Source organism: Hyaena hyaena, unplaced genomic scaffold (genome assembly GCF_003009895.1).
Source record: "Hyaena hyaena isolate Hyena2069 unplaced genomic scaffold, ASM300989v1 scaffold_98, whole genome shotgun sequence".
NCBI lineage: Eukaryota > Metazoa > Chordata > Mammalia > Carnivora > Hyaenidae > Hyaena > Hyaena hyaena.
In genome coordinates this window covers 1,265,549-1,404,961 of record NW_024080730.1, presented here as the reverse complement: position 1 = coordinate 1,404,961, position 139,413 = coordinate 1,265,549, and the positions used below count along the sequence as shown (strand labels likewise).

The 139,413-nt window shown below is 54.2% G+C and overlaps 3 protein-coding genes across 6 annotated transcripts; 2 read left to right on the top strand and 1 right to left on the bottom strand.

Annotated features, from left to right (window-relative positions):
* Window positions 1-18,188: 18,188 nt before the first annotated feature.
* On the top strand, window positions 18,189-70,038 carry CPT1A (carnitine palmitoyltransferase 1A). 2 transcript variants are annotated; one of them, XM_039235420.1, is made up of 19 exons: window positions 18,189-18,225; window positions 32,578-32,731; window positions 35,676-35,815; window positions 39,180-39,351; window positions 41,038-41,139; window positions 41,722-41,859; window positions 42,248-42,325; window positions 42,999-43,106; window positions 45,270-45,357; window positions 47,684-47,879; window positions 49,864-50,052; window positions 50,921-51,026; window positions 54,935-55,051; window positions 56,481-56,645; window positions 63,977-64,111; window positions 64,858-65,010; window positions 66,112-66,225; window positions 66,458-66,550; window positions 67,724-67,810. In XM_039235420.1, exons 2-19 carry the CDS (start codon window positions 32,591-32,593, stop codon window positions 67,808-67,810), a joined length of 2,322 nt encoding a protein of 773 aa, XP_039091351.1. In that variant the 5' UTR covers window positions 18,189-18,225; window positions 32,578-32,590. The 2 variants fall into 2 exon arrangements, with proteins under 2 accessions (XP_039091351.1, XP_039091352.1); XM_039235421.1 differs by lacking the exon at window positions 18,189-18,225 and having other exon boundaries at window positions 32,591-32,731; window positions 67,724-70,038.
* Window positions 70,039-71,582: 1,544 nt separating this feature from the next.
* TESMIN (testis expressed metallothionein like protein) lies at window positions 71,583-103,365 on the top strand. 3 transcript variants are annotated; one of them, XM_039235536.1, is made up of 11 exons: window positions 71,583-71,636; window positions 72,054-72,598; window positions 73,798-73,956; window positions 76,034-76,154; window positions 78,437-78,513; window positions 82,474-82,565; window positions 86,858-86,929; window positions 96,844-96,946; window positions 99,646-99,783; window positions 101,514-101,689; window positions 102,385-103,365. In XM_039235536.1, exons 2-11 carry the CDS (start codon window positions 72,128-72,130, stop codon window positions 102,572-102,574), a joined length of 1,599 nt encoding a protein of 532 aa, XP_039091467.1. In that variant the 5' UTR covers window positions 71,583-71,636; window positions 72,054-72,127; the 3' UTR covers window positions 102,575-103,365. The 3 variants fall into 3 exon arrangements, with proteins under 3 accessions (XP_039091467.1, XP_039091469.1, XP_039091468.1); XM_039235538.1 differs by lacking the exon at window positions 102,385-103,365 and adding an exon at window positions 102,281-102,376; XM_039235537.1 differs by lacking the exon at window positions 86,858-86,929.
* Window positions 103,366-117,755: 14,390 nt separating this feature from the next.
* GAL (galanin and GMAP prepropeptide) lies at window positions 117,756-123,867 on the bottom strand. The gene is made up of 6 exons (XM_039235492.1): window positions 123,832-123,867; window positions 123,573-123,653; window positions 122,834-122,888; window positions 119,843-119,929; window positions 119,527-119,604; window positions 117,756-118,027 (listed from the first exon to the last, which is right to left on the bottom strand). Exons 2-6 carry the CDS (start codon window positions 123,651-123,653, stop codon window positions 117,957-117,959), a joined length of 372 nt encoding a protein of 123 aa, XP_039091423.1. The 5' UTR covers window positions 123,832-123,867; the 3' UTR covers window positions 117,756-117,956.
* Between the last annotated feature and the right edge of the window lie 15,546 nt (window positions 123,868-139,413).

Genomic DNA, 139,413 nt, shown 5'->3' with positions numbered 1-139,413 from the left:
CGCCTGGGTGGCTCAGTAGGTTAAGCGTCTGACTCTTGATTTCTACTCATTTCATGATCTCAGGGGTCGTGGGATCGAGCCCCGCCTCAGGCTCCATGCTGCCAGCACAGAGCCTACTGAGTGAGATTCCCTCCCTCCTTCTCTCTCTGCCCCTCCCCACCTCTCAAAATAAATAAGTAAGCTTAGAAAGAAAGAAAGAAAGAAAGAAAGAAAGAAAGAAAGAAAGAAAGAAAGAAAGAGAGACACGCTGGTTAAAAAAAGTTATTGTCCAGTTCAGTCTATGAAAAGGTCCACAAGCTAGTAGAAAAGCCTGGAAAGCCTGCAAATGGCCCCCACGTTTGTGAAAAGATAGCCGGCCTTCCTCATAATGAAAAAAACGCAAATTCAAACTGCACTAAAACATCAGGAATCACTTCTCAGACTGTGATCCTACACTTTGACACACACTTGTGGTGAGGCCTGGAGAAACACTGCTCTCATCCCTCCCTCCCGGGGGGGGGGGGGGGGGCGGGGCGTAACAAGTCAAGGAGGGTATATGAGGATTCATTTTGTCAACCTGACCAGGCCCAGAGGGGCCCAGATATTTTGGTCAAACATGATCCTGGGTGTGTCTGTGAGGATGCTTCTAGGTGAGATTAACCTTTGAATCATCGGATTAAGTAAAGCAGAATACCTTCCCTAATGTGGGTGGGCCTCGTCCAATCAGTTGAAGGCTGAATAGACCAAAAGGATGAATTTCTCCTGAATACGAAGGGGCCTCTGGGGAACCTGGGTGGCTCGGTTGCTTAAGTGTGCTGACAGCTCAGAGCCTGGAGCTGCTTCGAATTCTGTGGCTCCCTCTCTCTCTGCTCCTTCCCTGCCCCTGCTCACCCTCTGTCTCTCCCTCTCTCTCAAAAATAAACATAAAGAAGGAACTCCTAACTACCTAAGAGGGAACTAACTGCCTTGGAATTGGCATTGATTTTTTTCCCCCTGCCTTCAGACTCAAACAGAAACATTGGCTCTTCCTAGGTCTTGAGCCTGCTGGCCGTCACACTCCGGAACTAACCCTTCGCTCTCCTAGGCTTCCAGCTTGCCTACTGCAGACTTTAGTACCTGTCAGTCTCCAAAACTGCATGAGCATATTCCTCACAAAAAAATCTCTATATTATATTAAGGTATATGTATAATATCCTATTGGCTCTGTTTCTCTGGAGAAACCTAACTAATACAGAGGTCATGACCTGAGCTGAAGTCAGATGCTTAACCAACTGAGCCACTGTGCTGACCGCTCAGAGCCTGGAGCTGCTTCAGATTCTGTGTCTCCCTCTCTCTCTACCCCTCCCCTGCTTGTGCTCTCTCTCTCTCTCTCTCTTAAAAATAAATAAACATAGAAAAATATTTTTTAATACAGGTGGCAATTGAATAATATCCATCAACAGGGTGCACACACATGGCCGGGACCCAGCTATCACAATTCTGAGGTTCTAACCTATGGATAGACTTGTAGGTGGAAGAGCTGACCTTTGTACAGTTATTCATTGCAGCAATGTTTATAAAGCAAAAGACAGGAAACACCAAATGTCACGAGACAAATAAATCATGATAAAATCAACTATATGATGGAACACTGTGTACCTTCAAACAATATATGAAGTTCAAGGAAGCTCTCTATGCAATTACAGGAAAATAACAGCAAGACACTTTCAAAAAACTTTTTTTCAGTGTTTATTTCTGAGACAGACAGAGCATGAGCAGGGGAAGGGCAGAGAGAGAGAGAGAGAGAGACACAATCTAAAGCAGACTCCAGGCTCTGAGCTGTCAGCACAGAGCCCAACACGGGGCTCCAACTCACAGACTGTGAGCTCATGACCTGAGCTGAAGTCGGACACTTAACCCACTGAACCACCCAGACGCCCCTCCCCAGTTAGTTTAACTGACTCCGCGCTCCCACTGGGTTGTGGAGCAGCCTTGGGCCATCTCCTCTGTAAATGGCTCTGTGGCCCAGCATCCCTGTCCCTGCCACCCGTGATCTGTGATGGCAGGCAGAGGCCCCCCGAGGGGTCGAGGGGTCGACACCGACGTTTCCACCAGCCCAGAAGCCACAGCATGACAGCCGTCCCCTCCAGCGGCTGGCTCGCGGCCCCCATAGCTGCTACAGGGACCACAGGATTCCACTTCCGGGATGTGCCCCGCGGAGGGCAGAGCATCCCCGGGGAACCCAGTCTCCCGCCCGGTCTCCCGGAGGCCCACCCAGGGCGCTGGCAGGCAGGCTGGCTTTGCAGATGTCCACTCTCCCGCTCACGGCGACAGGGTCCCCGGGCTGCTCAGAAGCTCCCCAGGCCGCCGATCACCTGTGACTCAGGCAGCCGAGGGGAAGGCGACCTGAGTGGCCACCGCGTCAGGCTTCAGGAGGTGCTGGTTTCATCAGAAACCCTTCCCCTCCCTGCCTCTCCCCTCCCTGTCCGCTGGGCAGGCAGCAGCAAGCAGAAGCCCTTGGGTTCTTTTATATCAAAATAGCACAACACCCGAAAGGAAGTGGAGGGAACCTCACTCCATTTTCCAAGCCACACGCAAGCCTTCCTGACACCCTGTACCATGTGCCTTGCGCAAATGGAAGATAAACCCCAGGCGGCCGGTGTAATAAAGAACTAAATACATAACTGAATAAATAACTAAACAAATTCCAGTTAGGTAACGTAGAGTGTGATATTAGTTTCAGGGGTACAGTGTCGTGACTCAGCACCCCCGTATGCCAACCCCTACTCACCACAAGCACCCTCCTTCATTCCTGTTCCCTATTTCACCCATTCCCCTCCCCCCCCACCCCCAACCCCCACCCCCGCCCGGAACCATCCATTTGTTCTCTTGAGTTAAGAGTCTGTTTCTTGGTTTGCCTCTCTGTCTCTCTTCTTCCCTTTGTTCATTTGTTTTCTTTCTTAATCCCACATATGAGTGAGGCCATCTGGTATCTGTCTCTCTCTGGCTCATTTCACGTAGCATAATACTCTCTTGTAAATGGCAAGATTTCATTCTTTTTTTTTATTTTTTTAACGCTTTTATTTATTATGAGAGACAGAGAGAGACAGAGCATGAGCAGGGGAGGGGCAGAGAGAGGGGAGACACAGAAACTGAAGGAGGCTCCAGGCTCTGAACTGTCAGCACAGAGCCCGATGCAGGGCTGGAACCCACAGACCGCGCACCATCATGACCTGAGCCGAAGTTGGACGCTTAATCGACGGAGTCACCTGGGCGCCCCCAGATTTCATTCTTTTTTATGACTAGTATTCTGTTGTGTATATATATACCATATCTTCTTTAGCCATTCGTCAATTGATGGACACTTGGGCTGTTGGCCCTTATTTGGCTATTATAGATAATGCTGCTATAAACATCAGGGGGCATGGGTCCCTTTGCTTTAGTATTTTTTATATTCTTTCAGTAAAAATCCAGGAGTATGATTGATTACTTGATCGTAGGGTGGTTCTTTCTGAGGCACCACCATGCTGCTTTGAGCTGCACCAGTTTGCATTCCCTCTTTGCCAACACCCGTTGTTTCTTGTGTCCTTGATTTTGGCCATGCTGACAGGTATGCGGTGATAGTGCACTGTAGTTTTTATTTGCATTTCCCTGATAAGTGAGATACCTACTGGATTTGCTTGTTTATCCCCCCTTGGATTTAAAAAAAATTTTTTTAACGTTTATTTATTTTTGAGAGACAGAGAGAGAGCATGAACGGGGGAGGCGCGGAGAGAGAGGGAGACACAGAATCCAAACCAGGCTCCATGCTCCGAGCTGCCAGCACAGAGTCGGATGCGGGGCTCAAACTCAGGAGTCGTGAGATCATGACCTGAGCCAAAGTCAGACACATAACCAACTGAGCCATCCGGATGCCCCTCTAGATACTTTTTTTAAATATTGATTTTAATATTTTAAATATTAAAATACTGGGTGGCTACCCCTTCCACGTTCATGTTCTGTCTCTCTCAAAAATAAATAAACATTTAACAAAAAAGAAAAAAAAGAAACACGCTTGGGATGAATGGTTGGATAGAGTGAGACGAACAAACTGAAAACAACAGACCATGCTTGACATGAATAAAGGTGCAAACTGAGGAATACCAGAGCAGCGAAGGAGGAAACCTGTTAAGGGGGTGGGTGGGAAGCAGGTTCCAGAACCTACACACAACGCAACCCCATCTCCTACAAGAGATCTCTAGATAAAACTGCATTTCTAGAAGTACCTAAGGTTGGTGTAAGAAGTGAAAAGGTCTGGAAGAAAACAGCTGACTAACATTTTTGGTTCCTTCCAGAGAGGGGGGGTTGGATGGGGGGTGGGGGTGGGAAGGGAGGTGACCAGGGGGCTTCTGGGCAGTGTCCATATATACAACCCATCTCTTGGGAGACTGAATAACGTTACACCGGGAAAAAACACAAGAGAAGCGCTTCGATGCCCCACGACTTCCATTTTGTAAACACAGGCGCGAAGGACAGTGGAAAGATCCATGGAAAGCGCACGAAGGGCAGAAAGGCAATGCCGCCGCCGAGCGTTAGGGGGTGAGATTGACCGGTCGGGGAGCGCACCGAAACCCGAGTCATTTGGAAACTTGAAGAGGCGTCTGAGCAGCCAGGGGGCGGCGGGCCCGGGGGCGCTGGGGGCAGCTCTGCACCTGGGGTCCCGGCGCTCGGGGTTCCGGCGGGGTTCCGGCGGGCAGGGGGGGACGCGCCGCCGCCCCCACCTCCCACTCGGGGCCCCGCGGGCGGCCAAGGCCGGTCCTGTTTTCCGGTCCCGCCAGAGCCGCTTCTCCACCCTCCCCCCCCATCAGCTAACTCCCACCGCCCCCTTCCCTTCCCCCCACCCCTCCCCCAGCGCAACGGAGCGGCCCTGCGCGACCCTGGGGCAGATGGGGGCGCCGGGAGGGGAGCGGCAGCAAGCAGGGAGGGAGAGCGGAGGAAGAGGGGCGGGGAAGAGAGCGGGGGAGGAAGATAGGGGGGCGGGGAGGCGGGCGCCCCTTCCACACCCTCCACCGCCGCCGCCAGGACCGCGGGCGGCGCGGGGCGCCGGCGACCTTGACCTCGGCCTTGGCCCGGGCAGCTCCCGGGGCACCCAGGCCGGCGGCGGACGGGGCTGCAGCGCCGATCCGGTCCCCGAGCTTCCGGCGCGAAAAGCACAAGTTCTAGGGAGCGACGCAACGGGGCGTTTTCACACGAAGCCGCCTCCTGCCGCGGCCGGCGGGCTGCCCCCCACCCCGTCTCCGTCCGCGCCTGTCGTTTCCGCGACCCCACCCCTCCCTCGAATTTCCCGGCCCCGCTCTCCTCGCATCAAAAGCGAGTGATCTCAAGGAAGTAATTAGCTTATCTGGCGGCCGATTAGCGTGCAACCAGTTTCCCTGTTTTCCATTCCACAAAAGTTGTGGCGGGTCGGCTGAGCCCGGGCCTCAGGAATGGGCCTCCGGTGCGGTTCCGGGTCTGCAGTGGGGGCGGGGAGGCGCCCCTGGAAAAGGTGTCCTGGGACCCGGCGCTGCAGGAGGACCCAGAAGAAGGGTTATCAGTCTCTTCCGGGAAATCTGGGGAGGCTTCTTGGAACAGGTGGTATCCGAGTTGCACTTTGAAGGCTAAGTGGAAATTTTCCAGATAGGAAAGGAGAGAGACATAGGATTGTATTTCAAGGTCAAGGTCAGAGTTGCAGCCGGTGCACTTCTGGCCTCTGGGCATTGGGAGCTGACCTGTGAGCGTAGATCTACCAAAATGTAGCTTCGCCACACAATGGAATATTATCCCGCGGTAATGAGGCCCTGCCCCCCCCCCCCCCCCCCCGCGCGCAACATGGAGGAACCTCGAAAACATTTTGAGCGAAAGCAGCCAGACACAAAAGACCACATAGTGCTGGATTTCACTGATAGGAAATGTCCACGCAAATCTATAGAGACAGAAAGTAAAGTAGTGCTTGCCGGGGCCACAGCGGCGGCAGGAACACACCACCGGCTCCGGGTTTGTTTTAGGAGAGACTGTGTGGGCAGTGTTCTGGAATTACACAGTAGTGATATATATTGTGTTTATACCGAAAACCACTGAGTTGGGAGGGAGGCAAACCATAAGAGACTCTCAAATACAGAGAACAAACTGAGGGCTGGTGGGGGAAGGGGAGAGGGGAAGGGGGGTGAAGGGCATGGAGGAGGGCACTTGTGGGGATGCGCACTGGGTGTTCTAGGGAAACCAACTTGACAATAAACTATAAAAGAAAAAAAAACCACTGAGTTGTACACTTTAAAAGGATGCGTGTTCTAGTATAAGTGGGTCATAGTGTAGGTTTGTAAAAAGGCTGTGAGCAGAGCGTCACGTGGACGCGCGGGGGTGGCACCGGTCCGGGTTGCTGCCCTTCTTGCAGCAGACGGCCGTGTACCTGCCACAGGCGGCGAAGGCGGGCAGGGCCGAAGCTGAGCCGGAACTCAGGCCCTCCGAGCACTTTCTCGGCAGAGTCGGGACCAGGTCTGATCTACCCCGTCTCGCCTCCTGGCATCCAGCCCACGGCTGTGCACAGACACGCGAGGGAGGTGAGCGGAGAAGGCACCCAGGGCAGCGGCAGTGGGAACAGGTGCCCAGAGGCAGGAAGTGGGGTGAGGTCTGGAGGGAAGGAGCACAGAATTCCTCAAGGGTTGTAGGAACCGGCTGGTGGGCCTTCAGGTGCAGATTTAGGAAGACCTTCAAGGCAGGCCCAGCTTCGTGGACCCATGCAGTCACAAAAGCCGGTGATCAGAAAAGCCCTGCCGTTGGTTTTAATGCTCACTTGTCACCATCTTGAAATGCTCAATACTTTTTGAACGAGTCTCTGTATTCTCATTTTGCCTTGGGCCTGACAAATTATGCAGTTAGGTCTGCCTGACGCCTCGGGGTTCATCTAAGGTGTTGTGACTCAGAAGGTGACCTTAGGCACACCGTGAACTAGGACAGGCAGGAGTGAAGTTTAGACTGTGGGGGGGGGGGGGCGCCTGGGTGGCTCAGTCGGTGAAGCGTCCGACTTTCGCTTAGGTCATGATCTCGCGGTTCGTGGGTTCGAGCCCCGCGTCGGGCTCTGTGCTGACNCGTGGGTTCGAGCCCCGCGTCGGGCTCTGTGCTGACTGCCAGCTCAGAGCCTGGAGCCTGTTTCTGAGTCTGTGTCTCCCTCTCTCTCTGACCCTCCCCTGCTCACGCTGTCTCTGTCTCTCCTAGATATAAATTAAAAAAATATATTAAAAAAAAAAAAGAGGACTGTGTGATGGGTCGAGAGCCCGGAAAGGAAGGGCCACATGGGAGGGGTATGTGGGAGCTAAGCCTCCAGGGCCACTCACCCACCTGCCCACCCACCCATCCACCCACCCATCCGTCTGTCCATCCATCCACCCACCCACCCACTTACCTGCCCATCCACTCAATCATCAGTTAATCATCCAGCTAACATTTCCATGGCCCCTGTGATGGGTGAGGAGCTGGTTACAAGAGTCTGTCGGAAATATAAGCTAGGCTTCCCTGCCCCACGCTAGGCCGTGCACCCTGGGTCCTGCGCCCTGTTTTTTCCCCCTTCTCCCTTTCTTTTCACACGAAAGAGTATTTGCTGCTTGCCTTCCTCTCCTACCAGAATGTGGGGCTCCTGAGGACAGGGCTTGGTCTAAAGTTTCTATCACTGCTGAGTCCTGGTACCTAGAGCCATACCAGCACATCGGAGGTGCTCAGTCCCTATTTGCCCAATAAGTGAATGAATGAATGAACAAATGAATGACTACGGGTCAGACCAGAGCTGGAATCAGATCTTTTGAAAGCCCTCCTTGCTAAAAGGATTAGGGTGACTTCCTCATATGTCATTACAGAGACAGATACTTAACTGAAGTGTAAGTGTAAAAGAACGCACCAAAGTTCTCATTTTATCTTTGATGACCATCTGCTGCTTTTCTGTGACACAGAAAATACAATGTGTGCACGCGTGCGTGCGCGCACGCACACACACACGCACACACACACACACACACACACACTTTTCTTCTTCGCTGGCACCTGAAGCTAGTTACTCCTGGTGGGTAACTTGGCCCCAGGAAGCCAGTGAGTCCATCGTTTCACCTGGGGAGGCCCCTTTGGAAGGGGGGAGGATTGGGGAGGATCAGGATGGGGGTGCTAGGGTGGCAAGGGAGGAGCTCACAGGCGGTCAAGGCCAGCGACAGAGCCACCTCTCGGTTGGGAGGGGGGGATGGAAGTGAGCCAGGGGAGGCATCTGAAAACAGGTCCCAGGGGAGGAGAGAATCTGGGGCTGGGGTGACTCACAGGTCACAGGAGGAGAAGGCTCCCAGGAGGGGAAGATGGGGCCGCCTTGAAATGCCAGCAGAAGGTTCCAGCAGGGCAAGACCTAGGGAGGGAGGCCAACATGGTTTGCCAAGTGGCCTGTGCTGGTCTGGGTGCTGGCGGGTCACCGTCGTCGCTGGAGAGCTTGGAGAGGACTCCGGCTGGGGGTGGGGGAGGCGGTGTGATGGGCTGGGGCAGGGGGGCGGGGCCTGTGAGGACCTCACATTCTACAGTCACTTCCTTGTTAGCTTGTTGACTGACAAGCAGCAGGTGCTCAATAGACGCTTACAAGTTCTCCCAACCCTGGGTGAAAGCGCCACTGACTTGTCTGGTCCTCCGTTTGTAAATGAGCAGGGCCCGCTAGGGACCGGAGGGGGCTGGCTCGGGGCCGAGATCAGGGTGGGGGTACTTGAACCCCCAAGCTGGGTTTTGGAGAATGGAAGGCAGATATGCAATTGCTGTCTGGATCCCCCAGAATCTTGGAGCGTATCCTGCTCGCGTTGTTTTTCTCAGCCCTTGATATTTCCAGTTATCGTAGGTCTTTCTTAGGGAAAAAGAAAATACGTGAATACGTTTGAAACATGAAGATAACAGCACACGTGAGTGGAAAGGCGTCGTGCAAACTGTGGGTCTTGTACAAACGATCCGGCGGTTTGCCAGATGGCCTCTGCTGGTCGGGGGGGGGTGGACTATGGGTGTGGGTGCCCCCAACCCTTTCCCATCAAGGTGTCCCCTAGCGTTGCGCAGCAACAGAAATACAGGGGGAAGCTGTGGACCAAAGGAGGGCCGAGCGGCTGTCTCAAGGTCTCTGTCTTCCGAGAGGTTTCACTTGTGGTGGCCCCGGAGAGCGAGCCCCTTGACAGCGAGAGACCCCAGAGTCCCAGGAACATTCAAGACCCTCCTCTCTCACCCTTCACACCCTGAGATGCCCTGTACCGAATGTCAGCCCTTAAAAAGGCCTCTGGTTCTCACGCACAGTCACGGGTATCAGACAGGATTTTCAGAAAGTTAAAAACACGACTCTCAAGTACAAAGTGTGTGAGTGTCAAAGATTTATCAGCGAGGGGCCCAGCTGGATGGCAAAGCAGTTCAAAAGGCACAGTCGGTTGAGCATCTGCCTGGGGCTCAGGTCATGATCTCGCATTCATGGGTTCGAGCCCCGCGTCAGGCTCTGTGCTGACAGCTCTGAGCCTGCTTGGGATCCTCTCTCTCTCCTACTCTCTCTGCCCCTCCTCCCACTTGCACTGTCTCTGCCTCTCTCAAAATAAATAAACTTAAAAAAAAAAATAGAGGGGTACCTGAGTGGCTCAGTCGGTTAAGTGTCCGACTTCGGCTCAGGTCATGATCTTGCGGTTCGTGAGTTCGAGCCCCGCATCAGGCTCTGTGCTGACAGCACGGAGCCTGGAGGCTGTTTCAGATTCTGTGTCTCCCCCTCTCTCTCTGCCCCTCCCCCAATCATGCTCTGTGTGTGTCTCTCTCTCAAAAATAAATACACGTTAAAAAATTAAAAAAAAAAAAAGAAGCTTGGAATTTTCAGCTCCTCCCCACTCAGAGAGCAAAGAGGGCCTGGAAATGGAATTAATGACCCCACATTCCTACAGGAGGAAGCCTCCAGAAAATCCTCATGGTACGGGCAGGGGAACACATCCACACTTGGAGGGGGTGCACCCCAATGCCACGAGGACAGAAGCCCTTTCCAGACCTTGCCCTCTGTGTCTCTTCATCCAGCCGTTCATCATACCCTTTAAAAAACCAGTAAATCTACAGAAGCATCTACGTAAGTATTTCCCTGAATTCTATGAGCCACTCTAGCAAATTCATCAAACCAGAGGAGGGGTCCTTGGAACTCTCATGGACAGCCGGTCAGAGACAGGTGACGACTTACATTCTGATGTGCTGAGAGTGGGGGGTCGTGGGACAGAGCCCTTAACCTGTGGGATAGGACGCTCCCCGGATAGACCAGGTGAATTGAGTTGAACTCTCAGACACCCAGCTGGTGCCTGAGAATTGCCCGTGGGTGTGGGGAGCACCTCCCTGCACTTGGTGACCAGAAGTGTCAGAAGGAAAGTTTTCTGGTGAGGAATGAAGGGGTGCACAGGGAAGGGAAGCGCAGCAGGAAGAACCGGGCTTACAGGAAGGTAGACAAAAATCTGAATTTTTCCTAAATAGGAGCAAATCTGGTTAACATCCTACAGGACAATGAAACCTTAACTTTGGGGAGTACTTTTTTCTTTTCTACCAACAGAAACCCTCTGCATTTCTGTTGGACAAAAACCTACCCATCAATGTGTGACCTCGTATAGTCTGGGGCGGGTCAGGATCCGTTTCTCCAGGGAGGATGTGAATCCTTGGATGGCGTGTTAGACAGTGAGCCCGTGAAAGAACATTCAAACACCCTTTTGCCTTATTTCCAAATTTCAGATGATTTTTTCTTTTTTTTAAATGTTTATTTATTTGAGAGAGAAAGAGAGAGCAGGAGTGGGGGAGGGGCAGAGAGAGAAGGAGACACAGGATCTGAAGCGGCTCCAGGCTCTGAGCTGTCGGCACAGGGCCCGATGTGGGGCTCAAACTCACGCACCGTGAATTTGAGATCATGACCTGAGCTGAAGTCAGACGCTGAACCGACTGCGCCACCGAGGCGCCCCAGATGATTTTTTCTTAATCTGTCGGAGTCAGGAGTTTGTAAATGGACTCTGGATGGTCCGAGACTGAAATTATTTACCACTGTTGTGTGCATGCATTTTTCTGGGGAACAGGCTCTGGTTGTCATCGGATTTGCGTTTAGTGACCCTCCCCATAAAGCATAGAAACTGCTTCCTACCCCCTTCTCCCTCCAAAGGGGAGGAGTTTGCTTCTTGACACGGAAGTCCTCTGCCAGTGCTCTGACCAGACGCCCAGGCACCTGCTAACAGGAGAGCCGCCTCTTCCCTATCTTTGAGGTCCCTGTGCTGACTTCAAGGAGACCCACTGAGCTGTCGCCTGCTTTGTGCCCAGCACGCGGCTCTGGCCTTACCAAGAAGCTCAGGGCCTGGCCCCAGCAGCTCTCCCAGAGGGCTGGGCTGGTGGGGGGCCTCGGAGAAGACTCTGGGACGTGATGTCGTAATGTGGGCCCTTGAACTATTCTGACCTTTTTAAAGTTTATTTACTTATTTTGAGAGAGAGAGAGAGAGTGCAAGCTCGTGCCCGTGAGCGGGGGAGGAGCAGACAGAGAGGGAGACAGAGAGAATCCCATGCAGGCCCTGAGCTGTCTGTGCAGAGCCCCACATGGGGCTCGAACCCACGAACCTTGAGATCATGCCCTGAGCTGAAACCAGGAGAGGAACCCTCAACCCACTGAGCTACCTGGGTGCCCCCTCACCTTTTCAAAAAGGCTTAAAGAGTTTCCACATTCATTTGAAATGAACCTGTACGGATCAAAATGTCCAACTCTTTTTGCCCTACGCTGGTAATACATCAGGTCTTGGACTTTGGGACAAACATCCGTCGAAAGAGGCTTGGCTGGCAATTGTGTCTGCGTGTCTGATCAATAAATAGGCGCTGTTATTCATTATGTTTTACTGTTTGTAAACAAAAGCTTTTAAAATACAGGCTCCATAAGTGGCCATCAACAGACGAATGGATCAAGAAGATGTGGTTTATCTATACCATGGAATACTACATGGCAATGAGAAAGAATGAAATCTGGCCATGTGTAGCAACATGGATGGACCCTGAGGGTGTTATGCTGAGTGAAATAAGTCAGGCAGAGAAAGACAAATATCATATGTTTGCACGTATAGGAGGATTAGGAGGAACTTAACTGAGGACCATGGGAGAGAAGAAGGGGGGAAATGGTGGGGGAGAGGGAGAGAGGCAAACCATGAGAGACTCTTGAATGATGACAAAAACTGAGGACTGATGGATGTGGGGGGGAGGGGGGATGGGCATGGAGGAGGGCACTTGGGATGAGCACTGGGTGTTATGTGGAAACTAATTTGACAATAAACTATTAGAAAAAAATAAAAAAAAATAAAGGACACTTGGCTTTGAAACAAAGAACAAAAAATAAATAAATAAAGGACACTTGGCTTTGAAACAAAGAACAACAACAACAAAAAATAAAATAAAATAAAATAAAATAAAATAAAATAAAATAAAATAAAATAAAATACAGGCTCCAAAGAAGGAACGCAGCAACCCTAGCTGACACTTGAATGGCGCCTACTGTGTCCTGGGAATGTTTAAGCATGTGCTGGCCGTTACCCGTGTCATTTTCATGAAGGGTCCCCGCAGCCTCTATTACTTTCCCCATTCTGCAGATGCGGAAACTGAGAGGTTAAGATCCTTCACCTGGCGAGCGGCAGAGTCAGGGTTTGAGCCCAGGCTGTCTGGTTCCGGACTTCACACCCCTAAGCAACTAGAACTCCTGCTTCTCCAAATAAAAAATTGTGGCGGTGGGAGGGGCGCCTGGGGGGCTCAGTCCGTTGAGCATCCGACATCGGCTCAGGTCACGATCTCACGGTTTGTGAGTTCAAGCTCCACATGGGGCTCTCTGCTTTGGAGCCCACTTGGGATCCTCTGTCCACCCCCCTACTCATGCGCGCGCTCTCTCTCTCTCTCAAATAAATAAATGTTAAAAATGCAAAACAAAAAAACAGTGGTGGGAAGGCTGTTCATTAGTACCCTGACCCCAGTTCTCATTGTGCAGGTGAGGAAACAGAGGCCTAGATAGGGGAGTAAGGTGTCCACGCAGCCAGCCAGCCGCAGACCCAGGCTGGCGGTCAGGGATGCCCACTCCCGGGCCACGGCTCCCCTTTAATGTGAGGCCTTCCCAGGAAGGCAAACCCCTGCCCAACTGCCTTGTGCCCTCACCAGACACATCGGGGGCTGCGTTCTTGGAGGTGCAGAGGAGACAGTGCCCGGATGGGGCGGGGGGTGCAGGGAGGAGTGGGAGGGAAGGAGAAACGAGAAACGATAGGGCGCCACGTGCCACTCCTGCCCACAGCTTTGCCACCTCCCAGGCTCCGGACGCTGTCCCCACAGCTGTCCCTGACACTCCCCTGCACCAGCAAGGGGCTGGCGGCCGGCCTCTCCTCCTGTCCCCTAGAAGGTCCCTCTCTCCCCAGGCAATCCCAGGGGCTCAGGTTTGCCAGTTCCTCTTTATTTCATGACCACCAGGCTGGCCCCGCTCTTACCACCGACGGTCAATTCCCCACTTCCCCCTAAATCTTTTTTAATTTTTAATTTTAATTTTTAAAAATTTTTAAGGTTTTTAAAAATTTATTTCTGAGAAAGAGAGAGACAGCGTGAGAAGGGCAGGGTCAGAGAGAGGGAGACACAGAATCTGAAACAGGCTCCAGGCTCTGAGCTGTCAGCACAGAGCCCGACACGGGGCTCGAACCCACGAACCGTGAGATCATGACCTGAGCCGAAGTCGGTCACCCAACCGACTGAGCCACCCAGGCGCCCGTAATTTTTAATTTTTAAAATTGAGGCCTCACACGCAGGTAGTGAAGGAGCGTAAAGTGTACAACCTTAGGCGTATAGAGCCATGCATTTCACATTACCCTGCTGACCCCCACCCCGTAGATTCCTTTATGGTCAATACCTATCGCTGCAGTTAATACACACCACTTGGTATAGAAATCACACAGTCTAGGGGCGCCTGGGTGGCTCAGTTGGTTGAGCGTCCGACCTCGGCTCAGGTCATGATGACACGGTTCGTGGGTTCGAGCCCCGCGTCGGGCTCTGTGCTGACAGCTCAGAGCCGGGAGCCTGCTTCGGTTTCTGTGTCTCCCCCTCCCCTGCTCACATTCTGTCTCTCTCTCTCTCAAAAATAAATAAATATTAAAAAAAATTTAAAAAAGAAATCACACAGTCTACACATATTCTGTGTATTTGGTTGACTTTCTTTCACTTTACGTAAGATCGGTAAGCTTCACCCCACTGTGTGGTCAGCAGTTTATTATTTTTCCTGGCTGCTTATTATTCCCCTATCCGGAGAAACCGCAATGTATTTCTTATCCATCCTGTGCTGATGGGTATTTATTTGGGTTGTTTCCAAAATTTTGTCAGTCTGAGGGAATCTTCTGTAAACATTCCCATACGGGGGGGGGGGGTGTGTGGTGGGAATCTGTGCACAGACGTGTGTTCTCATTTCTTCTTCCCAGTAGGCACTCCAGAGGCAGGATTCCCGGGTCACAGGGCAGGACTATTCATTTAAGAATAATTTAAATAAGGGGCACCTGGGTGGCTTAGTCGGTTAAGCGTCCGACTTTCGCTCAGGTCATGATCTCGCGGTTCGTGGGTTTGAGCCCCGCATCGGGCTCTGTGCTGACTGCCAGCTCAGAGCCTGGAGCCTGTTTCAGAGTCTGTGACTCCCTCTCTCCCTGACCCTCCCCTGCTCACGCTGTCTCTCTCTCTCTCCTAGAAATAAATAAAAAACATTAAAAAAAAGAATAATTTAAATAAGAATTTAAGCTTCTGTTGCCTGCAGTGAGTTACCACTTCCACTGGGGTGCAAGGAGCTGCCTTTGTTCGTTTCCTTGCATCTCTATTACCTCGTTCTGTCCTTCCCGACCCCCTGGTGATGCTGGCTGAGCAAATGTTAGTGCTACCTGACGGGGAACCGTGGCTATTTGCTCACCACCTACAGCGGTTCAAGGTTCAAGTTCAGAGGGGGTCTCAAAGCTCCGGAGAGGAGAGAGGAGCGCAGAACTCAGCGATCACAAAACTGTTTCCTGTGGGAAGGGAGAACTGAGTTCCAGAAAATCTCACATGCTTTTGGACCAGAACCAGCTACGTTTCTTGCTGGCAGGAGAGTGGGGCTCAGCTGTGCTCTTAGCAGCCCGAGAGAGCCTTACAGGTTTTGTATTCCAATCCTTGTGTTCTTTTAAGTTGGATAATGGTGCTGTGGGTATTTCGTGTGTGGGGGGAGGGGGGTACATTTTTTAAAAAGAACCTGTATCTTTTAGAGACCGGTACTCAAGAATTTGTGGAGAAGACAGTAGGATTTCTGGATTTGCTTTAAAGAAACCCAATGACAGGGACAGCGGCGAAGACCAGCCCGGCCCTCACTTGATCATTGTTGAGCCTGAGTTTTGGTTACCCAGGACTTTATTATACTGGTTTTGTTAATTTTTATTTGCTTTAATCTTTCCATAAAAAGATTTTTTTACAGTAAAACAAAGGGGGGATTTCTTAGTGATAATTACATTACATACATTTTTTTAAAATATTTTTTTATTTTTATTTCAAGGAGAGAGAGAGACAGCGCGAGCAGGGGAGGGTCAGAGAGAGAGGGAGTGACAGACTCTGAAATAGGCTCCAGGCTCTGAGCTGGCAGTCAGCACAGAGCCCGACGCGGGGGCTCGAACTCACGAACCGCGAGATCATGACCTAAGCGAAAGTCGGACGCTTAACCGACTAAGCCACCCAGGCGCCCCTACATTACATACATTTTTAAGAAAGGTTTCCGTAGAGCCACGACAGGCAACTGCTATAGGAGGTTTCATTCAACCTGGGAAAGAACTGGAAAAAAAACCACGACAGAGCTTGAGAAAGATTACTCTAGTCTCCGAGGCCAACTCTGGGATATTTTTGGCCCAAAGGGAACACAGGACCCGACAGGCCTGGAGCTCCCCAGGGGCCTGGTTCTTGGGCTCTAGTGGCTGCCTCGCCAAGCCGGGGAGCGGCCGAGCACCGAGCACCGAGCACCAGAGGGGAATGAGGCCTCCGCGGTCTGGCTGGAACTGGAAGCAGGTCTGAGCTTCATTTCCAGGCCAAGAGCCGCGGCGTCCCAGTGGACCCCGGTGCTGCCCTTGGCCTTGCCTCGCCTTCTGCCCGCAGGTGGCACGGAGGCGGCGTGCAGGGAGGAGTGCACCGCCAAGGCCAGAGTCCTGCGAACACACGGGTTCGGGGCTAATCCCAGAGGGGCCCACGACGGCGCTCGAGTGAGGAAGAGAGTGACCTTGGGCAGGGGCGTGCAGAGGGCTGGCTAGGTTTCCAGGGAAAGGAGGGAAGGGCATTTGAGGTGAGGGTGACAGTCCAAGGCACAAACCAGGAAGGTCCAGGTGCCGGGACTGGAGAGTAGAGGGCGCTGGGGGGGGGGGGGTGGGCGGGGACAGGTGCTGTGCAGCTGGGCGTTGGGCGGCTGTGCCCTGGCCCAGCTCACCTGCTTCATGGGCGGGGAAATCCGGAGCCGGGCGGGGGTGGGGAGGGGGGTGAGGGCCTAGGATCCCTCTCCGGCCAGACTGGAGCCAGCAGGGGCAGGAAATCTCCCAGCTTCCAACTTCAAAGAAATGTAAATTAAAATAAGACTTGTCTACACCCTCCCCTCTAGGATTGGCTAAGATGAAAAGAACAGATAATGACAGCGCTGCCAAGCTCCTGGAGACGTGGCTCCTCTCCCACGCATGGGTGGAAGCAGAAGTTAGTAAGCGTTTTTGAGGGCAGCTCAGTCAGTGGCACCAAAATGTCACCACAATGTGGCAGGTGCCTGCCCTTTGACGTGGTCACCCCACTTCTGGGCATCTACAGAGAGAAAGCAGGGCTCAGAGAGGCACTGACAAGGGGTGCAGCCTAATTCGAACCTGCCATGGAGAAATGTGAGCGTAAACGCCCGTGGGGCGGGTTAAACATTGCAAAAGAGAAGGTCATTTCTGTGTGTCCTGGGGATCTCTGTCCAGGACATATGCCAAACGAAAACAAAAGTGTTAAAAACGGCGGGATCCCGTGACTTTAGTTACAGCAGTCTGGAGAATGTGCACCAACAGTTAACTGCGGCGGTGGCCGGGTGGTGGGGGCGGGAACAAGAGGGAACTTTCATTTTCTCTTCTAACCCTTTCCGTGGTAACAACCAAACAATACAGACCTAAAGATTGAGGCAAGCATGGAGTTTTCATAAAAGAAGTGATGGAGCTTCAGAAGAGCTGGGTCTCTGTTCATAACGCGGGTGCATTTATGGAGCACCTGCTGTATACAGGACCACCGGCCAGGGCCTGGGAAAGTTTCAGAGAGAAGGGGCAGGGGTGGGGTGGGGGTGGGGGCTAGGGAGGGAAGCTCTGTCCGCACTTCCCTGAGCGCCCGCGGCAGTTGCCAGCGGCCTAGACTCCTCGGATGGGCCGTCACTGTTTGCGCTCCCGGCGCCTTTCCAGCGCTTAGTGACCCACACAAGGGTGTCTCGGTCGCTCTGTCCCCGCCTCCAGCCATGTCTTTCCTGGGACCAACAGTGCTTTGGGCGCCGGAATAACTAATTCGCCAAACGTTACCAAAGCCCCCAAGGGAGGCATTTTTCTCCCACGTAGATTAGGAGGAGGCTCAGAAAGGTCATCGGAATTCGCATGAGCGTTTGGGCCCCGCGGGCCGCGCCGCCTCGGGACCGCATCAGCTGGTGCTCCGGGGATAAGGTCCGATTCGGGGCCTGGGCTCCGGAGTCAGACCCGGGCAGCGTCGCATCCATGTTCTTAGCTGTGTGATCGTGCGCAGGTTACTGATCCTTCCTGCAGCCCAGGAGGGGATCAGCTATTTATAGGGGTGCTTTGGGGATTATACGGGGCAATGGCTGTAAAGTGCCAGCATGAGCGAGGCACCTTGGGCCACGTGAGTTGGCCCATTTTTCAGATGAGAAAACAGAGTCTCCAGAGTGAGGAATCTCGCCCAGGGGCCCCTTGCGGGCAGGGGCTCGCGCCCGTGCAGCCTCAGTTTCCTCACCTGACCTGTCCCCCGAGGCGCCCCGCCGACGCCCCTCCCCGTCCAGGTCCCGCCCCCGGCCCGCGGAGCTCCGGGAGCCTCCGCCCCGCCCGCGCCGAAGCCCCGCGCGCAGCAGCCAATCGGCGGCCGCCGGCGTCGGGTGCACTCGGCCTCGCCCGCGGCCCTCCCGCCCCCGGCTCTGGCTCGCCGCTCGCTCAGTCCGCCTCCGCCTTCGCCGCCGCCGCCGCGCCTCCGTCTGCCGACTCGGTAAGGCTGGGCCGAGGCTGAGCGCGCGGGGAGGACCGGCGAGCGGGCGCCGGCCTGCGGGCTGCGGCGGGCGCCAGGGTGGGGCGCACGGGGGCGGGTGGGGCGCACGGGGGCTGCCGGGGCCCGGACCCCGGGCGGGGGGGGCGGAGGCCGCCTGCCGAGCCGCGGAGCCGAGGGGGCCCCCCTGCATCCCCCCACGGGGACGGCGGGGTTCGTAGAAAGCCTGAAACGGGAGCGGGTCGGGGACGCCGCACGTTCCGCGGTGGGTCGGGTCTGGGGTCCGCGCAGGGGTGGCTCCGCGTGCGGCCTCCTGTGCCGGTCCCGTGCGGCAGCGGGAAGGATGCTCAGCCCATCGGACTCGGCAGGATGCGCCAAGCTCGGGACCGGTAGGGGTCCTGGCCTCTTTTCCTCGCCCCTTCTCGCTCCCACTTCCCAGGAGTGGATTGGGTCTGGGGGCGCGCGCGAGGGTCGTCGGCCCGCCGGCAGGTACAGTGCGGGAGCCGGAGGGATGCTTAGTTCTCTGGACTTGGCAGGCCGCCTCCTGGGGCCACCAGGGCCGCCGCTTCCCCTTTCCTCTCATCCTGCCTCACTCTTCGTAATGGATTGGGTCTGGGGTTCCGTCCGAGGGTCGGGGAGGCTGCAGGAGGGATGCTCGGCCTTCTGGACTTGTCTGGGCGCCGCCAGCCCCCTCTCGATCCCGCCGCATCCCTTCGCCCTCCGGGGGTGGATTGGGCCTAGGGGACCGTCCAGGGGTCGCAGGCTGGTGCCAGGCGGGAGCTAGAGGGACGCTCGGCCCTCGGGACTCCGCGGGGCACAGTCCACCCAGCTTCCTGCGGCCACCCCCGCATTGCAGCCGTCGGGACACGCCCTTGACGCGGGACTCCCCGCGCGGTCCGAGCGCCGGTCATGAGCGAGTCAGGGGCGCCCGGCCGGGGTCCCCACTTGTATGCGCCCCCCATATCCCGGTGCGGCGCAGGGTGCGGGTCAGGTGGGCGCCTAGAGTCTGCCCAAGGTCGCGCTGGGTTCCCCCCCATCCCCGCCGCAGCGGCCCCGGGGGGTGGGGGAGGGGCGTCACGTGACCGGGCCTGGGCGCCCTTGGCCTGCGTGCCCGGACCGCGCGGTCGGGGTGGGCGAGCCACCCGGGGTCCCGGGCCCCGACGGAGGCAGCTCCTGACCTCAGCCCGCTCGGCGGGTCAACGGCCCAGAAAGGCCGCGGGTCAGCGTCTTTAGGATGTAAACCGCCTTTCCCTAAAGCTGGCGTGACTTTTTTTTTTTTTTTTTAACACCAAGTTAAAAATCCCGAGTAATTCACCAGATGTTCACTGTGGAACAGACTTCGTATTCCCAACTCAGGAGAGGCTTGGGTCCCTCGGTGCTCCCTGTGTAGCTCAAGTACTTAAGGGCAGATTTAGGTGGGAATCTGGTAACTTTGTAAGGTACCGGACAAAATCCTTTTAGCCTTAAGAAACGTGTTTTGTTACACCATTTTCTTGCATCGGCGTCGGGTTTCTGGTCATTCCAGATATTCAAGCATACTTATTTCCTTCTGAACTCAAAACCAAGTGATAAAAAATGGCCGCACTCACCGGTCTTTCATTTGTGCCAGCAAGCATCCCCCCCCTGCAAAGTATTTAGGGTGACGCGCGGGAGGTGTGGCGTCAGTCCGAGGACACGAATGCTGATGATCGCGCAGGTCGTTGAGGCGAGGCTGTATCTGATTGTAAGTCGTCGGGGGCCCCTGTCCGATGGGAACTGAGTGCTGCCCTCGGGGTTCGGGGTGGTGCTGCCTCTGTGCGCCCGGGGGCTCCTTTTCGCAAACGACCAGTTTCCTTCCGGTGAAGCTTTTCTAGACCCGACCTTGCACACTGAACTCCCATCTGTTGAAATCAAACAGAGGAGGGAACGCACATACTTTGTGCACAGAAATTGGCATCGCGCACAGGCCGAAATAACCTTTCGTTTGCACTGAAAACAAGTGGCCAAAGCCAGGGGCGAAGGGAAGAAACCTGACGTCCTTGCCGCCGCCCTCGGCCCGACCTCAGACCAGTGGGGACCCAGCGGTCAGGCGCGGGCCCCGGGGGAGTCTTGGGGCCAGGGCCCGCGCTTATGCAACCTTGGCCCCGCGTGCCCATTCATAGAAACACTGTTACTTTTTCCTGGGCCTCCGCCCGGAGCCCCTTCCGGACGCGCTCTCGGGCGCGCGGGGACGCGCTGCTGCAGTTTGGGCGCGGGGTGGCCTAGGGCGCACTGAGCCCTCCACGGTCCCCAGAGCTGGCCACCCAAGGGCCCGGCCTCCCCACGCAGGGGCGCTTCGCGGCGCCGGGGGAGGAGGGCGGCAGCGCCGGCGACGCGAGCCAGCTCGCTCCGGAAGGTCTCCGCGGAGCCGGGCGGGTGGAACAGGATCTGAGCGCCCGGGACGCGCCGGGCCGGGGGCGGGGCTCGCCGTAACCTTTCCCCTACTTTTCGCAGCCGTCACGTGACGCGCGCGGTGGGGGCGGGGCGGGGCGCGCCGGCCGCGGCCGCCTGCGGTGCCCTCGGGGACGCGGGCCCGCCCGGGCTCCCCGCGCGGCGGGGACGGTGGGAGGCGGAGGCGCGCCCCGCCCCGGCCGCCAGCTGCCGCTGCACTTTGATCGGGTGCAGGCTTTCCTTTGCTGGAGAGAAGGGTTAGTCATTCTGCGTGGCTGTCGCCGGCAGGCCAGACTTCCGAGGCTGGTGGAAGCCCGAACTTCCGATTCCGGAAGAATGCAGTGTCTTTAAGAAGGAAATAAAATTGGCACGTTTCGAGCGTGTTTCAGAGATTCGCTGTGTCCTGCTTTAATGAGGCCTCTGTTGTCTTCGAAGGGCTTGAGCCACCCGCGAGCTTTTCCTGCGAGGATTTTCTCCTTTTTACACGGTGCAGAATGGGGGGGGGGCGTGCACCTGGGAACATGAACGCAGAGTTGGCTTCAGCACCCGGGTCCCCTCTCCAAAAAAGCCACCACCCTAACAGTCTCCGAGAGTGTAGGCTGTACAGGGCGTGGTGGTAGTGGTTGTTTTTTTAATCCGTTAATGAACCCAAGTGAGGAATATTTTCTGTTTGTTGATTTCTGACATTGTTGCCTTTTGTGAACTTCACCTTCTACCCCATGCAAACACTGGGTGGACGTTGGGTTCCCAGAAGACCCTGGGCTGAAGCCAGCTGACCTTTTGGGTAAGGTGATCCAAAGCCTCAGTTCTCCAGAAAGTGCACGTTTAATTTTGTGCGGGTTGTTTTTCTGCCCAGGAATGTTTTTGGAAGTTAATCATTGAGGGAACGTTTGTTGCTGCATGGAGCTTGCCTCTTCGGATGTATGGATGAAAACCACAAACTCTGAGATCATGACCTGAGCCGAAACCAAGAGTTGGTCGCTTTGAGCCATGGGGGGGGGGGGGGGGGGGGGGGGGGGGGCATTCTAGATTATTTTTGATCGTCTCTAAGCCCCACCTGCTACTTTTGTTTCCTAAGTGGCTCTTAAGTTCACCTTCCTCTTCATTTCCATGAGCCAGAGCAGGCGAGAATGCAAGAATTTTTTTTGTTTTTAAACATTTGCCTTAAACATTTTCTTAGGGGCGCCTGGGTGACTCAGTTGGTTAAGTGTCCGACTTTGCTCAGGTCATGATCTCGCGGTTCGTGGGTTCCAGCCCCACGTGGGGCTCTGTGCTGACAGCTAGCTCAGCGCCTGGAGCCTGTTTCCGATTCTGTGTCTCCCTCTCTCTCTGACCCTCCCCTGCTCACGCTGTCTCTATTTCTCTCTCAAAAATAAATCAAACATTTAAAAAAGTTTAAAAAAAATTAGCTGTCAGCACAGAGCCCGACGCGGGGCTGGAACCCACGAACCGTGAGATCATGACCTGAGCAAAGTCGGACGCTTAACTGACTGACCACCCAGGCGCCCCAGGAAAGTTTGAGCACCCTTTTCCCCCTGGATCACCGCAGCCTCCTAATGTGGTGGGGTCCTTTGGGGCTCTGGAAGTTCGTGCAACAGAAACAACAAGCACAAGAAACTGTTGGGTTCTTCCACTCTGGTACCCCTGTTCCCGTGGTCAGGGGCTTCTGGATGGGAGACCCCCAAGCTGGTTACTTCCCATATCAAGGGACCAGTGACCCCTTCCACCCACCAGTATACAGGCTTCCTCTGGGGTCCCGTGGATCCCCATTGCATGCACCTCCATTTTTATGGTTCCCCGGGTGGGAGATGAATGGGTTCCATGAACTTGGGGGATGTTGAGTTTCAGAGGAGTCAAGCTAGGGGTTAATTCATTCTCTTTAGAATCTCCTATCCCCGCCCCATTAAAAAGTAATATGTGTTTATTATTTTTAAGTTTATTTATTTTTGAGAGAGCATGCAAGTGAGTGGGGCCGGGGGAGGGAGAGAATCCCACAAGGGGCAGAGAGAATTCCATGAAGACTGCACGCTGACCTGTGGAGCCCGAAACAGGGCTCTAGTTCACCCAGTGCAGGGTTCAAGGTCACCCCACTCTGCCAACTTGGGGCTTGAACTCACGAACTGTGAGGTCATGACCTGAGCTGAGTCAGATGCTTAACCAGCTGAGCCACCCAGGTGCCCCAATACATGTTTCTATTAAAAGCAAACACAAAATAACTATGGCTGTAAGAAATTGTCATGTGCTGTAACTTACATTGTACTTTTTATGAAAGACTTCCTTGTTTATGAGATAATGCATTGATCATTGATTCTCCTAAACGTCGGCATCTCCAGTGCCCTTAAAAAAAAATTAACGTGAAGAGTTTAAGTTTCTTTCCACATTTTCAAGCCCACCTGTTGTACAGCGGGATAGAAATGAACCCAGCAGTGTTGGGGCAAGCTAAGTGTCAAAGTTAGATGATGCGGGGGGAGGGGGGGGCAGGAGGAGGAAATCAGATGCCAGCAGGGGGTGAGGGGAGTGGAGAGAGTGAGGGGGGATCCTACTGGAAAGGAGGCCACAAATCCCCATTAAAGCCCACGTTCCGGGAGCACAGGACTGATTGGGAAGGTACAGCGTGTCCCTAACGCGATGGTCCCATCACTTGATGTGACGGGTGGATAGTCTCATACTTTATATGCCAGGAAACGAGTCTTGTGATAAGGCTATGACCTTTGCTCAAGGTCTCTCTTTCTTTTATGCGTGCGCGCGCGCGCACACACACACACACACACACACAGCTAAGTGTCACAGCTGGCATTTGGATCCAGATCTGTGTTCTCCAAAGCTTGTGCTATCCGCCCCCCCCCCCGCCCCCCAACATGCTGCTTCCTGGACCACTGGGCAGGCAGAGGGCCTGGGCGTTAGCATCCCTCTCACCTCCGTGCCCACTGGGCCTGACACCGATCAGCCCTGCGTGTGGCAGGTGTAATGGGTATGATCGTGCTGTCCGGTCCCTGCATCTGGGGAGAATTGAACAGATAGTGCAGAAAACTGCCAGGGATATTCTCTGTTTTCTTCACAAAGATGTGACCCTCCGTAACCTTTCCCCAATTCTTGTGCGCAGATCACATTTCTTTGTATTCACCTGATAAGCCATTACTGAAGTGGGGCGAAATTAGGTGCAAATTTGCATTTGGTTTATTTTTATTTTTTTCAATGTTTTATTTATTCTTTGAGAGAGCGAGAGAGCGAGAGAGAGCATGAGCATGAGCAGGGGAGGGGCAGAGAGAGAGGGAGACACAGAATCTGAAGCAGGCTCCAAGCTGTCAGTACAGAGCCCGATGCGGGGCTCAAACTCCCAAACCGCGAGATGATAACCTGAGCCAAAGTCTGATGCTTAACCAACTGAGCCACCCAGGCACCCCAGGTTTATTTTTAATTTTTTGCATTTGGTTTATTTTTTACAGTACCTCCTTAGGCAGAAGCTGTTGTTTTTCCAGAGACTTAAAATAAAAGGCGTACTGATTCCAAATTCCCTCTGTAATCTGCCTTGACTTGGCATATTTACTCCTTACATGTGAATGGTGTATTATGATATACTTTACTGCAATAAGTGAATTGTATGGCCAGTTAATTAATGAAAACATTAAACGCTCAGTGGTTGATTCAAGAGACCACACCTCATTAATGACCGTTCCTGCACCTTTCTTGTGCACGGAGCCCTCCCACATACATCAAGTGAGTTTTGAGTCTCATGTTCTTGCTTCTAAGGTGCCTCCTTCAGGTTAGGGAAATAATCTGTATTTATTTGTATGCACACTTACCAAGCAAACACAAGCACACAGTCACAGAGAATCATGTCTCGGTGAACACGACACAGAGCATGATGGCAGAGAGGCTAAGTGCCCGCATGCAGCGGGGGGGGGGGGGGGGGGGGGGGGGGGGGGGGGGGGGGCGTGGGAGGAGCTTTCTTTTTCTTCCTGTTACTGCTCATTTTTGCCTGCACCTGACTTCTTGCCCTAGTTGTGACCGTAATAGTGGGGACACGAAATGCCGAACGAGCAAGAAGGAATCTGAGCAATGTGACGAACCTTTTTGGGGTGCCCAGCTGGCTCAGTCCGCGGGCAGGCGACTCTTGATCTTGGGGTTGTAAGTTCGAGCCCCACGCTGGGTGTAGACATTACTTAAAAAAAAAAAAAAAAAGAAAGGCATGAACCTTGCCACACATGCAGGTCTGGGGAAACCCCTGGCTGATGATGATGCACTTCCAGAACCTTCTGGTACCTTCCTTGAAGTGCCGTGGGTAGCAGTACTGAGGCCGGCCTGGGTGCCATCTCTGTAGCCCTGCTTGGCAGGACCGGGGCTTCCTGCGCTGCGGCCGTCCTGGAGGCAGAACCCGCTTCATGTGGCCAAGCGGAACCCAGAGGGAGGATGTGCAGCCCTGCTCTGGCCTCTGTCGAGGGCGATGCTACAGACAGTGCCTGCGGTGTCTCCCCTCGAGAGTTTTCCCAGGGGTGGTGGCCTGAGGGTCCTCTGGCCTCTGCTTCCCCCCTGATGTGGGAAGCAGGCTCTCCTTTCCCATGTCCCTGCCCGGTGTCCGTGCCGTGCCGAGCCAGAGCAGACGGGCCAGCCCCTGCATGCCAGCAAATTGTGCAACCACGGTTGGGAGACGGTGCCCGCGGAGAATTTTAGCGCTGGCACCGGCCGTGTCTGTACTTACTGTAGTTTTACTGCTGACAGCAGCCACTTCCGGTTACAACAGAGTGACCCCACTGTACATCTGCCGTAGCTTTAGGGATCACGCGTGGAACTTTGAATGGTAAGCACGTGGGTTTGGAGGTCGGACGTGGGTCTGATCCCCCGCGCTGCTCTCTGCTGGCCATGACCTTGGGCAGGTGTGTGTGTGTTGACACCGAGCTTTGGTCTCGCTGGTAAATTCGTGCCGTTCCACGGACTCCAGCGGGGAGTAAATGGGTAACTTGGGCTAAATGTGTGTTGTCCAGCCTATGCCAGACGGGTGAGTAGAGGAGTATTTTGTATCTTCGTTGTTAAAAGCACAAAAATGAGCCTCCATTTCATATCTGTCTTATCTAGCTACCTACTCTCCTTCCTACTTCTCTTCCTACCTCTCTCTTTATCTGTTGGTTTCAAGGCTCTGTTGAAAGAGCTCTGACGGCACAGAATTAGTATGTTTTGGTTGGAAGTCCCATGTCACAGGCAGGTTCTACTGTTTATTACGGAGGCAATTTCCACCTCTGAATTTTCCCCTGGGGCCTGTCTTGGAAGCCACTTTATAACAGGCTGACCTTTCACCTCCTTTCCTCAGCCTGCTGCCTGTCCCAGCACCTGGGGTGGGGGTGGCTCCGTGGCCGGCCTTCCCCTGAAGGCGAAGGGGACCCAAGCCTCTTCGGGGTGGCCTAGCCTTAGGATCGGCAGGCCGCTGACCTCTGCCGTTACGGCGAAACAGAATTGATGGGGGAGAGAAAGCAGTGACGCTTGAAACACGAGCACAGACCAACGTATTGGCCAGAGATGGAGCGAGTGGCACTGGGCAGAGTTGTCAAACTTAAAATAACCGTACCTCCCCCCGACTTGTCCCCTTGATGTTCCGTCTGTGGTCCTCCCGGGACTTGTACTTGAGCGGGGACTCGGGGACGCTCACCGCTGCCGTTGGGAGATGACATGAAGGGTCTGCGCCTGAGTGCTCAGCCAGGCAGTGCGCGTACAATCCCGGCGGGACCCTGTTCTCTGGGAATGTGGACTCCCAGGCAGCCTTGCGGGAGGGGAGCTTTGAGCTGGGTGTGGAGCCAGAACTGGGGAGCGGAGCCAGAGCCGGAGGCATCCCAGCTGTGGGTTGGGGTTAGCAGGCCCTCCCACCTGCCCCCTTCCCAGTCAAGGTCGTGGCGTGGCAGGGGCGTGGCGGGGGAGTGGCTGGCCCAAGCAGAGGGGCCTGGGGGAATGAGCTTGGAGCGCTGTACGAACACCCACATAATAGGCCGGCGATGAGAATTTATAAAAATTGGGATAAATAGGTCGTCGCTCCCACCCGGATGGAGCGCCTTACTCTGGATCTTGGTGTTCTTCTGAGAGCGGATTAGCATAAGGTGCTTAAGTCTCTGGCGCAGTCCTTGGACAATCTCTCCCCTCCTGGTGGCCTCCGTGATTTCTAAAGTAGCACCGCCACATGGCTCCCACGCTCAGCCCGGGAGGGGGCGGCGCCCAGGTGCGTTCCAGGCAAGGAGGTTGATGCCAAGCTCACCAGCGGATGGGGCCTCTGAGCTGGCACTCTCCACTTGGTGCAGCCAGGGAGGATTTTGGCAGCGCCAGGGCAAAGGAACAGGGCCGGAGCACCCCACAGGGTGCCAGACCACAGAGAGAGGGTTTCCTGTCTTCAGCATGTTGATAAATTTCACCGCCTTGAGCTGTGACTTCTGGTTTACTTCCAAGCTCGTCTGGCAGGTACACAGCGAGAGGTGGCTTGACTGCAAGAATCCTCCCCAAGGGGCCTCCCTGGCACTTTCTGGGGCAGGAGCAGCCAGTCTGTGTTCCCAGGTGATACCCCTGTCATCCTGTTCCCTCCTGTTCAGATTTTTTTTTTAAGTTTATTTATTTTGAGACAGAGAGAAGGAGGGGAGGGGGAAACAGAGAGAGAGAATCATCCCAAGCAGGCTCCTCATTGTCAGCGAAAGAGCCTAATGGGGGGCTCGAACTCCTACATTTCGAGATCATGCCTTGAATTGAAATCCAGAGTTGGAGGCTTTACCGACTGAGTCACCCGGTGCCCCTTTCCTGTTCAGATTTCTTGTCTGTGTTTTTTAAAAATTTTTTTAAAAATCTTTATTTATTTTTGAGAGAGAGAGAGAATGAGCAGGGGAGGGGCAGAGAGAGAGGGAGACGCAGAATTGGAAGCAGCTCCAGGCTCCGAGCTGTCAGCACAGAGCCCAGTCCGGGGGCTCAAACCCACGAACCTCAACATCATGACCTGAGCCGGTCGTTTGCTTAACCGACTGGGCCACCCAGGCGCCTCCAGATTTCTTGTCCGCAGGCCTCTGGTAGTTGCTCAGTGATGATCTGAGAGAACAGATGAATGACAGAAAGGGGAGTAATGCTCACTTTTCATCCATCTGCCTTTTCTTTTCTTTGCAGCCTGTCTCCCTGCCCCTCCCCCTCTTGACTTTCTTGCTTTTCTTGCCTGTACTGTACTCCTTTCCCCAGCTGGCTGAGACCTCGGGCCACAGGGGCCGTCCTGGCAGCAGGTGGACCCCGGGGGTCACGCTCGAGAGCTCTGTCCCCGGGGAGGTCCCCTCTCCAACCAGGTAGATAGGTGCTCAGGTGGGGATGGTATGGGGTGGGGGAAGGGACAGCGCACCTTTCCAAATCAGCAGGAGCTGGTGCTTGTCCCCAGCGCAGGGGTGAGGGTGAGCGAGGGCTCTCCAGCCTATGTGGGACATATCAGAGCCCCCCGACAGCCCCGGGAGGCGGGGAGGGGGTGGTGCTGCCCGCTCACCAGGCCCTGGCGGCCCCTCTGTGCTGCGGCCCTTCCCCGCCATCCTGGAAGGTTGAAGGGTTACAGAGAAGAGCTGTCCAGTCAGGTGGCCGGGATCCAGCCGCAGGCCTGGGCTGCCAGCTGGCCCGGGGCCCCTCCTCTTACAGGGTGGAGGGTTCCCGGCTGCGCGGAGAGTTGACAGGGCAAGGACTCCGCAGAGGCTGACCCAGGAGTGGAGAGCGGGCGACCCGGCAGGGTCAAGTCCACGTGGCAGAAGACTAACATTCCAGGAAGGGGGCTCACAGGTATTGTTCTGTGCATGCCTGTGTTCACAGCGTCTCACCGGGGCTCTTTTGGGGTCCTCCTAATAATAAGAAGAAGAATTCCTGATGGTCCCTGCATTGATTCATGGCTCGCCTCCTTCCACCCGGGGCGGCGGTCTCTCTCTGCTCCCCTGGGCTCGGGCGCCGTCAGCCTTTGGGAAGCCGTGGGAGCCGTGTCTTCCTCAGGTCTTGTGTCCCTTCTTCTGGGGGAGACCTGGAGGTGAGGCAGGCAGGGCAGGTCTCAGGCTTTGCCCACACCCACCTGGGTGAGAGGTGAGGGTGTGCACAGGGCGTAGCAGGTCCGGAGTGCAGTGATTCGACAGGCAGCCTCCCTCCCTCGTCCAGATATGGTTGGGTGGGTGGAGCATATTCCCGTGTAATGCACGGGCCGGCTTGTGGGCAGGCAGAAACCCTGTAAACGGGCCCCTCCTGACTTGACTTTGACTGTGGGCATGGGTTGTGGGGCCTGGCCGTGGCTCTGCTGGTCCCGGCTTCTGGCTCACGTGGCCAATGGTGAGATGTGCCCAGAAGGCGGGCGCTGACGACCCCTCGAAGGGTCAAGGGAGCTTTGAAGGTTGGTCTCCGAGGGTGAGAGGTAGCGCTGAGCCGTGTAGACAGGTGTTTTAGTTCATTAAAAGTATTTTCAGTAACGAATGGAGAAAAGAGACCAGCATAACACACCCCCATATGGCCACTGCCTGATCTCAGTTCCCGCACGTGGCCGGTTCATAACTCTGTCCGTCCACGCCCTTCACGCCCAGGGATTTTGAAGCAGACCCAGACGAACTTGTACTGATAAATATTTCAGCATATTTATACTGAAGTTTAGCAATAGTTCATCGCGAAAGCATAGCAGCTCTTTAAAATAACGATATCATTCGATACCTAAAAATATTTAACGGCAGTTCCCAGATGCCGCGAGCTGATAGTTATTGGAAGGAGCTGAGTTCTTCGTGAGTGGGACACTGGAATTCTGGATTTGAGGAGAGAAGGTTTAGGGGCATAAACGTTGAATAGATAACACTTCAATCTCATGAGGCAGTGTTGTTTGTTTTTTTTTTTTAAGAACAGCTTTATTGTGGTTTAACTTACCACGCAGTCCACACACCCATCAAAAGTGAACACTCCAACAGCTTGTGAGTCCATTCACAGATATGTGCAATCATTAGCGCAGTTAACATTGAAACGTTTTCAACACTCAGGAAAGAAGCCTTCCTCCCCTTAGCCATCTACCCCACTCAGTCCGCCATCTGCCCCCAGCTCTAGGCTAGAGAGAGAGAGCGTGCGAGAGGGCCAGAGAGGATCCAAAGCAGATTCTGTGCTCTGACGGCACAGAGCCCGATGCGAGGTTCGAACTCATGAACCATGAGATCGTGACCTGAGCCGAAGTCAGACACTCAACCGACTGAGTCACACAGGCGCCCCGTGTAAGTGTTTTTAAACATGAGGCTGTGGATGCCAGGATTGGTGGAATGCTCGCTTACTAGATTTGCACGGAGACCTTTTCAGTGTTCAAACCTGTGTCGTCCGGTTCACTAGGTCCACTAACTACTGCTGTGGCTCGAAGAGGGAGTTGGGCTCAGGGCAGCCTCTCTCTGGGCGACTGCAAAGCTAGGAAGACAGATTTGTCCATTTTGGGGTGCCTTTTGGACTCTTACATTTGGTTTTTTAGTTCGAAGCAATCAAAACCAGCAAATCCTTAGTAAAATCCAGTGTCCTGAAAAGGCCATCGAGTCCTGGAAGGAGACCCACATGCCCCCTATCTCACTTGCCTCCCCCGGGCGGAGGTTGGATCCCCGAGCAAACACCGGACCCGTACCTTTGGATAGAATGATCTACAGACACTGTGTTTATGTTCCATCTGCATTAATAATCCAGCAGGTCTGGTTAAAGTCCTCAAATGATCTTATAAACCATCGAGAGGGTAACCTTGTGGCCATGCTTCACGCTCTGCAGAATTGTCTCGGTAACGCCTGTCTCCTGCCACACACGGAGCCTGAAATCTTCGTGGGGAGGGGCTCAGGGTTAACCGTGAAGCCCTGGAGAATCCTAGAGACACTCGGATAGCTTTTTGAGGAAAGGATTCAGAGCGGCTTGGATGCCCCCTTCCACATCCTGAATTACCTGCAGCAGGACATTTGCTTGGGGAGCTCGCTGCTTGCGGGCATGGGGTCTGTGTCTTCACAGCTGGCCAGGGGAGGGACGCTGGCTCCGTGCCTGTGAGATAACACGTCAGTAACCTTGAACCCTTTGCAGACCGCACTAAGCTCGGGAGCTTGCATGTGGGATGCAGTTTAGCCCACTTGCTCTTTCATCATTACCAAAGCGGAGTCTCAGGTGCAGCGTGTTGTCACTTCCCAGGTGTGCCTGTCCGAGCCCGTCCCTCTGTGCCCGGCATCCCACCTGGATGCTCCCCAGTGACATCCCCACACACCCGTCCCTACCTGTCCTGCCTGCATGGGGACTCTTCTGTGTCAGTGAGTGGCTCCCGAGAGCGGATGGGCCAGAGGCCCCAGGGAGGCCTCTGAAGACTTTCTGGAGTCGGTCCTTCTGCTGGTCGCTGCCTCCTGGAAGACGGCTTGCCCTTCCCTCTGGCCACGCTTCCCTGCCCGGCCACAGTCGTTTCAGCCTCCAGACTGGACTTCTTGAAACACAAACTGTAACTTAAAACCGTTAGGTGCTTTTCTTTTTTTCTTAGCATAAAACGCATCTCTCTTCCACGGCTGCCTTGGGCATTCCTCTCCCAGGTTAGCTGCCTGCTCTTGACTGGCCCTTGACCTCTACCTAGAGTCTTGTTTCACCTTTAGGCTTGAAAGGCTTGCCCTCAGGCCGATCTTCTCCTGGGCTTCCCGTGTCACCTGGGAGGTCCCCTCCGGCACCCCCTCTTCCTTTGGCTTCCCTGTCCGAGCTGTTGGGGGGGCTTTGCGGGGGTCCTTTCTGCCAAGGCCTTGATTCTCCCCGTGGCTGGTGCATAGGAGGCAGTCAACAAACTCTTGCTGAAGGAGCAAATGCATGAAAGCTGCGTGCCTTTTGGGGCCTCTACTCGGGCCATCTGTTCCAATTAGCTGAGGACTAGGCTGGTCTGGGCTTTCGTAACGGGGCATCTCAGCGCGTTACCTGTTGCTGACGACCGGTGGGTCCTGCGCCCGTGCTCTGTAGGCTTAAACAGGGAAAGTGGGAGGAATCGTTTGTGATGAGAAGGCTCAGTTTTGGGATTTTGTTACGATTCTCGGTGGCTTTCCCCTCCCTCCGTGAGCTGCCCTTTTCCCACGGGGCGCTCGGGCAGAGACGGTGGAGGGTCGGAAGAGAAGGTGGCCGAGGGGCCAGCTGTGCGGGAGGGAGGCCGGCGGGGGGGGGGGGGGGGGGGGGGGGGGTGGGGGGGGGGGCGGAGGAGTGCCCGAGGAAGAAGACGGGCCGGGAGGAAGGGCGCCGAAGAGACCCGGCCCAAAGCCATTGACAGGAAACATGCTTTTATTTGTGGGTTCAGGGGAGCCTGCTCGTGGGAGGGTAAATGACCCCCTCGTCACTGTTCAGCCCTTGGGTTGTGCACCCAGGTTGGTTTCAGCCACGAGGAGGAGGGCCTGGCTCCGGACACGCACAGACACCACCACCTGAGGACGCCGTGTGCCTGGATTTCACGGAGTCTTGTGGCGGCCGAGGCAGTCCCTCGAGGCGGCAGCCACACGCACACTGGAGTCCCGGTTCCCCTGCCTGAAGATCGGGGGTTCAGGGCCATCCCGGACTCCTTTGTGGACCCTCTGGGTTTCCTCTGTGCCAGCCCCGGGCGGCGGGGCGGGGGCGGGAATGAGATGGGCAGGGTGGTGAAGAGCCACTGGCTTCCTGAGTCAGCAGGTGTGGCCTGGGCTGCTGGCCTGGAGGGACGGTTCCATGGGACGGCCCCAGGTGGGGGCCAGGGGTGGGGGGTTCCGGGTGGGAGGGGCCCCCCCACCCCACCCCCACCCCAGCCTCTGAGTAGAGGTAGGTCGAGTGTCTAGTGCCGACAGGCAGGGGAGGGGTCGGCCGGGAATCCCAGAATTGGATCTCTTAATGGAATATTAAGTGTGTTGTTAGGTGGCTAGGGAACGAGCCACAGGGCTGTGGAAGGGGTTTCTTACACCTGGTGGGATGCTGGCCGGTGACACTCTCCCCTCTTCCTAGGGCAACACCGAAGATGGCAGAAGCCCACCAAGCCGTGGCCTTCCAGTTCACGGTCACCCCAGATGGGATCGACCTGCGGCTGAGCCACGAGGCCCTCAAGCAGATCTACCTGTCTGGACTTCACTCCTGGAAAAAGAAGTTCATCAGATTCAAGGTTAGCTGATACCTGTTTAGATCTGCACGCCGCCCATGTTCGTATTAGAGAAAATGCCTCCGGGTGCCGTTGAGGCGGAAGCGTGTCGGGCGGTGATTGGCACGTAACTGATTTTTCTTGTGAAAATCAGCCTTGTGAGACACTCTCACCGGCTTCCCGAATGTTCTGGAAGGCGGGCAGGGGGATTGGGCGGGTGAGCTGCGGCTCAGAGAAGGTAAGTGACCTGCTCGGAGAAGCAGAGGAAAGACTCTCATCCGTGTCTCCGGCTTGGAGTCCAGAACCCTTTACACCTTGTAGAAGAAGGATTGTTTCCCAGCTGCATGAATTGCAATGAATTTATCTAACTGGTACCTCGCTGATAAAATTAGCCAAACATGCTGATAAAATTAGCCAAACATTGGGGCGCTTGGGTGGCTTAGTCGGTTGAGCGTTCAACTTGGGCTCAGGTCCTGATCTCACGGCTCGGGAGTTCGAGCCCTACACTGGGCCCCGTGCTGACAGCTCGGAGCCTGGAGCCTGCTTCGGATTCTGTGTCTTCCTCTCTCTGCCCCTCTCCCACTCGTGCTCTGTTTCTCTCTGTCTCTATAATAAATAAACATTAAAAATTTAAATAAATAAATTAATAAATAAGTAATAAAAAAGTTAACCAAACATTGAAATAGGCGCCCGGAAAGTCAAATATAGCTAACTTCAAATGCTCTCAATCCTGTTTACCTGAAAAAGTGGAAATGTATTCACCGTTTTTAGTTAACCACAAACCTTGTTTTCCTTTCGCTTGTAAATTCAGTTGGTTTTGAAAATCACAGAAGGAATAAAACGCACGTTTGGAAAAAATTCATTCAGACGGGAGGCAGATTCGTCAGGTTCCCCTCCCAGCAGGAATGAAGGAAATGGGTAACTGTATTGATTTTCCAGTTTCCTTTTCGGAGGGTGAGGCTCAGCGCAGGCCTGTTGAGAAAGGGCCAGAACCCAAGTAGGTGAGAGCGGTGACCTCAGAGAAGGTGGGTGGGCCCCGGAGAACCAGCCTTGCTGGACAGGTGCCTGGGGCACAGCCAGGGGGCTCCAGGTCACACACCAGCCCGGGTGACACCGCGGCAGAAGAGGGCGCCGCCTAGAGGGGACAGCGCGCTTTGGCGCCCGACCTTGCCCAGAGCAGCCCCTTCTTTACCCTCAAATCCAAGAGAAGAGAAAGCTGGGGCAGAGCTGTGGCCACCGGTCTCTGCGGCCGAGTGCACGTGTGCTCTGGTCTCAGAGACCTGGCAGCGCAGCTGAGGGGCAAGACCAGCAGATACGGAGTTTGAACAGTGCGCAGCCGAGCCCGACCGAGGGGCCTGTCCCAGGAGCATGCGGCTCCGAGCAAGAGGCGCGGCAGGGGAGGGTGGGTGAGCGGGAGACCTTCCATCTAGACCCTTCCTGCCTCTATTTTATTTATTTGTTAAAAAATTTTTTTTACGGAGCGCCTGGGTGGCTCAGTTAAGCGTCCGACGTTGGCTCAGGTCATGATCTCACGGTTCGTGGGTTCGAGCCCCGCGTCAGGCTCTGTGCTGACAGGTCAGAGCCCGGAGCCTGATTCAGATTCTGTACCTCCCTCTCTCTCTGACCTTCCCCTGCTCACGCTCTCTCTCTCTCCCTCTCTCTCTCTCTGACCCTCCCCTGCTCACACTGTCTCTCTCTCTCTCAGAAATAAATAAAAGCCAAATTTTTTAAAATTTATTTTTGAGAGAGAGTACAGTGGGGAAGGGACAGAGGGAGGATCCAAAGCCGGCTCCACGCTGTCAGCAACAAGCCTGACTCGGGGCTCAAACTCACGAACTGAGATCCAGGCCAGGAGCCGAAGTTGGATGTTTAACTGACTGAGCCACTCAGGTGCCCCCCGCCTCCCATTGTCTTGTAATGTAATATATGCATTTATTTGCCTTAAAAACACTTATTTCAGAGAACACCAAAAGGACCCCCACTCTGTTTAAAATCTCTTTCCCTCCACCTGTCGGCAGTGGGGAATCCGGTGGGACCAGCATGGAGGATGTGGGGTCTCTTGTAAAAGAATTCAGGAAGGCTTTGAGAGTTTTTTGTTTTAATTTATTATTTCTAGGAGAGAGAGAGGCAGCGTGAGCAGGGGAGGGTCAGAGAGAGAGGGAGTCACAGACTGAAACAGGCTCCAGGCTCTGAGCTGGCAGTCAGCACAGAGCCCGACGCGGGGCTCGAACCCACGAACGTGAGATCATGACCTAAGCGAAAGTCGGACGCTTAACCGACTAAGCCACCCAGGCGCCCCAGGCTTTGAGAGTTTTTAAATCCATTGTCTTGGTCAGAGTAATCTCTGATTAAGATGGCTTCGTGAGACTTTTGTTTTTAATTAGAAGTTTTGGAACAAACACAAAAATAAAGAGAATGAGGAGCCACATTGCTTATCTGGTTTCCAAAATTTTGTTGCTATCTGCCTTCCCCCCCCCTGCTGCTTTTTCTGTTTTTTTTGATACTTTTAATGGTAGTGGGCGGGGGGGGGCGGGGAGTTGGCTGAAGGATCGTTCAGCAAACTCGCAACATGGAGTGAGGTGTCTTGGAAATACTTGAGGGTTGAGCAGCCCCTTGATTCAGGAGCAGCAGGAGTGGTGTCGGCTCAGTGACATCCTTACCTCGCGGGTGTCAAGAGCCAGCCTGGGTGGAAATCGCGGAATCAATGTTGACCTGGTGCCTCGGGGTGATTCTAATTTCCTGGCGTCACATTCAGGGAATCTGATCCAGGGAGGGATTTGGTTCAGAAGCAGAGGGAGCGAAGGGGCTGGAGGCTCTGGGGAAGATTTCCAGTAGTGACAGGGTGGTCACGTAGCCGCCACATGCTGCAAACGCCTCCTTCCCACTGCCCGTCATCCCACTCCCCTCGCTACCAGGGGCCGTGGATTTTGTGGGCGGGACCTGCTCACGGAGCATGCTCTGTTTCTAGAATGGAATCATCACTGGCGTGTACCCGGCAAGCCCCTCCAGTTGGCTCATCGTGGTGGTGGGCGTGATGTCAACCATGTACGCCAAGATCGACCCCTCGCTGGGAATCATCGCGAAAATCAATCGGACCCTTGACACTACGTAAGTACCCATTTCGGATCTCAAATCCTCTAGGAAGTTAGCGATTTTTGTTAGTGATTTTTTTTTATTAAAAAATTTTTTTAATAGAGAGAGAGAGGGAGGGACAGAGAAAGAGGGAGACACAGAATCCGAAGCAGGCTCCAGGCTCTGAGCTGGCTGCCAGCACAGAGCCCGACGCTAGACTTGAACCTCATGACCTGAGCTGAAGTCAGTTGCTCAACTGACTGAGCCCCCCGGGCGCCCCTGTTTTCAGGTTGGAGAGGCTCCCGTACGTCCGATGCTGCCGTGGCTGTTCCGTACCAGACCTCCAATCCTATTTCTCTCTTGCTTGTTTACACCGACAAACCTTTTGGGTCTCTTACTAGAGAAATAACGGGCCCCAAAGTCCTTGTTCCATTGCTGGGCTTTGTTTCTCGAGCCAGAGGGTGCGTGTGGACGGTGGGAACCGCTGTGACGGAGGAGAGGGCCGCCCAGGGTGTCCTCGCGTTTCCCGGGCCATCTCTGTAGTGGGGGGGCCGGCCTGAGCCGAGCAGATGAACGCAGGGCCGTTTGATAAAGCGGCCCCTTGCTGGCTGTTTGGATTTCATCTCAGTCCTACAGAAAGAATAGACCGGCAGGTGTGACTCGAGGGAACACCCCCCCAGCTCGGGACTGAATTGGATTGCGATCACCCTGAAGCAGTACTTCCGTGGTTGTAATTTAAAAGCATGGTCTTGTTTTGCCTTGAGCAGGCGCCCCTTGCTCCTGAACCCTTATATTCAAAGCCCAGAGTCCAGCCGAGTCGCTCATGGCCTCAAAGCGACCTCATGAATGCCGGCTGGTGCCTTTATAAGCGTCTGCAGAGCCTAGAAGAAAAATGCCGGCATTTCAGGAGAAGCGTGCTAGGCCGGACCCCTGCAGCCAGCGCACCGCACCCCCCCCCCCCCCAAGCCCTGCCAAGTCCTGCTATTTCTACAGACTTTTCAGGCTGCTGGGAGCTTAACACAGATTTTAAATTTACTCTCTGGTGTGGTCTCTTAACGCTGGATTATATTTAGGAGTGTTGGCTATTTAAAGCCCTTCATAATCTGGATCTTTATATGATTTGTTTCTTTGTTCCCTCTAAACCAATTGCGGTGAACTGGGCCGTCCCTGGCCCAGATTTGGAAAGACCAGGTTAAGGGCCAGCGTCTCCCAGGCTTGAGGAGCATTCTGGAACCATCTTCCTGGAGAGCATCTCCGACGGTCCTGGGTGGCTGTTTTCACAAGCACAGATGGCTGTGTGGGGTTTGCTCTGCGTTTGTCCGGCCCTGGGAGTCTCGGAAGATTTTTTTTTTTTAAATGTTTATTTATTTTTGAGAGAGAGACAGAGTGTGAGTGGGGGAGGTGCGGAGAGAGAGGGAGACACAGAATCGGAAGCAGCTCCAGGCTCTGAGCTGTCAGCACAGAGCCCGACATGAGGCTCGAACCCACGAGCGGTGAGATCATGACCTGAGCCGAAGTCGGGCGCCCAACCCGTTGAGACCCCAGGTCCCTCCCAGCAGTATTTAAATCTACAGTGTGTATTCTTAACTCTAGTCAGCACGCTCCCTGGGACTTCCTTGTCTCGTAGCCAGAAGTTTGTACGTTTTAACACTTTCCCCCGTTTCGCCCACATCCCCTGCCTCTGGCAACTACTGTCTGTTGTCTGTGTCTGCGGTTTGGATTTATATGTTTACTTACTTATTTATTTATTTGTATTCCACACGTAAGTGAGATCAAATGGTATTTGTCTTCCTTTGTCTGACTCATTTCCGTGGCATCGTGCCCTCTGGGTCCGTGGCTGTCACAGCCGGCAGGGTCTTCCAGCACAATCTTCCGTTCTGCTTGTACCCCACCTCTGCAGCCATTCACCTGCTGGTGGACGCTCCGCCGGTTGTAGATAATGCCGAAGTGAACGTGGGGATGCAGATGTCCTTTCAAGATAGTGACTTTGTTCCCTTCCGATAAACACTTGAGCTAGAATTGCTGGATCATATGGTAGCTGTTTGTAGTGTTTTTGAAGAAGCTCCATGCTGTTTTCCACGGTGGCTACGGCACCAGGACACAAGGCTTCCCCTTTTTCTGAGTCCTTGCCAACATCTGTCATTTATTTACTTTGAGAGCAAGAGAGAAAGCGCGAGCCGGGGAAGGGCAGAGAGATAGGGAGGGAGAGAGAATCCCAAGCAGGCTCCGCGCCGGCAGCGCAGAGCCCGATGCGAGGCTTGATCTCTGCGAAATCGAGGGTAGGACTCTTAACCAACTGAGCTACCCCAGCGCCCCAGTGTTTGTTATTTAAATCCTTTTTATTTTATAACTAGGTTGTGGTTTTTGAGAAGCAACTAAAACTGAATGCCACAAAGATGTAGAAATAGTTACATTTCTACTCATTTTTAAAGTCTCATCTTTACCGTTAGATCCCTTTACCGAAAGATCCCTTTCCCTAGCAAACAAAAACGTTTCCTTTCTTTAGGTTTATTATTTAAATGCGGGGCGCCTGGGTGGCTCAGTCGGTTAAGCATCCACCTTCAGCTCAGGTCATGATCTCAGTTTGTGAGTTTGAGCCCCATGTCGGGCTCTGTGCTGACAGCTCGGCCTGGAGCCTGCTTCTGTCTGTCTGTCTCCTCTCTCTGTCCCTGCCCTGCTTGTGCGCGCTCTCTCTCTCTCTCTCAGAAATAAATTAAAAAAAAACCCATAAAAAGCAAAAATTTAAATGATCACTTTGCACGATCAGTTTACTTGGTTCTTTCATGGTAAGTACTCCTGCCTACGTCCAAAACGAGCTCTTTTGATCTCGACAGTTAAAGTAATGGTTTTCCCAAATGATCTCAGCATCTTACAGCTAATGGCGAGGTGCAGGTGGACGTGGGGCGTGGGTTTCATCGTGGGCAGGCCACCGCCTCGCACGTGCCCGTCACTGTCCCCAGACCCTGGCGGGCATCGTGAGTTTTCCCCGAGAGCGCAGTGGCCTCGGTTTCTCTTGAGACCCAGCACAGCGGACGGGAGAAGGACGCCGGAGCCTTTTGAGAGTTGGGCCGACACACAGTGAATCTAGCGTCACCCCTCTCTTTTTTTATTCATTTAAGTTTATTTATTCTGGGAGAGAGAGAGAGAGCGCGCACACAAATGGGGGAGGGACTGAGAGAGAGGGAGACAGAGAATCCCAAGCAGGCTCCGCGCTGTCCGCGCGGAGCCCAACGTGGGGATCAAACTCGCGGACCGTGAGGTGGAACACGTAACCGACAGAGCCTCCCAGGCTCCCCCTCGAGTGTCTTCCCTTTGGTCCGGGGTCCAGGGTCTCGGGTCCAGGGCAGGCCGCCCCGGCCGGCAGCGCGTGACGCTCTCTCGGCTTGTGTCGCCTCCGCAGCGGCTGCATGTCCAGCCAGACGAAGAACGTGGTCAGTGGCCTCCTGTTCGGCACGGGGCTGTGGGTGGCCCTCATCATCACCATGCGCTACTCCCTCAAGGTGCTGCTCTCCTACCACGGCTGGATGTTCGCGCAGCACAGCAGGATAAGCCGCGCCACCAAGATCTGGATGGTAACTGAGGCCGCTTCGCACGCGTTGCCTGACTTGTGTGGTTTTTAATGTCCATTTTTGAGCGAGCGAGACAGAGCGTGAGCGGGGGAGGGGCAGAGACAGAGGGAGTCACAGACTCTGAAGCAGCTCCAGGCTCTGAGCGGGCAGCACAGAGCCCGACGCGGGGCTCGAACCCACGAACCGGGAGATCATGACCTGAGCCGAAGTCGGACCTTAACCGACTGGGCCACCCAGGCGCCCCTGGTGTTTTTTTGTTTTTTTCTTAAGCTCTTTTACGGGGCACGTTTGGTGTACGACAGGCCGTAGCTGTCTGGCCGCGTGCCCGGCTGCCCGTGTCTGGAGGGATGCGGGCGACTGCAACCTGTGACCAGTCGCCGGGCCACAGCCTCAGCTCCCGCAGTCCCCTCGCGCCCCGCCCCGTTTTTCCTCGGCGGAGAGAGCCTGTGAATGAGATCCACCCCCTTAGCAAAGGCTTAGGCTCACAGTGCAGCAGGAGGGCAGTGCCCCGGCCGGGCAGCCGCCACCCCCTTCGCCGCGGTGCTGGTCCTTCCGTGGCTGGCTCGCCGCACTGACGTCGTGCAAGCGGCTTGTATTTGAAAGGAGCGTCCCCGTGGGATCCCTCCCCGTCCACGCTTGGCCAGCTGACCTGGAGGTTGGCCTCTCCTTGCTGCCGGGGGCATTGCTCACTGTGACTCATGAGTGTGGCCGGAGACAGAGTCCATGAGTTCTGAACGTGGCATATTAGCGTGTGCCAGGCTTGCCATCAGGTCATCCATCAAAGCAACGTGACGCCCGTCCACTGCCTTGAAGCTCTTCTGAGTGGCTCCGGTCGCCAACCTGTCCGACCGGGTCTCCCTTGTCCACCCTTCACCGCAGGCGGGTTTTGTCTGCTCCCCCGGGCCCATAGCGCCAGTGGATGTTTGTCCCATTTCACCCGTGACGGCTGAGCTCCACACCCCGGGGGCTGCTGTGACAGGCACCCCCGCTCCCAGGCCCCCCCACACCCATGGGCTTTGCTCTCCTCCCGACTGACTTCCTGCGCCCGCGTGGCTGGGAGATTTCTGATTTCCAGAGAAGCAGAGATTAACACCCAGAAGAGAGTTGGAGACCTGCCCACACTTGACAGAATAAAGCCAAATGGCATTCCCCGTGCCCGGTCACGGCTACTTGAGTCCCAGCCACCCCCCCTGCGAGCCCTAGAAACTCCTTGGAGGTCTGGTCCGCAGGAGGAGACTAGTTATGACGGCGAGTTTAGATAGAGGGCAGTAGGCAAATGTGCACCATCCGCTGGGCTTGGCGGTGGGGGTGGGGGGCTGCGCTGCTGCTGGGGTTGGTTCGAGCGCAGGCTTCTCAGCTCAGCCCCTTGTCACTGCAGCCAGAGCTTTGAGCCAGTCCCGAACGGAGGGCCCCGTGCAGGGGCGCAGTCAGAAGGCGGAATCCGGGTGCCCGAGAAGGGTCCTGGCTGGGGCGCTCGCAGCTTCTGTCACACCTGGGCTCCCGTCAGTCTGGGTTTTGTTTGGGGTCCCCTGTGCACGTGGGGGTGGGTCGGAGGGGTGGACCGCAGACCGGAGGGGGTATAGGCCACCGCAGACCGTCAGCAAATCGTCGGCAAGTCGTCTGTGCTTGAGCTCTGGTTTCACATCTATAACACGGTCTCACGTTTTAAAACAACCTTTTGTTTTGAAGGGCATGGTCAAGGTCTTTTCAGGCCGCAAGCCCATGTTGTACAGCTTTCAGACGTCCCTGCCGCGACTGCCGGTCCCCGCGGTGCAGGACACCGTGACCAGGGTAGGTGTGGCTTCAGCTCTGTGACAGTCGCTCCAAGGTGCAGGCGCCCTGGGATTGTGGTTTGTGACTCGGTTAATTTACTGTCATTGGGTCATGGGCTTGTCTGGCTGCTGTAGAAGATCTTTTCCTTTCTAATGTATCAGCATGCGTTAGGTGCTTTTTAAAAAATTTTTTTAATGTTTATTTTTGAGAGCGAGCGAGCGAGCTTGTGCGAGTGGGGGAGGGGCAGAGAGAGGGAGACAGAGTCCAAAGCAGATTCTGGGCTCTGAGCTGTCAGCACACAGTCCAAAGCGGGGCTCGAACTCACCAACTGTGAGATCATAATCTGAGCCGAAATCGGAGGCTTAACCGACTGAGCCACCCAGGCTCCCCAAGATTTTATTTTTAATCTCTGCACCCAGCAACGGGGCTCGAACTCACAACCCCGAGCTCAAGAGCCACACGCTCTACTGCTTGCGCCAGCTGGGCGTCCCACTTGGGGAAGATTCTTGAATCTTTTAAATCTGTTTACAGTTTTTTGTAAGGCCCAGATAAGGGGCCTGTGCATTTTAACTTGGCTCGCGTGCTTTTCGTTAACTGTAGTACCTGGAATCGGTGAAGCCGCTTATGAAGGAATCCGACTTTAAACGGATGACGGTCCTCGCACAAGATTTTGCCGTCAGTCTGGGACCCAGACTGCAGTGGTATCTGAAGTTAAAATCCTGGTGGGCGACAAATTACGTAAGTGTGCATGCACGCCGTTCTTCCTGATGGGAATTTTCTCGTACGGAAACACACCAGCCAGGCTTTCCCGTGTGAGCCCCGAGGTGGGCGACCCGAGGTGGGGTGTGGAGGAGGAGGAGGCAGTAACTGTCACCAGGCAGATCAGACAGCGAGGCTGGGAGTAGGGGCTGGCGGGCAGGGGCGGGGCGGAGGGTCGCGTTCTGTTTTGATCAGGCGCTGGCCACGAGGGTGTGCAGCTCACACAGGCACTGAGGCTCCCGCATGCACACACACGCGTGCACACACACTTCGACACAGAGCAGTGTGGCCAGAGCACCCTGGGGGCCCGCCAGCCTGTGTCACCCCTGCTCAGCTCACCAGTGGTCTGTCCCGTCTGCGCCCGCAGGTGAGCGACTGGTGGGAAGAGTACATCTACCTGCGGGGACGGGGGCCGCTGATGGTGAACAGCAACTACTACGCCATGGTGAGTGCCCGGGAGGCCCCAGTCCCGCTGGCCCTGGGCTTCCGGCCGCGCCCGCCGCCTGCTCTCCACGCCCCAAAGCTGCGTCACGGCTCTGTGTTTGGCCCGAGGCCCCGCGGAGAAATCGGGACGGCAGAGATGCTCTCGGGCCCGCGCCCTCCCCTGCTGTCACCCCTGGGCATCAGGGTGTGTGTGCCGTAGTGGCCCGAGGGCCCGTGTCCCCGCCCGCCTGCTGCGCTTAGTGACCCGCTGGCCAGGAGCCCGCCTTCCTTCCTCGCTGCCTAAGGCGCCCGGAGACCGAGTGCCGTGTGTCATTTCCAGGTCTCGCGGGGGTTTCTTCTTGTCTTCTGAGACATTGTCGGCCTGGGAAGGTACCTGCCGTCTTTTGTGAGAAGCCCCTCCCCACAGTGGGTTTCGAGAACTGGCCTTAACTACCTGTAATACCTGGCCAACCTCATTCTTCGCCTTTCTCCCTGTCCCACCCTTTCCTTTGGTTTTCCCGTGGAATGTAAAGTAAAAGTGGCCAAGCGTAGGAAGCAGAGTCTCAGTTTATTTTCTCAGAGCAGGTGGGACTGCGCAGGCGTGGGAGAGTTCTGTCCGTGTGCAGATGCCCTCGCGGGCGCGCGAGTCTGCCGTCTCCCACGCGCTCTGTGCCGACACGCGTTCGCCTTTCCAGGACTTGCTGTACGTGTTACCGACGCAGATGCAGGCGGCGAGAGCAGGCAACGCCATCCACGCCATCCTGCTCTACAGGTGGAAACTGGACAGGGAGGAGATCAAGCCGGTATGCGGGCAGACTGCACTCTAAGAATCTCTTTTCTTTTTCTTTTTTTTATGTTTATTTTTATTTTGAGAGAGAAAGCGTGTGCGCTCGCTGGGGAGGGACAGAGAGAATCCGAAGCAGCCCCAGGCCCTGAGCTGTCAGCACAGCTCAATCTCACAAACTGTGAGTTCATGACCTGCGCTGAAATCAAGAGTCGGAGGCTCAACAGACTGAGCCATTCTTTTTTTTTTTTTTTAATTTTTTTATATGTTTTATTTATTTCTAGGAGAGAGAGAGAGAGAGACAGCTTGAGCAGGGGAGGGTCAGAGAGAGAGGGAGTCACAGGCTGAAACAGGCTCCAGGCTCTGAGCTGGCAGTCAGCACAGAGCCCGACGCGGGGCTCGAACCCACGATCCGTGAGATCATGACCTAAGTGAAAGTCGGACGCTTAACTGACTAAGCCACCCAGACGCCCCAAGACTGAGCCATTCTTAAAAGAACATTTTTTTTTACTGTTTATTTTTTAAAGAGAGGCAGCATGAGCAGGGGAGGGGCAGAGAGAGAGGGAGACACAGAATCTGAAGCAGCTCCAGGTGCTGAGCTGTCAGCAGAGCCCGACATGGGGCTTGAACCCACAAACCATGAGACTATGATCTGAGCCGAAGTCAGACGCTAAACCGACTGAGCACCCTCCCTGGACGCCCCTAAAAATTTGTTTTTAAGCGGCTTTGTGATGTGGTGCACTTGCGTGAGGCATACAGTTGGATGCGTGCTGATATGTTTATATATAATGTACCCCTGAAGCTGTCACCCCCAGACTTCCCCTGGGGGCCTGTGCTCTCGCTGAGCCTCTCTGTCACCTGCCAGGTAACCGCCATCTGCCTCCTGTCACTTTAGATTGCTTGTATTTTCCAAATCTTTGTGCAAATGGAATCACACAGTGCTCTAGAGAGAGCACACAGAGACAGAGATTGTGCTCTATCTCTGTCTCTCACTTTTCTTGCACTCTCTATAGTTATTTTGAGACTTGATTCTCCGCGTGTTTCCTAAATGGATTTTTATACGTCTGTTCCTTTAGTCCTGTAATCAGCCAGCCCCTGGAAGAAACTCGTGTTTACTTTCAGAGGAAATCAGTGTAGCTGGTGTATTAGTCAAGAGGAGCAAGACATTCCTTCCTTCTACAGGGTCCCGCAGGGAAGGGAGCCCAATGCAGCAGCTTGAACTCAAGACCCTGAGAACAAGACCTGAGCTGAGAGCGAGGGTCGGACACTTAAGTGTGGGCCGACCAGGTGCCCCATCCTTCCCTTCCCTTCCCCCCTTCCTTCCTTTTTACATTTATTTATTTTGAGAGAGACAGAGATAGAGCACAAGTGGGGGAGGGGCAGAGAGAGAGGAAGACAGAGAATCCCAAGCAGGCTCCGTGCTGACATCAAAGAGCTTGATGCGGGGCTGGAACTCACCAACCATGAGTCATCACCTGAGTCAAAGTAGGACAATCAACCGACCAAGCCACCTAGGTGCCCCCCCGACATGTCTTTCTTAAATACACCTTTGGTTGAAGTGTCAGTTTATAAATGACCGATTAGAACGTGTTACTTGGGAAGGAAGGTGCCAGAAGCCCTGGGGCAGTCCAGCAAGCCTTGTGGTGAAGGTCGGTGAAGGTCAGCATCCCAGAGAGTGGCTGCTCTTTACAGAGTTTGCAAGAGATTAAGTCAAACGTCCTATGTGCTTGGAAAACAAATCCAGCATTTAAAGATTTTCTTTGTTTTTTAAAAAAAAATTTTAATGTTTATTTTTGAGAGAGGGAGAGAGAGCGTGAGCAGGGGAGGGGCCGAGAGAGAGGGAGACACAGAAGCTGAAGCAGCTCCAGGCTCTGAGCTGTCAGCACAGAGCCCGACGTGGGGCTCAAACTCACGAACCACAAGATCATGACCGGAGATGAAAGTCGGACGCTTAACTGACTGAGCCCTCCAGGCGCCCCTTAAGATTTTCTTTTTTTTAAGTCTTTTATGTAATCTCTGCCCCCAGCATGGGGCTCGAGCTCACAACCCCGAGGTCAGGAGTTGCACAGCCCTTCCCACTGAGCCTGCCGTGTGCCCCACAAATTCAGGATTTAATTTGCTCCTTCTCCCGCCTCCCCTCCCCATGGAATTCTTATTTGTTTGAAACCCGTTTTTGTTGCAGATTCTGCTGCTGGGGTCCACAGTCCCGCTGTGCTCCGCGCAGTGGGAGCGGATGTTCAACACTTCGCGGATCCCGGGAGAGGAGACGGGTGAGTGGGGCTCTCGCGGAAGCAGCACTCTCGTTCTGTCCGGAGGTGGGGGGACGGCAGTGCAGCGACCCGTGCCGACCCCTCCTGCGGTTGTGAGGCTTCGGGCTCAGGGACTTTCCTTCTGTTGACTGGACGTGTGACTTGTCCTCAGACTTGCGTTTCTCCTCGGCTGAAGGCGGCCTTACTGGGAGCTTGCTCTAGGTGTGGGTGGGACTGTCCTCTTCATCTGGCCCCCCGGGGTGGGGGGTCCTGCTCTGGGTCACGAGCGATGCACGCGGCCTTGTGCTCACTCGGAGCAGCCTGGCCTGGGACCCCCACCCACTCCACCACCGTCCTGGGGGGTGGGGCGGCCACAGAACCTGTCCAAGCCGGGACACCCTTGAGAATGGAAGGGAGACGTGGCATCACTGGGGACCATCCCAGACCAGCCAGGGCTCAGACCCTGCTGCCCCTGAGCCCCTGGTGGCCGTGCGGGGGGGAAATTCCTGTCACTCTCACCTGACGAACCTGACCCTGTCTGAGACCTCATGGCCATGCTAATGAACCCATTGCCGCTTTTGAAGCTGGTAGTTTATCAGGTCCCAAGCTGATCCGTGACAGCCGGGTACTTCCAGACCGTGGGCCCTGGGCAGTAACCTGTCCCATGGTGCTGGGCATGGGGGTCCTCGACCCCCTCTGGCTGGGCTTCTGTCTGGGCTCAGCTTTCCCGGGACCCGGGATTCAGAGCTTTCTCTGAAACGTCACTCCAGCAGCACACATGCTGTGCACCCCCCCCGCCCCTCCTCCCCCACCGGCGTGCGGTCTTTCTGGCTAAAAAGTCAGCCCTTGTCTCTCCCACACTCTGGACTCCCGTGGCCTGTGGCCAGACTTATGTGAAAAGCAGCCAAGCCGGCAAAAAGCCATTTTGAAACAGTTACCCCTAATAGTGTTTGTAAAAGTGATTGTAACGAAGCATCATGTGGTTTTGCTCCCTCTTATCCGCGGTGTTGCGTTCCCTGGTCTCAGTTATCCGCAGCTGGCCGCGGCGCAGAAGCAGAGGGTCCTCTGGGACATCACCCTAACCCCGTGTCACACCTTCCCACTCACCTCACGTCATTTTACCTTCTCCCGTCATCGCGAGGAGAAGGGTGAAGACAGGATATTCTGAGGGAGAGAGAGATGGAGGGAGAGAGGGAGACCACGTTCACGTACGCTTTGTGAGCGTACATCACCTTTGTCCTGTTTTGTTATCGGTCATTGTTAACTTCCTACTGTGTCTTGTTCATGAATCAGACTTTACCGTGATCGTAGGTGTGTAAATATGGGATCGTAGGTGTGTAAGTATGGGATCATAGGTGTGTAAATATGGGGTTGTAGTTGTGTAAATAGAGACCGGTAGTGTGTTTAGAGTTCAGTGTGCCCCGCGGCTTCCGGCTCCACTGGGGTGTCTTGGGTAAGGGGGGGCTGCTGTACTTCTCTCCGCCAGGGTCTCAGGTGTCGTCTGCTGGTTATTTCTGAGTCCTTTATTGTTTTTGTTGTTTTAAGTGTATATTTGAGGTGTTGGTTACGGAGTATATTAGTTTCTAGGGCCGTGGTCACAAAACACCACAGACTGTGCAGCTTAAACACACATTCACTGCTTCCTGGTCCTGGAGGCTGGAGGCTGGGGGTGCAGGCGTGGGCAGGGCCCGGCCCTCCCGAGGCCTCGCTCCTTGTGTGTGGTCCCTCTGAGTGTGTCTGTGTCCTGATCTCTCCCTGCAAGCGCCCCAGTCATGTAGGATTAAGCTCCGTCTTAATCACCATGTTTTAACATAATTATCTCTTTAATGTCTATTTATTTTTGAGAGAGTGTGAGCTCACACAGAGCACGAGCAGGGGAGGGGCAGAGAGAGAGAGGGAGACACAGAATCCAAAACAGGCTGCAGGCTCCGAGGTGTCAGCACAGAGCCCGATGCAGGGCTTGAACCCATGATCTGTGAGATCATGACCTGAGCCCAAGTCGGACGCTTAACCGACCGAGCCCCCCAGGCGCCCCCTTCTTATTTCTGACTTTGAAGTAAAGGCTGCACATGTGCCGTGGTTTTGTGGCAGAAACCCCTCCTCTGTCTTGAGTCGCTGGTGCGTCCACTGAGTGTCTGAGGGAGCAGCCGGGCCAGTCACCCCCTGATCCTGGGCTCTCTGCACTCTGGTGCTGTACGGACTCTCAGGAAATAGACAGATGAGCCGAGTGGGGGGACATGGGGTGAGGGGTCCGGGCCACCGGGAAGTGGGGGGTGGGGTGCCTTTCTCGTCTGCCGCCGACCTCGTGTGTCCGGGTCTTGTGTCCCCGTCCCGCGTCCCGCCTCAGACACCATCCAGCACATCAGGGACAGCAGGCACATCGTCGTCTTCCACAAAGGCCGTTACTTCAAGGTCTGGCTCTACCACGACGGACGGCTGCTGAAGCCGCGGGAGATCGAGCAGCAGATGCAGAGGATTCTGGACGACCCGTCGGAGCCCCAGCCCGGGGAGGCGAACCTGGCGGCCCTCACCGCGGGAGACAGGTGCGCGCTCCCCTGCGACCCCGCTCAGGCCCGCCCGGGCGCTGCGGGGGCGCCTTGCGGTCCTCTCCCCTCCCTGGGGCTTAGCCGGAGGATGGGGCCCGTGGGCGACTTGAGCTTGGCAGCGGGAGCAGGGCGTGAGCCTAGAGTCTTTGTCCATCCCCGCTGGCGGGTCCCCGTGGCTGTGTGTGCGTGTGCATGTGTGGGTTTGTGTGCGTGTGCATGTGTATGCGTGTGTGCAGGTGGGTGTGCACGGGCACCAGGACACCTGGCGGGCTGCGGGCGTATTTAACTCAGGACACGGAACAAGTTTAAACCAAGGCCCCCGCGTCGGAGATAGATTTCCTGCCGTGTGTGTTCACTCAGGGAGTTAGCTTGCAGACGGCGCCCAGCGTCTCAGCCTTGGCTCTGCACACTCTGGGCTGGAGAGCCTGTGCCTTGGGGGGGCCGCTGGGCCTGGGCATGGAGGGTGTCAAGCCGCACCCCCCCCCCCGCCCCCCAACACCAGTAGCAACTGCTTAGTTGTGATAAACGAAACTGCCCGGACTTTGCTCGCTGTCACCAGGGGGCAGTATTGTCTCCGGTTGAGCAGCACCGGCTGACAGCAACGTGACAGCCATTAGGGCAGCAAAATGGTGAGAAAAGGGAAGTGCCCAGGCGCGCAGAGGGGGACAGCGGGCCCGACAAGCGGCAGGGCATCCAGGGAGCGGACTGCACAATCCACCCCATAGGAAGCTGCCAAGGGGTCTGAGACCCCGGAACACAAGGCAGAGAGAGTTCTCTGCACCCAACTACATTTGGGCTTGATTTGGTTGTTAAAGGGGACCCCAGGCACCCCAGGCACGCTTACGAGATCATCCTGGTCCAGGGGCCCCGGCGACAGTGGAGTCTGGGACAGGCAGCCTGAGCGGTGGGCTTCGGTCCCAGAAGCCCGGGGGTGTTGGGCCATCCTTGGGCTTCAGGGCTGCCAGGAACAGCGGTGGACAGTGCGTCCTGGGGAATGAGCTCCCTCCCAGGTGCTTGTGAGCGTCACTGGGCCGGACGGTGGACGGAGGTGCTTCTGAGGAGTGGGCTTGCCCGGGACCACCCACCCTCACGGGGCTCAGTGGGCACCCAGCCCTGATGCTCCCCCGTCTCACCTCCCCGAGCCCCTGGCGTAGACGCCGGGCGTGTATGGTGGCATGTCCCCTTCCTGCCCCTCACGCAGCACCAAGTGCAGAATGGCCCTCCTGGGCGTCACTGGTGTGGGCCGGCGCGTGTCGGGACCATTGCAGCCTTGGGAGGGGGCTCGGGGAGAGAAGAGGTCGGAAGATGGGCCTCATGACCCTGGTCTGGAAGCGTGGGGGGTGACGGACCCGAGGAGGGTCTGAGTGAGGCCTGGGTGCAAGCAGAGCAGCCACAGCTGGGTGCCTCGCAGGGAGTGGGTGTCCCATCAGCTCGATGTAACTTCCGTGAGACACTGCCATGGGTGCCCCTGTCCTTGGGGGGGGGGGTCCCGTGGCCCTTAGTAACATGGACTTCGGCAAGACAGCCTGGGTTTGAAGCTCTTGTTGCCACAGAGTAGCTGTGACCACATCTCTGCCTCAGTTTCCCCCTCTGAAAGGTGGGAATGGCAGCGTCGACAGGGAGGAGGTGGTGGCCACGCACTTGCTGTGATTTCCTCGCCAGAGCTGCTCGGGGTGGGCACCCCGGCGCGGGTGCGAGGAGCACTTTCTCGGCGTCCCTGCCCCGAGGTAGGCGAACCCAGAGGCCGGCCTGCGTTCTGGTCGCACATCCGGCAGTGGGCGGACAGGTATGCGCCACGCCTCGTGCTCGGCGCCTGCCCGCAAACCACACAGCCACCTGTGGGCACTCGGTTCCCGCAGAGTCCAAAGTGCGCGAGGCCCCTTCCGTTCCTAGCAAACTGAGAAACGCTGTCATTTTGAAGGTCACAGGTCAGGAGATGGCACCAGGTTGCTACAGCCTTAAACCCTGACTGTTCTTTCAGGGTCCCCTGGGCCAAGTGTCGCCAGGCCTATTTTGGACGCGGGAAAAATAAGCAGTCTCTGGACGCCGTGGAGAAGGCCGCGTTCTTCGTGACGCTGGATGAGACCGAGCAAGGGTATAGACAGGAAGACCCGGAGGCATCGATGGACAGCTACGCCAAGTCCCTCCTGCATGGCAGGTGCTGTGACAGGTAATGCACGGGCTTCCCTCCTGGACGACGCTAGTTTCCGTGGAAGTAGTGAGCGTGGAAGCGACGTCACACGTGGCTGGCACCCAGCCTCCAGGCTCTCCCCTCTTTAGGGAGGAGGCCCACGTAAAACTCAACTCATAAGGGGTGCCGGGGGGCTCAGTCCTTAAGCGTCCGACTCTCGATTTCGACTCGGGTCAGGATCTCACGGTTTGTGGGTTCGAGCCCCGTGTCAGGTTCTGCACTGACAGCTCAGAGCCTGCTTGGGGTTCTGTCTCTGCCTTTCTCTCCACGCCTCCCCTACTCATTCTCTCTGTCTCTCTTTCAAAAATAAACTTAAGCCACGACTCTTGACTTTCTTCTTTCCACGCGCATGCATGGCTTAAGCAGCAGACTTGACATTCTTCGCCTTCTGTGCATGACCACCCACGATGGTGGTGGTGACAGGCATGACTGCCGGTGCCTGGGGCCAGGCAGGGGGAGGAGGGGGACGGGGCTGACCTGCACTTCTGTGCTCGCTGATCTCCGAGCCTCCTTCCCCTTGTGTGTGCAGTGAGGTCCTGTCTGCCCCGCCGGTGGGGATGAGGTTCAGCCCAGGACGGGGGCAGGCGGGCCTGTGGCCTCCCGTCTTTTGCAATCGCCTCGTGGGCTCTTTCACACTGAAATACCATATTCTAGTCTGCCGGCTCCGGCACGCAGATGCTTATCTCTGTGTCTAATACAGAGAAGTGAGTGACCTCAGAGTCCAATGTGTTCTCTTATCATCAGTCCCCAGAGGTTCAGGACCGGGGGCCAGCTTGTCCGGGGGTGGGGGCGGGGGCCGAGGAGCCCATCCAGAATACAACAAGTATATAATTTTTGTTTCCCACAGGTGGTTCGACAAGTCTTTCACATTCATCGTCTTCAAAAACGGGAAGGTGGGCATGAATGCGGAGCACTCCTGGGCCGACGCGCCCATCATTGCACACCTTTGGGAGGTGAGTGCTCGCGGCTGGAATGTGGCCTTGGCTGCAGATCCGAAGCCCAGGCTGCATTTTATTGTGTGGTTTTTGTCTGATGATTCAATGCTTCGTAACAGGTGTGGGCACTTGCAGGCCCCGTTCAGTTGCCCAACAAAAGCCCTTCGTGTTTTCATCTCCTTCAGCTCAGGTTCCTTAGATAGAAACTCGTTTAACGGGGCTCCCGGGTGGCTCAGTCTCGGTTTTGGCTCAGGTCATGATCTCACAGTTCGTGGGTTCGAGCCCCGCGTTGGGCTCTGTGCTGACAGCTCAGAGCCTGGAGCTGCTTCGGATTCTGCGTCTCCCTCTCTCTCTGCCCCTCCGCTGCTTGCTCTCTGTCTCTCTCTCTCAAAAGTAAATAAAATATTTAAAAAAATAACAAAATAAAATGCAGTGTTGGGTTGGCCTTGCCACTTTTTCAAATTTAAATAAATTCATTTCTCCCTCCACCATTTGAACTGTTTTCATGGTTGGCATGAACCGTGAAGGGAGGTTTAGCTTTCTTTCATTTTTTTAATGACTCTTTTTAAAGTTTACTTATTTATTTTGAGAGAGAGAGAGAGCACAAGCAGAGGAGGACAGAGAGAGAGAGGGAGACACAGAATCCTAGGCAGGCTCCATGCCGTTAGCGAACCGTGGGATCGTGACTTGAGCAGAGATGAAGAGTCATCGCTTAACCAACTGAGCCACCCTGGGGCCCCCAAGGAAGGTTTTGCTTACGTAACTCATCTGTCATGGTTTTTGTTTAAAGACATTGCTAAACTCTAGGATTGTCAACAGCAGCATTGATCCAGAACTTCTAGATTATCTTGGTTTGGGAGCTTTTTGTTAAAGCAACAGGGCCCATTGAAACAAACTCACACTGAGTGCTCGGACTGTTGTCTGCCATGTCCTTCCTTTGCTGCTGCTCTAGTGAATGGGGCGGACTAAGTGACCCTGAAGTCCCTGCACCCGTGAGAGACGCGTGACCGCAGGCTGATGACCTCACTGCCCTTCACAGGGCACGGGGCTCGGTTGTGTACCTGAAGTTGTAACGTAGTAAACTTGTGAAGGCGTCTTCACGCGTGACCCAGTTCTTTGTTTGTTTGTTGGTTTTTCAATAATTAAAAAAAATTTTTTAATGTTTATTTTTAAAAATATTTAGTGTTTGTTCTTGAGAGAGAGGGAAGTAGAGAGTGAGTGGGGGAGGAGCAGAGAGAGAGGGAGACACAGAATCTGAAGCAGGTTCCAAACTGAGCTGTCAGCATAGAGCTCGACACGGGGCTTGAACTCACGGACCACGAGATCATGACCCAAGACGAAGTCAGACACTTAACCGACTGAGCCACCCAGGCACCCCTTTAATGTTTATTTTTGGGGGGGGGAGGGGAGAGAGAGAGGGAGAGAGGGAGGGAGAGAGAGAGAGAGAGAGAGACACAGAGAGTGAATGGGGAGGGGCAAAGAGAGGGAGACACAGAATTGGAAGCAGCTCCAGGCTCCGAGCTGTCAGCACAGAGCCCGACGCAGGGCCTGAACCCATGAACCGTGAGATCATGACCTGAGCCGAAGTTGGACACTTCAGTGACTGAGCCCCCCTGACGCCCTTGTAGAAAGTGCTGACACAATGGCCTGTGGGTCGAGGGACTGGATGGGGGGCCTGGGGCCCCCTGCATGGACGGGAACTAACCTGCTCTCTCGTCATGGAGGCCAAGGCCAAATTAAAACGAGAGCTGGTCTGCCCGTGCCAAGCCAGTTAAGAACAAACCAGGTCAGAGTTGAATCCTCTTTGCTGTCCACTGAATTTCTGGAATTCCATTGAGTTGGGCTCTTTGGGGGCTTTGACACAGAGCGGCTCAGACACAAGTGGGCCAGCCCCTTCCCTCCCTCAGATATGCATGGACGCCGGCGCCACGTGCGTGTGGCCACCTCCACGGGCCCCCACGCGGAGTCCCTGACCCGGCCACCCGCTGGACTTGGCTTGTGTTTTTTGTTGGTTTGGTATTTGCGCCCCCCACTAGGGAGCTCCCTGAGTGCTGGGATTCCCCTTTAAAGGAATGTTTTTATTATCGTTTATGGAGAGATAATTCGCGTCCTATAAAATTTACCTTCTTCAATACGCTGGGTTTTGTGTGTTTACAAAATGGTTGTTGACGCATCATCATTATCTAATTTTAGGGCATTTTCATCACCCCTTCCCCTGCCCCCCGTTCCCTGGCGACCACAGATCTACTTTCTGTCTCTGTCACTTTCCCTGTTCTGGCCATTTCTTAGAAACAGACTCCAACTTGTCGTCTTTTTTCCTTTTTAAGATTTTATTTTATGATGATCTTTTTTAATTTTAATTTTTTAACAGTTTACATCCAAGTTAGTTAGCATAGAGTGCAGTAATGATTTTAGGAGTAGAATCCAGGGGTTCATCCCCTGCATAGAGCACCCAATGCCCCTCCCTGCAAGTGCCCTCCTTACTGCCCCCCACCTGTCAGCCCACCTGCCAGCTCCGACCCCTCCAGCAACCCTCAGCTTGTTCTCTGTGTTTAAGAGTCTCTTTGTTTTGCCTTATGTACCCTCCCTATTTTTATATTATTTTTGCTTCTCTTACCTGTGCTCATCTGTTTTGCTTCTCAGATTCCACATAGGAGTGAAATCATATATTTATTTTTTTCTGACCTGTTTTGCTTAGCATAATACACTCTAGTTCCATCCATGTTGTTGCAAATGGCAAGATTTCATTCTTTTTGACTGCCAAGTAATATTTCATTGTGAATAAATGCCCTATCTTTATCCATTCATTGGTTGATGGACATTTGGGCTCTTTCCATACCCTGTTGTCTGCTATAAAATTGAGATGCACATGCCCCTTCGAATTCGAAACTGCACACTTGTATCCTTTGGAAAAATACCTAGTAGCACAGTTGCTAGGTCTTAGGGTAGTTCTATTTTTAATTTTTAGAGGAACCTCTACACTGTTTTCCAGAGCGGGTTATGGTTATTATTATTATTTTTTTTTTTTATATTTTTTAAAATTTATTTCTAGGAGAGAGAGAGAGAGACAGCGTGAGCAGGGGAGGGTCAGAGAGAGAGGGAGTCACAGACTGAAACAGGCTCCAGGCTCTGAGCTGGCAGTCAGCACAGAGCCCGACGCGGGGCTCGAACCCACGAACCGCGAGATCATGACCTAAGCGAAAGTCGGACGCTTAACCGACTAAGCCACCCAGGCGCCCCTATGGTTATTATTTTTTAAGTTAGCTCCAGCGGGGGGCTTGAACTCATGACCCTGAAATCAAGACCTGAGCTGAGATCAAGAGTCTGACGCTCACCCAACTGAGCCCCCAGGTGTCCCATAAAGATTTTATTTTTAGGTAATCCCTGCACCCAACATGGGGCTTGAACTCCTGGCTGTGTTCCTGACCAGCCTGCAAGCTGCTGAGCCTCCCTGGATCCGTTTTTCTCCCCTCTGAAGTGGAGATAAGAATGGGTGCATTATGGGGCGCCTGGGTGGCTCAGTCGGTTGAGCGTCCGACTTCGGCTTAGGTCATGATCTCACGGTTCGTGGGTTCGAGCCCCGCGTCGGGCTCTGTGCTGATGGCTCAGAGCCTGGAGCTGCTTCGGATTCTGTGTCTCACCTTCTCTCTGCCCCTCCCCTGCTTATGCTCTGTCTCTGTTTCTCAATAATGTTAAAAAATTTTTCTTTAAAAAAGAATGGATGCATTAGGTGGCTGTGCAGAGGGTGGGAAGAGCTCAGCCTACTGGCCGCCCACCCCGGGAGTAGCTCGTGTTATGTCTTCATCATATCTCTGTAAAGGGCAAGAATCTGTCTCTGCCAGAGGTCATTTCAAATTCGTTTCACGTAACGCCATTGACTGCGGTAACCTTCTGACTTGACGTGTGTATCTTTTCCTTTGTGACAGTACGTCCTGGCCACTGACTCCTTTCAGCTGGGCTACACAGAGGATGGGCACTGCAAGGGCGACCCCAACCCAAACATTCCGTACCCCACCCGGCTGCAGTGGGACATTCCAGAGGAAGTGAGTCTGAATGCTCCGTCGCCCGGGGTGGGGGACGAACTTACACTCAGCCCCACAGTCCACGCATACTTGGAGGCTGTGCATCAGCCGAGGTGAAGACCACGGACACAGCTTGTCCGTGCGGGGTTCTCACGGGGCCGCGGGCTGCCGCGGCTCCTGCCCTCCCGCCAAGTAGCTTTTCCGCTTGAGGTTTCGGCTGAGATTGTCGGTGACGTTTCCAGCTCAGACTGAGCCAGACGTCCTGGTGAAAGAGGGGAAACTAAGTCCCTTCCTCCAGAGTTGAAATACTCTGAATCGCTCATTTACGATTTTTGTGTCTTATTCTCCGATGCAGTCCACTTGATAGAAGGAAGCTTTTGGAGGGCAGGCATTTGAGGGGTGGAAATACCACCTTCCAGTTCCTCTAATCCAAGCAGAGTTCCTGGGGCTCAAGACCTCATTCCCAAAGCAGAAACGCCACGCCTGGTGCTGTGGTCCTACCCATTTGTGTCCCCGGGGCTGCTGTGTGCTCCCCGGAGAGGGACGGCCTCTGCCGAAGCGCATGGGCTTGGGGTCCTGGTACCCGCCCAAGCCAGTTGCCGTTTATTTAAAATTTTTCTATGTATTTAACTTCTTAGAGCCTTTTTAGTGTCACAGTAAAAATGAGAAGAGTCCGTTGAGATCCCGCCTGTCTCCCTTCCGCGACCGCGCACGTCTGCAGCCTCCCCACGACCCTCGTCCCCACGGGGCGGTGTGCCCGTCACGGCCCGTGAACCTGCACCCACGTGTCGCCGTCCCCAGAGCCCGGCGTCGACCTGGGGGGCTCGCTCTCAGTGCCGTGCGTTCTGCACAGCGAGATGGATGCGCAGCTACCTGTACCCGCTGGCACAGCGCCCCCCGGGGTCGTTTCGCTGCCCCCAAACCTGTGCTCTGCCTGTTCATCCCCTCTCCCCACCGGCCCCCCAAGCCCCCGGCGACCACGGATCGTCGCACGGTCTCCACGTTTTGCCTTGTCCACAATGCCCGGTTCGTGGAATCCTGTCGGCCGTGGGCTTTTCCGACGGGCTTCTTCACTCGGTAAAGCAGGCGCCTGCGGTTCCTCCGTGTTGTCCGTGGCCCGGTCGCTCGTTTGTGCCGTGTGGTTGTACCGCACTTGTTTACTTTTTTAAATTGGTTTCCTGTTTGCCACGATGGGTTTCACAGAACAAAACGTGGGCTGCTCGACGTGGCTTTTGGGGTCCCACTCAGACCAGGAAGCCCCAGCGTCCCTCCTGCCGGGCCCCTGCACCCTCGTCGGCACGCGGTTGTCGTGTCGCTAACGAGCCGTGGCTCCTGGGTGACACTCGGGAAAGAGCCGAGGAAAGAAACCAACCCTGCGGCTTCGTCAGGGCGCGTGGGTGACCCCTCCGCCCTCCCCCATTAAGTAAAACCTGTCTCTCTTTCCCTCAAGTGTCAGGAGGTGATAGAGACGTCCCTGAGCAGCGCAAGCCTTCTGGCGGAGGACGTGGATTTCTGTTCCTTCCCGTTCCACACCTTCGGCAAAGGCCTCATCAAGAAGTGCCGCACGAGCCCGGACGCCTTTGTGCAGCTGGCGCTCCAGCTGGCGCATTACAAGGTACGAGTGGGACTTCGTCGTGAGCCCTCTGGGGTCCTGGATGCCTACTGCCTGGGGCCGTGGGCCCCGCGGGTCAGGGAGCCCGCACACCTGTTCCGGGGGCGTTCGTGGGCGCCGAACACAGCCTGCTGGGTCTTGCCTGCGTGTCTCAGTTCAGGGTCTCTGCCACGGACAGAAGGCACGTGGGGCAGAGCCGCCTCTCGGGTGGTAAAGTCAGGAAAAGAAACAGACGCAGGGCAGCAAGAGGTAATGCCACCCTCAGGTAAACAAGACCAGATAGGCCAAGACTGTATTTATTTTTAATGTTTGTTTATTTTTGAGAGAGAGATGGAGACAGAGTGTGAGCAGGGGAGGGTCAGAGAGAGAGGGAGACACAGAATCTGAAGCAGGGTCCAGGCTCTAAGCTGTCAGCACAGAGCCCGACGCGGGGCTCGAACTCACAAACCGCGAGATCATGACCTGAGCCGAAGTCGGACGCTTAACTGACTGAGCCCTCCAGGCGCCCCAAATCTACTGTAGTTCTTTTTTTTTTTTTTTTTTAATTTAGTTCTAGGAGAGAGAGAGAGACAGCGTGAGCAGGGGAGGGTCAGAGAGAGAGGGAGTCACAGACTGAAACAGGCTCCAGGCTCTGAGCTGGCAGTCAGCACAGAGCCCGACGCGGGGCTCGAACCCACGATCCGCGAGATCATGACCTAAGCGAAAGTCAGACGCTTAACCCACTAAGCCACCCAGGCGCCCCATGTAGTTCTTAACAGAGATGGTCAAATCATGAAGATTTCTTTTGCCAAATAACTAACGTACTCGCCCAAAGCAGTGGGACAGAAGCACAGTAGTTGTAGGAGCTGAGCTGTCTGTCTGATGCAGTGAGTGACTGAAAGGTATAATAACTGGATTCAGGAGTTGGATCTTAGAATTAATAAGCTTGATATTTTTAAATTGATGAACACACCTTGCACATAAACACTCACTGTTAGGCTGATCACATTTCAAACACAGAGGTTTTTTTAAGAAAACTCCAGGTTCTGTTGTAATCCATTTGGAAGTAACTTGATGAACTAATTATTTTCTGAAGCAACAGCAATTAGTAAAGCTGACCCAAGACGAGGTAAGAAGCTGGGAGGGGTCAGTACCCACCAGGAAAAGTTGATGGGGCACCTGGGTGGCTCAGTCGGCTTAGCGTCCGACTTCGGCTCAGGTCACGATCTTGTGATCTCACAGTTTGTGAGTCCGAGCCCCGCATCGGGCTCTCTGCTATCAGCACAGAGCCTGCTTCAGAACCCGTCTCCCCGCCTTTCTGCACCTTCCCCCCACACCTGCTCACTCTGTCAAAATTAAATCCACATTTAAGAGAGTCAGGAGTCAGAGAGCTAACGTGAACCAGCTTAGAAGCAGCTGCGGGACTCTGACAAGTTCCGGGGCTTTCAGGAAGGGAGGAGCTGGTTGATTCCCGGGCAGGGCCTTTGTCATCTCTGCCTCGCCCACGAGGAGCTGAGCTACCTTGCCTGACATCTCAGCTCACAGCGGCGCGGCTGAACGTGGACCCGGGCAGGCTGGTTCCGAAACCCGAGTCTGATTTTGATGGATGCAGAAAGGACCAATGTTGCTCATGACTAGAAATGCAAAAAAACCTAAATAAGATCGTAGCAAATAGAATCTACGTGTGTCGGAAACATACAGTCACCTGCAGCAGCTCGTGGTCCCAGCAACGAGGGGATGGATCGATATTAGCAAGTCCGGTAATAGATTGAAGCGTGTTCTTGGATCAGAGAAGCCAGACAGTCCCCTCGACACATACTACAAAGACGTTAAGCACTTGGCGGCCATTCCTGGTAACGGCTCTAAGCAACAGGCGCTTTTGCTTAGCACGATCAGTACCGGCACCTATGGCTTTAGAGGTGAAGATGTGAGTGACCCCCCATGACAACAAGCATGAGCTGCCGCCGCACCTTCCCTGTCCTCGAACTCTTTTCCATAAGAGCGGTCAGTGCGGCTGACGGGATAATTGGGCAGGGGAGCATCAGTACGTCTTCTGGGAACCCGGAGCCGGCAGAAAAGCTTCTGTGATTAGCTAGGAAAGGTGCTCAGAGCAGTGAGGAGGCTGCGGCAGAATTCTACGCAGCGCAGCAGCTTCCTGGTGCAGCAGTGCTGGCCAAGCAGGAAACACAGCCCGCAAACAGAACGGGAACAGACAGGACAGTCTGGGATCCAGGTGTGTGTTTATAAAGCAGGTGGGACTTTTTGGGGACGGGGACGAAGGACCCAGCCATGGAGAAATCAGAGACGGTCTGCGAAAGGGAGACGAGGCTGTGGTTTTGGATAGAAAGTCTCGACCTCGTGGAAGCGAATGTCCCCGGTTCACACGTCTAGCGGGAACGCCGTCTGCGGTCTGAATATGGTCTTGGGGAAGCTTCAAGTTCGTGTAGAAGAGCTGTCGTTCGAGAATAACCAGTAACGTTCTGAAAAGGAGAAGGGTAAGGAGGCAGATGCTGGCCCTTACGGAGCCGACAGTGTGGACTTTGGAAGAGCGTCGTAGTCCTCACCGCGCAGCACAGGTTTAGATCAGCGGTTCTCTGGTGAGGGTGGGATTTGACCCCGGTGGGGTGGGGGATGAATTAACTCGCGAATGGAGTTGGGGAAATTGGCTGGAGGGTTCCGTTCGGGAAGACCGTAAACAGCCCAATAGGAAAACGGAGTCCGAGCAGAAGCCGGTGGTTCCTGAGAGCAGAAGACGACAAATGGCCAGTGAATATGCACGCGGGCAGTCCGGTCTTGCCGGGAACCCAGTAAGTGCAGTGTAGGGAAGACAGAATCTGCGATCAGAGAAGGTCTTCCTTCAGTTCCATGTTCGTGCAGGGGAATTTAGAAAGCGTAGCATTTGAGCTCATATAACTGGAAATACGTGGCAGAAGAATGGCACCATTTCCCTGGCAAATTCGACCTTGAGATTTGTATCCTTCAAGGACAGGCTCACAGAGACCAGCTTACGCGTGCCCCTTGGTAAAAATCGGAATCGATCTGAACACTGATCAGTGTGACACTTTTTTTTTTTTAATGTTTTTTAATGTTTTTATTTATTTCTGAGAGAGAGAGAGAGAGGGAGACAGCGTGAGCAGGGGAGGGGCAGAGAGAGAGGGAGACACAGAATCCGAAGCAGCTCCAGGCCCTGAGCTGTCAACACAGAGCCCGACTCAGGGCTTAAACCCATGAACCGTGAGATCATGACTTGAGCTGAAGTTGGACGCTTAACCGACTAAGCCCCCCAGGCGCCCCTAAGCGTCCAACTCTTGATTTCAGCTCAGGTCATGATATCTCATGGTTCGTGAGTTGGGCTTTGCGCTGACAACTCAGAACCTATTTGGGATTCTTTTCTCTCCCTCTCTATTCCTCTCCCACTCTCTCTGTCTCTCTCTCAAAAAAAAAAAAAAGAAAAGAAAAGAAGAAAGAAAGAAAAGAAAATACATGGTTGTAAAAACCGCCATGTGAAAGTTGATAGCTTATTATGGTGATCGCCAGACTCAGGCCCACAGGCCACATCCAGTCCTTGACCTGTTTTTGCTTGGTCCTTGGGCTGAAAATGGTGTTAATGTTTTTAATAATTGAAAAAAGAAAAAGCAGGTGAAGAGTAACATGACGTGTAAACATCAAGCGGAATTCCAGGGTTCATGGGGAAGGTGTTATGAGCACACAGTCACACCTAGTGTGGGTATCCCGTCCACAGGTGTTTGGGGCTGTAGGGGGGCAGCCGGGACCATGTGGCCCACAAACATGACATTTTTGTGACATTTGCTCCCTGCACGTCACAAAAAACATTTCCCAGCTCCGTCTTCATTATTTGCCAGGGCTAGAAGGGATGGACAGAAAACATTAGCACGCGGTGCTGCGAAGGTTAATCTTACTTTTCTTTCTTTTTTTATGTCTTTAAATGTTTCCGTAGAGAGAGAAGGAGTGAGAGTGTGAGTGGGGAGAGGCAGAGAGACAGACAGACAGAGGATCAGAAGCGGGCTCTGCACTGACAGCAGAGAGCCCGATGTGGGGCTTGACCCCACGAGCCATGAGAGCAGACGCTTAACCGACTGAGCCACCCCGGCGCCCCTGATCTTTATTTTCTTCTGTCGTTCTGGGTTCACATTTTCTGTGCGTGTAAGTTACTTTCTCAAAGTGAAAGATGTGTTCTTACATCTGTTCTTTGCCCTCTGGCTGGAAGTTATCAGGATTTCATTCTCCACCCCCCACCCACGTCGGTTTTTCACACGGCACTCAACCTATTAAGAATGATCCATGTATTAAGATGATGCATTAAAAATGTCAGGCAGCTCTTTCCATTCAGAAGTTCTTGCACACGTGCTCGGTGGAGCTCCGGCTGCGTTGGGGGCGAGCCTCTTCCCGGAGAACCTCCTCTGCTCAGCTCTGAGCTGCAGACCTCGCTGTGGGTATCCCGTGTGGCCTGGGGGTCTGCTCCAGGCTCCTGACCCTTCTCTGTGCCGTAGACCCTGTAGGCAGCTCAGGAAAGCTTGGGGGATTCCATTTCGGAATAATGTTCATAAAGCATTAAAAGAAATACTCAGGGGTCGCCTGGGTGGCTCAGTCGATTAAGCCGCCGACTTCGGCTCGGGTCATGATCTCACAGCTTGTGGGTTTGAGCCCCGTGTCGGGCTCTGTGCTGACAGCTCAGACCCTGGAGCTGCTTCCGATTCTGTGTCTCCCTCTCTGCATCTCCCCCACTTGCACTGTCTCTCTCCCTCAAAATAAACAAATATTTAAAAAAATAAAAAGAAATGTTCAGGGTTACAAAGGTAATCCGTTAATTAAAATGCATGTCAGAATATTAAACGTAAATTTGTGGCGCAGTAAATGTAACCGTGCACTCAATTTTGAGCAGCTGGTCCAATAACTACGTAATTTTGAAGTAGCAATCAGCATAGACGATATTTTGGGAAAGCTGCAACAATCATAATTTGTTGTGCAAACAGCTATGATTTTCTTTTCAAAGGCACAGGCGCCGTTTATAATTACTGTGGTTTGTTGACTGTGTTTCTAAGTACTTCAGTTTGAGGTTGGTAAAAATGAAAATGTGTGTATTTTTCTGTTCCAAGTTAACATGTTCCCAAGGTTAGTAACCATTGGCCTGGTCCCTGTCTGCCCGTCCAGCCTTCTCTACTCACATGTTCAGCCTCATTCACTCAGCTTTTCCCACACTGGTCCTTGTGCTGCCCGGAAGTACGTCAGTCTCACCTCTACCTCAGGGCCTTTGCACGTGCTCTCCACTGGCACTTGCTGTTTCCCAGACAGAGGCGTGGCTGGTTAGGTCTCTGTCCAAGTGCCCCCCACCTCCTATTTAAAACAGTCCCCACCCCGCGGCCCCTCTGTCACCCTGCGTTCCTTCTGTTCGGTGCGCCTGTCGCTCTGTAACATATTTATCACCCACCTCTCCCGCCGGAGCGCTTGCCCCTCGAGGGCGGGGACACGGTCTGTCTTGTGCCAGGAATGTGGCAGCCACAGTGGAAGCCGCGTCCGGAAACATGTCGTGATGATTGAATGGACGCACAGGGCAGTGGTCCTGACTTTCGTCTGTGGTTGTTTGCCTCCTGCTTTGGGGTCACGTTTACTTTTCCTTTAGAAACTAGAGGTGAAAAATCCCCCCGATGCCGCCGCCAGCCCAAACGTTGAGCCCCGGGGCAGCATCCCAGGGGTGCCAGGTTTGTGTTCTTGCACCGTGCATGGTCCTGCTTGTTGGAGACTGGAGGCATCATGGGGGGCGAGCGGCCGCTGACCTGGGGGTGGAGGTGGCTGGCGGGGGGCGGCCGGACACCCCGCTCGCACTAATACTCAGCGCATTTGCCGAGAGTGTTTTAGGTGATCATTTAAAAACCCGTGGCGATCCTGCATGGCCGTGCCGACCACTTACGCGACTCAAGTTTGGTGTTGGGACGCGGGCCTCACATAAGTCATCGCCTCGTGTAACCCAGGCTAACTCCTGTGAAATGACTAAAACGCCAAATTTGTACTTTTTCCTGGATCTTCTCCTCCCCGCCCCCCCTCCCCCCATGGCTGGATCACGTGCCCCTTTGAAAGCACAGCTGGCGGGAAGTTCTCTGAAAGGCGGATTTGCTCCGCCCCCTGGACCCCCGCTTGCCTGTCCTGTTCTTACTCTTACTGCACACAGATTAGAACGAGGAGCCGGAGCCACGGCTGGGGAAGTCACACTGGGGTGTGAGCTGGGGGTGGCGGGGAAGCCTTCCATGTGGGGACGTGCCAGCCACCGAAGGCCAGTCGTCACAGACCTCCTGGCCTGTGTTCCTCACCCCGTGGCCTGCTTGCCGCGTCACTTTACAGGCAGGACTGGGGAGGGACAGAGCCCCGAAGGCCACTCAGGCATGGCCACGCCCGGGGAGGTTCAGCCTGGACCCTGGCACCGGCTTTGGGTACCGGATCAGCTGCTCGCAAGGTGTCCTCCGTCACTCGGGGTCCCCCAGGCCGGAGCCGTGTCTGCTCAGGAATAACTTGGGTCCGCAAACTGCTTTCCCGTCCATACGGGAATCGGGCGTCCTCGAGCTGGCCTGGAGGCCGCCAGCAGTTTGCAGGTGATTTCCTCCCACAGCACGTGTGGTGGGGGGGGGGGGGTCCGCGTGCTCCTCGGACCCCGACCTTGGGCACCACCTGCTGCCACCATCAGCTGTCCCTGCCGGGGTCTCCGCCTCTGCCACCCCAGCCCCCTTGCAGTCCCTGATGCCAGCGTTCCTGGGCCCCATGGCGCCTCCCCATCCCCTCCCCGCCCCCGTCCCCTGGCCCCAGGCGCAGTAGGATCGGGCCAGCTCTCCGCCTGCTGGGCCCTGCACCCGCGAAAGTGCCGGCTGCTCCCCTTCACGGCGCCGGGCGGCCGACTCTGGCGGACCCCAGAGCCCGCCCCCTCTGCCTCGTGTCCCCTCGGGCCCTGGCCCCCTGCCCTTCTGCTGGGGGACATTGCTCCCCGCCTGCCCCTCGTCTGCTGGGTCCTCGTCGTCGTCATCCAGAAGTGCTGGGGTGTCTCTTTGTAACTTCAGACTCTTGGCTGCATGAACATCTCCTTGTCCTGCATTTTCCCCGTAAACGTGTCTGCACTCGGGTGGGGGGGACTGGGAAGCACAGGAAAGCGTGGAGACAACCTGGGCGACCCAGGAACTGACCCCCGCACCCCCAGCCTTTCCCAAGGCTAACGACGTCTGCCTGCTGCACCGCCCCGTGTGAAGACTGACCTTGACTCAGAGCTAAAGCTGACCGCAGCCCGTCCCGTCATGTGCCTTGGGGTCCGTCGGCCTGCCCGGCCCTGTATGAAAACCCGTTTCCTCCCCCAGGACATGGGCAAATTTTGCCTCACCTACGAGGCCTCCATGACCCGGCTCTTCCGAGAGGGGAGGACGGAGACTGTGCGCTCCTGCACCACGGAGTCCTGCAACTTTGTGCTCGCCATGGTGGACGCCAGCCAGACGGTAGGTGGCGCCAGGCTGAGGGGGCGTAGGGGCTGAGCCACCGCCTCTGCAGGGGGGCCGTGTTCAGCCTCTCTCCCCACCTCCTTTCAAGGGAACTGAGCGTGGTCGGGACACACGCAGAGGTTAACGCCTGCGTCCGCTCCGTGATGTCTACACCTTGGACTCTGAGTCTAGATTGCCTTGCGCACAACACGGGAGGCCCGGGTGGGGACGCAGAGACGGCACAAGGAGCTGGGTGAGGGCACGGGGGCCTTCCGCTCGATGCCCGCTGCCCACACCGCGGCGCCCCGCGTGGGCTCGCGGCTCCGCCTCTGAGAACCCTGGCAGTGGCCTGGGAGCTGTTACATTTGCTAAGGGACGGAGACTCCGAGGAATTCCGTAGGCTCCCAGGCCACACAGCTAGGATGCAGCTGAGCCCAGATCAGCGCCCAGAGCACAGTGGTGCGCGGCTGAGGCCGGGGCGCCGTGCTCCGCCCCGCCCCTCCCTGCCCTGCTCTGGGGAAACTTTGTTCCCAAGAACAAAGGCTTCTGATCCTTCGGAAGGAAATCCGTAGGTGTGAGCAGGGTGACGCTGGGCTGGCTGGACTGGGGACCTCAGCGCCGCTCCCCTTCCTGCGTCCCCTGCAGCCTCGAGGCGCCCTGTCGCTGGCACGCCTCCCCCGGAGAGCCCCGCTTCTCGTGCCCTCGGACCACTGGAGGGGAGGCCCACCCGCACAACTTGCACCTCCCCCACCCTTGTTGCTTAGGTGGAGCAGAAGCTCCGGCTGTTCAAGGTCGCATCCGAGAAGCACCAGCACCTGTACCGCCTCGCGATGACGGGCTCTGGGATCGACCGCCACCTCTTCTGTCTCTACGTGGTGTCCAAGTACCTGGGCGTGGACTCCCCTTTCCTGAAGGAGGTAAGTGGCCTCTGCCGGCGGCAGCTCGCCCTGGCGCCCGGGGACGCCCAGAGGTAGTCAGTCGCTGCAGCCTCTCTGGCTGGATGTGGCCTCACTGACGGGTGTTATAGCTGGACGGTCATCACAGGGTCAGGTCCGAGCTGTGTCCCTCAGTCCCCGGGAATACTTTACGTCACGTGTGACCCTCCTGGCCTCCCAGACACAGATCACCTCGCGCGTGATTGTAGGAAGATGTACTCACGTAATTCGGGAGCGATGAGTATCACCTCGTTTGTAATAGAGTTTATTTAATTTTAAGTCATAAAATTTAACTAAACATTTTTTAAGTGTTTTTATTTCTTTATGAGAGAGAGACAGAGCGAAAAGGGGAGGAGCAGAGAGACAGGGAGACACAGAATCTGAAGCAGCTCCAGGCTCTGAGCTGTCAGCACAGAGCCTGACGTGGGGCTCGAACTCATGAACTGTGAGATCATGACCTGAGCTGAAGTCGGATGCTCCACCGACTGAGCCCCCAAGGAGCCCCCAAAATTTAAGTTTTAATAATGCCATGTTTAACAGGCAGCTCGAAAACTTCCTGAGAATTCCCTTCAGCGCAGCACAGCCCCCTTCTCGAATCTTAGTTACTGTATCCACCCCCTTTTCTGCCGGTGCTGCCCGCCCCTCCCCCCCCCGCCATCCAGATGCCCTCATGTGCCCTGGGTCCTCTCTGCACACGTACTGCCCCCAGACAGCCAGGCCTTCAGACTGACGTCTGTGACCTCTGGCATCTGTGACCACCCAGACACCAAGCAGGCCTTTCCCCGTCCCCGGCACGACTGCTCAGGGACAGAGAGGATGGTGCGGGGAAGAGCATCATTAGTGGGGCACCCAGGTGGCTCCATCGGTGAAGCGTCCGGCTTCGGCTCAGGTCATGATCTCACCATTTGTGGGTTCGAGCCCCGCGTCGGGCTCTGTGCTGACAGCTTGGAGCCTGGAGCCTGTTTCAGATTCTGTGTCTCCCTCCCTCTCTGCCCCTCCCCCACTCACGCTGTTTCTGTCTCTGAAAACTGAATGTTAAAAAAAAAAAAAAGCGCCCTGAGAGTGTCCCCTCGTCCTCGGCAGGTCTTATCGGAGCCATGGAGACTGTCGACCAGCCAGACGCCGCAGCAGCAGGTGGAGCTGTTCGATCTGGAGAGGAACCCGGAGTACGTGTCCAGTGGAGGGGGCTTTGGACCGGTAAGTGGCTGAGCGTGACGGACACGGGGCCGCAGGGCCAGGATAGGGCGTGCCCCCGCGTCAGGTCTTCCTGCAGGGTCTGCGCCCCTCGCCGCCTCGTTGGGCGCCGTCTGAACGGACTCCTGCGTGGTGTTAATGCAGGCGTCGGTGCCCGTCCTGTATGTAAAACGTAAGCCCTGCTATCCCGTCGCCTCGTTTCCAAGGTTCAACTCACACGTGCCTCGCTCCGCAGGTCGCTGACGACGGGTACGGGGTGTCCTACATCCTCGTGGGCGAGAAGCTCATCAACTTCCACATATCTTCCAAATTCTCCTGCCCTGAGACCGTAAGTACAAGACAGGGCCCCCTCTTCTAAAGACGGGGTGTTTTTACCGCCTTCTTTTAATTTGACAGAAGTGTTCTTCTTTAATTTGGCAGAGAAGACCAGTTCAACTGTATTTTACTTGCCTGGAGCATTTTTCCAAATAAATGAATTTAAAAATTCTCTTAATCTAATTTTTTTTAAGTTTATTTGTTTATTTTGAGAGAGAGCGCACAAGCAGGGGAGAGGGAGAGAGAGAATACCAAGCAGATAGATCTGTACTAATAGCGTGGAGCCCGATGCGGGGCTCCAAGCCATAAACCACAAGATCATGACCTGAGCCAAAACCAAGAGTTGGATGCTTAACTGATTAAGCCACCCAGGCACCCTTCTTTTAACCTAAATAAAAATATTTTTTAATGTTTATTTTTGGGAGACAGCATGAGTTGGGGAGGAGCAGAGAGAGAGAGGGAGACACAGAATCTGAAACAGGCTCCAGGCTCTGAGCTGTCAGCACAGAGCCCGATGCGGGGCTCAAACCCATGAACTATGAGATCATGATCTGAGCCAAAGTCAGACGCTTAACCGACTGAGCCACCCAGGTGCCCCTTTTTTTATTTTTATTTTTTTTAAAGTTTATTATTGAGCCAGGAAACGTTTATTTTTGAGAGACAGAGACAACGTGAGTGGAGGAGGGGCAGAGAGAGAGGGAGATACAGAATCCGAAGCTGCCTCCAGGCTCCAAGCTGTCAGCACAGAGCCGGACATGGGTCTCGAACTCAACAAACTGTGAGATCATGACCTGAGCCGAAGTGGGATGCTTAACCGACTGAGCCCCCCAGGCGCCCCCGCTCCATGTTTCTAGTCTTCCTTTCCACATGGAAAGCATTGCTTGAAAACAATGCCAAGCGTGCTGTTAGCAGAGAGGATTGGAATTCATTTAGTTATCATGTTTTATGTAACATGTGGCCGTGAGGGGAAGCCTTCCATCAAACCCACACTCGCACAGGCACAGCCGGTTATCTCTGAACCCTCAGCGCTTCTCCAGAATGTTAGAACGTAGCGATGAAGCCATGACCTCAGAGCTTCGAGAACCAGCCAAAAGGAATGTGTGTTGAGTCCGTTTGTACATGGCTCGTGGTGTGGGGATTTCCTCGCAGTGACGTGTGCTTTCCGTTCTTTGTTTTCGAATGCCAGGACTCTCATCGCTTTGGGAAGCACCTGAAAGAGGCGATGACTGACATCATCGGATTGTTTGGGTTCAGCTCCAATTCCAGAAAGTAATTCCACAAGAGCCGCCGTGAAGGAAGACGAGCTCTTCTGAGAAAAAACCAAATGAAAAGTAGCTGTTGATCCTGATTATAGTTCAGGGTGAAAACTTGCTCTGCGAAACGCAGAAGTTTTCCTTCCATCGAGGGTTTGGTGTTTTTGCTTCCTAGAACAGCCGTCTTCACCCTGTGAAGTACAATCCCACTACTTCCTGGCAGGTCCTGACTTTGGGAACGTTTGCTGAGGGTTCCTCCTACCCCCTTCCCCCCACCCCACCCCCGCCCTGGAAGTTTTTGCATCCGCCTGTGTTTATATACGGGATAAAAATATGGTTGAGCTAAGTAAGGGACTAGTGGTGGTGTGACTTCACCCGTGGGAAATGAAAGGGGCACGTTTCCTCGGTGGGGACCGAGTCCCTGGTCCTTGATGGGCATTTACTTTTATCAGAGCTTAATGTCTCAAGGCGGAGATGTTAAGCCCTTCATAGCTGACGCATCTGTAACGCACTAATGGAAGCAGCGCGCTTTTAGGTTTTCTGTCCCCGTGGGTAACTCTTTCCTCGTCTGGCTTGGCATTCTGTTTGCCTCTCCGTGTTTGGAGCAAGTGGCGTGCCGCATTCTGTAGCTTTTACTGACCGTGCAAGTCTTCAAAACCCAGTGCCTTAAAAACGGAAGGCCCTCCGTGAAAGGGAGACCATAGGAGAGATTTACTCTGCAGGGTCTCCAGGTGGAATTGTGAGCGTCTTACTCCTCCCTCAGTTTACCGAGTGGGTAACCCTGTAAATAGGTGTTTCTGGTGGCTTCCCTACCCCCAGGAAGACCGTGTCCTTCGGAGGGCGGCTGTGTTAGGTCCCTCATCGGACCCCCCTCCTCGCAGCATTAAGCGACAAAAGGAAGACAGTGTGTGTGTCAGAAGTGGGGAGCGAGGGAGATCGTGCCCAGATGTGATGGTCAGGAGTAGTCACTGAAGAAAAGAATTAAAGGTACAGGCCGTGCGGCAGGGTTACTGCCAGGCTGACAGCAAGGAGGGCGTGACGTTGACCGCGGACGAAGGCAAACAAAAAAAGCTCGAGAAACGGGAAGAGTAACCTCCAGTGGTCAGGAGAGCGCAGCGCTGGTCGGCCCCAGGCGTGCTCTCTGATCCTGCCTGGGGGGAGAGGACCCCTCTCCTTTCCAGCTGAGACGCGGGGGGGGGGGAAGGAAACAGCAGGCCATGTCATCTCGGTGGCCCCCACGAGGCCCGGGTGACAGGTGCTAAGTTTAACCCTCTCCTTCAGGTGGCAGCGCCTTTATGCAGAGTCCGATTGACCAAAAAGCAATTATGCACTGAATCGTCTTCAATATTTAACGTAAAACTGAAGGATCATGGAATGAAATAACTCACTGCCTCTGGGCTGTCACGGCAGGCTTCGCTGTTCCCAATTTTAAAGCTGTGTAATTTATTTTGCTGACCACTTTGTCCGGGCTGGGCTTGCCTCTCTGAGAGGTGTGCACTCCAGTTTGATGCAGTGACTAGGCCCAACTGTTGGAGGAGACAGGGCGCTTGTTATTGGAGCACATGCGCGTATTTTATTTATGTATATATTTCAGTGTAAAATTCCCACCTAAATGGGCCAAAGATTTTTTTTCTCTTAAAAGCAAGAAGGAATGAAACCAGGCAGAAAAACAAAACAAAACAAAACAAAACACAAAAACTCTAAGATGAAAACCAACAACTACGATAACAAACCCCTCGTGTTCGTCTGTGGTTCATCGTCAAGAAGGGGTGTGTGTGGGGGGGGGGATAGTGCGGTCTGCCCCGGGCGGGCGTGGCTTCCAATAAAATCTGGCATCAGTCACTCTCAGAGCCACCTGAGTCCTGCGCCGTTGACCGCTGACCAGTCTGTATCACTTTCACGTTCACATGTGAATTTGAATGTTGACCTGTAGCACTTACACCTATTCGGGCTTGTCTCTCAGGTTTAAATATTTCAAATGTAATTAATTAGTGTTAACCAGTGCAGTTATCAATGCAATTTTATATTTCCTCGAGGAAAGAAGAGTGGGGTTTTATTGTACACGCTGAAAGGAGGGAAGAGTATTATGTATTTAATTTGGAATAAGCCATAGTCTTTTTTAAAGGAGCTGTGGTTTGAATTCGTTACCTTGGGCTGTCCACTGCTTGTAAATACAATATGCTCTTTGAGATGTAAATCTTAGAAATGCAGTAAGAATGTTACCAGTAATAAAACATTAATCCCAGTCTTCGTCTTGGCTCTTCTGTTATGTTAATAAGGAGGTTATAAGTCAGGGTCGAAGCCCAGGCCCTGGAGACAAGGGTCAGAGGTTGGTACCGGTGGCCTGGCTTGGGCAGAGTGTATGTCACAAGATTTCACTGGCCTAGCTGAGGAGGCACGCCGCCCTGGGCTGTGGGTTTCTGTTCTACATCCCTTTATGCCTTCCGTTCCTGCCCCCGTGCCTGGAACAGCGTCCTTCACACAATAGGTGTTTGACAAATATGTTAAGTGGATCCATGAATTCAGTTTTCTCGGTAGGCTTTATTGAGTGCCTATTGTGTATTAAGCTCTGCTTGGTAGAGTGGGGACCCGGTCAGGTTCCAGCGGTGGTGGAGATCGGATCCAGGGGGAGGAGGCGAGAACCAAGGCAGCCATTGAAAGGATCTTAGGTGTCCCCCCCCCACCCGAGGCAGATGAGAGGGTCACAAGTTGGTGCAAGTAGCCGACTCAGACAGGAGGTGGAGTTGGGCGGAGGGCTGAGTAACAAGATGGCTCTGGCTTTGGCTGGCCCAACCAGGCTGGACTTGCATCGAGGAATGTGCCAGAGCTCCGGGGTCTTTGAGTCTGGCTGGCTTGGGACTCCACGCAGGTGGCTGTGCACGCCGCACTGATGACAGCTGCTCGATAAAAATGTCTGATGTATGAGTGAGTGAATGCTACGGACTCACGGGCTGATGCCCTTGGTCCGGCTCTTCAAGCCGTTCACTTGTTTTACGAGGACTTGATCTAGATCCCTACAGTCTGGGAAGCCCAAACCGCATTCTCAGCCCTGCCCTGAACTCCGCTGACTTCAACATGATGTGATTAGTTCAGCCGTAAAATTAGAGTAAGGTCATCCACACATGCCCGTGTATATGAGGCCCTGGGGAGGGCTGGCAAGGTCCACAGCAGACTTCAGTGTCCCCTCTGACAGGCAGCGTGATGGGAGATTGGCATGGTACTTAAGGACGCTTCAGCCCTGACTGTAATGTTTAAATATTTCAGTAGGAGAGTTTATGTATTATTCACTTAAAGAAAAAAGAATCTGGGGCGCCTGGGTGGCTTAGTCGGTTAAGCATCCGACTTTCGCTTAGGTCATGATCTCGCGGTTCGTGGGTTCGAGCCCCGCGTCGGGCTCTGTGCTGACTGCCAGCTCAGAGCCTGGAGCCTGTTTCAGTCTGTGACTCCCTCTCTCTCTGACCCTCCCCTGCTCACGCCGTCTCTCTCTCCTAGAAATAAAACATTAAAAAAAATTAAAAAAGAAAAAAGAATCTATCTTAATTTTGATCTGAACAAGTCAGACTGCTCTGGGGGGCTCAGTGCCTCAGTTTCTCCATGTGAGCCTGGCGCTGAGGACCCTGGCCCACCTCCCTGCAGCAACCGCCGACACCCCCCCCCTCGCCACGCCGCCAGGATCACCTTGCTCTCCCCCCACCCCAACTGTCGCCGGCCCCGCCCCCTCGCGGCCCCGCCCCCGCGCGGCCCTGCCCTGTTCCTGATCCCCAACCGCCAACCGCCTGCGGCACGTGAGGGGCCGGCTCAGCCGCATCCTGGCTCCGAGCTCCCGCAGCAGCCCCGCGGCCCCAGGTGTGTCCCCTTGAGGAGGCCTGAGCCCGCGCCCTTCCCCTGCGGTCCCCAGGCCCGGCCTATGGGTCTGCAGGAGGGGAGGGGGGGAGGGGGACAGTGGGTACCCTAGTCAGGCCTTCAGGGGCGGGACCCCTCTCGGTACAGGCCCTGGAGGACGGGGGCGGGGGAGACCCCTGCCCGTCAGACCCTCGGGGACGGAGGGACCCCTCCCAGGACAGGCCCTGGGGACCCCGCGAGCCCTCCCGGGTCAGCCCCTCGGGGACGGGGGTGGGGGGGACCCCTTCCCAGCCAGGCCTTCCGGGCCCTCGGGGACGGGGAGGCCCTTCCAGGTCAGCTCCTGGCTGGGGGATGGAGGAACCCCCCTGGGGGGCCCGGGGGGGGGCGCGGCCGTGACCTCACTTGGCCGTGTGCTCGCAGGTGCTCGGCTCCCGGCCCTGTTGCCTGCGGCGAGGGGTGCGGGGCGATGCCCGGCCGAGGTCCCCTCAGCGGACATGGAAGAGGCGCCCCTGCTTGGCGGGATGACCAGTCCCGAGGAGGAAATGGTGACCGACCTTTTCGGCGCGGAGAGTCCGTTTGTTTCTGAAAACCTCACCCTGAAAGCCCCCGTGGTGGTGAAGCAGGAGGGCGAGATCCACGTGTTCAAGGGCGACTACCTGAGCCCCGCGGGCCCCGGAGAGCCGCCGCTGCCCGCGTTCAGCCCCCCGCTGCTCGGCGCCGGCGCCGGCCAGGTCCAAGGGAAGCTGGCGGGGGACAAGGACGGCGACGAGATGCTGGCCGAGTACCCGCGCCTCCCCGAGCTCAGCCCCCTGGAGGACGCGGTGCTGCCCCTGGCCCCGCCGCCGCCCGCCTACAACGTCCACTTCCTGTCCTCCCTGCTGGCCCCACACAGGAGTCCCGCCGTCCTGCCCCTGGGCGCCTGGGCCCGGGAAGGAGCCGCCCCGCCGGGCGTGCGGGTGATTCCAGTAAGATCCATGTGGGAAGTAGGCTCGGGACCTGTGTCACCCTGTCCCAGACGGAGAAGCGAGCCCACTGGCCGTCCCCAGGTCTTCCCGCCGCCCCCCAGCGTCCTGGCTCCCCAGTGAGCCGGTCTGCCTGGGGGAGAGTCAGGTTCCGGGTCCCGGGTTCAAGGGGGGCGAACGCTACAGAGAGCCCAGGGCGGGAGAGGGCAAGAGCCAGCAGGCGCGTCATCCCGGGCCCTGCTGCTGTCACTGGCTTTAGGGAAAAAGCCCCTGTTGACATTAGCGTCACGAGCACCTTGGAAAACGCAGCAAAGTTAGTTTGCATGGAATCAAAACGCGAGAGCAGCAGCGCTCTGCTGCTGACGGGTTGTTCCAGGGCCGGGTGTACGAACACAAACCGAGTCTGCGTAGGTTCCTGCTGTCAGCTGACGGGAGGATCCCAAGGAAATGCGCGCTGCCCCCTCAGGGGCCCTAGTTTGGAAAGTCACTGTATTCTCAGCAAATTTTAGAAAGAATCCTCACGATTTCGAAATGCCGAAATCTGATGGTAATTTCTTTAACCCCTGAGTCTTTTTAGTGTTTAAATTCCACTCATCTTCCGTGGCATCTCTCTGGTGGCGGTGCCCCGTGTCCCTGAGTGGGCCGCTGTCACCGACCGTGGCTCAGAGACACGGTTGACAGTTCCTCCTGACCTCAGTGTTTCTTGTTAGCGATCATCCTGCCACGCGGTCAGGAGGGCACCACTGCGTAATTATAAGTTTGCCTTTAAATGTGTTATCAACGTTACGGAAACATCAGCAGGGATTGTAGGCTTCTGGAGGAGAGAAAAAACAAAAAAGACAAAACAGTCAACTGGAACATCTAACACAACCTAATGAGCGAGCTCTAAAAACGGTGAGAAAGGGGCAGCTGGCCGGCTAGGGAGCCTCAACAGCATGAGCACCACATAAATCACACCTCCATCCACACTTTGTGGGCAGATGGTTTCAGTCCTCAGGGCCCTTACTCCCCAGCGAGGCTGGTCGGATGGCTTATTGCGCCCCCTGTCGCCCCCCATAGGGAGAATGGTAGTGAGGGACAGAAGAAGGAAAGGTAAGGGCGCTCTTGAAAGGCATAACTTCTGCAGAGAAGTTTCCACATTACGTAGCTGTGACCCCCGCGTCCACAGTGTGACTTCTAAAGTAAAACATTGCTTTGTTTAGGTGGAAATAAAGGAAGCCGGTGGTGCAATTTTAAGTAACAACACGGAGGAAGCAATGTTTCAGAACGTTCTCGGCCCCGAACCCTGTTGCAAGTTCCCATCATCCCAGGAAGCAGAGGACTCCTCTGGCTGCTCTCACAAGAAGGACTCTAACCCCATGGTAATGATGCCCAAAGAAATGTGTCTAACAGGATCGTAAGCGTTTGGCTCTGATCACTGCCAAGTCAACAGGAGTCATTGATTTACTTGTTGAATCCGCCTTTTTGTCTGTGTCGTCTCTTAAAAGGGGCGTAATTAGAACCTTCCTAGGGCTCCATCCATTTCTAAGATTCTCATCGCCCTGGTCACAGCAAACCAGACAAAGGTTAGGACGTTGCCGTGTCACTAAGGAGGTAACTGCAAGTCCCATCGGTCAGTGCAGACCCGGGTTGGCCCCGGGATGGGGCGGCCTATAGGACTCTGTGCTTAGTTGGGTGCAGGTGGGGGGTGGGGGTGGCTGGAGGTGTGGTTCTGTGGCTGCTTTCCTTCGTGCCTGCCTCCAACCTCCCAAGCATACCAAGTAACAGTCTCATGAGATGGGTGATCCGTAACGCCTGGGGTCTGTGTGAGAGTTGTACATGTTTGTGTTTTCATTTAATCCTCCTACCAACTTGTTGCCTTCTACATTTCATGGTTAAGAAAACAGAGATGTTACATGGTGTGCTCGAAAGCGGTGTGTCTCGGACCCCCTGGCTCCGTGTGGTGAGGCCTGCGAAGGAGAGGACCCCGAGAATGGGCCCCCACTGTTCCTCTAGCAAAGAGTCCAAAGAACCAGAGACTGCCTTTTCCCTGGTGGCTCTTTATTCCGAGAAAGGAGGCCTAAGCTCTAAGGCACACACTTGAGCTCGGGAATCCTGGGAGATGAGCCCATCACAGACTGTGGCTTGGCCGGGGCACGAGGTAGCACCTGCCCCCCTGTCCCCTGTCTGTGGTTTCACTCTGGCCCATGAGGTCTGAGGGCAGAGCTTTTCCAGAATGCCCGGACCAGGGGGACAGGATGAGAACCCTTCCAGTGCTACCAGACTACTGACTGAGCAGTGTGCACACAATCCCGGGGGGCACGGCGGGGCCTGGGAGAGCCTTTGCCCCTGTTATGTGCACCTGTGTGTGTGTGTGTGTGTGTGTGTGTGTGTGTGGCTATGACTTTATCCTCTGAATATAAATAGAATTCCAACCAAACATGAATACCGACCTCTTAGCCAATGTCAGGGCGAGCTAAAGGTCTGACCCAGCGATCAGCACCTTGGGACCAGCACCTTGTAAGGCTCTATAACATGCGTTATTCTGGTAACATCAGTCTTTATGCTTATTTGGGAAAGCCAAATGCTTATTTCCTGTCTGGGAAAGCCGGGGACCACAGCTTCTCCGGGTGTCTGTGGTTTGACTGTGAGAATTAGGAGCTGTGCGTGGGGAGAAGCCACGACTCCTCTTTCCATCCAGGCTGCAGCACCTGGACCGGGACTGCACCTGGGGAGGACTCTCATCTGTGCATTGCTTGGCTTCTGTCTGTGACTGACGGGCCTGGCTCGATGAGGATTTGCTTGTGGTCAGAATCCACCTGCGTGATCTGAGAGCGCCCATCAGGCCCAGGAACACTGACGTGGCCTCTTAGAATCTCCCGGTTCTTGGATTAGCCTTTCTAAACTGTACTTGCAGGGAATAAGATAAATGTACATTAAAAACAAACTCACCACGTGTACAAGAATAATAAATGCGTGTATAGCAGGAGAGAATAACTCATAAAATTAAAGATTATTCCAAGGATGTGACCAGTTCCAGAGCTGGACTTGGGGACGAAGTCTTTCTTACATTACCTGGATCTGAACGGGGCTGGGGCCGGGCAGGTCACCATGCCCTTCACTGGTGCTGACGGTGGAGTCCAAGGGCGGTGAAGGGAGCCCTGGCGCGTGGTCGCCTGCCCCCGCCCCGTCTCTCTGCGGGCCACCCCCTGTAGGGGAAGGCGTCCCCAGGAACTTTGGTCTGCACACTGGCACATCTCACAATGCACTTCCGGGGTGCGGTGCCTCCGGAGAACGCATTATCGTAGAGTAAAAACTCGAGAACAGAGCTCCAGTTTGCCCTTTTCCACTAAAACTTAAAATCTGGATTAAAGTTGCTTTCTCAGATTTAAGTCTCTATAGGCTCATACTACTGGATATCTTTTAAAAATGAAACGTGATCATTATTTCTCATTTTAGGTGATATGTCAGTTGAAAGGGGGCACACAAATGCTGTGTGTAGACAATTCTGGCACGAGAGAGCTAAAAGCACTTCATTTGGTTCCTCAGTATCAAGACCAAAATAATTACCTACAGTCAGGTACGGAGTAAACTCCTACCAAAATTGTGTCCTATGTCATATGTAAGTTGTAAGTGAATATGTTTGGTTTGCATGTAGAGTGAACGTAAAATAGGCAGTTAGGTTGTGAAGCAGGCAGTTTGGCAGATCTCACAGCCCTTATGGGTGAACTAAGAAAAGAAAACAAATCTGTGTAGACTAATTGACATGCACTGTGTTCTTGGATAGCTACCGCCTAGTTTCGCTGGCCGGAGAGAGCTTTCGGGTCCCAAGGGGCGACTGCTCTCACCAAAGGGTGGGTGTGCCCAGAAGGGACCGGGTGGAAATACCAACCTTTCCCACATCGCGTGGGGGGGCTGAGTGTTCAGGTGTGGCATAAACCATACATTTTGATGGGAACGTTTTCATGTAATAGAAATATGGCTGTGCTTTAATCACCACGAGGTTTGAAATAACTGTATCAAGTACTGATTTCTCTACCACTCACTCAGAAACATCTTCAAACAGGCATCATGATAATAAATGACCTATAAGTACTTGATTATCTTCAAATTACTTATAAATGATTAAAGAAAGAATAAATGACACCAGTTTAGGATTGTATTTGCAAAAGTCAGACACTAATTCCTGAACACTGGGCCTCTTCATGTGGCTTATATACAGAACCATTATTCTAAATCTTGAGTTAAGCAGGATGTGTTATTATCAGATGTTTCACTGACCTTGCCAATGGTTTATTTTTGTTTTTGTGTTTTTTTTAATGTTTTATTTATTTCTAGGAGACAGAGAGAGTGTGAGCAGGGGAGGGTCAGAGAGAGAGGGAGTCACAGACTGAAACAGGCTCCAGGCTCTGAGCTGGCAGTCAGCACAGAGCCTGACTCGGGGCTCGAACCCACGAACCGCGAGATCACGACCTAAGCGAAAGTCGGACGCTCAACCAACTAAGCCACCCAGGCGCCCCTGTTTATTTTTGTTTTATTTTGTTGTTGTTGAAGTAGAGTTAGCATACCATAGTAGGCAAGTTTCATGCACACAGCATAGTGATTTTGCATTTGTGTACACTGGGAACTGATCAGCACAAGAAGTCTAATTACCATCTGTTGCCTACAAAGTTGATACGATATGTTGACTATGTTCCCATGCTGCTCCTGCCAATAATTTAAATCAATATTAAAAACAAATGTCCTTCCAAGTGAAATGTTGGAGTTCATGGCTAAAACAAATATTATGACTCCTATCCCATCCTGTCTATATTTAGAGATAGACCAAATGCCTTCGAGACATTTACTTTTCTATGATACAGGATTGAGGTTGGGGTTTTCTCTTCTAGAAGCCCTTTGCCACATGCCCATGAGTTTTCTACAGGTCAGAGAAGCATCTGATCCTCTACACAGGCAGAGAGGGGTTCTTTCCTAATTCCCTTCTTTCTGGAACATGACGAAATCCTAACGCGTTTAGATCCACAGAAGGAGAGGGTTTATATAATGTTCTCCAAATCTACTCTCTTGTCACAAAATCAAACACACACACACACACACACACACACACACACACCGTGCACATATTAAATACCAGCATAAAATCAATGGATCCTTTTACCAAAGTCTCAAGATAGCATCACTCAAAGGGTGCACAAGCCTGGGGCAGGAAATGTGTTCAGTTGGTCAGGACGCTGAGACACATTCCTTCTTCCACTTGGACTCATGCACACAGAGCTTTTCAGGGCCCTTCATGTGTCACTAACGTTTTTCACCCTTAGACCAGAGAAATAGTATTAGTTCCAGCAGTTAAGTAGTTTGGTCCAAATAGCCTTTTAAGTATTTACATCCTAGCAAGTTAGTGACCATTTGAAAAAAGAATACACATAAATTGAAAGTAGTTTACACAGCGTCCAACAGATGTCGCTGTGCTTTCTCCAAAAGCGTGACATGCAGGGACCTACCGCTGGGTTTGCTGTGGCACCTGAAGGCCCCACGGCATGCAGTTTGGGAACCTGGGCACTAGCAACAGGTGTGAGTGTGTGTGTGTGTGTTTAATATAGTAGGCTATCCTTGGAAACTTAAGTAGCTTTATGACCAAGAAAAAGGGTGTAATAAGTAAAAAAACAAAAAACAAAAAACAAAAAAAAAAACATTGACTTAAAAGGTTTTACAGAAAAAAAACCCAAATAGGATCAAGATAAGTTTAAGTGATTTTGCACATGATAAATCCATGATACAGGATCATTTTTGTACTTTCTTCAATGTGCAAGCAGAAAAGGAACAATATATGTTATGAATTAATTTTAATTGTCTTCCTTGCAGATGTCCCTAAAGCAATGACTACTTTAGTAGGAAGATTTTTGCCAGTGCCAGCAAAATTAAATCTCATTACACAACAAGTGAGTCACTGTTTTAAATTAAAAAAAAATATGCTTGGGCATTATTTTCTCGTAACATTTCAATTGTCGAGGTTGGACTTACTCAGGAAATAGAATTTATCGTCTGTCCTAAAAGCAACAATGAGACCTTTACCAAGTACTCAGTGCCTTCGCCACTGGGTCCAACTCCGGGGGTCGGGAGGGAATGGAGTGAGTTCAAGGCACAGTTCTGTGCCCACCTCGGGGTGGGGGGCTGTCGAGCCCTTTCCCACGGCCTCTAGACCGTCGCTCTGCCCTGTTTGTTGAATTTGTCCTCTGTGGCCCAGCCATCCACCGGCACGTGCCGCCCATTTGGTATAGAACAGGTTTCAGCTTCCCGGGTGTAACAGAAATGCTTTCCTCAAGTTTTAGGGGGCGCCTGGGGGGCTCAGTCCGTTGAGCGTCCGACTTCGGCTCAGGCCATGATCTCACAGCTTGTGGGCTGGAGCCCCGCGTCGGGCTCTGTGCTGACAGCTCGGAGCCTGCAGTGGTGACAGCCAGTGTCCATGGCGCCGTCACACGCCCGCAGGCACGCGGGCCACTACAGGCGAGAGCTGGTGAGTCCAGTGTGTGTCTGTGAACTGAGCTGGAACGCAGCCAGGACAGAGAGCGCTGGTTCGTGTGGGGGACTTTCACTCGCTGGGGCAGGCCCGGTCCGAGCGCGTGGATTACGTCGGTGAGCTCGTGCTAGGTGTCACCCCCAAACCAAAGCGAAGGAAAACACGTGACTCTGCCCCCTGCAGCTTACGTTTTAGCGTGGGGGACAGCCAATGGGCAAATCTAATACACAAATTACACCGGATGCTAGGACACCAGAGGTGGGCGCAGGGGGCTGGAAGGCGGCGGGGGGTGGGGGGTGCAGGATGCAAGTTTAAACAGGGCAGTCAGGTTTGGCTCCGCTGAGGAGATGACAGTTGAGCAAAACCTTGAAAGAGAGGAGAGGGTGAGCCAGGTGCCTGCCACCAGGCAAGCCGAGGGTCAGCCTGCTGTGGAGACAGCGAGGAAGCGAGGAAGCGGGCAGTGAGCTGGGGGCTGGAACGGAGCGAGTAGAGAGAAGGTAGCGGAAGACCGGAGGCGGTGGGGGGGGGGGGGAGATGAGGAAGGACAGGACCGGGAAGGGCAGGGGCCGGGTGGGAGCAGGGGGGAGTCTGTGAGAGGTGATGGCGGGGGATGGCAGCTCACACCGGGGTGGGGGTGCAGGGGAGCACCCCCCCCCGTTGGCTGACAGCAGGGCTCCTGACGGGCTGGTGAGGGAAGCGAGAGGAGGAGGAGGCAAGGGTCCCTCCAAGGTTTTCAGCCTGAACAAATGCAAAGGAGGCGTTTCCACCCAGAGACAGAAGGGGGTGCCGGAGGTGCCCGGGGACCGTGCCACACAGGTGTCGGCCACACGGGTCTGCAGGTCAGCGTGAGGAAGGGCTGGGCTGGAGGCAGGGGGTCGCCAGGGCATAGAAGGCATTTAAAGCCATGGGCCCAGGGGAGATCTGTGAGGCGTGGGGGTTTGTCCAGTGAGTAAGTCAGTGTTTCTCAAACAGCACGTGAGGCGGGATGCTCCGAGCCGGGGACCCCTGAGCGCCGGGTGCGGAGAGTCTGTTGATCCTGGACGGAGGCCGCCTGCCTCCTGGCTGCCTCCCCACCAGCAGCCGCCCCGTCCGGTCTCAGCCGCGGTCGGAAAGGCGCACCCTGGACTTGCTCCTGGGGCTCAACGGCGGGACACTCGAAGCGCCCCTTTGGACCACAACCTCCTTTCTTACCACCCGCTCCCCACCTTCCCGTGGCTGTGCCCGTGTCCCCATGTCCCCGTGTCCGCTGCCCCCGGCTTCTTGTCCAGTCTAGAGTTTGAGGGAGTCATTTTAGCAACGTGTTTGCTGCTTCTTCGCCACCCCCCCCAACTCTGCGTGTCTGTTTTTAAGGATGTTGTTTTTAAGTCATCTCTACCCCCAACGTGGGGCTCGAACCCACAAACCTAAGGTCCCGAGTCGCTCGCTCCCCTGACTGAGCCAGCCACGTGCTCCCGGCTTCTGTGTGTATTTGAAGCAGTTCGCTGCTCAGTTTGCTGCGTGGACCAGGAGCCTCACCGTCATTTGGGAACTTGTCAGAAATGCAGGTTCTCGGGCCCTGCCCCAGACTCCCCGACCCGGAATCTGTGTTTCAGCAAGATCTTAGATGGTATGGCTGCGACACACTGCCTTCGAGTTCATGCCTTTACCCCCAGGGGGCAAGGTCATGGGTTCTCGCACGAAGTTGCTCTAGATTTACCCCCTGTGTTGTACTGAGGCCCTCTCTTTCTCTCTCCTTTGCTTCGGGGCTAAATAAGCACAGGGGAAAAGAGAAATTGTGCCTGGTTTATGCACAGAGTTGCCTCAATCCTGCGAATCAGGAAATCCTTTCTCCAAAAGCATGTGAAACTTTGGGCCACCACTGGGGACGCCGGCCTGGCAGGTGTCTGGGTGGCATGAAAGAGATGGTCTCAGGAACTTGTGAGCACTTCCCTCTTGGGAATCGAGTGAGGAGGGCAGATCCCCAGGTGGAAGAGAGGGGCTCTGGGGGAGGCTCCCTGGAGGACGGGGCTTCGTACTGAAGAAGGTGGACCCAGGGCGGCTTCTCAGTGACTTCAGGCCCCACAGGCAGTGGTGACACATGGTTTAACAAGGCGCGAAAGACAGAAAATGAGAATGAATAAGACATTTTTGTTTCTCTAAGATTGTACTTTTTTTTTTTTTAAGTGTATTTATTTAAGGAGTCGACACCCTAGGTGGGGCTTGGACTCACGACCCCAAGATCAGGAATCACATGTTCCACCAACTGAGCCAGCTGGGCACCCAGCCAGCCTGTCCTTTGTTTTTTTTGTTTTTTTTTTTTTAAAGATTTTTATTTATTTCTAGGAGAGAGAGAGAAAGACAGCGTGAGCAGGGGAGGGTCAGAGGGAGAGGGAGTCACAGACTGAAACAGGCTCCAGGCTCTGAGCTGGCAGTCAGCACAGAGCCCGACGCGGGGCACGAACCCACGAACCGCGAGATCATGACCTAAGCGAAAGTCGGACGCTTAACCGACTAAGCCACCCAGGCGCCCCCAGCCTGTCCTTTGTATAGAAAGCTTAATTTTTAATTTCAAGTTGTCAGGGGAGGAGGGGACAGGGATAGGGTATCGAAGTATGATCTATAGAAATCACCTCAAAACCTGAATTTACACAGAACTTGACATTTCTGCAGGCTTCCGAGAAGACAATGAGGTCATTGCGGACTTTGCCGCCCCTTCCTTCTCCCTGGGACTCCCTCTGAGCCACACTAAGGAGGAGCAGAGAGAAGGGTGAATGACAGCCTAGAAGGCAAAGGGCACGGGGGGTACGAGGCTGTGACAGTGCCCTTGGGTTTGTTGACTCTGACTATCACGTTGTTTTTGACTGGACAAGAAACTAATGGTTGATAAGACTTCAGAGGTCAAGATTTCTTATGTTATACCAAGAATACAGTCATAATCAAAGAACAGTTTGGGTGTACAGTTTGGAACTGAATTTATTTCACAATTTGTAGTCATAAAAATGAAGCAGGTATGTCTGTGACAGTGTCCCCAGCCCGTCAGCCATGGCTGTGTCGGCTGCGCACCCACCTGCCCGTGGCCGCCCGGGCCCTGCCTCTTCACCCCACCGCCCCCTGGTCTGCACAGGCAGGACCTTCTCCCCCGCCCGGGCACGCCATGGCCAGGCGGGTTGGGGAGATGTGGGCTGGCCCTCCCCGCCCCCCACTGCTGCCGAGAAGCCTCAGCCGGAGGCCACTCTGGGTCAGTGGAATCATGGTGCCGACAGGGCCTGGCCTGGAAAGTGACTGCCATGTATCCGGCAGAAGGGAGTCAGTCCTTGCTTGTTGTCTGTACCCAGGGGTGGGCTGGATGGAACTTCTAAAACGTGTACTAATTCAAAACATGCTTGCCTTTGACTCTAAACAGCTCGACAACGGAGCCTTACCATCCATGGTCAACGGGTCTACTTTCCCTTCGGGATCAGGTCTCCCAGGGCCACCAAAAATAACCTTGGCTGGGTAAGGATTAAAAGCAATCAATGGTCACTTACTTTAATATAAGAGTGTAAGAGGCTCGTGGGTACATGTGTGATTTTATTCTAAGTTGCAAACTCAGCCTCACCTGTAAACCTTCCTGCCCTCTAAAGAATGTGTTGTACCTTAAGCGGTGACACTAGCAATGTGACCGCGCGTGTCTGGTGCGTTGTTGCTGGGAAGCCTTCAGCGGCGCCCACCGGCTGGGCCAGTGTCTCAGAGGCTCGCCGCCGTTCGTGGCTCTGTGCTGGTTTTACGTCAGTTTAAACTGAGAGGCTCTATTTTCTTTTCTGCTGTCATCAACGTAAGTAACGGTGTGGCCGGCACCTGATGCTGCCGGTGGTCTTGGTGTGCCTTTACCCGCGCCTGCCCGCTGCCGCCTCCTGCTGGGTCAGCCCACGTTCCGTGGCAGGCGCCGAGGCACATGGTCCCCACGTGAACGTGGGATCTTGTACTTGTCTGGGATTAGTCTTGCCCTTTGAAAGTGTTGTCTATAATTGTAACTAATTAAACTAACCAAGCTGGCAGGAACTCTTTGCTGAGTTAGTGGTCATGTGCTCACCATGGATGGGGCGCCCCTTTCCGCTCATGGGGCCCTTTAATGGCTTATGAGATCAGTGCAGTCCTGCGTCCGCGAGTTTGGGGCACACAGTCCACTGTGGTCGGACAGCCCAGCGCCCGAAAAGAAATCAGGTCAAGCGGTGCATGAAGTGTTCACTGTGGCCTCTGGTGCTCTCCAGGTCCCTGCAGGCTTCGTGCTGGGAGGAGAGGTGTCTGGGGGCAGTGGAAAGTCCAGGCGAACCACGTGGCAGGTCCTGGGCTTCTCGATGCCCTCCAGTCCACGTGCTCGCTGGACGGAGTCGGTGGCTCCCATGGTTCGCTGCTGCTGTGGTCTTTCCAGGGGTCGTAACAGGGCAGCCGGGGACGTCCCATGAACTTAGTGGGACCCGGCTGTGTGGGGTCACTGTCCTCACTTCCCTCTTGGTGGGGGATCCGTGAGGGTGTGGTCGCTGTTGTTGTAACCGCTCTGTCGTCATGGCTCTTCGCATCCCTGGCAAAACAGCGGCCGCCTGAGCGACGGCCAGACTCTGCTGGTGGCCTCCCATCTGTGGTCGCACTGCGTGGCCTGTGACGTCACCGTCCCAGAGATGCTCCCTCTGTCTGTCTTGTCAGCGGGAGCATCTGGTCCACGGATTGCCTCCACGTGCCGTAGTGTGTCTGGCGCATCTGAGGGGACTTGGTGCTTCTAATACTTTGTTTCAGGTGTGCACACTTGGACTCGCGGGGCCATCCGGGGCTCCTCCGGCCGACCCACATCTTCCTGGGGGGCAGTAAGGGGGGCGCCGTCATGCGGCGGGTCCCCCACCGTGTGCCCAGGCTCTCCTAGCTTTTCTCACCAGTCATGTGTTTTTCTTCATTTTGAAGTAACTATGCAGGTCATAAAAGTGCTTTTCTCATATAAATGATGTGCTGGGAACAACATGGGCTTTCTGGTTGTGTTTCCCTGATGCAAATAATCGCTTGGTTTGATGGCCCTCGGCTGAATCGGCCCTGGTGGTTTGTATCTGCGCACCCACAGTGCTGACGGCACGGGAGCCGCCCGAAAGCTGTGGGTGTGGTTCCGTGCGAGTTCCAGCCGCGGCAGAGCTGCTGCGACGCGTCACCCTTTAGATGCTTCGTCAGCTTCCTCTCTGACTTGCACAAGATAACTAGGTCAGAGAGGGCTGAAGACGTGGGAAGGCAGCCGTGTCGGCCCCACGTGGTCTCTGACCCAGCCCGTGACGCGGGGCCGGCCAGCCGTCCTGCAGCGCGAGCTCACCCGTCCTTCTTTTAATAATTCCCGTCCTGTCACTCTTTATAGCTTTAGTAATCGTGCTATCAGTCAGGTGTTAATGTGAATTCTGATAGGTCCTTGACGCTGTTATTTGGGGCAATGTCATGAACGTCACAATAAAGACCATTCAAGACTATTTTTCCGAGAACTTTTTTCTCAAAGATGAGGTCATGTTGTGCTGGTGTGTTTATTTATCATGCTTTTCTGAGGCAGAATTGTACGGATCTGTCCTGATGCGGTTATTTTCAGATTGGCGGGAGAGGGAAGGCAGATGTTCTTAGGGCCGTGGAATTCTCCAGTTTAGTTCGCATGACTAACCGGCCCTGGTCTGCTCTGTGCTCACCCCTGACGTGATGCCTTTGCTCACGCTGCTGCTGCAGCTGGAACAGCCCTGTGACCAACATGCACTGTCATGGCCTTGACAGGTGGTGTCAGGTTCTGTCTCCTCCAGAAGCGGATGGTTTTGTGTCAACGTCTGTCGTCTGTGCTGAGCTACCGTTTCTGAATTTTATATCCCTCACAGTCAGTACCGAATCATCTGACAGCTGAGTATACAGTATCTTCTGTCCTCCGACTTTTCAGTTGTGTGTAGCTCACGTTCCAAATCATGTGCTGGACTCCTCTCACACAAGCGGTAAAACCGTGGATGGCGAGAACCTGTTCTGTGCGTGTGCAAACATTTCTAATAAACTTTAACCTGATAAACGAGCGAGGTCTCGCAATACGAGTCGTACATGAGGCCGAACGTCACTCGATCACAACTGAGCCAATGGTTCTTGAAATTCACTTTGGTACACGAGTGCTTTGGATGACAAGCATGTTTCTGGAAGGAGTTATGCTCGCAAACCAAGGTTTTACTGCTCTTATCACAGTTCCGACCACATGATGGTCTCTCAGGAAATGCCTGCTGGTGTCTTCCTGATACTGGGCATTTGGCGGGTCAGCCCTGGAGTGTCTCCCTGCGCCCCCGTCCCACTTCCTAAATGGAACAATTTTGGTTCCTCTGGGCAGGCAGTGCCAGGCCACGCTGTGCCCGTTGTGGGGGCAGGGCTGAGAGGGCTGAGTGTCCACGCCCCCTCCTCCAAACAGCCCACGTTTCATCCACGGTGCACAGGTCAGGGGGTCGAACAGCCAGGCCTGCCACCCCTGGGCACCCTGGGGACAGAAATCTGCCGGTGCGCTGTCCACAAAGGGGGAAAGTGAACTGGATGAATGATAAGTTAACGTGTTATTCAGGACGCAGTTTGGGGACGTTATACTGAAAACAGAAGACTGCGGACATGAGAGTTAGCAGCTCGTCCCCGGGTCAGGGACCACATGTGGGGGAGGGGTGTCACTAAACAGAAGCCCAGACAGCGAGGCTGCTGGGGTCAAGGGGGGTCGAGTCAAGTGTGCCAGCACGAGAGGGACCAGGCCAGGGCACAGCCAGGGATGGGCTGAGTGGAGGTTCAGGACGACCTCGGCCCTGGCTCCTGGAGTCAAGTGTGCGGCACGCGGGGCCAGGCGGTTTGCCTCGCACACTGTGCTCAGGGAGTTGCGTTAGTGACGGCCACGGGACAAAGGGCATGCAGTGATCTGGTTGGTGACTGTGAGATGTGTCAAGTGCCCACAGAGCCTCCTGTGGGAAGCCCTGGGCCCGGAGCAGCCGGTGGCCATGAAGGCCAAGCCTGCACCCCCCGTCTCAGGGAGCGCACGGCCCGGGGAGGTGACAGCCCCGTCCCAGTCAGCGTCCCTGTGCAGGCGCACGTGTCCACCACGGCGGTCTGACTTCTCACACCACCGGTGTTCTGCGGTCGCAGTTCCCCGCGGGGGCCGGGGGTGCGAGTATGTAAGGCAGCGCTCGGGAACCTCCCCTGATTTTTACATCCACAGTCACCCCTCATGTTTAGCGGCCGCCAGGACACGTTAGCCTCTCCTCTGATGTCCCTGGAGATGGCTCCCGGGCTCGTCCCCAGGGCAGTCAGGAGGAGGGCCCTAACAGCCACACGACACGCCCGACACTTGCTGTGACGTTGCTGAATCCTGCTGCGCGGACAGCACCAGCACCACTGGGACAACGTGCACTGATTAGTTGACGCCATCGATAGGGTTCGGGTTTTGGAAAATACACGACTAAAGGAGCTCTTTGGTGTGAGGGGCCCCACACGGCAGGGCTTTAAGCAGATTGAGGGAAGAGACTCCCGACAGCTTTGCAGGGAGGGGACGGCACAGGGTCCCGCTCACACCCCGGCTGCCCCGGTGGGCGCTCGGGCTGGGACCGGCCAGGCCGGCTCCGTCATGTGAATATGCACACGGCTCCATTTCACAATCAGGCGCCGCTATTAATGCCGATAACTATCTGGCATTGAGATTTTCAGTTTCTATTCAAAAACACCAGATACTTAGCTAATTCTCTTTTTAAAGAGTAACCATCTGAATACATTTTCTTTTTTAATCTTTATAGAGTAACTCTTAGTTCATGGGACACAAAGTCTAAAAAGCCATGTAACTGTACCAAATCCCAGTGTCTGAAATTGTAAGTAATCACAAATCCTTCATTATTAAATAGAAATAAGGTTGTTTAGAAGCCAGTAAGTGGAGCGGAGCCCCGATGTGCCTCAGCCGCTCGCAGGGCGCACGCCCGGCCGCGCCCCGACAGCCGCGCCCTGAGGCTTGCTGTAAGCCAGAGCAGCGGGCAGGCGCTTTCTGCGTACGCCTGGGTCGGGTCTCTGGGGAAGCACTCGGGAAGGGACCCTGCCTGCACCTCCCGCGGGGCAGCTTCCCTGGGCTTTGGCTTTCGTGTCCGCCCCTCGGAAAAGTGCTAAGCACGGCACCCCGCAGAGCGTAGCATTTCCGCATCCTGGTTTTTACAAGTTCGATGAACTGTCGATTATACTCAATATCGAATTTTCTTGGAAAAATCCCCCCCACCCCCCGGGAGGCCAGCTCGCAGGAGGCTGCGTCAGGGCGGCGGTCGGGCAGGCGGTGCGGCAGAGCCGTGGGCTCTGTCGCTGTGGCGGGCAGCGCGTGGCCCGGCCTCGCCTCCTGCCCTGCCACACGTGGACGCTCTTCGTGGCGACTGCCTTGCTCTCAGCTTTGCCTGCCTCTGCCCTGAAGCCCTACCTGCTTGAAGTGACCGGTCCTGATGTCGGAGACCGTCTCCATGTGGGTTTCCACTGCAGAGCTCCCGCTGAAGTCGCTGGTGGGACGGTGACTTGGGGGCGCGCGGGGCGAAGCCCAGAAGTCCGGGAAACTTGGTTCACTGCGAAGACAAAGTCATGTTTTAAAAGGCAGCGCTGAGGTCTAGGGTGACCGTGTGCAGGCGTGTGAGCTCAAGTGGCTTAGTCTGTGAACATGAGCCACACACCTCTGAGCGCTGGGGACGCCGTGGGCCCGCTGACGTGCGGCTCTGCTGCGGGGGCAGGAGAACAGGGGAGAAGCCCGGAGCGTGTGACACAGGCGGGCCCAGACGGAGAGGGCTGACGCGTGGAGGACAAGGTGGCGGCGTGTCAAGTGGACAGAGCCAGGGGGCAGGCCAAGCCGCGGTCTTGTCTGGGGACCACGGAGGCCAAATAGCCTGTGAAGCCTGGAGCCAGGGGCAGACGGTAACTGGGGACGGGGCGAGGTACCCCTAAGGCCTGGGAAGTCAGGTGAGGCTCAGGTGAGGCTCCGAGAGGGCTTAACTCATTGGTGAGCTCACAACGGAAGGCCAGAGAAATAGCTTCTTGCAGGCTGATGGGTGACTGGTGCACGAAGGAAAGAATTTACCGTCCCGAGGCCTTGGTCAGCGTGGGAACAAAGGAGAAGGAGGCTCAGGGTGTGGTCTGTGCTGTTGCTGTCCCCGCTGTCCCTGAGGGATGCGGGCCCTGCCTTCTCAAGAGCAGTGCTGTGTCAAGAGGCCCGCAGCCGTCACGCCGTGCTTGGGGACCCCTACCCCCGACCGGACAGTCAGCTTCCTCGGTAGCTCCGTGCTGAGAAGCCAGGGCCCTTGAATAGGAGCCGTGACCATTATGGGCATGGAGTGGGTGTTATTTCTGCCAGGAGGTAACCCATGGCATTCTGGTCCGTTTTGTTGGTATCAGTCAGTCACTGAGAAAGCAACGGTCTCTGCAAATAGCGTTTCTGGAAAGGCTAAGCAGTGGGCAGACGCAGCCGCCCGCGCCGAGCCAGCCTGCACGGGCTCCTGGCGGCGGGCTGTGCTGGCGGTGGCAGCGCTGCGGCTCCACGGGTGCCGCGGGACCCGCGTGTGAGAACCGGCAGGGAGCGGGTGTCGGGAGTGGAGTCTCGGTCGCTTCATAGTCACCCGCAAGGGCTTTCAGTCTTCAGTTCTCTCCCCACAACTAAGCAGTGGAATACAGGTTTCTTAGGGTGCGTTTGTCCCCGTTTTATGGGGAGGATCTATGGGACAGAGGTGACGAGGGATTACGGCAAGTCGGCCGTTGAGGAAGAGGAAGCACATTGCCGAGTTTCCTGAAAGTCACAGTGATCCGGGCGCGTGGGTAGAAGCCAGGAAGGGCCGCGGCCGGCTTTCGCTGGAAGCCGAACAGAAGCCCGCTGCTCCCCGTTCTCTGGACTCCTCTCTGGAATCTTCCTCCTCCTGCTTTACTGATGTCTGTGTCCAGCTCCCTGGGGGATTGTCTGGCGCCCCGTCCTGTGGTAGAGAGGGCACCCCCACCGCGTCCCCCTCCCCCCAGGAGAGCTGGAGTCACGCTTGCCAGTCCTCCCCTGGTGGCCCTCGAAACTCAGGTAACAGACCCCAACCTCTTGTTCCGTTTGCCATCAGAAGTTGGGAAACTTTTCAAATAATAAAATTAATCTGTATCATTAAAACAATATTACTGTAAACTTAATAAAAAGACATAAACGTTTCGGCATTTTATCGAAAATGTATGGATTTTCAAAAAAGATGTTAAGCTTCATTTTTTAATTTTTTTAAATTTTTATTTATTTCTAAGTAACCCCTATTTCTGAGGGGTTTCCTTAAGTTTTTTTTTTTTTTTTACCAGCTCAGATATGCATCTAAAAAGGTTTAGGAAATTATTTATTTTTATTTTATTATTATTTTTTAAACATTTAATTTTTTTTATGTTTTGTTTTTTTTTTATTTCTAGGAGAGAGAGAGAGAGAGAGACAGCGTGAGCAGGGGAGGGTCAGAGAGAGAGGGAGTCACAGACTGAAACAGGCTCCAGGCTCTGAGCTGGCAGTCAGCACAGAGCCCGACGCGGGGCTCGAACCCATGAACCGCGAGATCATGACCTAAGCGAAAGTCGGACGCTTAACCGACTAAGCCACCCAGGCGCCCCTAAACATTTATTTTTGAGAGAGAGACAGAGACAGAGACAGAGCATGAGCAGGGGAGGGGGAGGGGCAGAGAGAGAGGGAGACACAGAATCAGAAGCAGCTCCAGGCTCTGAGCTACTGAGGCACCAGGCGCCCCAACACATTTTCTAATGTTAATCCACCCTTGTGTGCCAGGGACTTAACCCAAAGTGATTACGATGTACCGATTTTACCTTTTTGTGAACACTGCGAGATCTGGTTTTCTAATATTCTGCCTAGGACTTTGCATCTTTTCTTGAGTAGGGTGGAGCTACAATTTCCCTCTCTCACATTTTTAAAACTTTTGTTGTGGTTTCAAAGCCAGCGTTTTGTATTGCCTAATAAAATGCATTATCAGATTTCCCAATCCCCACCCCCACCTTACACTCTTTCATGAAGCCTCTGGGGGGAAAAAAAAGCATTTATTTGTTCTTTGAAGTTTAATTACACTTTGCCTGTAAAACCACCAGGGCAGAGGGCGCCTGGGTGGCACAGTTGGATGGTTCGTGAATTCAAGCCCCACATCGGGCTCTGTGCTGACTGCTCGGAGCCTGGAGCTGCTTCGGATTCTGTGTCTCCCTCTCTCTCTGCCCTTCCCCTGCGTGTGCTCTGTCTCTCTGTCTCTCTCTCTCAAAAATAAATAAACATTAAAAAAGAAACCCATCTGGGCTGGGTGTCTTTGTGGTTTGGAGTGGGAGAAGGGGATGGATTACTCAGTCCACTTTCTCTCACGGTTATTGCTTTCTCTAGGTTTTTATTTCTTCTTGAGTCCATTTTAATACTTTATATTCTTGAAAATTGTTGCATTCTCTAAAATTTTAAGTCTACTCATGTTCCTGTTTATATAGTCTTGTATTGTTTTAAAAATTGTCTCTGTATATATCATCTAAATTTTCTAATTTTCTGGTTTTAATTTCCACTATCATTTGTTTGTACCTTTTCTCCTTCTTGATCTTTCCCATGAGGAGTTTGTCTATTTGATCAGTCTTTTCAGGGCATCAGCTTTTGGTTTTCTGCTCTGTTTCCTATTTCAGAGGTACATTGAGTTTTCCCCTTTTCACTTCCCCCACATACCTGTATTATTTTACTCTTTTTTTGCCAGCTTTTTGTGCTGCTTGCTTGCTTATTTATTTATTTATTTATTTATTATTTTTAACATTCATTTAATTTCGAGAGAGAGACACACAGAGAGTGAATGGGGAGGGGCAAAGAGAGGGAGACACAGAATCTGAAGCAGGCTCCAGGCTCTGAGCTGTCAGCACAGAGCGCAACGCAGGGCTCGAACTCACAAACTGTGAGATCATGACCTGAGCTGTAGTCGAACACTTAACTGACTGAGCCCCCCAGATGCCCCACAGCTGGATTTTTAAAAAGCAAATCTAATGATCCGTTATTTTAATAGTCTTCTTTCATCCATTTGCATTTTTTCTCATTATTGATATATAGACTTATTTGTACCTCCTTATTTTTTTGAAGTTTTAAAATTTATTTAATTATTTTTTTCAGCTAAATGGCAGCATTCCACACATACTTTGTACATCTTGCTTTTTTTGGGGTAAAATATGCATAGCAAAAATGTTATCATTTTAACCATGTTTTATTTGTGAGAGAGAACTCAAGCACACGCACACATGCCTGCAGGGAAGGAGCAGAGAGAGAGAGAGAATCTCATGTAGGCTCCGCGCCGTCAGCGCAGAGCCCGACGTGGGCCTCAGTCCCGCAAACCGTGAGATCATGACCCAAGCCAAAATCAAGAGCTGAGCGTTCAACCGAGCCGCCCAGGCGCCCCCATTTTAACCATTTAAGTGCACCATTCAGTGGCATTAAGTGCATCCGCCGTGTTGTGCGACCATCGCCTCTATCCGTTTCCAGAACTTTTTTATGATTCCAAATAGAAACTCTATACCCCTCCCCCCAGTCCCTAGCAACCTCTCCATTCGACTTCCTGTCTCTGAATTTGCCTACTCTAGGGACCTCATATTAATTGGAATCATTCAATGTTTGTCCTTTTGTGTCTGGCGTCTTTCACTCGGCGTCAGTGACTCATCCGTGTCATAGCAGGCGTCAGACTTCCATTCCTTTTCAAGGCTCAGTAGTATTCCACTGAGTGAATAGAGCACGTCTTGTTTAGCCCTTCATCTGGGTCATGGACATATGGGTGTTTCCACCTTCTGGCAGCTGAGGACACTGCGGCTGTGAACACTGGTGAGCAAGCATCTGTTTGAGTCTCAGCTTTCAATTCTTTTGGGTCTGTATGCCCAGAAGTAGACTTGCTGGATTGTGTCATAAGTCTGGGTTTTAGCTTTTTAAGGAAGTGCCCTGTTGGTTTCCACGGTGGCTGTACCATCTCACATCCCCACCAGGAGTGCACAATACCATTGAATTTTGTGTTTTCGGATTGCAGCATTTTCTTTGGTACTTTCTGCCTGGTACATGCTTTAGGAAATTAGCACTAATGGCAAAGTGTGGGGGAAGTTGAAAGTGAGATTAGTTAAGAGGCTATCACAAGAGTGTAGAAGAGGTGGGGAAGGCCTGAACTAAGGCAGGGAGGGTAGCAATGAAGAAAAAACCCCAGAGACTTAAGAGATATTTCAGACATGTACGTTTACTCATACATTCCACAAATACTGCTGAAAGCCCATTGTTTCAGGACCGAGGAAGAGCGAAAGGAACAGTATAGTCATGGTCCTTGCCCTGTGGGCACTCACAGCCGGCTGGGGGAGATGGACGTGAATAAAATAATCATATATATGTAAAGGTCAGGGTAGAAATATGGACAATGTGGCAAAGTGTGTGCGGGCGGGGGGAGGTGACCAGGTGTAAAAGCCAGGGAAGGCTTCCCTGAGGGAGGGGTGTTTGGTTAGGAGAGTTAATCGGGGAGGTGGATTGAAAGCAGGTGGCTGAGAGTGTTCCAGGCAGAGGAAACAGCAGGTGAAAAGGCCCTGTGGCAAGACAGGGAGGGTCACAGGGTTCTAGGAACAGAAAGGAGGCCAGTGCCACCCCTGTGTTGTTCATATTCCAAAATATGTAAATTAATCTACACGTTCAGTATAAAGAGAATTATTAAATAAATCATGATGCTGCTACAGAATGGGGCACTTTGCAGCCATTAAAATGGTGTATAAATCTATTTACATGGGAAACACTCATTGATAAGGAATAAAAGCAAGTTATTATAGTGACTCCTGATATTGATAAGGAAAAAAAGCACACTGAAACAGTGTATAGAATATGCTCTTGTTTTTGCTTGTATATAATATGTAATCAAACAACACATGTTTATTTCAGTATGTTTACTTTTAGAGAAAAAGTCTGAAATATGTCCACGGAACGATCATCTCTAGGGTGTGGAATTCTGGGTGATTGCAATTTTTTCTTTGTGTTTGTTTATATCAAAAAACTTCTGTTCAACAAATGTGATTTACTTGTAAAAAGATAAATTTTTTTAAAAAGAGAGTCATTTCTGAGCCAGAATCAGCAGGCTTGGTAACTCCTTGGGAAAGGAGAGAAAGGTGACTGTCAGAAGGGACTCGGGATTATTTTAGGGACAGACAGCACCATGGATGTAGAGAGGGAGCATGGCTTGAGCAGAAAGTAGTGGGAGAAGACTGCAAGTTAAGGCTGGACGCTGAACTGGAAGTAGAAATGTCTGGAAGGAAGTTGGAAATGTGCTTCTGGGACATAAGTGTCACAGCCCCTGAGGCAAATGTGCCCTGAAGGGGTCCTTGCATCACCAGTGAGGAGGTCGTTGATCACCTCTGAGAGCCAGAGGGATAGAGAAGAAGGTCCGAGGGCAGTAGCGTAAAGGGTGAATGGGTGACGAGGAAGAATACGCAGCTGATGTAAATAATCCTTCCATGCTGTTGGTGGAAGAAGAAAACAAGGATTTTAGGGGCGCCTGGGTGGCTCAGTTGATTAAGCATCTGACTTCGGCCCAGGTCACGGTCCCGTGCTTTGTGGGTTCAAGCCCCGCGCCGGGCTCTGTGCTGACAGCTCGGAGCCTGGAGCTGCTTCAGATTCTGTGTCTCCCTCTCTGCCCTTCTCATGATTGCACTCTGTCTCTTTGTCTCCCAAGAATAGGTAAATATTAAAAAATGTGTTTTTTTTTTAAAGAAAACAAGGCTTTTAGGGGAGGAGACAGAGCAAGTTTGGGGACAGAGATTTAAAAATCTTCCATGTAAAATTAAAAAAAGGAAAGAGGCAAGACTTAATCAGTCAAACCCAGCAAAGTATGTAGAACAGGAGATGAAATGTGCCCAGTCTAGACCTTGGTGAGTAAACATAGTTTGGGTATAAAATTCTAGATTGTCAGTTTTCCTCTCAGAGCTTTGAAGATATTGTTCTACTGTTTTCCATGATTTCTAACAAGAAGTAAGTTGTCAGTCTAGGTACCTGTCTTTTCTCTCTGGGGCTTTTAAGATTTCCCATTTGTCTTTGTTTTTTCTCTGTCGTTATCTTTTGGAGGGTTCGCTAAGTTTTTGAAATCAGTGGATCCACAGCGTGACGATTCTGGAACACGTAGACATGTCCTCACAGTCTCTTCATCCTGTAACACTGATCTGCCGTTTTCTGGCCCCTCTAAGTATCCACCGTTCCCCACAACCTCCTTTCTGTATTTTTAATCTCTTTGTCTGTTTATGATGCACCTTATTCTTAATTTATCTTTTAGCTTATCCTTTTTCACTTTGAATTTAGTTATTATTTTTATCCAGATTATACATCTGTAGAGTTTGTTTTTTTATTTTTATCTTTTTTAAATGCTTCTTTATTTTGAGAGAGAGAGAGAGCACATAAACACAAGCAGGGAAGGGACAGAGAGAGAGAGGAAGAGAGAGAATCCCAAGCAGGCTCCCCCCAGTTTCTGTTCAGTCCTCTGTCTTTCCAGTCAAAAGGTCTCCTGACACGTGTGCAGATCTCGGCTGTCCCTCCGCTCACATGTAAGAATGAGGCGTAAGCTGACTGGGGACCCCGGGAGCATCAGTGGGGACCTGCTCACTGTAGATGCACCACCGGGCGGGACCCTTTCTCTCCGTATTCTGTCGTGGGCTGGTCGGGGGTCCTTGGAGAAGGCTTTTCCAGGGTGGTGCTAGGATCCCAGAGGGCTGTGGGTCCCCACGTTCCCCTCTCCTCCTTGCTCCACTGTGACCTCCCAGCCCTCACTTGCTTTACCCCAGAGAGTGATTTCAGTGTCTTACCACAGTGGTGGAGAGGAGGAGGGTGCTGGAAGCAGGCGGGAGCCTGGGGGCTGGCTCCCTCCGAAATAGAATTTCCACCGGTTCTCTTCCCATCCCCCACCCCCACCCCCACCCCAGAGCAGCCTGGGCCCCCTGCTTCCCAGTCTTCAGAGCTGGTGCAGGGTTCAGTGCTCTTGAGTCGGCTGTCGGTACCTCTCTCCTCTGCTTTTGGGCCTCTTCCTCCCCTTCTCTCCGTCCCAGTGGTTAGCAAGCTCTCACCTCCCCACTCCCGTGCCTCACAGAGGCAGTATCTCCACGCTTCCTCTGGAGTTGATGATCTGTGGGAAGGTTGCCTTTCAAGGGTGTGTGCTTTTTATGGGAGGGGGGTCTCTGGTGCACCTCCCACCTTTGGTAGCCCGGATCGTGTCTTCTGTCTCCTACCCGAGCAGGCTCGGGGTCACCAGGGAGCAGCAGACGCCCCAGGACAACCCTTAGCAGCCACAGAACCACTCCCCCCAACCCCGCCCCTGGGTTTGCAGTTTCTTCTTATTCTTTTTAAATTTATTTTTGAGAGAGAGAGAGAGGTGAGCAGGGGAGGGGCAGAGAGAGGGATGGAGACACAGAATCCAAAGCAGGCTCTAGGCTCTGAGCTGTCAGCACAGGGCCCGATGTGGGGCTCAAACCCATGAACTGTGAGATCATGACCTGAGCCTAAGTCGGACACTTAACTGACTGAGCCCCCCAGGCACCCCTGCAGTTTCCTAATGATCATCTTTACTCTCTCCTTGGCCTGACATGCATTTAAAAGTATTATTTAAGAAAGTTAAAATCATAGATATTAAAAGAAAAATGTTTATGAATTCTGTAACTGAGGTTTCTATGGACATCTGGCCCATCGTGTTGCCAGATATCTGCCCTCCTGGCCTCACCCAGTGTGGCACAGGAAGTATGGCCACGCGGGGTTCCAAGCTCCCCTGGGCGACCCCTTGAGACAGGTAGCTTAGATGCCATGACTTCCATTTTAGTCCTCAAGATGCTGACGATAAACAGCCTGTATCAGATAATGTGGGCACCTGGTGGCAGAGCTGATATTACAAATGGATTTGAAGCTCTTTTCAATGCCTCGTGCTCTCAGAAGGGAGCTTCTCCAGGAGGACAGCTTCCGAAACCTCTGGGTGCAGGTTATGGGCCAGACGCCAGGCGGCCTTCCTCCTCCGGGTGCAGTTATGGTAAGATGGCGGACGGCCTTGCCTTGACACTGAACTTTCACACCAGGCGAGGAAGGTGTCTTACCGTGCAAGACACAGGCCCAGCCACACTGACCGTTCTTCAAGGGAAAGCCATGAGAGAAGGTTGTCAGCATGGCCACCTGTCACCTGGTAATGCCTTTATGGCTTCCAGATCCCAGGGTGCCGTGGACGCGGTCCTGGAGGGATTCTGCCAACAAAGCTGTTCGGTCGATGTGCGTGCACGTGCGTGTGTCTCCCCTGCCACTCCCTTCTCTGTCCCCGCGGGTCCACAGGGAGCAGAAGAAAGGTGAAGCCCACGCCAGGCGTGGCTCCGGGCCCCATTAGTTTCCACTCACAGGCAAGGTCTGGCCGAGACGCGAGCTCAGCTCCGTTGTGCTGGGTGGACTGGGGCCGGGGGTGGGTGATGGCTCCTGCTCGTCCTGGGGGGGCGTCGGTGGGCACCTGGGCAGCGACCGACAGTGTCCAGAAGATCGTTTTGCTTTGCAAACTCTTAGATTGTGAAACGAGTGGGTCTAACTAGTTTCTCTTTCTCCTCTTAGTCACCGGGGAGTGTCACCCCCGGTGTTCTAGCTCTCGTCCAAAAGGAGTCAGAACCGTTAAATAGCACTTGTGTGGACGGCAGCGTGCCGGGTCCTTTGCCCTGTGCGCTGCCGTCACCCACACCCACGCCGTCTGCGCCTTTGACACACCGTGTCATTGCTTCACAGGTACTGCGACTGCTTTGCCAGCGGGGACTTCTGCAACAACTGCAACTGTAACAATTGTTGTAACAACCTACATCACGAAATCCAGAGGTTCAAGGCCATTAAGGTAGCAATTTCCCCACTGAATACACGCATTCTAAAAGTGTTAAAAGTGCTTGAGGGGGCGCCGGGGTGGCTCAGTGGGTCAAGGGTCCGACTTTTGATTTCGGCTCAGGTCGTGATCCCAGGGTCGTGGGATCGAGCTCTGCATCTGGCTCCACTCTGAGCATGGAACCTGCTTGAGATTCTCTCCCTCTCCCTCTGCCCCTCTCCCTACTCTTTCATGAATGAATGAATGAATGAATGAATAATACAAGTGCATGAGATATTCACAAAACTATCTCCAGAGATTCCTGGAGCTGGGGTACTGGCCCTCGAGAGAGCTGTCAGGAGAGCAGCAGTCAGAGAAAGATCTTTATTCCCACCATGCAGGATGCCTTCTGTGATGCCCCATGCTCTCGGGAGGTTCTGATTTCAGAACGTGCAGATATCTTGATTTGGGGTTTAGAGATTTGGGTCCTATCACGTAGGACACAAGCTGACCTTGAGGAGCAGAGGCTGAGCGGTGTGGAAGCCCACTGGACAGAGGACTGGCTGGAGCTCTCAGCCACGACACACATCTAACGTTTATTCTCTGTGGCTTCCAGGTGGAGGGGGCGTCGGGACGTTCCTCAGGGGGCCAATGCCCTGCACTTGCCACAGGCTCGATGCGGGAGCTCGAGGTTCATCCCTTCCTGTGGGCATAAAAGATCATCAGAGAAGAGACTGTCAGGCGTGGGGGCTCACATTTTGGTGTCCCCAGTTTACAAAGGGAAATCAAGGGCCATCACGTATCGACTTGAGACTGTCATGTTGTGTCATGGTCGGTCTGTTTTGTTTCTACATTAATTTAATTCCCCTCTTGAATTATGAATAGATCACTTGAAAATATCTTACCCATTTGATACAGCCAAATCCATGGGAGAGAAGAGAGTTTTGATGCCTCTAACTTCAGTGGTGTGGTGTTTTCTTTAGGGTTAAAGGGTATTGTCTACAGTTAAAAGTATATAAAGTTTCATTTAAAAAGTGTTGGAATTTTGGGGGTGCTTCAGTGGCCCAGTCGGTTGAACATCTGACTCATGATTTTGGCTCAGGTCACGATCCCAAGGTCATGGGATCAAGCCCCATGTCGGGCTCTGCACTTAGGATTCTCTCTCTCCCTCTGCCCTTCTCTCCTGCTTGTGTGCGCATGCTCTCTCTCTCTCTTAAATTTAAAAAAAAAAATCTTTTTGAAAAAGCGTTTTCATTGTCAAGCATCGCTGGTAGGAGCTTAAGATGGTACAACCACAGGGATACTGTTTGGCAATAGTTTGTACAGTGGAACCTTTGCATGTGCTGTGAGCCAGCAGCGTCGTTCCTGAAAACAGAGGCGCCAGAAGCGCGTGTGAGCATGCATGAGCGTGCGTGAGTGTGTGTGAGCGTGCATGTCTGCCAGACACACGCATGCCCCCAGGAGCAGCCCGGGGGTCCATCGGTGGCAGAGAGTGGATGGAACACCACCCGGCGGTGAGAAGCAGGAGCTCCGCGTGGTGAGTCCCGCAGGTGCCATGCTGCTGAAGGATCGCACAGGGGCAACAGTGGAGGTCGGCCCCGGGGGGAGGGGTCCCACCGGGTGTGTTGACCGGGAGGAGTCACGGGGAGCCCCTGGGGCTGGGTCGTGCTCCACTCATCGCACTCCACTGTCCCTCAGCCTCACTCCAGGCCGTGCTGTCCGATGGGCCCTCTGCAGTGATGGGAAGGTCTTGTCAGACAGCGCAGCCCATACATGTTAACCAGGGGGAGGGGCGGGGGGGAGGGTGAAGGGCAGGGCTGCTATGGTGACTTGTGTGGTGCTCGAATTGCACCGAATCACTTTGTTTTCTGCTTTTGTTGTTGTTAATGTTTTTATTTTTTATTTTTGAGACAGAGAGACAGACAGAATGTGAGTGGGGGAGGGGCAGAGAGAAGGGGAGACACAGAATCCGAAGCAGCTCCAGGCTCTGAGCTGTCAGCACAGAGCCCAACGCAGGGCTCAAACCCACGAACTGTGAGATCATGACCTGAGCTGAAGTCGGACACTTAACCGATAGCCACCCAGGTGCCCCTACACTTAATGATGCATTACCAATGCATCATTGTTAAAGACAATATGCATGAATTCATCGGTCTAGATAGATAGCAGAAAGATGGGTGAAAAAGTTAAACCAACCAGGATAAAAAGCCCAGTGTGTTGTGTGAGCAAGACGGGGCCCAGTGGTGGAGCCTGGCGACCCCACTCAGTCCCTTGCCATTTATTCCTTAAGCTCTTGGGCCTCAATGTCTTCATCTGTGAGACAGAAACAACAGTGGTATTTGCTTCCCAAGGCCGCTGTGAGGATTAGGTGAGAGAGTGCATGTAAATCACACAGAAAGGTCCAGGAACACGGTAGGCATTTAATGCGCTGTTAGCAGAGCGCCGCGATCCCCACTGTCTTGGGAAAACATGCCCGGAGGGAGATGGCTACACGGACACAATCATCCTCTTCACATCCTTACCATCCAGTTATTGTACAATAAATACACATAGGACCTTGAACCTGGGGGGAGGGGGCCAGACCTTCAAGTGTGCACGTGCGTTAGGGCAGAGCACGTGTGGCCCTTCCTGGAGCCACAGTTGGGCCAGCGTGACAGACAGACGGGGCCCCTCTCACGGAACATTCTCTTTACATCCCAAAGGGCCCTGACGGAGTTCTGTGCTTTCCGCCTTAGGCCTGTCTCGATAGAAATCCAGAGGCTTTCCAGCCGAAGATCGGCAAAGGGAAGTCGGGGGACGTGAAGCCTCGGCACAACAAGGGCTGTAACTGCAGGAGGTCGAGCTGCCTCAAGAATTACTGCGAGTGCTACGAGGTGAGTCACGCGGCCCCGGGGCGGGGGAGCCGGCAGGTCAGCGTCTGGGCCCAAGTAACTTTTGCAATTAAAAAAAAAAATTTTTATTTTACTGTAATTAAAAACGAAACCAGATTCAGTTTTCTTCCTCCCAAGGTTTCTGTCATGCATGCACATAAATGTGAGCGATTTCTCGAATACCAGTTATGCTTTTCGAGTCAAGCAAATGAGCCTGGGGCTCCTTTGGGAGCCGGTGGCCTCCCTGAGCCCACCCTTTGGGTGCCCAGTGGAGGCTGCCCACCACCCGGCCCTGCCCGCCCTGAGGAGCCCCGTCCTGGCAGAGCCGTGTGCCCAGGCCGGGCGCTCATAGCCTGTAGTGGGCAGCGGGCCCTGGCCACCAGACAGAGCTGGGACACTGCGGTGCAGACTGCTTTCTTGATGGAAAGTGTCGCCCATTTCTCAAGGATTTCGGTGGCAGTGGAGGGAATCGTGGTTTCCCCTTTACTGCCACCTTTTCGGTCCCCTTTCCCTGTGCTGGAGGACAGGGAGGGAGAGGAAGGAGCCCACAGGTCCCAGCAGCAAAGCAGCCAGGAAGCCCTTCCTTGAAAGGCTCTCCTTGGTTTGCTTGCCGTCCTTGGGGGGTACCTGTGAATTTTACTTTTAAAAGGTGGTCACAGATGGCTTGAGACAGCTCCTGGTGATTCCGGGTGCCCATGTTGAAAGATGCGAGTGAGCCGGCCTAGCAGTCCCCTGGCTAGGATTTTGAAAACACGGTTGGAAGTATTGCAGAGATGCAGAATTCAGACAGTGAGAGGCATCACCCCAGCAGAGGGATTTCGGATGCACGGACAGCATCTCCATCCGCCCTTGACAGTGCCCTCCCTGCTGCCCTGAGACAGTGAGCTGCCCATTTTCCCCGGGCCACGCCTCTGCCAGACAGACGTCCTGTGTTTTCCAGAGCAGACTAGAAATCCTGAAAGGTCTCCTGCTCAAAACACCCAGAGGTGCAGGTAAAACATGATGTGCATCTCTGGGCTGAAGAGAGCAGAGGGAAATCCCCAGCTGCTGAAACAGAGGGAGCCGGGAACCATAGTGGGGGGCAGGGCTGCTGTGAGATGGGGTCGCAAACTGCCTTGTGCTGAGAAACAAAGCCCGCCCGCAAGTAAGCAGGAAGGGCCTCCCCCAGAACACCCCCCAGGCCTGCCGCAGGGGGTCGCAGCAGGGCCAACACCACTGAGCCACTGCAGGTTGGGTCCAGATCACCGCAGCATGGCTGTCAAAAGAAGGTTAGGCCTCCCGAGTGCATGGAAAAGTAGTTATGTATATATTACGCTATGGTCTGGTAAGTGCAGTAGCCTGAAGTCTAAAAACAATGTCCAGGCCTCCATTAAAAAATACTTTGTTGCTAAAAAGTGCCGACCATCATCTGTGTGTTCAGTGGCCCTGACGGCTCACAGAGCATCACAAAAACGTCAGGGTCATAATGAGAGAATGACCAAAACGTAACACAGAAACACGAAGTGAGCAAATGCTGTTGGAAAAATTGTGTCAACAGATTTGCTCGACACAAGGTTGCAGCAAAGCTTCCGCTTGTGAAAAATGCAGTTATCTGCAGCACGTGCGCACATACACACACACACACACACACACACACACACACACACAGAGTTATTTAAGGTCCAGATAGAATGTGTTGCTTTTTGACGAGTTACAGAGCAGTCTAATTTCATTGAAGCATTTTCTATTACCAGGCCAAAATCATGTGCTCTTCTATTTGCAAATGCATTGGTTGCAAGAATTATGAAGAAAGCCCAGAACGGAAAACACTAATGAGCCAGCCCTACTATACGGACATTGGAGGGTTTGAAGGCAGCCGTCACTTGTCGCCAGCTAAGTCCGCAGGACTACCGCAACTCAGAAAGGACCGGTAGGTACCCTGAATTACCCCTCAGAAGCGGGGAAACAGGGGAACTTGAGGAGAGTTGATCATACACTGGAAAGAAAGTGCGGGCGCCTAAGGGGTGGGCACAAGGGATGGAGAGTACTAGAAAACAACACTCTCTAGTCCTTTCAAGAGTTTTCCTGAACTTTTGCAGTCTGAGCCCTCCCGGGGCAGTTGCCTCTTGAGCTCCATGGGGAACATGGCTGATCGCGTATGAGAGAGTGCGCTGCCTTCAGAAACTGGCTCGGGGCTCCAGGGAGCATCCAGGGAGCGGGGCGGGCCACGCTGACGGGCCCCTCGCAGGTGGCGAGTCCTCGGGGCAGGTGGCGTCCTGGAGTGGCTCCCGTGGTGCACGCGCTGTGCACGGAGCTCAGACCAGGCTGTGCGGCCCAGCTCCAGCCTTCTGCTGCCAGACTCCCGCTTCTGCCCCTGTCCGGCCCACGGGGTCCTCTGAATGTCATAGTGGATCGAATCTGGAGGAAATTTAGCATCTGCCACGAGAGGGGCGCAGGAGTCGGACGGGTTGCCCGTCCGCTGGGTTGTTCTTGTAAAAGCTTTTCCTCCATGTTGTCACAGTGAGAGCTTCCAACAGTAGGAAGACAGCGTTAGATTCGGCTGGTGACGTTCTTTAAGCCCCCGGAGCTGGGGGCCGCGGCCCGTAACCACTCTGTCTCTGCCAGGCGGTCCTCGTGCATCTCCTGGGAGGTGGTGGAAGCCACGTGCGCCTGCCTGCTGGCGCAGGGCGAGGAGGCTGAGAAGGAGCACTGCTCGGAGTGCCTGGCGGAGCGGATGATCCTGGAGGAGTTCGGGAGGTGCCTGTCACAGATCCTCCGCATCGAGTTTAGATCCAAAGGGTTGAAAATTGAGTAGAGTTCGCTGGAGAAAACTCCGACCGCACAGAGATCTCGTTGGGATGTTCCGGGGGAAGGTGACCTGTAGTTTGGGAAGGTCGTTTAAGGAGCCAGAGGCCGGGTCTGCGTCAGCAGCTGCGTCAGGAAGCGCGGGCTTTCCGCCTGCACCAGGGCGTCGAGGGGACTTACCCAGTGGCTGAGGGTCTCGGCGATCAAAGCCGCCCCCCTTTTTGAGGAAGTGCGGCCGCCCCTGACCGCTGTCGCAGTCGTGCGGCCCTGGGGGGAGAGCTGACTCCTGTGACGTCGGGGGAGGGAGGGCTGACGCAGGCTCTGGGGAGAAATAAGTCCATTCCTGCCGCCCTCACCCCGTCTCGGCGGTTTCCCCCGGAGGCCTCTCTGCCTTAAAAAGCCATAATGATTTTTCACTAAAACTATTTTGAAATAAATTCTCCAGACGGGCTGCTAAGACACAGCTGAGACTCTCTGGAGAAGTCGGATTACCTCGGAGTTCCCGAGTGCGGGCGCTTTCTCAGCCACAGGCAAAGCCTCGGCCTCCCTCGGCCCACCTGACCCTCGGGCAGGGGGGTTGCCGTTATGGGACCGAACATTATCTAGTTTCCTACGTGTTTCATTGGGATGTGGAAAAGCTCTATCATCCAGTTAACTTTCTCCCTAATTATTGTTCTAATATTGTTAAAATACGGTTCACATAGCTGGTTTGCAGAAACCAGCAGGTAAGAGCGGTTGTTAAGTTGACTCCCTTTGGTTCTGTTGTAAACGCAGAGAGAATTAAATTTTTCAAACACCTTCCATTGTTGTAAGTAGCGTCGTGACTGAGCATACGTCGGCCTGTTTGCGTGTTTGTGGACCGTACTGGCCTTCCGAGCGCGCTGGGAAAGCTCATTTACAAGCACGGCAGCGTCAGGAAGCAGGGCGCCCAGCAGCTGCCGGCGGTTCGCAGAGCTGTATGTGGAACAGCAAGTTCTGTTGGGGAACCACAGAGGGGGAGAAAAATACCGAGTTCTTCGCCATTTCGACCCCCTCGGGATGGAGACGCTGTGGGGACAGGCCGGGCGCAGAAACCAGCTCTGCTCTCCCAGTGGGGCTCTCCCCAGCCGGGTGCCTGCTGTCCGGGTCCGGAGCAGGAGGGGTGCGGCTGGGGGAGTCCCGTCCACTTCACCCCTGGGGCTGGGAGGGGCCTGAAACGGGGCTTCCTGACCCCTTCCTGGAGGGCGGCCTTCCTTCTCCATCTCCCCTGACGTGCTGTCCACGGCAGTATCTGCAGGCCATGCAGGTAATTTAGATTTCTCCAGGAGCCACATTTTAAAAAGTGAAAAGGAGTAGGTGACATTTATTTTAATAATCTTTTATCTAACCCAGTATATTCAAAACACTGTCATTTCAACGTGTAATCAAAAGTGATTCAGATAGTTCACATTCTTTTGTCTGTACAGATCTTTGAAACCCAGCGAGCACACGACACTCCCAGCTCAGGGGACCCCAGGCACAGGCAGGAGGAGGCGAGTCTGGGGGAGTTGTCTAGAAAGGACCGGAAGCCAGGTGGGGCCCACCTATGGGGCCAGAGGGTGTCCCGGCCGGGGAGGAAGGAGAGCACAGCCCTCAGGTCAGGGACCTGGTGTGGCCCAGGCCCCTGTGGCTCGAGGAACCTTCCGTGAGGGCCCAGGACACTCTGGCTGCGGCCCCGTAGGCCGAGCGGAGGCCTGGACGCTAGGGAAGGGGCATCTGGGGAGGCGTGGCCCCTGTGGAGTCTCTCTCAGGGAGAACTTCCTAAAGCCCCACAGCTTTTAAGAGATTCAGTATGAGGAGGGACAACCGGAGTAGAGTTGGGTGCAAAGCCAGCCCAGAGGCGACCACATAGCATGACTAAAAAGATACAAAATCACATGTATGGCTCATTCAGTTCAGCCTCCGACTTCAGCTCAGGTCATGATCTCATGGTTCATGGGTTCGAGCCCCGCGTCGGGCTCTGTGCTGACAGCTCAGAGCCAGGAGCCTGTTTCAGATTCTGTGTCTCCCTCTCTCTCTGACCCTCCCCTGCTCACACTGTCTCTCTCTCAGAAATAAATAAAACATTTAAAAAAATTTTAAAAAGATACAAAATTATATCTTTTGTTGGGGGTAAAGAACCTGTGCCCTGTAAAACTATATAAAAATAATAATGGTATGTCCTTATTTTGGGTGTGGCTGTGTCCATCCTATGTCTACCAAGTGACTCGGCCACCTCTGTGATTGAGGTTAGATTATCTGGAGCATTTTGGGTTTGTCTTTTTGTTTTTTTGGGGTGGGGGTTTGGTTGTTTTCCCCCACATGTGACTTGCCTTATATCTTGCCTTTTTCAAGAATCTGAGAAAAAGCCAAAAAAAAAAAAAAAAAAAAAAAGCTGTTCCTTCCCACAGAACACCTTTGACACCAAACATGCAGCATTTCCCCTCCATCAACCAATTCTCCAAATCTCTGGACCCCAACTGGGTGCCCTGTTATTTACTTCAATTCAGACACTAACAGCCTGGACTTGGTGTCAGACTGCACATGGCCCCAACTTTGGACACCAGTCGCAAGATGAGGTCCCCAGGGAACCCACACTTCTGTCTGCCTTGACTGCACTGGAAGAAAGTTCCCAGGACTGCTCCTCGGGTCTGAGAATTTGCTGTAACAGCCCAAGAGCTCAGGGAGACGCTACTTACTATCACCAGTTTACCGTAAAGGATATTAGAAGACACACGCGAACAGCCACACACACGGGGCAGGGCTCAGCAGCAACCTGAGCGCAGGAGTCCCTGTGACCTTGGGGCGCCACCCTCCTGGCACGTGGTGCTCCCCAACCCTGTATTTTAGGGACTTGTGTGGAGGCTTCATATCCTAGGCAGGATCAGGTATTAACTCAATCTCCAGCCCCTCCCCCACCTCTGGAGGACATGAGTGGGGCTGAAGGTTCCGCCTTCTAATCACGGCTTGGTCTTTCCGCTGACCAGCCCCCAGAACCCTGCGTCCCTACCTGGAACTCTACCATGGTTAGTCGAATGCCAGTGGGGATGCAACTTGAAACCGCAATAGACAAATTATCGTAGGAGCCAGGTTAGAATACTGGTCTAGGGAATTGAAGGTGGAGGTTTCATCTAAGAGAAAAATCGTGCCCGGGGAATCGGCTTGAGGAAAAGGGAAGAAAACCGGAGGTGAGTGTGCCTCTCATTCTGCAGTTGAAGCAGGACACCAGTATCGGGTGCCGTCAGTGTCCTGGAGTGTGGCCGTTCCAATGGGTGTACAGCATTTGTGAGGCCCTGATGATGTACAATGCAGAGCATCTTTTCATGGGCTTAACTTACCTTCTGTGTATCTTTTTTTTTTTTTTTTTTAGTGAGGTGTCTGTCCAGGTCTTTTGCCCATCTTTTAATTGGATGGTTCATTTTCTTATTTCTGAGTTTTTAGAGTTCTTTGTATATTTTGGATAACAGTCCTTTATCGGATGTGTGTTTTGCATAGAGTTTCTCCCAGTCGGTGGCTTGCCTTCTCATTCTCTCAAGAGTGGCTTTTGCAGAGCAGAAGTCTTACATTTTACTGAAGCCCAGCTCATCAATTATTTATTTTATGGATCATGACTTTGGTATTCTATCTAAAAAGTAATTGCCACACTCAAAGTCATCTAGATTTTCTATGTTATCTAATAGGAGTTTTACAGTTTTGCATTTCACATGTATGTGTATGGGCTACTTTGAGCTAATTTTGTGAAGAGTGTAAGATCTGTGTCTGGATTCCTTTCTTTGCATGTGGACATCTAGCTGTTCCAGCAGCATTTCTTAAAAAGACCATCTTTTCTCTGTTATGTTGCCTTTACGTCTTTGTCAAAGATCAGTTAACAGTATTTATGTGGGTCTATTTCTGGGCTCTCTATCCCATCAGTCTATTTTGTTTTGCTGACACCACACTGTCCTGAACGCTGTAGCTTTGTGGTAAATCTTGAAGTCCGGTGGTGTTAGTCCTTCAACTTTGTTCTTTTCCTTCAATATCGTGTTGGATATTCTAGATCTCTTCCCTCTCCATATAAACTTTAGCATCTGTTTTCGGAAGCCCACAAAATAACTTCCAGAGATTTTAATTGGGACTGCACTGATTTTATAGATCAAATTGGGAAGAACAGATATCTTGTAAATATTGAATCTTCTTATCCATGAACATGGAATATTCCTCCAATTATTTAGCTATTATTTAGCTCTTCTTTGTTTTTTGTCATCAGAGTTTACAGTTTTCCCCATATAGATCTTGTACATATTTTGTTAGGTTTACACCTATGTATCTCATTTTGGGGGGAGCTAACATAAATGGGATAATATTTTAAAATTCGAACTCCATTTGTTCATTGGAATTATACAGGAAAGCAATTGACTGTTATATATTAACCTTGTGTCTTGTAACCTTGCTAGGATTGCTTTTTAGTTGCAGGAGTTCTCGTTGTTGATTTTCTGATTTCCTACATAGTCATGTCCTTTGCAGACAAAGACAGTTTTATTTCTTCCTCCCAGACGTCTGGGTCGGTGGATATCTCAGCAGTCTGTTACTTTTTCTTGCTGAGGGTTGGGTGTGTGGTGTGTATGGATGGTGGTTTAAGCATTTACCCACTGAAGGGCATCTGGGCTGTTTCCAGTTTTTTGCTATTATGAATAAAGCTACCATGAATGTTTGTGCAGGCTGTATGCAAGTCTTGTGTGAAGGTTTTCTCTCATCTGGATTAAATGCCCAGGAGTATAATTGCTGGGTTGGATGGTAGCCACACATTTCATTTTTAGAGAAACTGCCAAGCTGTCCTCCACAGTGGCTGTACCATTTCATACTCCCACTGGCAGGGGACTGGCGATCCACTTCCCTGTGTTTTTGCCACCATTTGGCAGTATTGCCACTTTTTTTATTTTAGCCATTCTGATACATGTTTAATGGAGTCTCATTGTGGTTTTAATTATAATGTCTCTGATGATTAATGTTGAACATCTTTTCATGTGCTTATTTTCCATCTGTATATCATCTTCAGTGAAATGCCTGTTCATGTATTTTGCCCATTTTTAAAAATTGGATTATTTGTTTTCTTTACTGTTCAGTTTGGAGAGTCTTTTATATGCCTCAGAGAAACATATCCGTGGTGGGATATATCCCTTGATGGGATGGGTGGTTTGCAAATATTTTATCTCAGTCCTTAGCTTGCCTTTTCCTCCTCTTCCTCGATAGGAATTGTGTTAACCTATATATATATCAACTTGGAGACAGTCAGCGTCTCTACTCTGTTGAGAAGACAAAAAAGAAACCCAGCACTCACCACCATATTATCCTTGGGTCCCGAGGTCTGCCGCCTTCTTGACCTTTCAGAATCTTAAGTCTGCTTTATACAGAGTATCCGGGGATTTTTGTTGTACTTAACAAGAGGATGAGACAGAAGTACATAGTTCTGTCTACTCTGTCTTCCTGAAAGCAGAAATCAGCAAACTTTTCCTTAAAAGTTGGAGCAGAGGTTGTCAAACTTTCTGCTTCCTAGAGCCTTCTTAGTTTGTATCATGAATAAACTAGGGTAAAATCCAGACAGTAAAATGGAGCATGGGACCTCTTGTTTAGGAGTGTATTAAAAATAAAAGTTCATGGGTGCACATTAGAGTAACCAGCTTCCTTCCTTTGCACCTTTCTGAGACTCTGCTCCCGCGTGAGGACTTCCTTAGCTCCCCCGCACCTCTCCCCTTCTTCCTTTTCCAGGGGCCTCAAGAGTAAGACTTTGGGCAGACATTGGGGAGGGATTCCCACCACTCTCGGTCCTACGTTGCAGAAGTAGATTGATGTTGGCCAGCTTTCATGACTGTGCATCCGTGGCATGGAGACAGCTCCCTCCTCGAGATAAACAACCTTGACTCTCTCCTTCCTCTGGCATTGGGCTGGCCACCTGGGAGGTTGTCAGGACCGTCTGCAAATTCTTCACTGCCCCTCATGGCTGGCAAACTTTTTTTTTCCTTGAAAATACTGCCCTTGTTGGCAACTGACGTATCCAGTATGGCTGTAGCCAGTTCTGAGCGCGTCCCCTGTCACCTCATCCATCATGATGTTGGCCAGCCAGTGACACCACAACCTCTCTCAGTCCCTGCCCTGGGGAAGGTGACAGGTGTGGTCCCTGGCCGGCAGAAGCCACATCACCGGGTTCTAGCCTTGGAGCAGGACTCTCGCACAGAGTCGTGACACCGACGCATTTCTTTCCAGGGAATAACTCCATTCATGCTGGCATGGGCTCAGAGGGTTTGTACTTGAAAAACTGAGTCCCAGACGCCACGTGGTGTAGCCTTTTATGCATTTTCTACTTTTTGTCTCCCATATATGGGTGATGGGGTGGTCTCATGTTACAGGGCCGGGAGGGGTGTCACTATGCACATAGCCAGATTGCCCTTCCTTACCTTTTATCTTGAGGTCTTATCACATTCCTTAGGGAGGGGTTCTACTACATTCCCCCCTTTGAAGCCTGGACCTCCCTATTTTGGGTCTGAGAGCATCATCTTGGTTTAGAGGTTTATATTTCCATAACATCATCACCTGCATAGCTGTCATTCTTCTGATCATTGCCTCAGTGAGGCTGGAGACAGACCATATACAGGGGAGCTAAGCAAGGTAGGATGAAGCAAGCTCCCCAAATCAAGAGGATAATCCCCCTGAGGGTTTTGAACCCCCCGAGAGGTGAAAACCATCCTCCGAATAACTCCCCCTGGGGTTCCAACCATTCCAGATTTGGACTGGGACACGAGCAACCTTTCTCATCCCATCTGTGATCTCCCCTGTGACTTTTCCTTCATTGTCTCTCCATAGGCAGCAGTCGCTCAGGTTAAACTTTCCACAAACTCCTTCCTCCAAAGCAAGCAGTTAATCTAAGGCCGAGCGATTTTGATGGATGGCATTCCACATTTCGGTTTGCTGTTTGGCTAGTAAGTTAAGAGCTCTGGCAGTTTCATTGGTTATAATTTCTACAACTGCTTAGAGCCTGATTATGAGGTTTAGCATGTAAAGGGGCGTGAGGTACCCCAGGACCCATCCTCTGTCCAGTTGGCAGGGCCATAATATTGGATTATATGCTCAGGAGGCTACTCATTATCTTTCCAATCGCCAATCTGTAGGGCACATCATTTCCTTTGAGTCTCCCTGTCCCCGTACACTTGGACTCCCAAAAGTTCCCCTCTGGCACGTGGGAGCAGGAAGAAAAATAGATGAATATTTCAAGCACACATGACCCTGACCAGCCTAAGAGAAGTACTGGAAAGGCTCTCCTTCCACATCTCTGGTATAGCCCAGCTGGGGCCCGCCATTCGATGGCTGCATCGACACCGTCCCAGGCCTCTCAGAGAGGAGAGAAGTTAGACAAGGGGTGGGGATCTGGCTCAAGGTGACCTGGGGCCCCCCACCATTGGGTTTCCCCGGCGGTTGAATTATAAAATCTTCGGCCTAGGCATGTTAAGTTTCCAAGAGACGGCAAACTTCCTTCCCCACCGGGCAAGGCAGTTTTTTCCAATTCAATTGAGATTTTGAGGAACCAAACCCCAGAAGTAGGACTGGGGTATTCTGTTCCACTATAAGGTTCACAAGGATCTAATTCTCTAGCCTTCCCTGGCCATTGATCCCCCATGTTGGGACCAATGCAGCATCCTATCCCTGAAGGGAAGGCGAGCGCTAACAGAGACCTCCCACCACACTCCCAGCTGGCCAGGGCGGCCTCGGCCTGTCCTATGGTGAAGAGTAGAGCAAGAATCACAGTAACAGGGAGAAACAAAGGGTAACAGTCATCATAGTAAGGACACATGGAAAATAAAGACAGTATTTTATTTCACCAGACTGTTGATTCCTTATGCTTCTATTGTGCGTAGATCAGTCAGCTTCTGGAGCGACTCAAGCAGGGCTGCCGCCTCCCAGAGCCTCCAGAGTTGCAGATTGCTTCTTCCGTAGGGTCAGCTTGCACGGTGTGCATGGACCAGGGACGCACTCCCAGTTTCGAGAGGCCGGCTTCACTCTGCTGTGGTGAATCCAGGGACCCACCTCGGCTGCCTTGACCGCAGTAGGGGTGGACCAAATGACAGCGAATGGGCCCCTCCAGCGGGGCTTTAGGGGTTGGGCATTCCCCTCCTTCGCCCATACAGCATCTCCTGGTTTAAAGGGGTGAGCGTCTGTGGTCAGACTCACATGTAATCACTCCCTGACCTAGTGGTGTGAGGTGGTTAGGGTAGAACTGAGGGTCCACATCTGTTGCCTTAGGGTTAGATTGCCCATCTCATTTAGATCCCCCCTTATGCCCTTGATAATGGGGGGAGGGAGGGGACCCATAAAGGGTTTTATAAGGGGAGAACCCCATCTGCATTTTTAGCCTCCCACCTGCAGCTGAAGTCTGCCTCCCCGAAGGTCCCTTCTCTCTCCCTGCCTACTGTTAATCCTTTTCCTATCCATTCATCCCCTGGAATGGGGCCCCTAACTGCCATTGGGGAACAGGGACAATGGCCATTCTGGCTTCTTCAAGCTGATAAGGGATGGTATGAGGGTACAGCAGTTAGAGTCTACCCAAGGGTCAGCCAAGTGGCCCAGAGCATGGTTTTCCAGGAAGGCTGGCAGGCAAGAGGGGGCATCAAGATTAGCAGACGCACAGAGAAAATCACAAAGTAAAGATTATACTGTCCACCAAGATGGCATCTTACGATAATGTCCCCAGTTCCCAAACCAGTCAGACAATCCAGGAGAGACCCTGACTCTGTCCAATTATGTTCGAATGTCATCTATCAGTTCTAAGACTCTGTGAGAATTATTATATGGAAACAACACATGTCAGGGAATCTCTCATAACCCAGGTGATGGAGGAGCAGTGAGTAATCGATGGCGGCTCTCTTCTCCAAGAGTCTGCCTCTAACTTTAATTTTCTTTTTTAAATTTAAAGCATATAATGCTTGTGAGGTGTTATTTAGAATTTTGCCAAGTATAAGCAGACAGATTGCTTTATTTCGAGGTGTAAAATCTTTCTAAGAGTTGGGGATCCTACTGGAGAAAGAGTCAAGGCCGCCATTTATCATTATTTGTAAATTTTTAGGTAAGCCGAACCCAGGTATTATTTTATAAAGCAGAACTTTTATTATTTCTTGTGCCTTTCCTGCCTCGCAGGGAAAGGCCTCTACCCAACTAGTAAAAGTAGCAACCCGCACCAACAGATGTTTGAAACCCCTTTGACCTCAGCATACGAGTGAAATCTAATTGCCAGTCTTTCTCTGGAGAGCCTCCAGGTCCTTGATTGCGTGGGAGAGCAAGTTTGTGGTCAAGAGGATTGTTTCTAAGACATACTTCACAGGCTGATATTACTTGCTGAATTGTCCTTGACAAATTTTTCCCAGGAAACATCCTTTGGGCCATTTGGTAAGTTTTATCGCTCCCTAGATGAAAGGCCTGATGCAGGGCTTTAATGATCTTCCAGCTCCATGAGCTCAGTAATAGTCATCGCCCTGCTCTGTCTGCAACCATCCTGAGGGATGGAGATTGTCCGCGAGTCAGACCCCAGCTCATTTCCCTAGGAGAGTGGATGGACTGAGTCTCCTTTAATAATTGATATAGTGCGCAAGCTATTTTCTGAACCCTGGTATCTACAGCCTATGATATCCAATAATTCCCAAAAACTCACATAATCATTTATCTATCCTGGAGTTAATAGCACCATAGTCTCTAATTCCGTTTTAATGTCCCTTCCTAGCAAGGGAGTAAGGCTCTCTGGTATTATCAAGGAAGAATGAGAAAAAAGTTAGTTTGCCCCATATACATCCCAGGGGCTGAGGGAAAAATTTAGTTCTAAGCTTTCCGGAAATGCCTCTAATCGTCAGGCTGCATTTGGATGGCTGGCGTGGAGTGGAAAGGAGGGCAGAGATGGTGGCTCTGGTATCAAGGAGGAAATGAACCAGCTTTTTAATTACCTGAATCTTCCAGAATTACCTGAGACTCCGGCTTCCAATAGACAGCTGGTTCCTGGGAGCCACAGTGAAGAGTCCCAGGCCCCGGTTAGTCCCTCCCAGGGACACTGGCTGGCTGAGCCCTCACAGACAGAGGTCCCCGAAGGCATTCAGGCCTCCAGTGAATGTCCCAACAAGGGGCAGGGCTGGCGGGGCTTTGACTTCTGTGTCCCTTCTGAGGGCTGTCTCCCCTGACTGGCCACGTAAGTGGGTGGCTTTTGGGGCCAGGACCTCAGGAGGCCTGGTCTGACATAGTGCGTTAAGGCCACACTAAGCCCTCAGAGTTTGCTTAAGCCTCCTTTCCCGTTTTTTGTCTTAATCTTGGTTGTAATCTACCCCAGAATTGGCGTCTCATAAGAACTTCTCCAGGGTCCCTTCCAGGCCAACAGCCAGGTTTTGCATTTCTTCAGACCATCTAGGGCTGATGGAGTGAGTGACAAATTTGTCCTTTAAAATGTTCTCAGCCTTAGGGGTGGCAGGGCCGATATATTTCATGAGAGCCTGCCTCGACCTCTCCGGGAAGGCCCTTGGGCTCTCATTCTGTGTGTGTAAAACATTGGCTAATTTAGCATAATTTAAGGGCTTAACCTTGGACTTCCTTAATTTCTCTAAAACCCTGGCTTGGAAGCGGGGACAATACCATTTCTCAATGGGATGGTCTTAGTCCCCATCAGGACCTCTGGACACAACCACCTGGGCCCTAGTAGGAAACCGGAAGTTCCTTATAGGACCTCCAGCCCCATGATAATCAAGGAGTTGCTTTTTCTTCGGAGTTTATAGGTCAAAATCAACCCAAGTTTTCAGAACCCCTCCCAAACGAGTGTTGGCCTTGGTTGGGAATTTGCCCATATATAGGAAAAAGGAGGCAGAGGCGTCCCTTATCTTAATTTGCCACAGCTGCCTGGGGAGAAACCCCATCTCCCGGCCCCGCGTTTTGGCTGCCTGTTCAACTCGCATCCAAAAACTTTGTCAGTCTCGGGAGGTGCTGGGAGCAGTCGATCTTATCCAAACTTGACCCTACCTCCGAGAGCTGACCTTCTCTTCCCTGATTTCTCCTATCCCTCCGTTTCCCACCTGCGGGACTTTGGGGGTATCGGCTGTGACCAAACAAGACTTCCCTGCTTGTAGAAGGAGGCACTCGTTTTTGACCCAACTGGAATCCTCTTTACAAATATATTTTAAGAGGCTGGTGAGAACCACTTTTTTTAGGGAGGATAAAATTGGTCGTCAAGGGGCTAAAAGGGCCAAAGTCAAGCTTGCCTTTTTCAGCGGTGCCCGCAGAAATACGTTCCCGCTACGTGGGTCTCGATATTAGAGTACCTAGGTGGTTTCGGATTGGCATCCGCTGGGGTAAGTGTGGCAAGATGGCCCCTACGTATCCCAGTAAAAGCCCTTTATATATGGAAGTCATCTGTCCCTCATGTGGCCCAGGCTTCCATTTCTGTGCTCAACAGAACCAACCCAGACTTGGAGCATTTGGAGGCCGGCAGCGAGGACATCGTCACCGTCGCCTCAGACTTCGGATCAAAGGAGGTGCAATTTCAACCAAGGCTGGAGTAAAACAAGTCCTTCTGTCCTGCCCTTTAGTTATAATTATATATATTTTTCCCCATCTTTTTGGGCAGACAAAAGGGAGAAAAAAACCTTTGTCTAAACTTTTTTTTTTTAAATCAAAGCATACCAACAATCCAAGAAAACTTTGCCTTTTTAACAGACAGTAAAGCAGAATTTTAATCTTATACCAGTGTACTTTTATTTTATTAAAAAAATTTTTTTTTGTTTTATTTATTTTTGAGACAGAGAGCACGAGTAGGGGAGGGGCAGGGAGAGTGGGAGACATAGAATCTGAAACAGGCTCTAGGCTCTGAGCTGTCAGCACAGAACACGACGCTGGGCTCAAACCCCCAAACCGTGTGATCACGACCTGAGCCGAAGTCGGATACTTAACCAACTGAGCCACCCAGGCGCCCCACCAGTGTACTTTTAAAATCCATTCGTTTTAACCTTAGTGGATCCTGACCACATATAAAATTTCTTTCTGAAGACTTCCCTTCACAAACCTCCTACAACTTTCTTTTGCTTTCAGATTTTGACCTAAGCCCTTTTTCTCCAAACAATCATCTCATTTAGGACAAAATTACTTTCTTTTACCTTCAACAAAAAAATGTATTTTCAGGGGCGCCTGAAGTCGGTTAAGCATCCGACTTCAGCTCAGGGCATGATCTCGCAGTTTGTAAATTCAAGCCCTGCATCGGGCTCTGCGCTGACAGCTCAGAGCCTGGAGCTGCTTCAGATTCTGTGTCTCCCTCTCTCTCTGCCCCTCCCCCGCTCATACTCTGTCTCTTTCAAAAATAAACATTTAAAAACTGTATTTTCATTTTTTATATCATTCTGACACATCTCCCACATTTTTACATACAGAATTACTTTCCTTATTCTCATCAGTCTTAATCACATTTAGCAGAATTTTAACTCTTAGAACCTTAGTCTCCAGTGAAAGCTAAGTAATAACAATTGTGAACTGTAATTCTGTCACATCAGAATTTTCTTAAAGAAGGTAAATTTCTCAATTAAGCACAAAACAGATTTTCCATAGTAAAATCTTAATAAAGCACGAAGCACATTTGTAAGACCCAAATAGTCCTTTTATGCCAAAAAGTCAAAAGCACAAACCTACATCTAGTAATTAGTGCTTTAGCCTCTTATCTCATTATATATCCAATGAATTCAATCCCAATTTATCATACAAGCAAAACTTTAATGTTTCAGGTTACCAAAGACTTTGAAAGCTATTTTAGCAATTACCCATGAAAACTCTGAGACAGACCAGGGTAACCATTACTTTAAGTCCTCCTTTAGTTAACAAATCAGACAGAGATGACATGAGCATATTTGACCTTTGGCAAATCTAGGTAGAATAAAAGTTTTTATTTAATGTTGACAGACAGGTCCATCACAAACCTAAATTAGCATAAACACTGAATATGTTTTACTTGGGACACCTTAAGACAGTTTGTTCCCCATGGTTAATTTCTCCCTGGAACACTGGTGGGGAAATCTGAAGTGGGTGGTCTTTGCTCCATGACCTCTAGGGTGGGAGAAGGAGCTGGTGCTGGAGGCATCGAGGAGACAGTTACGCAGGCCGCCCCCCCCCCGCCCCAGGTGCGGGGGGGAGAAGGGAGAAGAGGCGAGGTGCTGGCCGAAGGCAGAGAAAGGGAATTCCCAGTTTTAAATCTTGTCAGCTCAGAGAAGCAGACTCCAGGTTTTCAGTTTAGTTTTTTTCTCCGCCAGTGGAATTAGGCAGTCCGTGTCAGTCTGGAGAAGACACGGAATTTCCCCGAAATACAGGTAGTTTCGGCAGGTGCTTGGGAATGTTCCTTAAAGTCCCCATCCTGAGGTAGACCGACCAGAGACAGTTGGCTCTGATTAGGTAGTCACTGATCCAGGAAATGACCGAGAGAGACATCCCCACACACAGTCACACAGTGACTCCAAACCGCCGCCCGGTGCCTTAGAGTTGTGGCTTTGTTCCTTATCCCTTATGGAACCACTCGGGCCACTCTGGGAGGTGATCGGGGTCCCCTTCTGCCTCTTAGGGGCAGGTCTTCCGGAACAGACGGACCTGGGTTCTTACCGGTCTGACAGGCACGGCTCCCTGAGCTGGTTCCTGGGCCTCACGGGCTCCCCTGCGCACACCTGGGGTCCTCGCCCCGGCGCCCCGGGGGGGCTCGTCTCCTGCGGATCAAGTGGTCTGGTCCGCTGGCGCCAGGTGAGGTTGCCTGTCCGGGCGCCCTGAGCTTCGTGCCCTGGTGGCAAAGGAGGCGGAAACACATCGTCTCCGAGTCCTGGACACAAGCTCCCAAGAAATGTAGCAGGATTCTCCCACGGAGCTGTGACCCTGAGGCTTTTCTTTCCAGGAAGCAACTTTATTCCTGGCGGCACCGGCTCAGAGGGTTTGTTCTCGAAAAATAGAGCCCCAAACGCCGCTGTGTGGTGTAGCCTCTTACGCCTTTTCTACGTCTTTTCTCCCGTATATGAGTACCGTATAGACATGCACCATGATGGGGTGGCCTCCTTACAGGGTTCTGAGGGACATCACCTACGCACATAGCCAGGGTGCCTTCCCTTACCTTGTGGCCTCTTCTCACCGCGTTCCTTGGGGAGGGGACCCCATCACAGCCCACCCGGCCCTCCTGGATCGACACCCCGAAGACGGGCCTGGCGCCTGGGTTCTGACAAGCCCCGCCAGAGTCTGAAGGAGAGAAGTGAATGTGTGTGTGTGGGGGGGGGGGCAGTGAGGGGGGATGCGGCCTGTAGTGGGCCGGCCGGCTGGGCTCCCGCCCTGAGCTGAGGGAGGCCAGCCCGGGTCTGAGCTGGGATGACGGGCCCGGAAGCACGTCTTTAAGTGGAAATTCTCACGCGTGGCTGTGGATGGCAGTCACCGGCGCAGTGGCAAGGATGGGTGGGCCTCTGGACTCGGCGTGCGGTGCTCTGCGGGCCGCCTGCGCCCCCCTCCCCGCCCATGCGAAGGAGCCCTGAGTTCCCCTTTACGGTAACAAAGGCTTGGGGTCTCCACCCACTTTCTCTCGGGTCTTCCAGTGCCATCTTTCTTTTCTGCCCCAGGGTCCCTCCCGCCCCCGCGCTGTGTTAGTGCGGGCCCCACAGCGTCCCTCCCACAGCGCTAACTCTGCACGAGTCTCCTGACCCGTCAGGCGGTGGAGACCTTTATGACCGGTGCCCCGTGGTCACAGGGTTTTAATGCTGCGCCGTCGGCCCCAGCTGGCCCGGCCCCTGCCTTTCGGGGTCTCCCTCCTCCTCACCACTCAGACCCTCGCGAGCAACGAGCATCCCCTCACCCACCATGGTCAGCGGTGCCTTGGGCTTTCTGTTTCCATCTCCCCAGATACCAGCTCCCTGCGGGCAGGGTTCTGTTGGTGCGGTTTGGTTTGTGTCAGTAACAGACCCGCCCGCGTATTTTACGTTGGGCTCGGCTGAATATGGAGACAACTCGGTGCTCCCTGGCCACGGTCCCTCGTCACAAGAGACGGCGTCTCACAGATGTTCTGGATGGTAGCATCTGGGCTTGAAACTTCTGTCTGACACACAGGGTTACAGGCAAACCTTATCTTTTAACCCCCACCCCCGCCCCGGTGGTGCCAGGGTGACAAGACAGACACATAGAAGGAAATGACAATCGAAGGCAGTTGCTATCTTTTATTCTCACTCAAAATAATTACCAAAGGGGGAAACTGATCCTAACAACAACGAAACGCTAATGGCACAGCATTGGAGCAGAGAGGACAGGACTGGCCGCCCTGCGGGAGTCGCCACAACACGTTCCATCGTGTCCAAGTTTGTCCGGAAGCGACGCCGCGCACAGGGACATTCTCGAGGGCTTCCTCAGGGCTGCTCCCCGTCTTCTGCGGAGGCTGCAGGCGGGAGGTCGGGCAGGAACCCCAGGGCCCCGGCCTCTGCAAAGAAAGGGTGCACTTAGGGGAGCCCCAACGCCTGCCTTGGTGAGAGTGAGCACTCGTAGCGAACACGCCAGAGCCACTGTGGTCCTTCCCCGGGGGCATCAGACCCGAGACGGGCGCACAGCTCCTACATCTCACCCTGTAAGGATGTAAGGCTCGTACCTATTATGCATTTGAAACCGTCAGACTTTTAAAGTCATGCTTTAAGGAAGTGTAATTCCTGCTGGGATAATAAAAAGTGGTTTCTCCTAGGGAAGTTCTGTGTGACAAAGTTCGAAACGTAACAGAGCCAAGTAAAGAAGGAGAAGTCGTTGGAAGAGGGGGTCTGCCCCTTGCTGGAAGAGCCCCCCCCCCCGCCCCCGCAGGCCGGTTGGGGCTGTGACGCAGCGGAGTGGACGCGGTTAGCGGTTCTGAGATTGCCTTGTCCCCCACGGTCTTCCTGCCCACAGACGGTCTTCAGGAAGGAGCCGCGGGGCTCTGACCGCCTCCCTCCCACCCCCACCCAAACCCCTTCAACCCCAGCCACCTGTGCAGCCCGGAAGCACACAGATCAAACCACCACCCAGGAATGGGTCCCGAAGAATTCTTGCCAAACTCACAACAAAACTGTAAAGTGCAGAATGTGACAACCGCCTCCCCTGCTGCCCCAGTCCCTGTCCCCGGGGCCCCGCTCCCAGGGCACTGCCACCTCTGCCCTCTGTCCTGGCGCCTTCCGGCCAGCAGCGTGACCCCCCGTGCTTGTCTGACGGAGGCGGTCACTGCTCACTGTTGCCCGGACGACCACACAAGGCGGACGTGCGAGGCTGAAACGGGCCCACAGGGAGGCCTCGTCGTGTGTCGAGACCCCGGAAGACAGATCTAGGTGGAAGGTGGAGCCCACTGGATGCAAGCGCAGCCTGTCCCGCAGGAAGGCTGCAGAAAGAAAGACCTGGAATCGGAAACGTGGGTGAACTCATTCACCAGGCTCACAGGACGGGGTAGGATGGCCTACAAGGGGCGGCGGCCCCTGAAACGTACAGCAGTTGTTGCTGGTGAGAAGTGTGGCCCCAGCCGAGTGACGGGGACCCGAGGCCTCTCTCTCCCCTGGTTTCCACTGAGGGTCTGATGAGCCTCTCCGGGGACAGTGCTGGGACCAGCCACAATCCTGGCCCCTTGCAATCCCGGCCAACACCAGTGACAGGAATGTAGGTGGGTGGCTGCTCACGTCCCAGAATTCTACGGAATCCTTTTCATGTGTGCGGGGTTCCAAGAGGTGGCCTTTAAAATTGGTAACATTTCAGGGCGCCTGGGGGGCTCAGTCGGTGAAGTGAACGACTTCGACTCAGGTCATGATCTCACGGTTCATGAGTTCAAGCTCCGCGTCGGGCTCTGTGCTGACAGCTCGGATTCTCTGTGTCTCCCTCTCTCTCTGCCCCTCCCCTGCTCGCGCGCTCTCTCTCTCTTTCAAAAATAAATAAACACAAAAAATTTTTTTTAATTGGTAATATTTCACATACCTTTGAGACGCAAGAAAGTCAGAAACTCGATGATGGTGCGCACAACAGCGTTCTCGGACAGCGGCCGGGCGAAGCTTCCTGGAAAACAGAAAGAATCCGCGTCTGAACCCCGGCCCCACGGCGGTCTGCGCCTCCCCTCCCCACTGCAGAGGAGCCAGGCATCTGGAAGTCAATGGACTGGCCCCTCTACAGGGGGCCTCGCTCAGCACAGCGGGGAGGGAGGGGGATCTGGAGGGGGGAGAGCCAGGTCAAGGCCAAACTCCTCCGAGGCCTGGCGCCTAGGACCTGCGAGCCCTGGGAGGTGGCGGCCCCTCACCTGGCATCCCTGCGTCCTCGGGCGGGAGCTCCCGTTTGCCGGTGAGGCCGGGCTTCTCCTGAAACGACCTGTGGTTGTCAACAGCATCTGTTTCCGAGCAGAGGGGAAAGCAGGCGGCCACGGTTACCGGGATCGCCCACATGGCCCGCACGCCCCACTCCCAGAGAAGGACTCGCCGGCCGCTTGTAATCAGCACACACTCCAGACAAAGCCACACGGGGAAGCCACAGGAGCAGGAAGATCGTTCTCTGTGGCGCTAAGAGCTTATGCCAGGGCCGGAGGCAGGGACGTCCCCCAGGTGCTGGGACTCTGCCAGAGCGGGGAGCCCCCCCAGGCAGGAGGGGAGCGAGGGGGCGTCCAGGGGGCCCCAGGGGCGCTGGCGCCTGAACCGGGTGTCTCTCGGGGATACCACGGGGGAGGGGTCCTATGTCCCTGAAAACAGGCTTAGTTTTCCAAGTCGTCTGTGGCAGCTGGACTGGAGCCAGGCAGCCAGAGACAGACAGAGGCGGCAGGAGGGGGCTAAGTGTGCGTGCACACGCGTGTTCAGTGGTGTGAGATGAGGGAATCGTGATGCAGGCAGAGCCATCCGCTGAGCAACTGGGAAAGGGACCAGGAGGCCCTGACCCAGCGCCCAGCAGGGCGAGAGGCGCCTGAGTTGGGGCGCTGAGGCTGCGGAGGTGAAGGGGCGGCGAGGAGGGGGTGCGGGCGGGCAGGAGAAAACGAACCCCTTCCTCCAGAGCCGGAGCCCGTCCATCCGGAAGTCCTGGCATGACACTCGGGAAGAAGCAGGGCGACCCTCGAGTGGCACCTGGAACAGGGCCAGCGCCTCCCCCCGCCTCCCCCCTGCAGCAGCGGCGGGGGTCGCCCCACACCCGCAGGAACGGGGCGCACCCACAAGCCGGTCTGGACGTCTGGCTCCTGGTGGCCCAGCCCAACAGACATACAACCTTCATTATGTGTTTCCTTCCTGAGGGACAGATGTTCAACATTCCGAAGCACCTTGAACAAGGATCTGTGAAGGGCCCCTCCTCTCTTCTGGGCCAGAAGCACCGAGACAGGATGCTCTTGGGTGACGGAGCTCAGGGTCCCACAGAGCTCGGGAAAACGTGAACCCTCTGGGCCCATCTGCGTCCTGCAGGCGGGGCCGATCCACTTACAGGGACAGGACCGTGTGGGGGACCTGCCCTTGGCTTTGACCGGAGACCACAGCTCCCAGAGACGCTGCCTGTGTGAACCCCCCCCCATCTCTGCCTGTGTTTCTAGAAGTGTCCCCCAGGCCAGCAGAGAGCCTCGTGCAGCAGGAGGGCTGTATGTACACGGCAGGGGCGGGGAGGGGGGGGTCAGGAGCTAAAACCCTGTGAGTTCTTCCCCGTTACTCTGTGGGGATGGAGCCGTTTGCCCCTTTCTCGCTGCGGAATGCAGTAAATAAATAGGGGAGACAGGGGAGGGTTTTGTGGTTTTGTTTTTGGGTTGTTTTTTTTTTTAACGGTCCACAGTTACACTGTGTCCAGACGGCATCAAATCAAGGACAGGACACCTAACATTAGTCTGCTCACGGCCTGGCAAGTTCTGGGAATTGATGGCTGCAGGAGAAGCCACACACTAGAAGAGTTCTAGTGTGTTCTACACGCATGCACGCCCCCCGCCCCAGCCTCACGTTTTAGCTGGTGGGTTCCTGGCACAGAGCGAAGGCTCAGGGTGGCCTGGCACCCTGTTGGGCGCTTGCAAGTCAGCGAAAGTGCCCTCCCATCCCACACTCGCCGAGATTTGAGCTTTCAAAGCGGAGAAAGTGCTAGTGCTACAGAGGCCTGGCTGGCGGGCCCCTTCGGGGAACATCAGGACCAGCTGACCAGTTTCCACATATGGCCTGGGGTGAGGGGTGTGGGCGCCTCCTGGCTCTCCACGGGGTCGGACGCAAGCCCCTGCCCCCCAGCCCCGGCCCCAGTCCCGCCCTGGGAGACCTTCACGCGTGGGTCACCGGACCCCACCAGCTGACAGGTGGCAGGCCTCTTCCTGCTCGCCACTCCCTCCCCCAACACGGGCATTTTGGTCAGGCAGCGAAAACCGAGTCCTGCCCTGTGGCGCACGGATGGCTGACCGTCTGTCCCCAGAGAGCAGGGCGCCGCAAGGGGTCCTGGTGATGCCAGTGGGCTGGGGGGCCCGCAGGCGAGGGTACTGAATGGGGAGCTGAAAGGCTTGGAGCAGGGCACGGGGCCAGCATGTGTCGACTGTCCTGGGGTCATCCAGCGCTTCCAGAAACACAACGGAGAGAGGGCTTGAGTGCCAAAGAGTCTGTGCTTTGTGATGCTGAGGTGGGATGGGGGTCTGGGGGGGGGCACAGGGACTCGGGAGAAGACCCAGAACAGAGCCCCGGGGGAAGGTCCACATTCAAGGGCTGAGATCTGGGGAAGCCCGAGCGATGTCTGGGGAGCAGGGCAAGAAGGCAAGGAGGGAGAGACTTCCAGAAGGAACGGTGCTTGGGCACATGTCCAGAGCAGGAAGGCTGGGAAGGCTGAGGTTGGCGACGCACAGGTCCCTGGTCCCCCCCCCCCCCCATGAGGTTCTGGGGGCGGGGCAAGGGCAGCCCTGAGGGGAAGGGGCTGTGGAGGAGGCAAGGGGAGGGGGGTGCGGAGGGGCCTGCCTGGCCTCAGGCCGCAGACCGGGTCAAGTTTCAAGAAAGGGCAAGGCAAGGAGGAGGGGCACATGGGGTAAGAGGACCCCAGGAATCTGCCTATTTGTTCTGAGAGATGGATGCGGGGGAGCAAGCGGGAGAGGGCGGGAAAGGGCGCCACTATGGACGCGGCGACTGTTGGTATCAGCTGCGCCTTACGCCCGTCCTGTCCCAGCCTCACGGAGCCCCCACTTCCCCTCGGTGGACTGGGACTGGAGAGTGGGTGTGTCACAGCAGCTCCTGGCTCCCCGACCTCAGGAGCACGGTCAGCACACGTGGCTCCAGACGGCACTGGAGGGGCCGCGCTCGCTGTCACTTACGTGGACCGAGGAGGTAGCCAGCGCTGTTCAGGGTCCAGCCTCTCTTTTCCTTCACCTTTGGCGGGAGAAAAGGGGGTTAGATGGCCAGGCCGGCGCTGCAGGGGCTGTGAGAGGCCCCCGAGGCAGCTTCCGGCTGCATAACCCACGATGGGGGGCTGTTGCCTGAGCTTCGGTGATCACGGAATTTACAAGAACACATGCTTTCCCCTCTGTCACGTCAAGCGACCTAAACCCTCAAAGCAAGACGCACACTCCAGGAAGCTCACCCTGCTTTCCCCGCGTGGTGGAGGAACCGGAACAAGGCATACCCTTCCCGGGCTGCAAGAAAATCCTGCTTTGCCCCCAAATATGCGCTATTCGACCTGAACACGGGGTTGGCTTTACCGAATAATTCACTCGAGAGCCACCAGCCCCGAACGCACGGTGCACCCAACTCGCTTCTAAGCCACCTTGAGGACACACGCGGTGGGGGCACGCGTGGGCGGCCCCCTGCTGGACGGAATGAACGGAGGTTTGCTGGCAGCTCGTCTGCGGGCCGAGTCCCGCGCCGCCAGATGTTACCGGTTTGCTGCCGGGAGCTGGCTGTGCGCCGGCAGAGGCGCCCCGCGCGGAGGAGCTGGGGGCGCCCCCGCGGGACCCCGGCCCCGGGCTGCAGGACGCCGGCGGGTCCGCTCCTGGGCCGCTGTCCGCCGCCCCCCCCCCCGCTGCCCCGAAGCGGGAGGGCGCGCCCCGCACTCACCGGTGACCCGAGCCCCGGGGTGGCCGAAAGCGCCGCGGCGAGGAGCAGCCAGGCGAGCGGGAGCGCGCAGCCGCCGGGCATCTGCGGGGAGGGCGCGGGGCGCACGTCGGGCGGAGGCGGGGCCGCCAGTGCCGCGGGGGGTGGGGGGCTGGCAGGGGCGAGGGGCCTCGGGAGGGCCCCGTGGAGGGAGGGGCGCGGAGGAGCCGCAGGGAGGGGCCCGCCTCCCGCCGCACCGCCCCCCGCCCGGGGCGCGCGGTACCTTGGGCGGCGGCGGGGATCCCGGGGCGGCGGCGGCGGCGGCGGCGGCGGCGGCGGCGGGTCCCGGCGGCGGGTCCGGGCGTCCGGTCGGGTCGGTCGGGTCTGGCAGAGCCGGGGCGCTCACCGCATCGCGCGGCCTCCGGACACGGGGCGGAAGCGCGGCGGCTGGGCTCCCTCGACGTGTCCGCCGCCCAGAGCTGCCGCCGCTATTTATGCCGCGCGCGTGTCACGGGGCTCAGTTCCCGCCTCCCGCGTCCCCCGGCAGCGGGCTCCCCCCTCCGGGGGCGGGAGGGGCGGTAGCGGCTCCTGCGGAGGAGGCTGCGAGCGGTTCTGTAGCATGGGTGCAGGTGCGGCGGCGGCGGAATGCCCCCAAACCCCTCGGGACGGCCACTGTCACCCCGCAGAGAGCCCCCATCACCCCTTCAGAGAGCCTCCATCCCCCCCACAGAGAGCCCCCCTCCCCCCCAGTCCCGTCACCCCCCAAAAGAGCCCCCATCACCCCTGCAGAGAGCCCCCATCACCCCTTCAGAGAGCCCCCATCACCCCTTCAGAGAGCCTCATCACCCCTGCAGAGAGCCCCCCCCGTCACCCCTGCAAAGAGCCCCCGTCACCCCTGCAGAGAGCCCCCTGTCACCCCCGCAGAGAGTCCCCATCACCCCTGCAGAGAGCGCCCCCTCCGTCACCCCTGCAAAGAGCCCCCATCACCCCTGCAGAGAGCCCCCCCCGTCACCCCTGCAAAGAGCCCCCGTCACCCCTGCAGAGAGCCCCCCGTCACCCCCGCAGAGAGCCCCCATCACCCCTGCAGAGAGCCCCCCTCACCCCCAATCCCCGTCACCCCTGCAGAGAGCCCCCGTCACCCCTGCAGAGAGCCTCATCACCCCGCAGAGAGCCCCCATCACCCCTGCAGAGAGCCTCATCACCCCGCAGAGAGCCTCATCACCCTTGCAGAGAGTCCCCGTCACCCCACAAGTTTCCATCACCCCACTCAGGGCCATTGTACCATGGGAGGGACTCTGTCACCTGTCTGAGAGCCCCCGTGTACTGAATGGGGAGCCCCCATCAGCCCGTGCAGGGAGCCCCCGAAATCCGTAGGGGAGAGCTCCCAACATCCCATGGCCCAGGTCATTGCTGCGGTGATGAGCCCCACCCCTCCTTACCCCCAACCCAGGTCTAAGCAGGGGAGTGAAGCCCCCCCTATCCACGCAGCATTCCCCTGCTGCAGAAGAAGGAGGCTGGGTGCCCCCGAGCCAACCCCGAGACAAGCCCTCAGTCTTGTGGTCCTGGGGGAGGGGTGGGGCGGGGCACGGAGCAGGACCCCTCCCCTGCAGACATGTGCCCTGGGCGGAGTGCGGGTTCAGGCTCAGAAGCCACTCGTGGGGGGAGGGCGGGCGTGGCTTCACTGCCTCCGGTGCCCAGTGACCTCTGCCCTGTTTTGCTAAAAAGGGGCAAATCAGCCAGAGAAATGGGGCTGTCTCCTGGGGGGGGGTTGGCTCCCAGCCTGGTTGCCATGGGTACCCCTGCATCCCAGACACTGCTGTCTCAGAAAGGGTCCCTGCTGATGCCCATGGCTCCCGGGTCCAGGACACAGAGCTGTTTTGAGCAGGGGCAGGTGGTGGTTGAGCCCTCGGGGGTCCGGGGGACCCAGAGCGAGAGCAGCCCAGGCTCCTAGAGACAGCCAGCCGGTGGTCAGGCGGGCAGAGCAGCAGGAAGAGGCTGTCCCGTGGCAGGTTGCGAGGACATCACTCCTTGGCGCACTCCGTGAAGGCTTCCTGAGTTTGGGCCAGGCCCACACTGTCCCCTACCCACAGACATCAAGGGACATCCAAGAGTGGCACCTCCAGGCTTCTGAGGAAGGAAGAAGCCACCAGGTGAAGATGGCCCTGAGCTCCTCCTCCCACCTGGCTGGACACCACTGGCCGTGGGAGTCCTGAGCCGCGGCCGCCCCCGCAGCCCTGCCTGTAGGTGCCTGGCGGCCCCGGTTCCTTACCGGGAAGCTGCAACCCCCTCCCCACCCACCAGGCCGGATATTAGGTGGGTTGACGTCACCAGGGACCCTGGAGCGAACAAGACCCAGGACAGATGAGAATGACGATGCCGCCCGGCAGGCCTCCTGCATGCCAGCCTTCTGAACCTTCGCGGGCACAGCGGGAGAGCCATTTGTCTCTGCCTGGACGCCTGGACGCGGAAAGGCCCAGGGGCCCTGAGGACTCGGGTCAAGGCCAGTTGGCTGGGAAGGAAGGAGCGGGGCCCTAGCCCCGGGTGCCGTGCCGAGTGCCCGCCCTGGCCTGCTGGAAGGCGAAGAGGGGTGCTGTTGGGGAGACCGGCTTGGGGAGGGACCTGCGCTGTCACCGCGGAGCGCTCACTTTTCTCCTGAGAGCAAGGGCAGCCCAGTGCCCGGCTGTCTTGGCCCATCTCTGCCTCCTTCCGGTCTCCCGCGTGAGGTGCCCGCTGCCATCTGCGAGGGTTGAGTACCCTTCTGAACTCAGCTCACTTTGTCAAGGAGCCTCTGTGGCTAAAGAAGCAGAAGCTGTAAGTCAGCGTCCTTGGGACTAATTAAGAAAGACCCCAAGGCCATCCCGACACGGGCTGGAAAATGAGGACCGTTTGGTTCGGCCCCCACTGCTCTCGTTTGGGTGGCTGTACTCATTTTGTTCCCTTTGGGACCTCACTTTTATTTATGTATTTTTGAAGTAGGCTCCACGCCCAGTGCAGAGCCCAGCAAGGAGCTTGAACTCACGACTCGGGGCTTGAACTCACGACGTGGGGCCTGAACTCACGACCCTGAGATCAAGACTTGAGCTGAGATCGAGTCAGATGCTTAGCCGACTGAGCCACCCGAGCACCCCTCCCCTCTCTACTTTAACAGAAACTTTACGGTAGTTTTGCTGGTAAGAGCGTCTTTATTAAAGAGACATTTTGTGGGGCGCCTGGGTGGCTTAGTCGGTTAAGCGTCCAACTTTCACTCAGGTCATGATCTCGCGGTTCGTGGGTTCGAGCCCCGCGTCGGGCTCTGTGCTGACTGCCAGTTCAGAGCCTGGAGCCTGTTTCAGTCTGTGACTCCCTCTCTCTCTGACCCTCTCCTGCTCACGCTGTCTCTTTCTCTCTCCTAGAAGTAAATAAAAAACATTAAAAAAATAAAAATAAAAATAAAGAGGCTTTTTGCCGTTAAGTCAGCATCGTGGCTGCAAGGTGAATAGGTAAAGAGGCGCCCTCTCCACAGCACGTGACTCTCTTATGTCCACCTAGATCCTAAAGAAAACCTGGCCACAGGCAGGTTGGGGCCGAGCGCCCTGACCAGGGAGCCAGCACCTAGGTCGCAAAGTGGGGAGAAGGTGGCCCTGAGGGGGACAGTGTTCTCACCCTTGTGAAGGGAGGCGCTTAGGCGGGGCCATCAGACGGATTATCCTAGTATCCGTGTGGTAGCGCCCACGCCTTCCTGGGGGCGGAGCCCAGGGACCAAGGGCGCAGGTGCAGCTGCCTGGCGGGGAGGCTGGGCCCCAACCTGGGGGGGAGGCACGTGGACCCCATAACTGATTGGGAACAAGAACGTCCAAGTATCTGTCCTGTGGCCACTTTTTCTAGGCGTCTCAGAAAAATCATAAGCAAACATGAGCAGGCTTCACATGTACTGTGACTCCATTTAACGAACGCTGGGTAATTTAGATACACGAGCTCGAAGCAAATGTGCCTCCTTGAAGTTCGTGAGGGCTTTCGCCACGACACCACCTGGGGGTCGCCCCGTGTCCTCCCTTATCCCGGGCGAGGGGGTCCTGCCCACGTCCTGGAAGGTGGCCGGTGACCCTGGCCGGTGACCCTGGCCCGGGAGACTTCGGTGGGCGGGGGAAGGCGGCAGACAGAGCAGGGCGGTGGCGTGGCGCGGGCCCGCGGAGGCATTCAGCAAAGAGACAACGCCCCTGGGATGACAGACGCCTGCTCCCCCCCCCCCCCCCCCCCCCCGCCGCGAGCTGTCCTGGATCCCACAGCCAGTATTATAATGGGCTCTGTGTGCTCAGCGATGACCCGATGGGAGTCATTGTCAACTTGTCATCTTGAAGACAGCCCAGTGTGTGGCAGACAAAATGGGTCACCATTAGAGTAATGGACATCAAGCAGAAAGCGTGATTTCACCGTGCGCTGGGAGCTGGCCCGTCTTCCCTTAGAAGCCCCGTTCACCACCGGCCACAGAAACCGACCCAGTCTGAGAAGCAGGAAGAGCCCCCAGGAAGGGATGTCCCTGCCCCGGGGCCCCCCCTGCCCTCACGGAGACCGCAGCCCAGCGAGACCCGTGCACCAAACAGTCCTCCAGACCATCGCCCGGTTATCATGGGAAGGAGAGCTGTGGGTTCGGGGCGCCTGACGGGACAGGTGAACGGGACTGGCCAGCTGGCGCCCAGGTGGAGGGGGTCCCCTGGGTGGGTCCGCATTCAGGTCCCCTTCCCTTGCTCCTTCCTGCTGCCTGGAATGTGGACGTGGGGGCTGGGGTGGAGCAGCCATTCTGGGCCGTGAGGTGATGACTCTGGATGACGGTGACACTGGAGGAGCGTGGGTGCCCGGGGCCAGCACCCTCCGGGCCTGTTTCACAACAGGGAGACATGAACTTCTCTCTTCTGTAAGCCAGTCGTCACTAGGGGTTCTCTGGTCTACGCAGCTGGAATGACTCCCAACTAATTCAGTCTTACCCAAAGCAGTCAACAGATGTTTGACGAATGAATGAGTGAATACAGACGAACCAAGGGCTGAACCACCTCCCGCTCAGGTAGCCGGAAGAGAGGGCGACAACGGAACCCACCACCATCTCACTACCACTGGAAACAAGACCGAGTGGCTCGATGATCCAACACGGGCTTTTCTTTGACCTGCAAGTGTCTGTGTCCTTGGCCCTCCTTCCCAATCTCCAGATGCCCCTACCCAACCCCACCGGAGTCAGCACGGCTGGCACGAAAAATCCTGGGATGCTCCTTCAAAATAGTAGCTTGGAAAGAATCTGGCGAGAGTGAATGGGTTTTTGACCGTATGGTTTTCCAACAGACTTTGTTAAAAGATCACGATGCGCGGGAAGATCGGCCTCTGTGAACCTCCTGCTGGCTGCTCGCGCCCAGCTGTGGTGGAGGCGGTGACAAGGGGTCTCCTGTCATGGCCGGTGCTGGTGGCCCACTGAAAGCAGGGCTCTGTGGCCGCAGAGAGGAAGGCGGGGCTCTGGGGCAGGCGATCAGCCTCGGGCGGGCCCAAGCCGGTGGTTTCCACCATTGTGCACCTCTGTAAACTTTGAAATAGGCTAAGAGCATGGTCTGTCCAGAACTTTCCACATCACCTTTCCTGTGCGGTGTGGTGCTGGGGAGGCCGCAGGCACTTCCGGGCTCTCTCTGGGCAAGTTGAACCGGGGATGCATTTCTGGGGGGTTCAGTGGGTGGCTCTGTCGGGTTCCGGGTGTTTACAGCCGTCCTGACCCAGGAATGGCACCCCTGCCCTCTGTGCCCGCTCCGCAGGCTCTGGGCGCCGTCACCTCCCCGGGGGGACAGTGTGGAGCCAAGCCTGGGGTCGCTGGGAGAATGCAGACTGCACCCTTTAGAGCATCAGCTGGCACCCTGAGCCCACCCCCGAGCATGTTCCCTCCTGCACCCCCGCCCGCAGCCCACTGCTGCCTGAGCTGGGTTCTAGGCTCCTCCCTCTGCCTCTTGAGCTGGGGCACTCGCATGGGCTCTTCCACGTCCCTGCTGCCTCACGCACCATGATGAGCCCACCCTGAGGGGCTCCTGGTACCCTGGGGCGCAGCTCGGCTCCGGGGACCCATCTGCGCCCTGGGATGACTCACCACCCCAGAGGAAGGGGAGAGCTGACTGTCTGCGCTTGGGGGGCTGGAAGCTGGTGACTCAGCTGCAGGCCCTGGGCAGCGGCACCTGTTTCCTGGCCCATGGGCCCACGGGCAGCACCCCAGGGCCATGTGGGAACCCATCTGGCTAATGGGATGTGGGTGCTGAGGGACAGGGCAGGCAGCTGGGGGCCAACCGGGAGGGGCCGTGTCAGAAGCGAGGGCGCACTTCCTCCTGGGGGCCTGAGCTATGCAGAAAAGCAGACTCAGGGTGCTCCCACCTGCCCCTCAGGGACCCAAAGTACTTTAAGGGGCTTCAGAATGATAAGTGTTTTTAAAAACCTTTCGTTGAAGAATAATCCACATGCAAAAAGGTGCACAAATGAGTGTTGAGCCAACTGTTTGACCAAACACACAGCATTAGCAGCCTTGAGGCGAGGTGGGACAAATCTGTTTCCGGGCCCCCAGCCCCTCCTGTTACTACCTGTCACCTCCCCACCCACCCACCCCAGAGGACCCTCTGCTAGACTTCCTACAGCAGAGACTTACTCTGCCTGTTTTAATTTTTTTTTAATGTTTATTTATTTTTGAGAAAGAGAGCAAGAGAGCATGAGCAGGGGATGGGCAGAGAGAGACGGACACAGAATCCGACGTAGCTCCAGGCTCCGAATGTCAGCACAGTACGTGACGTGGGGCTCGAACTCATAAGCTGTGAGATCATGACCTGAGTCTAAGTCGGACGCCCAACCGACTGAGCCCCCCAGGCGCCCCTCACTTCACCTGTTTTAAACTTTATGACAATGGACCCACTGGAGTTTCTTTTCTCCCCGCCCCACCCCCACTCTGCCAGAACCTGCCCCGTGTTGCCTCGCATCTCTGTAAACCCAGAACTGGGTGATTTGCTGACCCGTGGGCACCGGTGTGAGCCTGCTGCTGCCCTGAGCCTGTCAGGGGGTGACAGTGTCCAGCCGGTAGCCAGCTTGTGGGTGGACAGGAATTGAATCGGTCCCTTAAAAGGCACTGGGCACTGAGAGTCACTTTCTATGTACATCACTGGGAGGGCAGGGAAGAGCCACCATCCTCACTGGCTTCATCAGCTCATTCAGGGGTTGGGGATCTGCTCCCCAAGGGAAAGTCCGTGCCGGGAGGCGTCAGCTGCCCCTGCCTTGGGAAGGTTCACTGGCCTGAGTGGTTTGGGGGTGGGGTGCTAGAGACACTTGCAGTCACCCGTCAGGGTAGGGAAAGGAGCCGGTGGCCTAAAGCCCATCTCAGCGTTCAAGCCCCGTGTGGCCCGAATCTGTCATCAACCTCCCCTGTGCCTCCGTTCCCTCACCTGTGAACTTCCGGCTTCACAGGGTCACTGTGAACTGTGAACAAGGCGGTGGGGACGTGGGGGGACAGGTCAGCCAGCTGGACTCCGAATGGTACTGACCGATGATCCAGAAGGGTCTAGATCGAGGCTGGGCAGGTCTGCAGCTCCTGCAAAGGCTGGATGGGGCTCCGGCTCTTTTGAACGCAGAGCATGTTTTCCTTTGTAGCTTCGGGGTGGAGTTACTTTATTTTAAATGCTTGTGGTCGAAGACGCTGTATTTGCAACAGGCAGAAAAGCATAAAATGGAAAAGTCACCCATAATCATAATATGCTTTTAAAGAAGTTTTTAAGGGGTGCCTGGGTGGCTTAGTCGGTTAAGCGTCTGACTTTCGCTTAGGTCATGATCTCGCGGTTCGTGGGTTCGAGCCCCGCGTCGGGCTCTGTGCTGACTGCCAGGTCAGAGCCTGGAGCCTATTTCAGAGTCTGTGTCTCCCTCTCTCTCTGACCCTCCCCTGCTCACGCTGTCTCTCTCTCTCTCTCTCTCTCCTAGAAATAAATAAAAATATTAAAAAAAAGAAGTTTTTAAAATAAGAGACGTAAGTCCTGCCATCCACCTTTCTAGAAGGAGATTGCAATTAGTCATGAGTGATATTCCAGGTGGTTCTGTTTCCACTCGGGTTGTATGTGCAATTAGAGAAAAGGAAGCAGGGCGCCTGGGTGGCTCAGTGGGTTAAGCGTCTGACTTCAGCTCAGGTCATGATCTCACGGTTCATGGGATTGAGCCCCATGTCAGGCTCTGTGCCATCAGCGTGGAGCCTGCTTGGGATTCTCTCTCTCTGCCCCTCCCCCACTTGCACGCACACATGCTCTCTCAAAATAAATAAACTTACAAAAATAAACAAAAAATGGAAAAAGAAAGTGAACTGGAATTTTGCAATGTTTATTTTTCTGCAACTTGCCATTCTGGTTTTACACCATCTCACATGCCTTTCTGATCGAGGACCACCCCCTTCTTCCTGCGGTCGGGCGCGGCCCTGCTGTGTGGGTGCACGCACCCTGATGACCTCCCCAGGGTCCTGGATGTTCCCTGTGTTTCCAGAGTCCTGGGCGGAGCTGGACTTCCTCCTACGAACTTCTTCCATAAGCAGGTGATGGAGACTCAGGCGGGGGGCAGGGTACACAAGGTGTGCACTTTCCGCTTGTGTTAGAAACGGAGGACCCTCTGCCCCAAACCCTGGCTGGGTGCTACCGCACTTGAAGAATGTTTGCCGATCCCACAAGGGGGACTTGTGTTAGTTTCCCATGGCTGCCGGAAGAACTCTCACCTCACCGAGGTCGAGGTGTTGAGGGGACATCTGTCCCTTCGGCCTGGTCCGGACACTTCACACAAAGGACTCATGATGCGTGGCCTCACGTGTTAGTCTGCCTTCACTGAGCAGAATGTTTTTAAGATTGCAGCGTGTTAGTGCCTCATGGCTTTAATGGCTGAGTCTCTTTCATTTCAAGGATAGATCACGTTTTTATCCACTCCTCGGTTGAGACACTGGCTTGTGTCCACCTTTTGGCAATAGCAGATAATGCCACCATGAGCATTTGTATATTTGTGTATGAGTTAAAAAAAATTTTTTTTAATGTTTAATTATTTTTGGGAGAGAGACAGAGCCCAAGCGGGGGAGGGGCAGAGAGAGAGGGAGACACCGAATCCGAAACAGGCTCCAGACTCTGAGCTAGCTGTCAGCACAGAGCCCGAAGCGGGGCTTGAACCCACAAACTGTGAGGTCATGACCTCAGCCAAAGTCAGACACTTCACTGACTGAGCCACCCAGGCGCCCCCAAAATACCAAAAATTCAAATAAGGTCCTTGAAAAACTTCCATATCGAATTACTATATGACCATCAATCAATTCCTAGGGCTGTACCCAAAAAAATTGAAAACAGGTATTCAGACAAAAACTCGTATACAGGGCTGCCTGGATGGCTCAGTTGATTAAGCGTCTGACTTCGGCTCAGGTCATGATCTCACAGTTTGTGAGTTCAAGCTCCGCGTCGGGCTCTGTGCTGACAGCTCAGAGCCGGGAGCTGCTTCAGTTTCTGTGTCTCCCTCTCTCTCTGCCCTTCTACTCATGCTCTGTCTTTCTCTGTCTCTCAAAAATAAATAAAACATTAAAAAAAATAAATTTTTGGTATTCTGTTCATCATGGATATTTTTACATGTCCTTTAAGTATCGCATTGAAATGTGTATCTTGACCGTTGAGTTTTGGTGCCCACGCCATTTTGTACCCAAGGCCAGTGCCTCACCCTGCAGGCCAGTCCTGCAGGGTGGGGGCGGACAGGGTGGGGAAGAGTGGACAGAGTCAAGCCATTTATGGGAGGTTGCCTGAGACTGAAGGGCTTCTGGGAAGTCCCCGGCAAGTGAGGACCACTGGTCACCTGCGGCCATCGCCTCTTGCCAGCTGCCTCCTCTCCGTCTTTGAGAATCTGGTTCAGCTGGCCAGGAGTCTGTCCGAGGTCATGCTCCACGTAGGGTCCCCCTTGCGCTTCCCTCACCCCCTGGGTGCCTCCGTCTACACCAAGCCCGCCTTTCTCTGCGTCCCGCCTGCTTTTGAGGTTGATACCTGCTGACTCGGAAATACGAATATAGGACCCACAGATGCATTTGAATTTTAGATGAACAGCGAATACATTTTGAGCTTAAATACGTCCCTTCTACTAAATCGTTATTTCCTGTTATCTGAAATTCACATTGACGCAGGCATCTTGATTTTATTTTTTATTTTTATTTTTTTAAATTTATTTTTAGGAGAGAGAGAGACAGTGTGAGCAGGGGAGGGTCAGAGAGAGAGGGAGACACAGACTCCAAAATAGGCTCCAGGCTCTGAGCTGGCAGTCAGCACAGAGCCCGACACGGGGCCCGAACCCACGAACCACGAGATCATGACCTAAGCGAAAGTCGGACGCTTAACCGACTAAGCCACCCAGGCGCCCCTGACCCCGGCGTCTTGTATTCCCGGCAGCCCTCGCGGCTGGGTTAAGTCCTCCAGAACAGAGATTCTTGGTCACGGAGACGAGCTGCTCAAGACTCCTGTCTCCCTTGTTTCCACTGAAAGTTTTTCTTGGGAGCCAAGTTCTACTATGAAGAAAAGGAAAAGGCCCATGTGGGTTCTCTGTTTTTTAAACAAAAGACAGACATTGGGTAGGAAGGTGGCATGAACAGTAATTAAGGGGACATCAGGCTGACAAGTCCTTTGTGGTAAGAGCTTTCTTCCCCTGTGGTGCATGGAGAACGGAACAGATCGTGACCATGGGGGAAAAAATTAAATTCTCGAGCCCTGTTATTATATTTGAAGAGTCAGGCTGACTTCCCAAAGGAAGGACATTGCCAATTACCAGCAAGAGGGCCATCTTTTTCCTGGGAGCACAGCTGTCCTGCGAGCCGCCCGGATGGCAGCCCCCTGCCGGGCAGCTGGTCCCCCCAGCCTGCCTGGATTGCCTGGGCGACTACAGACCTTGGGGGTGAGGGCAGAGGGGGTTGCTGTGATTTCAGCAGGAAACGACTCTGGGAACAGCTCTTCCTGGCCACTGCACTGGTCCCAGCGAAGTCCCACCAAGTGTCTCTCTCCAGAGTCCAGCCGAGACCTCCTCCCCGGGTCCTCCTCCCCGGGTCCAGGTATTCATTGTCACATAGCTAACTGTCCCCAGACATTGTGTCTTAAAACACTTAGTGGGTCAGTTTTGCAGCACGGGCAGGCTTGGCAGGGACAACTCCGTTCTGCCTGACGTGGTGTCACCCGGGGACCTGTCGACGGCTGGGGCCTGGAGCCGGGGCCCTTCGGCCCCTCCACACGGCTGCGTGGGCTTCCTGACGCCGGGGCAGCAGAGTTCGCGGGAGGAGGAGACGCCTGGACCTTCTGCTGTGTGCACGGGGTCTCGGCCCAGGCGCAAGAGCATGGAGAGACACCCCCCGCTTCCCAGGGGGCCAAGTGTCGGGGCGTCTGAGCCTCATTCCAGCACACGGCCCCCGGCCTTGCCTGCCCCTCCCTGTCCAGGCCCCTCTGTGTTTTGATCTGACCACAACTTTTCCTGCTAAGAAACCTCGACAAGCCTTCCCTGTCTAAGGAATCGGGTTCAGGCGTTTTGGCATGGCGTTCGAGGCTCTCCCGTGTGCTCCCTGTACTCACTTCCCACCCCTCTCCAAACATTTGGTCCAGACACCCACCTGAAACCAAATTGTTTCCGGGGATACCTTTTCCTTTGTTCTGGAAACAGAACGTCTCACACACACAGCATACTTTCTTGCTGGGCTCAGCTCCCAGGTAGCAGGGCTGGGTCCTAAGACCAGCATTCTGTTTTCAGGTTGATCAAAAACACCTTCCTAGCCTCTGCCCCACCCCTCCCAGCCACCTATTAGTCTATGTGCATTTAGAAGATACAATGATAGGGGCGCCTGTGTGGCTCAGTCGGCTGAGCATCTGACTTCGGCTCAGGTCAAGATCTCATGGTCCATGGGTTCGAGCCCTACCTCAAGCTCTGTGCTGACAGTTTGAGTCTGGCGACTGCTTCGGGTTCTGTGTCTCCCTCTCTATCTGCCCCTCCCCTGCTCATTCTCTCTCAAAAATAAATAAACATTAAAAAGAAGAAAATACAATTATATTTTGGTGTTTGAGGTTTTTTTTCCCCTTCCAGTTTTTTTTTAAAATTCTCAGTAATGAAAACAAAAATAGTATAGGAAAATTTCCGATATTAACATGCCAAATATCTTTTTTAATAAAAAAAACCTCATTTTTTGGGGGGAGGCTGGGTGGCTCAGTCGGTTAAGCTTGGTCAAGCATCTCACTCTTGATTTCTGCGTAGGTCATGATCTTGCAGTTGGTGGGCTCAAGCCCCCACATCGGGCTCTGCACTTTCAGTACAAACCCCACTTGGGATTCTCTCTCTCCCTCTCTTGCTACCCCTCCCTGGCTCAAGCTCTGTCTCTCTCTCTCAAAATAAACAATAAACATTAAAAAAACTTCTGTGTATTGTCCAAATTTCTCTTTGTTGTTCCTCTCCTACAGATTTTACAGCGGCTCTCATTGCTTATTTATTTGTATGAATTTTCAACATTGCTTATCTGCTTCTAGGAGAAACTTTTTGACATTTTATTGGGATTTTCCACACGTGCAGATTACCCCTGGGCACAGACGACAACTTTGCGACATGGATCCTCCCAAGCCAGGTCTCAGCGGGAACTTCCATGTGGATTTCCACATTTTCTCACATGGTTTTTATTCCACTCCTTGCTGTGTGAATGCCTGATTCCTTCACTTCGTTTGTGGCCGTTATAATGGGGTCTTTTCCCATAAACTTTTCTCTCTGGTTGTTGTTTGAAGGCGTGAGGGTTTATGGTTTTACACATTGACAAGTGCCCCCTCCCCTTGCTGAAAATTCTCCCTGGTTGGCATTTGGTTTTATTCTGTTTTAGGTTGTTGCTTGCTTTTGTTTTTGTTTGCTGATTCAGGGAAGGAATTGTTCTTTGCCATGTGACCTGGGAGACGAGATACCCTAGTGTAACTCTGCAGAAACACCCATGGCTTTTCCCCTGGGTCTCTCCCTATGGTCATCCTGTGTTGCATCCACTTAGGAATCACCACCCAAGCTCCTGAGATGGCGAGTGTACCTGGACTGTCACATGTGAACCCTCCTGTCATTCCCAGACCCCCAGTACACAGGCACAAGGCTGATGCCATGGAGCCACATGGGACAGGGCAGGAGTGACCTGTCCCCTCAGCCCTGAGCAGGTCAGAGGGCTGGTGTGGGTCTAGGCATGGCAGGGAGGTCCGGACTTGCTCCTGACCCCACTGACCCCACAGCCCACGGGGCTGGTGCTGCTGGACTCCTGTGAACGCCTGGGACACCACAGCCGGCACAGAATGTGACCTTTTCAGGCTCAGCACCTGCTGTGGGGTGACAGCTGACAGGCTTGGCTGTCACACTCATCAGTGCCATTAAGGGACTCCACTGGGTCTCGTCACTGTGGCTGCCCCGCGCCCCTGTCCCAGTCTTGGTGGCTCTGTAGGCAACACTCACACCTGACGCGTAAGTTAGAGACCCGTCCGTGCTTCTGAAGCTGTGGCCACTGGGTCCGTGGGCCCAGGTCAGCTTCACGTTGGTAACCGCAGGGACATCGGCACTTGTGAGGGGCAGCCTGCCCTCTGGGTGCTTGCGGTCCAGCTGGGAGGGGACACCACGTCACACGACCAGGTATTTGATGTCACCACTGCGTCCAATGGCAACGGAAGGAGAACTGCTGAGGTTCAGAAGTCCTAGAGGTCGTCCAAGTCCAGCGTTCCAACCAGACCACGTGGGCACGCTGTTTCCAGGAGGGACAGAAGTGTCACATGACCACGCAGAGCAGCTGCCAGGTGTCAGGCCCCTGTGGAAGGTGTGGAGACGGGCACAGAGACAAGGCTGGGGGACCATGGGGTGCAGCCCGCGGGGCCCCCAAACACAGTGCAGCCACAGGGGACGTGGGTCTGCATGGCGCTTGCGTGTCCAGAAGCACTTGGAGGGGCTTTGCTTCCCGAGGGTGCCTGACGCCATGACAGGCTCGGTGAGCCCGGGCTCTGGGGCGGGTGCTCCTGAGGGCAGGGGAAGACTCGTGTGCCCGGGGATTTTTACCCTCATTCTGCGATTTCAGTTCTGATCAAGAACAGGGATTAGCTTTTATGACTAAGACAGTCACAAAGTCGCCTTGAGATGGTTTAGTCTTGTGTGGAATCTCGTCTCTGTGACAAGGGAGAAAACAGCATTTACTTCCTCCTTCTGAAAATCAAGAAGATATTTCTAAATGATCTGAAAATGTTCCCTTTCCCAGAAACAGTGTAGAAAAATAAAGATGTATTATCACCAAGAATAAAATGTCCTGAAAGGAAAGTTCTTAAAAGCAGAAGGAATAATGAGCACATGATGAGACTTGTCACCTCTAAGGAGGCCCCTGGGGGTGGGGGACAGAGCAGGGATAGTATGGGACGGGAGGGGCACAGATAGAGACAGGAGGGAATGGAGGCAGCTCAGCAGGGGACAGGAGGGGACAGGAGGGGACAGGAGGGGACAGGAAGGGGACAGGAGGGGACAGGAGGGGACGGGAGGGGGACAGGAGGGGACGGGAGGGGACAGGAAGGGGCAGGAGAGGACAGGTGGGGGCGGTGAGGGGGCAGGGGGACCGCAGGGGCCCATTAGGCACACAGTGAGCGCGGAGACAGATGAAAGGCGCTGTCCGCTCAGAAGTGCTGAAGGCCGGGAGAGTTTGCCGGAGCCCATTAGAGGCTTCTTCCCTCTGTGTCTGAGATACAACAATTTGGCTCCTTTGGTCGCTCTCTGGTTTGATTTCCCTTTTCCCGCGTCTGTGGAGCATGAGACGGTCCATTACAGGAACTTTCATCTGAGGTTTGCTTTCCGAATCCCAGCCTTGGATGGCTCTGCCGAGTTGGGGGACAGGGTGTCCCCTCCCTGGGGGAGGACACGGAGGAAGGGGGAGGTGGCTCCGGTGGAGATGGCGCAGGGAGTAGAGGGGTCTCTCACGAGGCACGGGGGCCGCACCGCCAGCCCCAGCAGAAGTGCGCGTGTGGGTCGTCACTCGTGGAAGTGTTTCATCCCCTTGCAAAAATGTGTTGCCGATTTGTAGTTTTTGGGAGAAACCTTTCTTTTCAGTTGACAAAGTGCATCCAGGTGGGAAGAGGGGGTGGGAGGCCTCCTGCCTTCGGGCAGTGGGCGGGGGCCTGGGGGCCTCCTAGGTGAGAGAGGGGTGCTGGGAGGTGGGGGTCCAGGAAGCTGGGCCTCTAGGGAGGTGGCCTTGACTCAGGAAGTTCAGAGCAGATGGCAGAGCCATGGGCACCCCTGTGGGGCGCACCCCGGGGTGGAGAGGAGAGGGTGAGGGTCCCCGCGTCTCTGTCAACTGGCCACATGGATTTCCCCTCCCCCTCTCCCTCAGGCTCATCAGTTTTAGCTGACGCCTTTCTCTTCTGCCATTCACAGAGGTGAATTATCAAAATTCGAAACCATACAGTTACAGCTACAATGGGGAACAAAGTTAACTCACACCCCAGCTTGGTTTGCAAAGAAAAATGTTTTATTTTGTCCATTAAGTAGTGTTCCTAGCCCCCCTGCTTGTGATAAAAGCCCCAAGCCCCCTCTCCGGGTCTAACCTGATCCTCCTTGCATAAATTCCTAACAACAGAAAGTAGTAATCTTTTTAAGACTTTTGAAATCTGTGAGCAAATTCCTAAATCCATGTGGTTCTCTGTCTCTTGATGCAAAACTCCTTGAAGCCTGCTTCTTCCTGGGGCTCTGCCTGCAGACAGAGCCCTAAGGACCCGAGGCTCTGTAGGGGCAGGGCGCCTCCCTGACTGTGTTCTGGTACTTTCTATTGCCAAAATGACTGGGTGTGCATATGTGTGACCACAGCAGCGTTATTCACAACAGC

Coding starts and splice junctions, on each gene's coding strand:
- GAL (XM_039235492.1), bottom strand. CDS start 123,653: ATGCCCGGCGGCTGCGCGCTCCCGCTCGCCTGGCTGCTCCTCGCCGCG. Junction 119,930..122,833: donor TGGCTACCTCCTCGGTCCAC/GTAAGTGACAGC, acceptor GCTCGGAAACAG/ATGCTGTTGACAACCACAGG. Junction 119,605..119,842: donor CGAGGACGCAGGGATGCCAG/GTGAGGGGCCGC, acceptor TCTGTTTTCCAG/GAAGCTTCGCCCGGCCGCTG.
- TESMIN (XM_039235536.1), top strand. CDS start 72,128: ATGGAAGAGGCGCCCCTGCTTGGCGGGATGACCAGTCCCGAGGAGGAA. Junction 86,930..96,843: donor AAATCCCAGTGTCTGAAATT/GTAAGTAATCAC, acceptor ATTGCTTCACAG/GTACTGCGACTGCTTTGCCA. Junction 96,947..99,645: donor AGAGGTTCAAGGCCATTAAG/GTAGCAATTTCC, acceptor TTTCCGCCTTAG/GCCTGTCTCGATAGAAATCC.
- CPT1A (XM_039235421.1), top strand. CDS start 32,591: ATGGCAGAAGCCCACCAAGCCGTGGCCTTCCAGTTCACGGTCACCCCA. Junction 41,860..42,247: donor CCTGGTGGGCGACAAATTAC/GTAAGTGTGCAT, acceptor CTGCGCCCGCAG/GTGAGCGACTGGTGGGAAGA. Junction 51,027..54,934: donor TCATTGCACACCTTTGGGAG/GTGAGTGCTCGC, acceptor CCTTTGTGACAG/TACGTCCTGGCCACTGACTC.